This window comes from Sceloporus occidentalis, unplaced genomic scaffold (assembly GCF_023333645.1).
Source record: "Sceloporus occidentalis isolate IW3139 unplaced genomic scaffold, rSceOcc1.0.p SCAF_3, whole genome shotgun sequence".
Taxonomy (NCBI): Eukaryota; Metazoa; Chordata; class Lepidosauria; order Squamata; family Phrynosomatidae; genus Sceloporus; species Sceloporus occidentalis.
In genome coordinates, this window is record NW_028316983.1 from 103,964,096 (window position 1) to 104,108,274 (window position 144,179).

The following is a 144,179-nucleotide window of genomic DNA, read 5'->3' on the forward strand; positions in this document are numbered from 1 at the left end:
ATGAAGCCGCTGGGAGAAATCATTTGCAGACATGGGGCAGGGTGTTATCAGTACGCTGATGACACCCAAATATACTTCTCCATGTCCAGATCAGAAGCTACGATGACAGATGGCATTTCTCCCCTCAGTCAGTGTCTTGAGGCGGAAATGGGCTGAATGAGGAAAAATAAACTCAAGCTGAATCCAGACAAAACGGAAGTGCTTACAGTACGCCCCCTCCAAACCAGGTATAGGGTTACAACCTCCAGTCCTAGATGGGGTTACGCTCTCCACAAAGGACTGTGTTCACAGTCTGGGGTTGCTCCTAGATCCGTTGCTTCACATGACGAACCAAGTGAATGCAACGATCAGGAGCTCAGGCTGATATGCCAGCTGTGCCTTTTCCTGGAAGTAAAGGACCTAGAAACTGTAGTACATTCACTGGTAACTTCACGACTTGATTTCTGTAATGCGCTCTACATGGGGTCACCCTTGTGCTAGTCCGGAAACTTCAACTAGTGCAAAATATGGCAGCCAGGCTGGTCGCTGGAAAAACTAGGAGTGACCGAATAACACCCGTTCTAAAATCTCTTCACTGGCTGCCTATTAGTTTCCGGGCACAGTACAAGGTGTTGGTTATAACCTTTAAAGCCCTATATGGCTTGGGCCTGCTCCCATATAATCCGCCCCACACACTCAAGTCCTCTGGGAGGAATCTATTGCAGCCTTTAAAAACCAGAGTAACTGCTACCTCCCAGAGGGCCTTCTCTGCAATTGCTCCCAGACTATGAAACAGCCTGCCGGATGAGATCCGTCAAATTGCCAGCTTAGACAGCTTTAAAAAAAGCTGTCAAGACGGATCTCTTCCGGCAGGCCTTTCCTGAATAAAAGTGCCTGGCCACAGAATGACTGCCCCTCACATCATGTATTAGCCCACCGCTCTGTCCTCGTTATATTTTTATTGTGTTATTAGATATTTTAATCTCCAAATTTAATTGTATCATGTTTAATCCTGCTTTTGGGGGGGATTTGGGACATAATGTTGAATGTAGATATTTTAATGTGCTGTGAGCTACTTTGATTGTCTCATCACAGAAAAGTGGGATAAAAATAAAAGTTTTATTGTATTTATTTATGTATGTAGCTCCACACCTCAACCATGCAAAAGGTGAACATTCCTTTTAAGTCAGGGATGGGAACTAACATGCTGTGTATGTGCCTTCAAGCCACCCATTGATTTATGGCAGCCCCATTAATTTCGGAGGGTTTTCTTGGGCAAAGAATACTCAGAGGTGGTTTTGCCTCTAAAATATAACCTGCAGCACCTGGTGTTTGTTGGCAGCCCACCATCCAAGTACTAACCACAGCTGATCCTGCTTGGCCTCCAAGATCAAACAGTACCTAAAGAGTTTAGGGTATTTTGAACAGCTAACATTTTTTTATGTATCTATATTACTTGTAACACATTACTTTGGGAGGTAATGAGGAAATAACCAACAGCACTTTTTGCACTTTAAGATGTTACTTTTGTGTGTAATGAGAATACTTGCACATTACTCCTGAAATGTTGTTACTGAAAATTTACTTTTTTTTAGTATCATGTCCATTTTTTACCATTTTTCTGTTTTTTAAGGCTTTTGGACACTAATAATAAAAAATAGTAATGCATTACTAATGTGTTACTCACAAAACAATAAATAGCATTAACATGATTCATTATAGTATCAGCCCAAAATGGAGTTGAAGACCATCCTGTTCAGAGAAGCGTTCCCAGGCATTGCATAACTGTCACTTGCTATTTGATGTTCTTTTGTTGCCTGGTTTATTGAATCATTTCCTGTATTGCTATGTATTTTATATGTATTATCCTACTAGAGAGGCAGGCTAACTACAACAGGCCTCCCTGGAAGAAGTTTACCCATCCATTAAGAAGCCAAGCCCTCCCTCCAGTCCATCTCCCCTGATCCAGGCCTCAGAGGTAGAGAAGAACTGCTGGCCCTCATGCCCTTCCCCACCACCACTCCCTTCTCCTTTTGTGTCGTGTCTTTTTAGATTGTAAGCCTGAGGGCAGGGAACCATCCAATTAAAAAGATTGTATGTACAGCACTGTGTAAATTTACAGCACTTTATAAATAAAGGTTAATAATAATAATAATAATAATAATAATAATAATAATAATAATCCCTTCTTTAAAGGAGGTGGCAGAAGGGGGACCATCACTTTCCATGCTGTAATCTAAGAGTCATCTGTCTTCTGGAATAGCTGGAAACAGATTCTGTGATGATAAAGGCCACCCAATCCTGATTGATTGAAAAAGCAATGCTAGTGGCTCCTGTATAAGTGGCATAGCAAATCCCCGTTGGGGTATAGTCCAAACTTTAAGGAGATAACCAAGGTGCTGAATCTGTTTTGGTGATAGGTCCTTTAACGCACACTGGATTTATCATTGCACTGATGTGGAAGCCCACAGCCTCCAAGGCTCACAGGGGGGATTATACTAGTTATTTATAGGTTCCATAGTAGTCATATTTCCAGCTTTAGGCAGAAAAGCTATTTGAAGATAGTCAGGAGAAATTAATGGAATCACACTAAGCCAACAGGCAACTTGAAAGGCACACACACATACCCCTGAATGCAGAGCCTAAATACCTGAGAACCACCAGGTCCTGTCTGATCTTGGAAACTAAGCAGGGTCAGCCCTGATCAGTATTTGGATGGGAGACCGCCAGTGTATACCAGGTGCTTTAGGCTATATTTCAGAGGAAGGAACTGGCAAAATACCTCTGAGTATTTCTTACCTAAGAAAACCCCATGAAATTCATGGAGACACTGCACATTGATAGGCAATTTGAAGACATACAAACAGGAGTCTGACTGCTGGCTCGGATGACAATATGGAGACTCTAGGTTTTGAACATAACTTGGAAAAGTTACACTTTTGAATTACAGCATCCAGAATTTCTCCTAAACCCCTCCTCCAAGCTTTTGTTCTGAAGTGATACACTGATAAAAAGAGAAAGGTATTGCTCTCATGCCCTGCTTGCAGGCTTCCTAGAAGCATCTGGTTTACTCCTGTAGGAAACAGTGTACTGACAAGATGGAATTTTGGTCTGATCTATGAGAACCATTCTTAACACATACCCCCTTCAATATTGAATTAACATTTATTAATTTAAAAAATTATATCCCTCTATACTTCTTCCCAGTCATGCTAACAGCTGGGTTTCAAAAGCTATTTTTTAAAAATGAGAACTCAGTGAATCTCCCAAATAATTCATCCTGACAACCCTATATTCTAAAGCGTGTACATAGATTTTTGTAAGTTTTTACATTCCACAAAGCTGATAAGGAATTCCAGGTCCATCTAGGAAATGGGATCAGTTTGCAGAAATGGTTAAATATGTTTCTTAGCACAGGGAGTTGAACAGAAGTTCTTTTCACCTCGTAGTATAAATGCAAGCAAAATTCCAGTCAAGAAAGACAGGGCCAAGATCCATCAGAAGCATACCCTCCAAACTCTGTTGCAAGACCTGTTGATACAAGTGGAAAATGCACAACAGTTTTCATTTCATAGCTGTTTTTTAAACTTATATTAAATTATTAAATAAATGTGACATAGTGCATAATGTAAATATTTTTAACAGAAACTCACCAGACATTGCATTGTATTTGCCCCCAAAGTATGACTTTCCAAGTTTATCTGAAATCTTTGGTTCTAAGTTCACAGCTTGAGAAAATAACAATAAATTTAACATTCAACACTAAAGTATCCGTCCATAGATCCATAGGTGGAAATTCCTTGTTGTCACTGATGAAATTATTAAAAGGAAACCATGTTATTTATTTTATTTATTTATTGTTGAAAAGAAAATATAATATATATATTGTATATAAAAATATAAAAAAATGTTGAAAAGAAGCTTATTTCAACTGGTCATTTTTATCATCTTGTACAGCAGATGTTAGTTTTTCTGTAAGCACTATTTCCCAAATATTTTTATACCAGGCTTCAACTGAGGGTTGGTCAGTTTTTCCAAGTTTTGAGCTATTATCAATCTTGCAGCAAAAGCAAAAAAAACCCAAAAAAACATAATAAGATCTTTATGTGTAAATGACTCACAATTGTCACAAAAGACTGAAAAAAGTCATGTTTGGGGATCAACAGGAACTGCTTGCTTTGTAATTTGACTTATTCTTAGAAATATCTTTTTTCAAAATTCAGAAATAGTGGAACACTCCCCACCGCATATAGAAATATGTATGCAATGCCCTACAGTTCTTCCAACATTTATTATATATATTTCATTTTCAAAGGGGTTGGATACCAACAATATATTATTTTTAAAGCATGTTTTCTCATATGGGAAGAATGTGCTGGAAACTTTTCCATACTGTTTTCTATTTAATTTTTGCCTCATTTGCATGTGGAACAGTGTCCCTTGTTTTCTTTAAGCCCTCAAGAGTCTGGGTATGTTGATTCAAACAATAGATTAATGATTTTTGATACTAAACGTTTAATGTTTGTTTGGAATGTTGTATTATTATTTCACGCTCAATTAATGGACATTGAACCTGTGCTTTAACATTTGTTCTGGAGTTAAAGTGGAACACCTAGTGTATATGGATCCACACTGGTTTAATAGCAGCTCTTGAATTTGTTTGCTGGATGCATGTTTAGCTTTTGTATAAAGGTTTAGTAGCCTTTATTGCTGTTATTAATTTCAATGGGACTTGTAGAGAATAATTTTCATTGCCAGGTTCTCTATCCTATATACATAATCATTCCTAAAGCATAAAGCCAGGCCCATTCAAAGTAAAACTAAAATCGAACTATAGCGAGGCACCAAGGAAACGCATTCACTGAACACTACCTTCCCATTTTGCATAACTTATATTTTTATATTTGGAAGCTCTGTTCCTTCCTTTGCACCTGCACTAAACTGGAATGATCGTAGTTCAGAAATATGGGACAAGCTGAAAATCAAGTCCTCCCCCTCCTCTTCCCATTCCCTTTATACAAAAGAACAAGGGGGGGGGGGGGACTGGTTCTTGGGAGAGGGGAGGAGGTCAGAACAAAACACACAATAAGAAGTTCTGATTTTTATGCCAGTCTCAACTATTTTGCTTGGCATCTACCCTCAGCTTCTTTGCCAAGGCTCAATATTGCATTGGAACATGCACAAACAGAACAGTAACTAAGGAGCAGACTAGCATGTTAATATTTCAGGTGGGAGGCAAAACTGAGAACAACAAAATATGGTTGGTTTCTAGGAAGTGTTTACAACACATCCAAACTCAAGCTCTCATGAGTATCTTACGGTGTTTTGTCATATCAAATGTACCTGCCTAAATCTTCAAGGGTACATTAACTACTTTTATCCAATCTTTGTAATATGGTCAAGAGATCAGCAGAGATCTAGCTTACAGTCCCTTACACAGAAAAGTCGCTTTAAATCCCATGATTTCAATGGCAATTCACTAAAAATTGGAAAAGTTAACAGTTTGGATTACAGATGCCAGAATCTCACAACAATCACAAGCACAAGCTGGAGATTCTGTGAGTTGTAGTTTAGAAGAGGAATTTTTCCAGGTTCTATATTTAGGCACAGGATTATGGACACGAATGAAATACAAATTAGGTCCTTTATAGAAACTTACCCTCAGGGCTCCAGACCAGATCAGCTTGAGGAACCCAAGAGACAGCTGCTGTTGTGAATTAGAGGGAGAAAGTAGAATCACCTGTAAATCCAGTGGTTGCTATTTGGAGGTAACCATAGAACATCTTTAATATTGGCTTTTACCTCTAAAAGCCTGAAGCTGCAGCAGAGTGGATTGTTATTTTTCTACTTCAGTGCTTGTTTTCTAGAAGTTGCAGATCAAAGAGAAATCTGGTAATTGATGCTAACCCCTGAGTTGTTATTATTATTATTAAACTTTATTTATAAAGCGCTGTAAGTTTACACAGCAATGTACATAAAATCAAATAAAATGGACCTGCCAGTGGACATTCTAGAAAATAGAATATAATACAAAATTGATACACAATATCATTCAACCAAGTCTAACTGCACTGATGAATAAAAGCTTTACCAATTGAATGTTTCCCTGTTTCACATAGAATCATAGAGGTGGAAGGGGCATCACAGACCACAAATCTAGCCTCTTGCTCATTGCAAGATCTGTAGCTAAAGCATCCCCAGCAGTAGCTATCCAGCCTCTTGCTCAAGACATTCAGAGAAGGAGACCCCATCACATCTCTAATACAGGCTAAAATAGCATTTGCCTTTTTTGCTGCAGCATCGCACTATTGGCTGATGTTCAATTTATGTTCAACAATAATCCCAAGGTTTTTCCTATGTGTAATACTATTGAGCTATGTATTCTACCATACTATACTTGTGCATTTAATTTTTGTGGCCTAAATGTAGAATTTTGCAGTTATCTGTATTAAATTTAATTTTATAAATGTTCGGCCACTTTTCTGGTTTACTCAGGTCCTTTTGAATTCTTTCCCCTCTTCCAATGTGTTAGCCACTCCTTCTAGTTTTTAGTCATCTGCAAACTTGTCATCTAAGTCATTGATAAAAATGTTGAAGAGTAATGGCCCTAGGACAGAACCCTAAGGCACTCCATTTGAGATGCCCTTCCAGTGTGCAGCTAGTGACATCTTTTCAAAATTTTCTAAATTTAACTGGCCACATCTTTGAAACAAATAAAGCCTTTCTGCTTTTTACTTCTTCACAGACTTGTGGTCTAGTTGCTACCCAATGAGCAACTCCATGTTAGTGAAGATCTTTCTTGACAGAGTTCAAACTGTGTTGTACCCTCTTAGCTTGGCCCTGGAGATAGGTGTGCATGTGTTTAACAGTACTGTACTGAAGGCAATTTGAAAGAGAGCTTGCTGTCTCCTGAGTGTAGATTCAGGTCCCATACAGACAGGCCAAAATAAAACTGCTTCAGGTCACTTTGGAAGTATGCTGTTTAAATGATGCATACATCTTAAGAGGTGAATCTGTCTACCATCTATTTATTTATCTGCCCACCCTCCATTGTCCTTGATTCCCTTGGGGACACAAAGTTTGCTTAGCCCTGGAAAGAAGGAAGGAAACTCCACTGAATCACATGGGACTTAATTCTCAAGGAAGTGTGTATGGGACTGTAGCTTAAAACACACCAAGAAAAATCTGTTAGCTGCTGAACAGGATTTGGAGCTCCTTGTTGCAGAGGTACAGCAACTCCTGTTTGGCAACCATGATAAATCCTCCCCATAAAAGTAGGGTGTTTGTGAGCCTGATACTGTGTCTCCCCATCCTGCCCTGCCCTTCCTCCTCCAATGCACTACTTGCCAACACTGTGGCGAGGCCCTGAAAGCAGATAGAGGGCAGGAATCCAGTGGAGAGAGAGATCTGCGTAACTGAGCAATATTTGTGCTGGTCTCAAGATAGTTGGGGAATGTTAGCACAAGAAGTCGTGATGTCTCCATACAGCTTGCATCATCTCTCTCTGCACTCTTGGAGCTGTGGATTGGGTTGCTCACATGCTGATGTATTATTTGCTTTTGCGAAGTGTGTTTATGCTGCCCTTCAATAAAAATTCCAGGGGCAGTTTCTAAAAAGGCAGTAGCAAATGATAGATACATCCCAATTTTAAAGTATTAGCTGTGTTTCGTATATAATTCCAAGCCAGGCATGCTTGCTTTGTAAATCACCTTGTGTACAGCCTATGTGCTGGTGCATACAGTCCATTCCCTCCTGCTTTCAGCCTCCCACTCATGTGTTTCGGTACATGAACCAGATGTAGACAGCTTAGTCTCAACGTTAAATCCAAGTTGAGGATTATGGGTTACTGTGGTAAAAAAACAAAAACAAATCACAAACTAGCTTTAAGCCAAAGTTTATTGTTGGCTAATGTGGTTCCCCACCCCACCCCAGCACAGTAAACCATTGTCCAAGCTTTCAGTGTAACATTAAACTATGGCGGGTTACAGACCACCATTTAGTACACGCTCTGCGCATACTAAGGTTAGAAAGGGGCGTGCTAGGGTTAGGAAGGGTCTTACCTTCCTAACCGGCCCATCCCTAGTACGCGTGGAGCGCATAGTAAATGGCGGCACCCATCCACACGGGCGCCGCAATCTTTACGTCTTGGACGCACAGCGTCCGGACGTGGCACAGCAGAAGTGATGCTGCGAGTGCATTCCTCGCGCCTTGTGCCACCACTTCTGGGTGCCAAGAAGAAGCGCCATTTCGGCACTTCTTTTTAGCTGTGGCGGGAAGCCTCACAGTCTGGCTGCTGGGGCTTCTGGGCGCAGCTAATGACGGTGGCGGCAGACCGCCCGCTTTTGGGTGGTCTGTAACGCGCCTAAACATGTTGGGTATGTTCACCTGCTTGGATGACTGGGGGTGCATTTGCACCATAAAAATGATGCAGTTGGACATCACTTTAACTGCCATGGCTCCATCCTGCAGAACCCTGGGGTTTGTAGTTTTGTGAGACACCAGCACTCTGACTGAGAAGGAAGACCTTGAAAAACTACAAATCCCAGGATTCCATAGCATGGCACCACAACACTTAAACTAATGTCAAACTGCATTATTTCTAAAGTGTAGATGCACCCTAGGATCAACAAAATGGGAGCAGGTGGGCTCACTCTTCATTACTCATGTATGTTTTGATTTTATAAACCATTTATTTTATTTAAGTGGGCCTTTGGCAGTTGACTTAGAACAGTTTCAACTGGGTGGGTGCTGTATTTTTATTTTTGTTTAATTTTAAATATTGTGTATTACTATTTTAATGGTTTTGTTTATTCTGTGTCTTAATCTAACTGTAAACTACCATTCTTTAGAGAAAGATGGGATATAAATTAATCAAACTATACCTCTTTCCCCTCTTTAATTGGATCTTGTTTGAGTGGTCAGACAGCCTGAATTTTAGTATAACTGCTATGAAGTCATGAGATTCTACTGAGCCATTTCCCGAAGCTTGACAGAGGTGAACACTTGCCAGAGAACCCAGATCGGGAAAGGATCAGCTGCCACAAAGTACCACTATGCTCGTTTTAGAGGATAGAAACAAGGGGAGAAAAATCTCTGCATGGCTTTTCTCTTTCATTGTAAAGCAGACCACTGATGGTATGTTGCACAAGACCCAGGAGCTCCCTTTCCTACTTATCTTTCTAAATCAGTGGTTGTAAATTGTATTAAGCAACTGTCAACTCATTAGTGGTTACCAAATTTTTAAATCTCTCATTATGTATTGCTTTTTATCTCATATGTGTTAACTTATTGGATATGGACAGTAGGAGAAAAACAGGTCGCTATCTGAAAAAAAATGTTGGATGTGAGAAGAAAATCTGGGACCAGAACATGGAGCAAGCGTTTTTCTCTATTTCCCTAATTGTATCTGGCTTTATGGATGCGATCTTGATGTTTGGTTTCAGTGTTTTTCTAATACGTGTGTTCCCCATTGATATGAACCGAACATGTTTTAAAATTAAAAGCACAACAACAGAAAGCCCTACACAGTTGCAGCACGCCCTTGCTTTTGCTGTCAAACAATGGGCCAACATTTTTGTTGAGACATCAATGACTCAATTTTGTTTCCTGCAAGTTTCCATTAGCAAACAGGAATCTAGATTACTTTTGCCAGGAGGCATTACAATGCTATCATTAATTTCTATTACACCAGCACATCAGAGCACCAATCAGCTGCTTTCTTTTTCTCCCCCAACTTGGAGGGAATGTTCAGCCAAGTGGAGTCAAAAGGGTATCAGTAAAGCGGCAATGATTATGAAGGCTTGTGGTGTTAAAAGAGAGCGAGGGAAAAACAAAAACAAATTACTTTTAAAAAGTGAACAGTCTTAATAAAATTCGCTGCTCTGTGTGCAGAAGGCTGATATTCCCCCTCATTCAGTTCTGTACATTAGAGTGAGAATCCTACAGCCCTCTAGATGCTGTTGAACGGCAACTCCCAACTTTCCTCACCATTGGCTATGCTGGCTAAGGCTGCTGGAAGTTGCAATCCAACAACATTTGGAGACCTACATGATTCCCACTTCTACTGTATAGTAATCTTTTAGCATGCAATTGAACCTGTAGTATTTGGACCCTTGGTAACTTAACAGGGTTTTTATTTCACAATATGCCAAACTTTCCTATGCATGTTCAAGGCCTTGCCTCATATCTGCCATATGTGAGGGGATGGTGAACCTTTTTCTAACAAGATGTGGTTCTACTTGTAATGAAATGCTTACCTCAGTGGCCTAGTCTCAATGGGGCAATACCCGTCTCTACCAATATGAAGAATATGAAGATGCCTGTGGACTGACATGCTTTCCATAACCTTTCCCTTCCTCCATAAATAGGGTTGCCATTAGTCAGGACCTCCAAACCGGGACAAATGTAGGACAAAATTTTCAAATGTAGGGCTTTTTTTTTTTTTTTGGTCCTACATTTGAAAAGGAGCATCGCTGAGGGGAGGATTCCTTCTCCACCTGGGCTCTGTTCTCAGCAAGGACGGAGCCCAGGCGGAGAAGGAATTCTCCCCTCAGGGAGCCTTTTTTCCCCCCGCCTGGGCTTCGTTTTTGCCGGCAGAGCTCAGGCGGGGAAAGAAGTCTGGCCTCGGCAGGCGAGGCTTCTTTCCCTCCCTCGGCTCCAGCAGAGCCAAAGAGGGGAGGGAAGCCCCCCCTGCCAAAGGAGAGAGGCCTACAGAGGCCTCTCTCTTTCCCCCGCCACCGCTGTTGCACACTTTGCAACAAAGCCCAGGGGCGGGGGAAATCCCGGGGGCGGGGGCAACCCGGGGCGGGACTGTGCGGACCCGCCCAAAACCAGGAGAGTCCCGCCCACAGGCAGGATATGGCAAGCCTATCCATAAAGCCAGGGTAGTGAACCTCTGGTCCTCCAACCGTGTTGTTAGATTACAGTTCCCATCCTTGACCATAGTGGGCAATTGAGCCTAGGGCTGATGGGAGCTCGAATCAACAACACCTGGGGGCCCAAATTGTGGAATGAAGCCTCACTCCTTTTATTTGTGTTTATCTTGTGAGAGCCGTACAAACGTACTGAATAAATTAAAACTAACTATGATATAATTACAATAGCATTTTATATCTTTTATCAGCATCAGCCCCAGTTACCAGGGTTGGCAAAGCATACTAGTTGAGAGGGAAATCATGGTTAGTACTGACAGAAGCATGAGATTGTGTTTTAACAATGGCCAGGAAAGGAGAGGAGGAATTCCTGTGGGAGGAGAGAGGAGGATGAAGCAAGTCAACCATGACCAGCTCTTAGTCTTTTAACCACAGTTGAGACATCAGCATTTCAAATCTGTGCAAGGCCTCAATGATGTTGAAACTATGCTCTTACCCACAACATGTATTTTTATTTCCTTGGGTCAATAGATTCAGGCTAGGTGTGAACTTTGAATAATCTTACCCAAACCATTTTACCCTAACATACTCCACAGTGTATGGTTTTCCCAGATAATAATTTTGTAACACAATAAATGCACAATTGTAATAATCTGAGCTGAACCCAGAATATTTTTTCTAGGGTTATCTCATTTCCCAACAATCTCATTTTCTCAGTCCTTGGTGTTTTGTCACTGGAAAACAAAAACAAAATGTTTCCCTTTGCTGGTGCATGCACAGCTTTTGTTATGGATTTTGGGGTAATTCAACTTTCACAGAAATAGGAACCACTACTCAACATCATGCAATGTCCATTCTGTCCATATACATGCTATTTAAAGAACTGTTGTGCTTTTAATTATCTGTTCCTCTTCTTCTAGTGTCCTCAGTATTCTAACAATGTGACATTGTATTGGGAGTACTCATAAAACACTCAGCTTCATTGTTCAAAACAACAGGAATGTCCCAACCTTTTATGACCAAATCCTTACTGCAGGTGTAAGGAACATATGCCCCACCGTTTGCACTGCCAGATTTTGTCAGCAACTGCCAAAAATGAATGAATGAATATCCAATTTTGTTCTCAACTGGAACAAGTAGAAAATGCTTGCTTTCTGGTTTATTTTTCAGTCTGCTACTGGACTGGAATTTGTAGCAGAGTGGGAAAACACCATTAAAACAGATATTTCCTCTTTGTTTTTAAGGGCTTTTTTGATTTGCTGCTAAACTTCAGCAGGTACCAAGCTGGATGCAGGTTACAAGAGGTCAGGGGTGGATAAAGTTGGTCTCCTGGCACACCAAAGTTGCCCACTCCTGCCTTATTGCTTCACTACTCCCTTTTAAACAGCTTGCTGGTGTATGTAGTCAGTTACCACCATTGTGAATATGTGTCATTTCAACTAAGGTAAACAACACTGGTGTCAGCACTCAACATAATGAGGAAAATTCTCAGAACCACAGATCTTGAAGGGCTCAATAAAGCTAATGCCACTCTCCATTTAAACAAACAAAAACAAAACTATGGCCCAATATTGTGAATAGGAGTGCTGAGTTAGGTGGTACCCAGATGCTTTGAGGATCAGTAAGGTGGACACACTGTGATTTCATAACACCACACTCTTCTTCAGAGAAATGAGCTGGAGGTGTTTTGGGTAGCAAGGACATGGCACCACTTTCACTGTGTGGCCCATTCCCAATGACCTCTAGTGAGCTTTGGATGACCACCAAAATGGCAGTGGAGGCAACAGCCATAAAAACAGTTGGTGGTTATCTCTTTCTCCTTGGAGGTCTCCTTGGGCAAAGGTACCCTTAGCATTTGTCATTTGACAGGGGTGGCTCTGGCTGTGTAGTGGAATGGTATTCTATGGGACTATAGTATTTTTCATTATGCATGTGTAAATTAGCCATGTGCCCTACTATACAGATTACAGTGCTCTATTTGAGTGGGTCTCAAACCTAGATCTCTTGGACCTCAGCGCCCAGAATTTCCCTACCTCCACCAGCATGGTTAATAGTCAAGGATATTTGGTGTTGTAGTCCAACAACATCTAGGCTCAAATTTTGAGATTCATTTCTCTTTTTAAGGGTTGTCTGGTCCATTTTCAGCTCAGAGAAAAAGAACCAGAACACAACAGAGTTGGAGCCTTGAAGTTGCCTGAGGACAGGTAGCACCTACACAGCAGCTAAGGAGACACATATGTCTCTTGGTCACAGTCTTCCTCATTATACTGTGAAATATTTATGTGCCATGGTCCTGATCTACAAGATCTAAGCAGGGCAGTTAATGACACGGTGACTTAGAGATCTCTTATTCATAGGGTCACTGTAAATCGAAGTCAAGTTGATGGCAGTTAACAACAACAACATTTAAATTATACTAATAATTTCTAAATTTGTACCTGTAAATATACATTAACACATGCTGTTTTATGCAAATCTGTGTTAACCTATGCATACCTGCATATCAGGGATAGCAGATCATCCTTTGTACAATTTCAATTGTGATTAGTATACTGCTGCTAGAATAGATCATTATGTTGACCCCATAACATTTTAAAGGTGTAAGCTAATTCCACAAATCTACATGCCTTTTTATAAACAAAACTTTCTCTGTTGGTGGTGGAAGTTGTAGGACTTCAAGAATATAAGCCCCTAATCCGCAATTTGCTACAAAGCTCAGTCCTCAAAACAAGCCATTTTGTGATCCTTACCTTTCCTGTAGCAGAAATCCACCCAATAAAGACTTGAGTACATAGCACTAATAATTCCAATTTAGGTATCAGCAGGACTCCTCTGAAATTGCTTTGAAAGACTGTATACATTTGACTGTGTAAAGTCTGCTGATCTTTCAAAATCTTATCATGAAAATTTTGTAAATGTATGCAGTTCCTTCTAATCCAGCTTTACTACCTTGAGTTTATGGCAGACCTATTAATTAGTCATTACTGAAGGCTTGGCAGTTCCTACTTCATCCTGATAGTTCCTAAATCTATCTGTCAATTGTCTTATTTCCCACTGCCTAAGTAACTGTGTTTGACTACAGGCGGCGGCAGTACTGATACTTCACAATGGCAGGTTTACGAAAAGTCTGAATCCCAGAACTGGCTGGCAAGTAAAAATAACAAATACTAATAAATACCTTTCCCATGACCTTCGTATTTGTTGTTGTTGTTGTTGTTGTTGTTGTGTGCCTCCAAGTCATTTCTGATTTATGGCAACCCTAAAACGAACCTATCATGGGGTTTTCTTGGCAAGTTTCTTCATATACCCTCCAACATTTCAAAGATGGAAACAAGTGTGGCCAAGCAATGTCAGAGTGTGGTTAAGGTGTCCAAAGGTAATTAACGAGGAAGAACACACAAGCTAGAAGAGGCTGTAGTAGTTTGCTTTTGCTTGAACCTACAGGGAAGGGCAAGATTCTGCTTTTTCCTCTCCTGTTGAGCTACTTGAATGCAACCTCCGTTTGCACTTTGAAGTCAGTTTGCAATTGAAAAAAGCCAAGTATAAAAAGAGAAAGTGAGAGGAGGAAAGAGAAACTGGTACATTTTAAAAGCCGATGAAAAAATAGCAAACCAAAAAATTAACTGGAACTGTCTTACCCTTCTGTTCCCCATTACAGGTTACTCCTCTTAACTACAAATCTCAGAATCCTGCAGCCAGAATTACCAAGATCTGCTGAAGGTGAAAAGAAAAGATAACAGAACTATCTGTTTAACATTAATGTATTATAAATTATTAGAATTGCTAGAACAGAAACCTTGGGGCCTTGCCATGGCAACCCTATTTGCTTCTAGACAGACCATAAGCCTCAGCCTTTTCTCTTGGCCCTGTATCTTCTCTTTTTGCCTTCCATGATTTTATTATTGGTTTGCATTAATGTCTTTGCACTATAATTTCTGAGAACCAGCGTGATGTAGTGGTCTGAGAATTGGATTATGACTCTGAAGATCAGGGTTCGAATCTCCACTCATCCCACTGGATGATCTTGGACAATTCATCTCCTTGCATCTTCCTGAGTCTACAAAAGCTCATGCTACAACGTCTTTCACACAGTTAGTCTCAAAGGTGCTGCAAGATCCTTTTGCATTCAGAGGTGTGGTTTTTTAGTTAAATTCTCTGGGAAATCTCTGCTTTATGGCTGATAATTGGATTTGAATAAGAAAAAGTCAATTTTAGGACTGGCTGGACAAGTGTTTCATGAACACCAGAAAGAGTCACACATGAAAGGAGAAGAGGGAAAGAAGATATATTTATACTATATCAATCTACAGTGCTTCTCAGGCTATGTGATGTGATGGACAGGCTCCCCCCCCCCCATATGAACCAATGATCAATACCACATTTGTGCTCATTAGCTTCAATTCTTTTTGTTGTTGTTATTGTTTTGTTTCCTGGAAAGTCACCAGAAGAACAACTGGTCCAGTGACCATCTTTTTGAGTGCAGTGGTTCTCAACAGGGGGCAGGAACCCCAGGGGGTGCGCAAAAGTTGCTCAAGGGGGGGCATGAGACTTGGAGGCCCTGATCTCCTCCTCTTCCTATACTTCCCAAACCTTGGCAAGAAGGATGCAGCAGAGCTAGTTCCCTAAAAATGTTAACAAATTTATATAGATGAATGTGTGAATGAAAATATGCACACTAAACTAACAAAATATTTTTATCCATATATTATGTCAAGCAGGCATGTGTCTGACATCTGGATGTAGATATAAAGGGGGCCACAATGATAAAAAGTTTGAGAACTATTGGGATAAAGGCTAATATACTACAGTGTATACTAGTAGTACAGTCAGCCCTTCTTATACACAGATTTTTTTAAACACGGATTCAAGCATCCATGGTTTGAAAATGTTCCAAAAAAGTATAAATTTCAAATATCAAACCTTGATTTTCCATTTTTATAAGGGACCCCATTTTGCTATGCCATTATATTTAATGGGACTTGAGCATACACAGATTTTGTTATCTACGGGGGTCTTGGAACCAAACCCCAGCGTATAACAAGGGTCCGTTGTAGAGGCATTCATTCTCCTATTTGTTGTGTGCTTCTAAGTTATTTTCGACGTATGAAAGCCCTAAGGCAAATCTATCATAGAGTTTTCTTGGCAAGTTTATTCAGAGGGGGTTGCCATTGCCATCCTTTGAGGCTGTGACTTGCCCAAGGCCACCTCCTGGATTTTTATGTTTGACCAGGGAACTGAACCCTGATCTACAGGTTCGTAGTCCAGTACTCAAAAACCATTACACCATGATGGCTCTCATTCTCCTAATAGGAATCATGGATTTAATAGGTAGCCTTCAAGAAATTAATCTCTGAGATACGCCTGGAATTTCCATGTGAGTATTAGAGGGCACAGAAAGGGTTATGTAGCACTCCCAAATTTGGCCATTTTTATCTGCAAGGGGACTGGGTGAGGTTAGCATTATGTGGCAAATGCAGGACTGGGAAACCCATATTAGCTTTGTAATGTATAATTTTGCCCTTAATAGCTCTTCATCAATAATTTTGCTCTCCCCTTCCTTTGAGAGAACTTTCCCACAGAATTGAAGTGCTGCAGGGAAAGCAGCCCAAAACACCATTCCTTGGTGGCGATTGTGGTGGTGCTGGTGATGTCTCGCTGAGCAGTCCGTAAGAGGAAATGCACTGCTGCTGACTGCTTTGAAATCAAAGCAGTGGATTGTGATGAGGCACTGAAGCATGCAGACCAGGTAAGCCTGTGTATTTTCCATGAGGAAAGGTGGATGCCTGGAGGCCTCCGTTGGGCTTAATGGAAAACAATTACAGAATTTGTAGGCAGGCATTTTGGTGGAGATAATTTTCTCACTTCGGTGCCACAGGAGACAATGCAACTAAGCTGGATTCAAGAGAGGGTTGAATGTCAAAGGCTGTTGTGTGTTGGAGCAGAATGAGACAAAAGGTGTATGATGTCTTCAGGTGGGAAAAAACTCAAGCTCCTTTTCCTTGGGCTGGAAAAATCAATGTGTTTTCCGACTCCTAGCAAGCTCCAGTAAGGGAAAACCAGGACACATTCCTGCCTTCCCTCATAACCAGCCAGCGGTTGCTCCAAGCACATTCCAGATTTGCTAGGATACCTTAATTGTCTTTCACCTGGGTTATCTTGCCAACATTCCTGTGCGCTATTACTTACAACTCCCATGGAGTGGAGCATGCTTGCCTTGTTTTTCCAAATCTGCCACTGCCAAGCCCCAATGCGAGTTCTACACACCTACGTTAATGTACAATTTCAGGAGCTCTCTTATCTGCTAATGATGTACAAGATGTCTGTGTGCAAATGCTCTCTTCGGTGAGTCCTCGCCGTAATGATTTCAGGTAGGCCCATCATGAGAGATTAGGAGAACCGATAAGTGGGAAAGAGTCAAATACGCAAGCGATAGCAAATAGAGCACGGGGGGGGGGGGGGGATGGCTTATGTTTTTGTTTTTTCAGCTGCATGTTTTGGAATTAATTATACCTATTTGATGCAGGCTTGTTCTGAAAAAAAATCAAATACAGTTTAATAGAAGGACTGCAAGCTTCCGCCTGCAAAACACGTAATGCAAATATTTTAATATGGAACCACTCCAATATAAGCAATTTAGAGGACCGTAACCTTGGGACATGGGTTGGGCAATTTGCTTGAAATGCTATGCCATTTTCAGGGCTGTCTTCCCAGCCACAAATCATGTTGGAATAATGGGTACAATTTTCCCACCGCTGAGCTTTGATTGTGTAATGATGATAACACACCACAGAAGACAGCAAGTGGTGCAAAGCTTTCTTAGAGACTAGTCCATCGTTTTTATGACTACAACCTTCTCTACCATCTTGAGAAATGTCATTCTATCCAAAATTTATAATTTCCTGCAAACTTTCCATTTCTCTTTCTGAAACTAAGTTGTAACAACAACAACAAACCTCCACAAAATTAGCAGATACATAAATAAAACTGTTGTATCAACATGGCACATAGTCATGTCCTTCGAAGTCTATTGGTCAGGCTACCAGGTTTGGTGGGAAGAGAGCTCTGAACAAAATGCCTTCCAGAATTGGTTCTACCACTCCACTTTTTCTCCCCACACATGGATTAGGGAGAGGAAGGGGCCGTTTAGTTCCTGGATAGCAGACTGATCAGGCACACAGTCTCGCCATTTTTGGAGAGAGGTATTACATTTTATAGATTGTATTGTCACCCTCCTCTGGAGATGCATTACATTTCTATTTAAGTTAGCGTAATCATTTCCCAATTTACATCTTTACAATGTAAAAAAAAAGAGAGAGAGAGAGAGAGAAAGAGATTCAACTTAAATATTAGAAATAACTTATTGACTGCAAGAGCTGTTCAACTGTGGAATAAATTACCTTGGAGAGTGGCAGACACTCCAGCTTTGGAGGTCTTTAAACAGGATGGATGGGAATCTTTCAGGAGTGATCTAGGGGTTGTACAAACAGCCCTGAAGGGGCTGCATGCAGCCGCCCTTTCTTCAGTCGGGTTGGGGTCACAGCAACCTCACACCGTAGCCCTGATCCAGCCTTTCGAGGGCACCATAGCTGCGGTGGCACAGCTATATGGCACCCCTTCAGTGCTGTGTCATCTGGATGCAGCGCTGGAGGGGTGTCATGATGCCATGCGCTGTCAGAAACAGTGGGTGATGTCATGGTGCCCTGGTGGTGTTGTCAAGGGCGTGCGTCATCTGGACGCAATACCCTGACTCTGCTCTCAGACTGGCACAAAGTGATGGTCTGTACAGGCCTCAGTTATGTATTCCTAGATGGCCTGTGTTGTCCCTTCTAGCAATAAGATTCTATGATATAAATTAGCATATGCAAAATAGATGTAAATCTGTGCCATCTTTCAACTTCCTCACCCAGAAATGTGTAAGCCATCATTACTGTCCAGCAAAAAGGCAGAAAGCAAAAAGCGAGATCCACTAGGTTGTGGAAAGCTGACATAGCTCCTACTGGGGTCCTAGTTGTTCCATTCCAGAGAACAAGATTATTTCTGAAATGAAAGCTGCACAATAGTTTTGCTTGGTGGATTTGATCCAGTGATTTGTGCTACCATTCTTCTTCCTTTTAGTTTCCAGATACCATCAAATGGAAACCTCTCAGACTGATCACAATATCTGACTGCCAACATCAATTGTTTTTCAGGACTATCAAGCCCTCTTAGGTCACTTTCTTTTAATATACCTATTCTTCAAACTTATATAACTATTTGTGACCTTACTGTAGGGAGTAATTAAATATTTAAACAGGCAGTTTTACAAGCACACATACTTCTGATAATTTATAGCTCCATGGTGAGAGAGCATGGATTAACAAAATGCCAATTATAAGAACACCTGGAAAATCAGGTCAAAAATACTTCTGCAGTTAATGTAAATGGAGACAGCATAACTTCACAGAAATCAAGAACAGCAATATAACTTTGGCCGTACAAAATATTGGAGAAGTAATATATTTTAGAAAGTGGAAGGGAAGCTTTTAAATCATAATTTTTTAAATTATGAGCCTTAGAATGGCAAGAGAGGTGGAATTCAGCTTTTAATTTCAAGGATGATCAATAATTTTAATATTTTAATTTAATTTAATGGATTTCTAGCTAGTTTTTAGAATAAAAGCCTACACAAAACAGGTTAATTATTTCATTCATTTCATTCAAGTACATAATACATAACCAAACCATGGAAACAAGAAACAACAATCAGTTTATTAAATAATTCAAATAACAGATAGGCTAGCAGGAGCAACAGATAAATCATTGGTTAAAAGCCCAATACACTAACATTAAGCAAATACAGATTGGACTAAACAACTTTTTAAAATCCTTCTAGAGGTTGGGAAGGCAAAAGATACTTCCCAAGAAAGTTGTTGTTGTTGTGTACCTTGAAGTTGGTTCTGATCTATGACACCTCTAAGAAGAACCTATCACAGGGTTTTCTTGGCAAGACATGTTGCCAAGAAGTGGGTTTGCCTTGTTTCTTGGGAGGCTGAGAGAGTGTAACTTGCCCAAGGTTAGTGGGTTTCAATTGGCTGAGTAGGGATTCAGACTCTGTTCTCCAGAGTCAGAGTCCAACACTCAAACCGCCACACCACACTTGCTCTTCCCATTCTAAAAATATGATGCAAGCAACCACTGAAAAGCTCCTTTTTTCTGGTAACTGCCAATCTTATAGATCTTATTGTTGGTCCAGGGAACAGGTCCATAGAAGATGATTTCAAAGTTCAAGTAAGCTCATAGTAGTACAAATGGCCTTTCACATAAACTGGACCCAAAGTGTTTATATCAGAAATGAAGACTCTTTAGTCTTCAAACATTTTGGACTACAATTGCCATACAATCTTTCCACTGTCCTTGCTGACTGGGGATTCTGGCAGCTGGCCTAAAACAGATGGCCAAAAGGTCCCCATTAATAATAATAATTAATAATAATTTGTTTTATCTATATACCGCTATTCCAAAGATCATAGCGGTGAACAGCAAGTAAGCTAATTAGCAAGTAAGCTAATTTGCCCCCAACAGTCTGGGTACTCATTTTAGCCACCTCGGAAGGATGCAAGCCTGAGTCGAACTTGGGCCCTTTTGCTGGTCTTGAACTCGCAACCTTGTGGTTTCAAGCGAATGGCTGCAGTACAGCCATTTAACCACTGCGCCACCAGGGCTCCATTCCCAATATAGACCTTTAAAGACCAACACCAGCACCTTAAAGTGAGCCAAAAACAGATGGGTAGACAGCATGGCACCACAAGTGTGGAATGCCCTCCCTTTGGGGCCTTATTGGTGGCCACACTCATTTCATATAGGCACCAAGTGAAAACATGACTGTACACAGTAGCGGTGTTACTAGGCCTGGTATCTCTTGATGCAATAACTCATGGTGTCACCCCCACTGACCTCCTCCCATACCATCCCATACAGAATCCTTAGTAATGTTTTTTGCACTGCTACTCATAAGTCGTAATTGCCATATATCACTGAATGTAATGGCAATAGTTGTGACATAAACAAATTAAAATTATACTGTTAAATTACAATATCGTCATGGCCTGAATATATTTACATTCACATACTTTCATGTGATTAAAGTGAAAAATTGTTAGAAGGTCATGTTTTTAAAGAAAATTGAAAAGAGTAAAAATTAAGACATATGGCAACTGCACAATCACTTTGAAAGCAGCATCAGAAACAAGAAGAAGGTATTGCCAAAACTTAAACCTAACATTGTTGTTTTCAGTTTTGGCAATACCTTCTTCTTGTTTCTGATGCTGCTTTCAAGATGACTGTGCAGTCGCCATATGTCATAATTGTGAAATGCTATTAAAAACCTGAAAATGGGGAAAGAAATTTTCATTTTCACAAATAATAACTATTGTTAAAAAAATTGAAAAGTAATTTTGTAAGGTATTGTATACCTTACAAAAATAAAAATAACATTGAAGTCTGAGTAAAATACCACTGGTTAAATCAACAGGTCTTACATCTGAGTGGAGAGGCATAGAACTGCATGGGAATTGTGCTAACCAACAACTCTTTTAAGTAATTATGAATATGAATACCGAAGAACAGTAATTTCAGATGATCATTTGGAAAAGTGGCTAACTTGAACAGAGGCGTTAAAATTACACAAAGTATGCCTTGTGAGCCTCATACAAAAAGTCTACAAGGAGGCCAACGCTGAATGACATTTTGAGGGTGTGGAGAATGACACTGGGAAATGAAGGATATTTGCAATTCCATTTGAACACAGCTTGATAGCCTCAAACTCTAGACTAAATGGGTTACACCCTTTAATCCTAAAAGAGATGGTTACAGAGATTAGCAGTGCCATAATGGGACCTTTTTGATGGCTTCTTTGAGTTGGGGGTGGAGTTGGGAACTTGGAAGAGAGGAAGAAAAGATAAAATGCACATACCATTCCCTTAGGAAGGAAATACAGTTGGGTGGGACCAGGAAATAACATTACTGAAACCCTTGACATAGTGAGCACAGGATTCTGGAAACATCCAGAAATAAATCTTATTAGACTCAACCTAAGTAAAAGGGGTCAACATGGATCCATCTTATCTGCCTTACAACACACAAGATTAAAAATTACTTCTGAAATTCAGAAAAGGGAACAACACAGCCACACCAGTACAAAACAATACTAAGCTTGTGAAATGTGCTACACAAAAGGAAATGGTTTTGTGGCTAGCTAACAACAGATTGTTCTGGTAAACACTTTTGGAACAGACAGGAAGGAAGCACATTGAATGGACAGCATGACAATATTGTACTGAAATGTATGCATGCTGTTAAACTATTTTGTCTCACACTAAAAAGAGGATATACGGGGAGAAGAGAGGGAGATTTAAATTAGACACATAGTTGGACAAGTTCTTCTGTGACTAAAGGCAGAAATAGTGTGTTGTATTATTGCGATAACTGGTGTCCTATGCTTGGGCTGTCAAGTGTGTATGTGCGTAATATCAAATGGAGAAGTAGTAGCTGGGATGGATATGCTCAGCTCTCCTTGGCTTGCTGCTTTTCCCGTTTAGCCTTCTCCCCAGGGTGGCCAGATGTCTTCACCACAAAGGATGAAAAGGCACCACAAAATGTAGGACATTCAAGAAAAATGGACGACAAAATAAAGCTAAAAGCACTACTATAAATATAAACCCATGCTTCTTAGTCATGCTCAAAAGGAGGGCATTTTAGAATTCTCCTGGACAGAAGGCGGAAATGTAAGATATGCCCTAGGAAAGGAGGACATCTCATCACGCTGCTTCTATCACAGCACATTTCTTGAAAGTTAGTGAGGAGAAAGAACGTTCTGCTCTATGAGGGTTCGTGAGGAGAAACAACTTCCTCACCCTCTCAACTACCTCATTTCCCTTTGAAATCTACCCCCATAAAGTGATTGGCAAATGTCTAATATAACTAATGCTCTGAAGAACCTGTAGCCTTTCAGATATTGGTTAACATTTCCCCATTGGCACTAGCCACTATAGCCATTGTTGAGACACGATGGCAAGTGTCCCCCCACCAACTCCTGGTTGTGAAATAACTTTTTTCTTTAGCCCAATAAAGGATCCGTGTTCTGGATTTAAACTGTGTTCTGAGTTGTGACTGACAACATTTACATTCCTGTAGTTCCAGGTAATTCTAGTGTCGTTCTCTCTAGTGAAAGCAATAAGGTTTAGATTAGAAATTAAGGGCCCGAACAGACAGACCAAAATAAAGGTGCTTTGGGCCACTTTCTAAGGCACGGGTGGGAACTGTGCAGCCCTGTAGATGAAGTCGAACCGCAACTCCCAGCATTCCTTTATCTTTATCAAAGGTGACTCAGGCTTCTGGGGGTTGCAGTTCACCAACAGCTCTCAACACTCCTTTGCCTCCCCAGGTTTTCTTAACAATAACCCTCTGTGTAAGGTTGGGTATAAGAGACTAGTTTAAGGTTAGCCATGACAAAGTGAAGATTTTAACCAAGAGTTTCCTTAATCCTAGTCCAACAGCTGGAAAGACTGAAAATGAGGGGTTCTTCTCCTAAACTGTGTGCAACCTTGAAGAAATCACAGTTCATCCAATGCTTTACTCTCTCCCACCCTGGCTTTCCAAAGGAGAAATGTACTGGGGGAGGTGAAGCCAGCTTTTGATCAAGAAAGGGGTAAGGCAAGTGAAACCAGCCATTATATTTAATGGGATTTGAGCATCCATGGATTTTGGTATCCACGGGGGGTCCTGGAACAAAACCCCAGCAGATAACAAGGGCCCACTGTACTTCCTTTGCCACTTAATCTTTTCCTGTCGGATGTCCTCCCTGATTAGAGAAAGTGTGAGAAGAATAAAGCCACCCTGCTGAGTCACTAGATCAGTGATTTCCAATCTCTAGTCCTCCAGGTGTTTTGGACTTCAACTCCCAGAAGCCCAAGCCAGTTTAGCCCAAAGTCAAGAATTCTGGGAGCTGAAGTCCAAAACATCTGGAGCACAAACATTTGGGAACCACCGCACCAGAATGGAGGAGTTTCAAACAGCACATCACCTGGGGACCCAAAGACCTTAGAGGGCATTGTTGTTGTTTCTGACCTCAGGTGCATGGCTCCTGCTGTAAGGCTGGGAGTTGAACTCTACTCTCCAGGAACCACTTCGCTATTGTCAAACCACTATCACACTTTATCTGCCATCACTGCATCTAATGGAATTATGGTTTTTGGAAATTTAGAGAGTGGCATTCATGTTGGCATAGTGGTTTGAGTGTTGGACTACAATCCTGTCTGGCCAGGGTTTGATTCCCCTCTCAAGTATAAAAACTCACTGGGTGACCTTGTGCAAGTCAAACTCTCTCGGGCTCAGGGGATGGCAATGGCAACACATTATTATTCAGTATCTTCTGCTGATGCACCATGGTGTTCAAACCACATTTCAGAGTTATGAAAGTGCTCATGCATATTTCAAGAATTAGGCTCTGGTGCAGAGAGACGCCTTGAAAGTAAAAACCCAAGAAGCATGTGCGCAAGAGAAAGCTTACAGCAACTGATGTTTATATTGCTTAGCATATTCACATCAACAATAAAATTTCAGTGAACATCAACAAACATAACATTTATTATTCATTGCTAGCTAGTAGAGAAAAATCTCCAGTGAGTATTGAACCTCTTGGTGGCTGTCGTTGTGCTAACAGCTTGACTGTTGCTTGTTCAGTTGTTCTACCCTACAGCCAGAGCTCATAGAACAACAGATGTAATCACAAAATAAAACCCAGAACATTAAATAAAAGCAAGTGAAATACAATAAAAAGCAGTATTTTGGAATATTGAAGGCTAAAAATGTCAAGTGGACTAAGAGCCAAAATTAAATAAAAGCAAGTGAAATACAAAAAAAAGCAGTATTTTGGAATATTGAAGGCTAAAAATGTCAAGTGGACTAAGAGCCAAAAGGCTAGCAGTGAGTGAAACAGTCTCAACATTAATACTTACAGTAATAAAAATACCATACCATACCAATTCAATACAAATAATAAAAGATAGAACAATAGAGTAAATGCAATACTAGAAATACAGCAAACATTTAAAAAATAATAACAGTAGTAGGAGTGTTGAAGCCTCTGCTTGGTCTTCATGGAAGTGCTGGATGTTGTTCGCCAGCCTTTTTGGACTCTCTGCTGCTTTTGCTAGCCTTCTTGGCCTTTTGTTGGGAGCTGCTTCCTGCCTTTCTCTGCAGATGTCCAGAAGGAAGGAAGGAAGGAAGGAAGGAAGGAAGGAAGGAAGGAAGGAAGGAAGGAGAGGAGGGGGGCGGAGGGGAGGGAGGGAGGGAAAGGCCATTTCATGTGATTGGCTTTTATGGGGAGGGAGGGAGCAAGAAAGAAAGACACACAGAAAGAGGGAAGGAAGGAAGGAAGGAAGGAAGGAAGGAAGGAAGGTAGGAAGGAAGGAAGGAAGGAAGGTTGAAAAGAAAGAGGGAAAGAACAAGGAAGGAGGGAAGGAAAGTAAGAAAGAAAGAGGGAAGGAAGGAAAGAAGGAAAAAAGAGGGAAGGAGAGTAGAAAGGAAAGAAAGAAACAGAAAAGGAGGGAAGCAAGGAAGGAAAACAAGAAAGAAAGGGGATAGAAAGAAAGAGGGAAAGAACAAGGAAAGAGGGAAGGAAGGAAGGAAGGAAGGAGAGAAAGAGGAAAGGAAGGAAGAAATAAAGGAAGGAGGGAAGGAAGGAAAACACGAAAGAAAGGGGGAAAGAAGGATAGAAAGAAAAAGGGAAGAATTGAGGAAGAAGGAGGGAAGGAAAGAACGAGGAAATGAAGGGAGAAGAGAAAGAGGGAAGGAGAGAAGGAACCCGCTTAATAATAATAATAATAATAATAATATAATGTTATTTTTATCCCGCTTTTCCATGATGATCAAAGCGGCGTACAGATTAAAATTCCAAGACAATAACACAAACACGTCAATAAAACAATTTAAAATATCATATTAAAACTATACATAGCCATCTGAGGTGAAGTCCAAAAAACATTGCAAAAGTCGTTACCAGTAGGGGGAAAGGGCATAATATCACATCTCATGGGGGGAAAGCTTTGTGAAAGAAAAAGGTCTTAAGGTTCTTTTTGAATAGATCCAGAGAGGTGGTGGAACGGAGCTCGTCGGGAAGGTTGTTCCACATTTTTGGGGCTGAGATGGAAAAGGGCCTTTGTGAGGTCGCCGCATATTGCGCTTTTGGGACCTTCAGCAAATTCTTCCCGGATGACCTGAGTGTGCGGGGCTGATTATATGGGGAGAGGCGGTCCTCCAAGTACCCTGGGCCCAAGCCATTTAGGGCTTTATAGGTAATTACCAACACCTTGTATTGGGCCCAGAAGCGAATAGGCAGCCAATGGAGGTCTTTCAAAATAGGTGTTATATGGTCTGCCCTGGAACATCCAGCGACCAATCTGGCGGCCATATTCTGCACTAATTGAAGCGTCCGGGTTTGGTACAAGGGTTGCCCCATGTAGAGCGCATTACAGAAATCCAATCGAGAGGTTACCAGAGCATGTACTACAGTTTCAAGGTCCCTTCGGCCCAGGGAGGGTCGCAGCTGGCATATCAGCCGAAGCTGGTAACAAGCGCTTCTGACTGTCGCATCCACCTGAGATGTCAATTGGAGGAACAAGTCCAGAAGCACTCCCAAGCTGCGAACTGAGTCCTTCAGGGAGAGCATGACCCCATTCAGGACAGGTGGAGAAATTACACTACCCCGGCCTGGGGAACCTATCACTAGTACTTCCGTTTTCTTTGGATTCAGGCTGAGTTTGTTTTCCCTCATCCAGCCCATTACCGACTCCAGGCAGGCATTTAGAGGAGAGATGCCATCCCTAGTCACTGCATCAGTCGGAGACACAGAGAAGTAGATCTGGGTGTCATCAGCGTACTGATAACACCTCGCCCCGTGTCTCCAGATGATCTCACCCAGGTGTTTCATGTCAATGTTAAATAGCATGGGGGACAGAATAGCTCCTTGAGGGACACAGATGTAAGTTCCCTCCTATCGGAATAGACGTCCCCCAGCTGCACCATCTGGAATCTACCTGAGAGGTAGGAATGGAACCACTGGAGCGCAGTTCCCCCGATATCTAACTCCCTCAGGTGTTCCAGAAGGATACCATGGTTGATGGTATTGAAAGCCGCTGAGATGTCCAAAAGCACTAACAGGGACACGCTTCCCCTGTCCATGCCCAGACGGAGATCATCGACTAAGGCAATCATGGCAGTCTCAACTCCATAGCCCGCCCGGGAGCCGGTTTGAAATGGGTCTAGAAAATCCGTTTCATCCAAGATCGCTTGGAGTTGGAAGGCAACCGCTCTCTCGATCACCTTTTCAAAAAAATGCAGCAGTGACACCGGCCAATAGTTGTTATGTATCAGGGAGTCTAAGGAGGGCTTTTTTAGCTGAGGTTTAACAACTGCTAATTTCAGACTAAATGGAAACCGGCCCTCACTAAAAGATGTATTAATTATGCGGTGCAGCATAGATACTACCATTGTTCCCCCCTGAGCTGCCAGCCATGAAGGGCAGGGATTGAGAGAGCATGTTGTCTTCCTAACGCTTCCAAGAATCTTGTCCACTTCCTTGGTACTCACAAACTCAAAGTGATCCAGTTTAATAGAGTCCACGGAAGCTCTGGATGCCTCTCTTATAGGCTCTGAAGAAATACTAGCGTCGAGATCATCCCTTATCCAAGAGAGTTTATCCGCGAAGAAGTTGTTAAATTCGTCACAGCAGGCTTTAGATGGCTCTAAAATAGGGTTCAGGGAGGAGGGCAATTGTGTTAGCTCCCTCACTACCCTGAACAGCTCTGCCGGATGCGACTCCACGGACGCAATACGTGCAGCATAAAATGAGTGTTTAGCTGCACTTATTACCACTCCATAAGCCCTCAAAAGAGACTCAAGGAGTGCCTTGTCGGCTAAGTGCCAATGTCTTTGCCAGTTGCACTCTAGTCGTTGCATGGACCGCTTCTTTCCCTGAGATCTTCCGTATACCAGGGTTGCTTATTGGAAGGAGGCCGGAAAGGATGCTTGGGAGAGATACTGTGTATAGCCCTGGAGAGATCTTTATCCCAGATGTTAGTCAAGGCGTCAACAGAATCGCCGTCAGTTCCAACCATATACCCCTCTAGGGCTTCTTGGAACCATCTGAGTTCCATCAGCCTTCAAGGGTGGACGATCCTAATAGGTCCTCCATCACCGGGGGGATTTGGGTAGAAGCCTTGAGTCGAGCCTCGACCAGGAAATGATCCGTCCATAACAGAGCAGAGATATTGCATACCTCTGCCCACGGAATATCCATGTCCGTACTAAAGATGACATCGAGAGTATTACCAGCGCAAAGCGTGGGCCCTGAGACCAATTGGGACAGGCCCATGGCAGTCATGGGAGCCATGAACTCCCGAGCCGCACCTGTTGGACCTTGACTGGCCTTGAAAGGGATGTTGAGGTCACCCAGGACGAGAAGCCTGGGAGACTCCAACACCAGTTCCGAGACCAAATGTGTCAGCTCAGCCAGGGAGTCTATTAGCGCACGGGGTGGACGGTAGACCAACAGAATCCCCACTGTCCCTGGCCTTCAGGGTCAGGTAAATACACTCAATGAAGTCCGTTTTTTGGACATGGTTCCTGGTTAAGGGAAGGGTGTTCCTATAGACCAAGGAAACACTCCCCCCCCCCCCGCCCACCTAACCTGATCTGGTCCTTAACTGAGTACCCAGCTGGAAGGACCTGTGCCGACACTGCCTCACTCTCAGGCCCCAGCCAAGTCTCAGTCTGGCAAGCCTATTACACTGTCACAAGCAACAACCACCTCCCTGAGCAATCCGCCCCCCCCCCCCATGCCAAATATCTATCCCTCTAACAACATTACAAACCCAAAACAGAGGAAGACAAAAAACAACGTCATTCCCCTGTTGATGGAACTCAGCTACCACCAACCCCCTATCCCTACTACGGGGAGGGAAGCAGCGAGCAGGATTTATGGCGTGCCGCTCTCACCTGGTCACGCCCCTTCTCGCCCTTTCCCCAGCTGTTCCTGGGCTCCCGCGGCATTGCAGATGGTCCGGGCAGGCGTCCTCTAGGCTGCGCAACTGTACAGGGTCGACGACACAAACCAAGGCCCTGGAGGTGCAGCAACAGCAACAGCAATGTCCGCTGGTCTCTGTTGGGGGCGGGACGGGGAGGGAAGCGGCGAGCCGGCTTTATGGCGTGCCGCTCTCCCCTGGTTACGCCCCTCCTGGCCCTTTCCCCAGCTTTTCCTGGGCTCCTGCCGGGTTGCAGATGGTCCAGGCAGGCGTCCTCCAGGCTGCGCAACTTCGCAGGGTCGACAACACAAACCAAGGCCCTGGAGGAGCAGCAACAGCAACAAGAATGTCCGCTGGCCTCTGTTGGGGGCGGGACAGGGAGGGAAGCAGCGAGTCGGCTTTATGGCGTGCCGCTTGACCTCTCCTCTTTCCTCGTTCACTGTGAGTGTGAAGACACACCCAACTAAAGGTGAATGTAAAGTTCAAAAGGGGGGAAATTTCATTTCAAGGAAAAATAAAGAGTTTTCTCCTCCCCAGCTCTAGACAAAAGATAGTTTACAGTTTCAGCAATCTTCCGGATGTCGTCTTTCTGGGTCTGATGTTGGTTTGCTCTCCTCACTCAATGGAGCTGGTGCAGGGTCTTTCAGCTCCTGAATTCCTCTATTCACTTGCTGATGGTAACTAAAATGGCTAACTTGGTAACTTATTTGGCTAACTTGGTAACTGATTTGGCTAAGATGTAAGAAATGCCCTTTCCGGCTGTCTGGGCCTGTTTGCCACCAAAAAGACAGCTCTCTGCCTGCTCACAGCAAAGACTGCTCCCAACTAAAAACCTCTAGCTACAGCTGAGCATGTTGGGAAAGGGCAAACCAAACCTGGAAATAATGCAGGGGAAACCTACAGCTCCTCCCACAAACTAATACAATGAACTTTTCTACACTAAAATAATCTATGGCCTGAACCAACACGAAAGAAAATGCAGGGGGAAATTCAATCAGTCCTGGCAGGACATCACAGTGAGGAATCCCCTGGCTTTGGAAATGGTCACCAGAGGGCCTGAGACCTGGTGGCCAAGCCCAGGAGCCTGCCAGGAATACAGACGCCTGGCCAGCGGCAGCCAAGAGCCAACAGTTGGCTTCCAGAATAGAGTAAAGGTTCCAGAGCGGAGACGGAACCTTTGGGAAGGAAAACAAGCCTATAGGGTTGTCATGTCCGTTCCCGGGCCTTGCTCTTCTGCCCCTAAGGGCAGGCGGCTTGCACATGCTCCAGACGGGAAGCTCATGCTTCCAGAGGTTTTCCCTCCAAATATAAATCGTGGGGGATCCCATATGAATAAGCCTCCTTGAGGCCTCCACACCCTTCAATTTATGCATTCATTTAATATTTTCTCAGGGGGACTTCTAGGATTTGTACTGAATTTTGAGACCGTGATTCAAATTTAAAATAATTTTCAAATGTATATTAAATTTCAAATTTTAAAATAATTTTAAAGTTTCAAAGAATAATTTTAAAATGTATATCCAATTTCCAATTTTAATTTTAAAATAATTTAAATTAAAATACATGATAATAACATAATAAAATTTTTAATTAATTTTAAAAGTTTATATTAAATTTCAAATTTTAAAAACTTACATTTTAAAAGTAAGGGAAGCCTTCTGACTTACATCTTGATAGGACGATTTTATGATTGATGGCTTGTATTAATGTGCACGATTTCATAACATATTGTTTTAAATTTATTATAATGATGATATATTTGTCATGTTATAATTTCTTGTTTTTGTTTTTAGGCTGTATGACATAGGCAGGCTTCCATTTGTATTTCGGGTTGTTGTTTTGCTTTGTAAAGAAGCGTGTAAAGCTTTGGGTGGCCAGCCTTGCAGGGCTGTTGTTTTCTGAGGGTGGGCTATGTGACCTTTGGGGCACCTTTGGGAAATTGGAGGGAAATTTCTTGCCCTTTTCTTTTTTGAAATGGAGGGAGAAGGCCTGCAGGCCCCATTTTGGGGGTAGGCGGTCTCAAACTGGATTATTTTTGCTCTTTATTTTGGACCTATGATCACAGATAAGCCAGACGTGGAAAAATAGCTGCTGCTCCTCTCTCTTGTTTTCTTTCTGTTTTGGGACACACTCCTTGTTATAACCCTGCGACATTTTTTGGTCGTTCTTATGATAAAAGAAGCAGTTTGAATGTAAACCTGAGGGAACGGTCAAATTAGCCCTCTGCAAACCTCTCTGAGAGCCTTTGCGGGCGGCTGAAGTGCGGGATTATAAATGCAATCAAACCAATAAAAGAATCATAAAAGAAGGGTTTAATCATCTAATCTTGGAAGAGAAAAATCTAGAATTGTACCTTGAATATGTATTCATTTCTATACATATAAATATATAACTATTTTATATATTTATATATAACTATTTTATGTATGTATGTACAATAAAGGAAAGTTATTAAGGCATTTCCTTAAACAAACAAATCTTCCGTGATTTTCCTTGTGGCCGGCCTAAGTCCCTCTTGCCCTTTAGGCTCCACATCCCAGGGAACCGTCAAGACTTTTAGGGCAAGGCATAAGCTTGTCCTGTTCTTAGCAGTTTCCTTCTCAACGTGCTTTAAATAGTAACCGTGCAGGTCGGTAGCCTTTAGAAATCTGTAGATCACATCAGAAGTGGGTTTGGGGGCCCATGGCCGTTCTACTCTGTCCCCAACAATATCAAAACCTTGTGGATGTACCAAGCGTAATGCCCACGCAGACCTAGCTGCAAAGAACCATTGTGTTACCATATGCCTGTGAAAGCTTTTAAAAGGGGCAATAAGCCAAATTCATGTTAATTTCTTGCCACTGAAGGAATATATACACTCATCCTTCCAAATTTGCGATTTTGAGCTTTGCGGATTTGATTAATGTATTCTCTCTAGGAATATCTAGGTGCTCCAGTGCAACTCTATGCTCAACTTTAACTAAAAGTTGCACTGAAAGACCTAGAGATCCTTAGAGAGAATACTCTACCAGGCATTGGAGCTGCTCCTCCAGTGCAGTTCTATGGTCAATGTCTGGCAGATGTTAACCATGGAATTGCACAGGAGGACCTAGAGATCCATAGAGAGGTGTCCTCTCAGGTAAAAACATGGTGTCTTTGTTATTTGTGTTTTTTCCATATTCACGGGGGTCTTGTGTCCCTAACCCTAGCGAATATGGAGGAATATTTCTGCATTTTGTGCAGAAAACATGCCCCTGAGCTAAAATCTTGCACCATGAGCTACAGCAACATCTACAGTGTAGTCGGCCCTTCTTATACACCGATTTTTTTTATACACGGATTCAAGTATCCATGGTTTGAAAATGTTTAAAAAAAAGTATAAATTTCTAATATCAAACCTTGATTTTCCATTTTTTTTAATAAGGGACACCATTTTGCTATGTCATTATATTTAATGGGACTTGAGCAGCCACGGATTTTGTTATCCACAGGGGATCTTGGAACCAAACCCCAGCGTTTAACAAGGGTCCACTGTATAGGTATGCTTTGATAGAGAGAAGTAATTCAGGTATCCCCAGGACATAAAGCAATGTTATTCACCATCCTAGGAGCTGCCTAGGAGTATTTCTGTGTGAAAGGTGTGGGAAATCTGGTAGCCTTGCAAAGCTGTAGTCACTATTAGACCGCAGGTCACATTATCCCTCACCATAGACTATACTAGCTGAGTTTGATGAGCACTGATATTTCAACACTACCTAGAAGTCTGTAGATACTCACCCCTGCTTTATACTATTATGTCCCTGCTCCTTCAGATGTATGAAGGAGTACCTTCAAATGTTGGCTCACCGTTGGCTATGCTGGACAGGGCTGTTGGGAGCTGCAGTCTGACAACAACTCAAGGGCCTCACAGTTCGCACTCTTATTCTAAAACACCATGAGAGTTGTAGTCCAATACAGCAGTTCTGAATGGACATCTTACGTAAATATACTCATTTCTGAGGCGAGGGGGGGAAATGACACCTCACAACAGTAGAAACAAGAGCTGGAAAAGTGTACAAATCTTGTTTTCTGGTGCCACCTAGTGACACACCCCAACTATGAATTATACCTTTAAATTAAAATGTTATACCTTTAAATTATACCTTTAAATTAAAATATCATACGCACAGCCTAAATGCATTTATATGTACGCAGTTTCATGTGGTTAAAGTGACATTTTGACAAGATGCGATTTTTAAAAGAAAATGTTAAAAGGAAAAAGATTGAAATTTAAATGTCTTTTTCAAAAGCTTGAGGCCTCTCTTTTCTCTTCCCATTGAGCCCTGCCCCACTCACACCTCCTCTTCCACTGAGCTTCAGCCTTTTCAAGGGACGCAGGCAAACACTACAGCCCATTTCTGCCAAAAGATAGATCTTTGGGGACCAGCGGTGTCACCCCTCTTTAGGATGTCACCACAGACACCCACGCACCCCCAATTGATGCCCCTGGCCCCTAAGGCCATTTTGTCACTTCTCGAGGGCTTCCGCACACACCAAATACCTCCCCAAAGTGGGGTAAAAAGCCTCTGAGGGCCATATTGCCATGTTTGGGGATATTTTGTCCACCCACATCCTTTCTGGCCTGTAGAGATCTCCCATTGGCTTTTTATCAAACCAGGGAGTGATCACACCTTCTGCTCTGAAGACGTCCTGTTTTGAAGGGAGTCTTGTATAGGATGAAGACATGCCTCTAGAGGACTAAACAAGGGACCCTAAAAGGCTTTGGGGTATTTGGGGCAAAATGCAGTAATGTTTGGCTCCCAAAACATTTGGAGGTGGGAGAAGATGGGTGGTGACAACGCAGGTGAGAAGGTTTTCAATATGTAACGGTTACCCACCTGGGCATTCAACAGTTCACTGTGTGCTCTACAAGGAGATTATTGATTGATACCGCACTGATAAGCGGTATGGAAATGTACTTGCTCTTGCTGTTGATTTGCATTTTTAGACCTACAGAATAAGGGAAAAAGGAAGTGGGCAAGTCACATACTGTCGGCCTCAAGGGACGGCAAACCTGAACGAGTCTTGCCATGAAAATCCCATCACAGGTCCATCTTAGCATACCCAACAACAAACATGTAGTACGAAAAAGTTTGTTTATTGGTAAAAGGAAAAAATAACTGTGCATTAGTCGATATAAATCCAAAGCAAATTTCAGTTCTTAAGAGCAGCTAATCGTTTGCAAATTCGAACTCAATTGGTTGCCTAATGTAAATGTCTTGTGTCATACGCTCAGGTCAGCAAAAGAGACAAAAACGCATATTGATACGTTGAGACAGGGTTCGATGAGGGCTTTTTTAAAGACAGATGTTCTGTTCTAAATCGAATGTGTTTTGAGACAATTAGTCGTCTTCAGTTGCTAATAGATAAGGATTAATCACAGAATTAAAAAGGATTTCACCAAACCAAGTCTTCTCGTTTCCCATTCAGAAGAGGTTTAGAAGGTGAGTTAAAACTGTGGTTCTATATGAAACTTTAACCATAGACATCCTTAACGACTAATTTATTTTAATTTTTTGTTAAACTCCAAAGACTTTGCACAGATTCTATCACCAAAAAGAATTTTGCTCTCTTTTAAGACCACAGCAAATATCTAAAATAGCTTTTACAGTAAGCATATTATAGATTCACCAACAGCTGAAGCTTCCATGCCAGGGATGGGAATCAATATTCTCTCAATGTTCAACTGCAGCTCCCAGCACTCCTCTTCATTCATTCTCTTAGCTTGGGGCTGCTGGGTTTTGCAAGCAGTATCTGGAGTCCTACCTCTGCTCTATATGATCAAAAGGCACAGCTGAAACTGAAGCTACGGTTTGGAGATTTCTAAACCACCTGATCTCCATTTCCTCAATGAAAGAGCATTCATAGGGTAGAAGCCAGTAAGCGCTATAGACCTAAAATCCATAGATAACGTAAACACAACAACCAGCTACAGTACTTTAATATCCAGTAAGTCATCTAATGCAAAAAGTACAAAACATGTAGGTATTGCCTAACATATTATTATGTTAGAGCAGGAAGGAATTTGTTATAGAAGAACAACAGATCAAAAAGACATACCGATAAAAGTGTCTCTATCCTGTTTGTATCTTCTTAAGGCCAGGAGGTGTACTAACTTTGTACTAAGTACAAAAGTACTAAGTTGGTGGGTCTAATGTAACTCCATCATCATCATCATCATTTTCTTTTTCTTTTCCCTTAACTGAAACTTTTCCAGTACACCAAAATTTGACATCCTTCTTTCCACGTTGAAGTAACAACAATGTTTAATTACCGGTGCCAGTGTTTTATCTGTTCTATTACAAATTCTGTGTTGACCAGAACAGATCCCCATTTTCCTAGGAGTCCTGCCATATTGGGTTATTCTTATTTAGAAAGAGGGCTTCCTCTAGTGGTGAAAGTTGTGTAATCAATTAAAAAGTCATCCCTCTGTCATTTTGCCTTTCCTTTGCATTCTTTCAGCTTGTCCCTACTGTTTTCCTGTTTTGTTTTACTACTAGACTGTGTGAGAAAATTCCTCTTATACTATCCTCTTTGTTTTTCCTTCCGGAAACCTTCTTTCCATTGCGCTGAAGTAAAGGAATACATACATTTGGAAGACAATGTACGGACAGCACTCCGATCAGACCGTGGTAACTGCAATTGCAATAATAAAACCAGATCAGTCAAGGGAGGGACCTTCTGTTCTTGCTTTTTCCTTCACTTGGAGAACTGTGTGGCAGGGGAAGGAGATAAAGACTTTTCTGTAGACTTAACAAAGGGCCCGAACAGACAGACAAAATAAAGCTGCTTTGGGTCAATTTGGAGATATGTGTTTAAATGCCGCATGCGCCCTAAGAGGCCGGAAGCTGCGCCAAAGCCATACTCCTGTCTTAAGGACTGGAGCATAGCTTTGGCACAACTTCTGGCCTCTTAAGACGTGTGTGTCATTTACACAACATATCTCCAAAGCGACCTGAAGCGGCATTATTTTGGCCTGTCTCTTTGGGCCCAAGGTTTCCTGCTTGCACCGCTGAGCTTTTAAAGGAAGGTAAAGGTGAGAATCCTATCTGGATGAACGTTTATTCCGTTAATTTTGATGCTTGCTGGGCAATGAGGCACAGTGCGCACCAAAATCCCTCATCATTTTTTTAAAAAGGACAAGAAATTCCCCAAAGGTTTTCCTCTCTTGATGATTTTTTTTATAACAATTTCTTTTCTTTTTCATTCGTGAAAAGGTCAAAAAGAAAACAGAAGCTTTTCGGAGCAGCTCTGACATCAGCAAAATAATAGGCATGCTTCCTTATCTCAATCTGGGGTGGGGGAAATGTGGCTATCCAGGATTTTGCTTGACTGCAACTCCCATCATCCCTTGCGGTTGTCTATGTTGGCTGGTGCTGATGAGAGTTGCAATCCAACAGTATCTGGAGCGTGTTGTAAGCATCCTTCAGTCACCGAAGACTGTAGAGACAGGAGAGAAGGCAGTCCTCTCCTCTTATCCTCCATCACTCTTCCCAGTTTCCGCATATACTGATCATGATTTTTATCTATCCCCTACAGCCACGAAATTGCCTGGATAGCTATCAATTGAACATCAATAGTGATTACTTTAAATGAGTGTAATGTTTAACTGAATTGAGTAAACCATTACATCTAGATAGTGGTTAAACCTATGATAACAAATTACTTTTCATACCTAGAGATGACTGCTCTGTTGACTGAGAGTTCCCGCATGGCAGAGGGTTGGACTGGATGGCCCTTGTGGACTCTTCCAACTCTATGATTCTATGCTCCTTTAATTTTCAGTGTTAGTACCAGTATCTGATCCTATCTTTCTTTCCAATACAGAATCTTTTTTGTGTCTGGACACTGATTCTCCCTTGATCATAACTATTAACTGATCTAAACAAATCATGTACAGTCAGCCCTCCACATTTGTGGGGGTTAGGAGAAGAAGACTGCCGTGAATGTGGAAAAACCACAAATAACGCCTCTCTTTTCCCCCAGCCCTCCCATCCCATTAACTGCCTCCCATCCCATTAACTGCCTTCCCCAGGCAGCTATCCCACCGGGAAAGCGCAAGAGGGGATCGATTCTCCTCCCTATTTTTCCAATGGGATAGTGCCTGGGGAAGACGACTATCCCACTGGGAAAGGGGCAGGGTTGGCACACACACTCTTCCTGGCCACTACCCTGCATCCTGGGCTTTTTCCTGAGTAGGAGGAGGAGTGCGCATGCATGTGGACATGACCTCATGAACAATCAAAACCACAGGTATCAAAGCTGCAAATGTGGAGGACCGACTGTAATCGGTTTGTCAATTTTTGCTGCCGTCCCTATATAAAAAATAATCTTTGGATATTTCTTTTCCATCTTATCATCAAGCATAAATAACATTTCTGGCTGCAATGGAGTATTTATATTCAGAACGTTAGAAATCATTATGTGGACTTTTTGACCAGAATTTTCTAGCCTTTGAATACAACCACCACAAATGTTTCTGGGTTGTCTTGACATTGCCAACAATTTATATTTTAGCTAACTTCACTGGTGTAAGATACCACCTATAAAGCATTGTATAGCCATTTTCTTTCAGGTCGTCACAAAGTGTAAGTTTTATATTTTATGGTTATCTCTTTCAAATATTATATTTTCCAATTCTGATTTCTCAAATTCAAAGCCTTCAAGTTTCCTGTTCATCTTATATCTCTCTTGTAATTGCCAATAAAGAAACCATTGACAGTCGATCCTTCAGCCGATAATTCCTTCCTTGTTTTAAATTTATATCCCAAAGGCCTCTCCTTTCTCACTGAACCTTGCCCCACTCATACCATCTCTTCCACTGAGCTCCAGTATTTTATGGTACAAAAGAATAATTGTTAACAAAGAATTCGAAAATCATGTATCAGGAAATCGTTATTATTGGTATGGAGTAAAATTAAAAGTAAATTTTAATGACCGTTACCGGTCTGGGTTTCACCACAAGAGGCTTGGAAAATAGAGACAGTGTCAAATACAGGAATGCCACTAAGATACTCAGAATTACTTAATTGGGCTGATCAAATTCCAAAAATAAGAACTGTAGTAGAACTAGAAGCCAAGGGTTATAATTGTTCATGGTTCCCATATAGGCAACTCATAGAAAGATTCAAAACGGATATGAGGATCAAAGGTATTACAAATTCTGAAAATGAATTGCACAAAATTATTTTTAAATTAAACAAATCCAAAATATCTAAATTATATTCATTATTCTTAGAAAGAGAATTAGAAGATGAAATTGTAAAAGAAACCACAATAAAATGGGCTAGGAATATAGGGCACCCTATAAAACTAGAAAGCTGGGAAAGACTATGGAGGCAGGATATTAAATTCATGGCCTCCGTGGACATAAAGGAAAATACATTAAAGATGACACATCGATGGTATCTTTCTTTGAGCAAGTTAGCCAAAATGAAGACAAAGGGAAAAGACAAATGCTGGAAATGCAATAAAAATACCATACCACACCAAGACAATAAGAATAATAAAAGATAGAACAATAGAGTAAATGCAATACTAGAAATACAGCAAACATTTAAAAAATAATAACAGTAGTAGGAGTGCTGAAGCCTCTGCTTGGTCTTCATGGAAGTGCTGGATGTTGTTCGCCAGCCTTTTTGGACTCTCTGCTGCTTTTGCTAGCCTTCTTGGCCTTTTGTTGGGAGCTGGTTCCTGCCTTTCTCTGCAGATGTCCAGATTCCAGAAGGAAGGAAGGAAGGAAGGAAGGAAGGAAGGGGGGAGGGAGGGAGGGAGGGAAGGAAAGGTCATTTAATGTATTGGCTTTTATGGGGAAAAGGGAAAGAAGGGAATGAAGGAGGGAAAGGGGGAAGGGGAGGATAGAGGGGAAGGAAGGGGGAAGGAGGGAGGGGAAGGAAGGAGGGAAGGAGGGAAGGGAAGAGGGGAAGGGAAGAGGGGAGGGAAGGGAGAAGGAGAGGGGAAGGAGGGAAGGAGAAGAAGGGAGGAAAGAAGAGGAGAAAAAGAGAGAAAGAAGGAAGAAAGAGGAAGGAAGGAAGGAAGGAAGGAAGGAAGGAAGGAAGGAAGGAAAAAAGAGGGAAGGAAAGAAAGAAAGAAAGAAAGAAAGAAAGAAAGAAGAGGGAAGGAAGGAAGGAAGAAATAGGGAAGGAAAGAATTAACAAAAGGAAGGAAGGGAGGGAGGGAGGGAGGGAAAGAAAGGAAGAAAGAAAGAAAGAGGGAATGAATAAAAGGAAGAAAGGGAGGGAGGAAGAGACAAAGGCAGGAAAGAGAGTAGGAGGGAAGGAAGGATGGATTGAAAGAAAGAAAGAAAAAAGAATGAGGGAAGGAAGGAGTGAAAGAAAAAGGAAAGGAGGGAAGGTGGGAGGGAGGGAAAGATGGAAGACAAAGGGAAAGAAAGAAGGAAGGAGGAGAGGAAAGGGGAGGGAAGGAGAGATAAAAGAAAGAGGAAGAGGGAAAGGAAGGAAGGAAAAAGGAAAGAAAGAGAGAGAGAGGACTGCGGAGGATAGCGCGACGTCCTCCGTGGCCCGTTTGCCAGACTCTGGCAGCCCCAAAAGGGACCCTCAGAGGCCGGTAAAGTGCGGAGGACAGCGTGCCGTCCTCCGTGGCCCTTTGCCGGCCTCTGGCGGCCGCAAAAGAAACCCTCAGAGGCCAGCAAACTGTGGAGGATAGCGCGCCATCCCCCGCAGCACATTTTCCGGCCTCAGGTGGCCCCAAAAGGGACCCTCAGAGGCCGGTAAACTGCAGGGGATAGCACACCATCCTCTGCGGCCCGTTTTCTGGCCTCAGGCGGCCCCAAAAGAAATCCTCAGAGACCAACAAACTGCAGAGGACAATGCGCCATCCTCCGCAGCCCGTTTTCCAGCCTCTGCTGGCCCCAAAAGAGACCCTCGGTGGCTGCCAAACTGCGGAGGACAGTGCGCCGTTGTCCGCGGCCCATTTGCCGGCCCGTGGCGCCCGAAAAGGGACCCTCAAAGGCTGGCAAATGCCAGGCTGAGGATCCCGAGGTTCCCTTCCTTTGAAAAGGGCGTCGAAACCCTGCCCCCGGAAGGCTGAAGCCCCAACCCCTTGGGTAGAAACCCTGCGCCCGCCACGCGAACTGTAAAAAGTTCGCCATCACTGAATTATAGGAAGACATTGGAAAATGAAAATGAATGTAGAAATGGAGGATTGGTATAAAGAAATATGGAAATTAGCTATTAATGACAAATTAGCTTGTAAATTGAAAGTGCAAAAAGGACTATGGAAAAGAAATGACTGATGAGATATGGAAAAAAGTACAGTGCTACCTCGGGTTACGAAATTAATTCGATCCGCGGCGCCGTTCGTAACCCGATACATTTCGCAACCCGAAAAGGCTTTCCGTTAGCGCTGGAAAGCCGCTAGCCGCGCTTCGGATTTGAATTTCGCGCCGAAACGCGCCGAAATGATTTTCGTAACCCGAAAAATCTTTCGTTACCCGGAACAGTTTTTTCCAATCTAACTTTTTCGTACCCCGGAAATTTCGTAACGCGATCAATTCGTATCCCGGGGTACCACTGTACTGAAAAAGTACTGAGAAAAGAAGACAGAAAATTACCTTCATGAGGGAAGGAAGAACAGAAGGAAAGAAAGAGGGAAGGAGGGAGGGATAAATAAAAGGAGGGAGGGAGGAAAAGAAGGAAGGAAGGAAGGAAAGAGGCAAAGGAAGATGAAAGAAGGAACGAAGGAAGGAAGGAGAGGAAGGAAGGAAGAGACAAGGAACGAAGGAAGGCAGAAAGGGAGGGAGGAAGGAAGGCAGAAAGGAAGGAGGAAGGAAGGAAGGAAGGAAAGCAGAGATAAGGAAGGAAGGAAGAGGAAAGGAAGGGGGAAGGGAAAGGAAGGGGAGGAAGGAGGGAAAGGAAAAGAAGGGGAGGAAAGAGCTAAAGGAAAGAAAGGGGAGGGAAGAGGAAAAGGAAAGGAAGGGGAGGAAAGAGGGAAAGGAAAGGGAGGAAGGGGAGGAAGGCAATTAAGGAAAGAGGAGGAAGAGGAGGAAGCAGGCGCTTAGGGGAGCCCAGCCAACTGACCAGCAGTGGCAGGAAGGGCATGGTGGGCAGGGGCTGCTGGGAGATGTAGTTCTCTCTTCCTCCCTCCCTTTGCCTTCCTTGGCTGAGAGGCTATTTGAATGCAGTCAGGGCTCAAAGGTGTGATGGCATCTTTCTCTTTGCCCAGAGGCAGCAGAGAGCCTAAGGCCAGTCTTCTGGTGACTTCTCAGACCTTGGCAGGAAGCTGGGAAAGGGGATCCTTTGGGGCACATGGAGAAGGGATGGTCTTTCAGTCCTGCAGAGAGAAGAAGAGATGCCATTGGTTCATGCATCTTCCCTAATAATAACAACAATAATAATAATAATAGTTTATTTATATTTTCCTGTCTCTCCCAGATGAATCGAGGCAGAATTACAGTCCACTAAAATCCATACATCGATAGATAAAATACATATAAAAACACATCATTAAAACTAATAACCATCTTAAAACTATCTCAATGCAATAAAGTTAGACAATGGTCAGAAGATGTCTCTTACACAGGACCAGGTGGGTATCACCGGAAGAGATCCGTCTTAAGTGCCCTTTTAAACGCCTCCAAGGAGGCCATGAGACGGATCTCTTCTGGAAGGCCATTCCACAATTTCGGAGCAGCTACTGTAAAGGCTCTCTGGGAAGTCGATATGAGCCTAGTAGTTGATTGATGTTCTAACACATTCTTCCCAGTTATACTGAGACTGCGGGCGCATTGTTTAGGGAGAGGCGTTCCCACAAGTAACTCAGACTCAAGCCATGTAGGGCTTTAAAGGTAATAACCAACGCCTTGTATTGGGCCCAGAAGGGAAAGCCATGCTCCAGAGAGAGAGAGAGAGAGAGAGAGAGATGGAGAGAACCAAAACTTACTGCGACGGAAGGCAGGGTGCTAACGCAGGACGGCCGCCAGGTCCAGCTTCAGGATCAGAATTTGCAAGAAAGCCATTATTTGCCTGCAGAAAAGAGAGAGGCGACAGAAAAGATTATTGGTTCAGAGTTTTGGATTCCTATACAGTTGGCCCTTCTTATACACAGATATTTTATACACGGATTCAAGCATCCACACTTTGAAAATGTTCAAAAAAGGTGTACATTTCAAATATCAAACCTTGATTTTCCATTTTTTATAAGGGAAACCATTTTGCTATGTCATTATATTTAAAGGGACTTGAGCCTCCACGGATTTTGTTATATACCGGGGATCTTGGAACCAAGCTCCAGCGGATAACAAAGGTCCACTCTATGTAGCCCCACTGGCAACGCCTGCCCCCAGCCCTGTCTTGTAACCAACTTACTCTTGGTTTATTCCAGAGTTGGGATTCCTGCTGGTCCCCATCTCCTTGGATCTGCGGAAATCGCTGACCAAGAAGAACGAGAGCCAAGACTTGAGACATTTGGTACCAGCGAGGGCTTTGACAATGGCTCCAACCCATTTGCTTGCCTTCATCTGAGGAGACAAGGAGAATATAGCCTCAGGAAGAGGGCCAAGGAAGGAAGGCATAAAGGAAGGAAGGAAAGAAAAAAAGAAAGAAAGAAAGAGGGAAGGAAGGAAGGAAGGAAGGAAGGAAGGAAGGAAGGAAAGGAAGGAAGGAAGAAGGAAGGAAGAAAACGAAGGAAGGAGGAAGATGAAAGAAAGTCAGAAGGAAAGAGGGAAGGAAAGAGAGAAGGAAGGAAAGAAAACAAGAAATGAAGGAAGGAGGGACTAAGGGAAAAAAGAAAGTTAAGGAGGGAAGGAAGGAAGGAAAGAAAGAATGAAAAAGCAAGCAAGAAAGTACAAAAGACAGAAAGAGGAAAGGAAGAAAGGAAGGGGGAAGGAAGGTTGAAAAGAAAGAGGGAAAGAACAAGGAGGGAAGGAGGGAAAGAAAGAAAGAGGGAGGGAGGGAAGGAAGGAAGGAAGGAAGGAAGGAAGGAAGGAAGGAAGGGAAAAAAGGAAGGAAGGAAGGAAAGAAAGAAAGAAAACAAGAAATGAAGGCTGGAGGAACTAAGGGAAAAAAGAACGTGAAGGAGGGAAGGAAGGGAGGAAAGAAAGAAAGAAAAAGACAGAAAGAGGAAAGGAAGGAAAGAAAGAAAGGGAAGGACGAAAGGAAGGAAGGGAGAAGGAAGGTAGAAAAGAAAGAGGGAAAAACAAAGAAGGAGAGAAGGAAGGAAAGAAAGAGGGAGGGAGGGAGGGAAGGAAGGAAGGAAGGAAAAGGAAGGAAGGAAGGGAAAAAGAGGGAAGGCAGGAAGGAAAGAACGAGGAAAGGAAGGAAGGAGAGAAGGAGGGAAGGAATCTGTTTGACCTCTCCTCTTTCCTCGTTCACTCTGAGGAAGCCCCTGGCTTTGGAAATGGTCAACAAAGGGCCTGAGACCTGGAGACCAAGCCAAGGAGCCTGCGAGGAAGACAGACGCCTGGCCAGCAAGGAATCTGCTTGACCTCTCCTCTTTCCTCGCTCACTCTCAGGAAGCCCCTGGCTTTAGAAATGGTCGACAGAGGGCCTGAGACCTGGAGACCAAGCCAAGGAGCCTGCGAGGAAGACAGACGCCTGGCCAGCAACAGCCAACAGCCAACAGCCAACAGTTGGCTTCCAGAATGGAGTAAAGGTTCCAGAGCGGAGACGGAACCTTTGGGAAAGAAAACAAGCCTAGAGGGTTGTCATGTCCGTTCCTGGGCCTTGCTCTTCTGCCGCTAAGGGCAGGCGGCTTGCACATGCTCCAGAGAGGAAGCTCATGCTTCCAGAGGTTTTCCCTCCAAATATAAATAATGGGGGGATCCCATAAGAATAAGCCTCCTTGAGGCCTCCACACCCTTTAATTTATGCATTTATTTAATATTTTCTGAGGATGGGGGGGCAGCTTTTGAGGTCCTGCTAGGATTTGTATTGAGTTTCGAGGCCGTGATTAAAATTTAAAATAATTAAAAAATGTATATTAAATTTCAAAATTTAAATTTAAATTTTAAAATAATTTTAAAGTTAATTTTAAAATAATTTAAATTAAAATACATGATATTAACATAATAAAATTTTTAATTAATTTTAAAGTTTATATTAAATTTCAAATCTTAAAAACTTTTAAAATGTAAGGGAAGCCTTCCAACTTACATCTTTATGACTGACAGTTTGTATAAATATGCAGTATTTCATAATATATTGCAGGGGTAGGCAACCTGCGGCCCGCGGGCCGGATGCGGCCCGGTGAGGCCTTGGGACTGGCCCCAGCCCGGTCCTGCCACTGATTGCCGCCAGGGCCTTTGGCGTCTCGCGCGAGGGGCATGGTGGGGCAATTGTCTATAGAAGCCTCAGAAACATGCATTTATCGTAACATTTTTTAAAAAATCAGCCAATTTTTTTGCGTGTCCTCCATTTTTTATTTAAAAAGTGCCCTCCATTTTAAAATTTTGTCCTACATTTGTCCCGGCTTATTTATTTATTTAATTTTTAAAAATTATTTAATTATTTATTTTTTGGCTTCGGTCCCCCAGTTGTCTGAGGGACAGCAACCCGGCCCCCGGCTAGGGTTGCCATAAGTGAGGACCTCCAAACCGGGACAAATGTAGGACAAATGCAGGACAACATTTTCAAATGTAGGACACATTTTATAAAAATGGAGGACACACAAAAAAAATTGAGGCTTTTTTACAAATGTTCATAGAAATCCATGTTTCTTAGGCATGATCAAAATGGAGGACGTTTTGACATTATTCGTAGACAGATCACGGAAATCTACTTCCTTTTCTGGCCACCCCCCTCTCCCCATTCCAAACAGCACATTTGAGCATTGAACATGGCTTTATTTTAACATTGCCTCTTGCATATTTCAGAGGCTTATTCCACAACCAAACCCTTTGGTCAAGGGACTTTGGGTTTTCTTCATTTTGACTTGTTTTGTCTGTATTCCTCCCCACTAAATAAAGGAGACATGAAATGGAGTTAATGGGTACAAGTTGTTAAACAAAAAAGTCTTGTGAGACTCTGTAGGCAAGAGGTGCACCATGTTAAGAACTGCATTAAGCACATTTAGGCTGCTGCCACACTGCTTTCACTCTCATCACTCCATCCTATGGAATCCTGGGATTTGTAGTTTGTTGTGGTGCCAAGGCTGGGCTTTGAAATCTCAGGCATAAGAGAGGCAAAAGGCTTGGGCTGCATCTACACTGGAGAAATAATCTGGTTTGAGACCACTTTAACTGCCTCAGCTGAATGCTATGGAATTCTGGGAATGGTGGTTTGTTCCAGCACCACAGCAGAATGGCAGTTAACCCCTAGAAAGCTCTCTGACCAAGGTGACCAATGCCCTCACCCCAAAATGTAGGGCACCCAAGCAAAAAAATGTAGGACATGGCCAAAAATAAAAGCTAAAAACACCCATGTAATTATAAATCCATGCTTCTTAGCCATGATCCAAATGGAGGACATGTCCTGGAAAAGGAGGAGGATGCCTGGTCACCTTGTCTCTGGTCCAAAATACACTGCAGAAATAAAACAATGCTGGACTGAAATGCCCAGAGTTCCTCACCAAAGCTGCATCCACACTGAGGAAATAATCCAGTTTGAGAGCGACTTAACTGTCCTGGGTTAGTGCTGGGGAATGCTGGGAACTGTAGTACATTGTGGCCCCAGAGCTATCTCTGACAGGGAGTCCCATAACCCTCCAAACGTAGTTGAACTGCAGTGCCCAGAATTCCTCCCCAGGTGCATCCACACTGAGGAAATGGTCCAGTTTGAGACTGCTCAGTGCCGGGGAATCCTGGGAATTGTAGTCTATTGTGGCCTCAGAGCCATGACTGACAGAGAAGTCACAATGTCTCCCAAACACTCGCATTCCCAGGATTCCCTAGCACTGAGTTAAAGCAGTCTCAAAGTGGGTTATTATTCCTGCAGTGTGTGTGAGAGATATAAAAGCTAGGGACTGGATTCATTTGGAGGATCTCTGTGTCCAAAACACACTGCTTGGACTGCCAGGGCTCAGTGCTATGGAATCCTGGGAATTGTAGTTTATTGTGGCATTGAGCTTTGGCAGTTAAAGGGATCTCAAAGTGCAGGGGGGGGGGGAGAGAAAAGCCAGGGAGAGTGAATGAGAAGCTGATCTTGGCTGTGACTACTCTGAGAGGAGGAGGAGGAGGAGGAGGAGGAGGGAGGGAGCCAAGGGAAGTGGCCAGGACCATCAGCCTCCTCTCTTCCACCGAAGACTGCTGGCAAGAGGCTCTGCCCCCAGCCAACGCCTCCTCTGTGGACCATTCAGCTTCCTTTTGTCAAAAGAGCTCTGGTGCCACAAGAAACTACAATTCCCAGAATCCCATAGCACTGAGCCATTGATGTTTAAGGGGGGGTCAAACTATTTCTGCAGCCTTTTGCTATCCCAAAGCCCTTCCTATTTACAAGCAAGGCAAAATCTCTTCCTTCCAAGCCATTGAAAACCAACCCAAGGGGAGGGGGGCTGATTGCTTCTTTCCCATTGGTCAGCTTCGGGAGAAATTTGCATATTACAAGTAAAGGTGTTTAGGGCCTCAAAAACGATCCTGTGATAAAGAATTACAACAATACTGAGTGGTAGACATTGAAAAGATGAGGCATTTAGATTCCCAGGGAAACAGGAACCATTGATGGCCTTTTTTTCTTTGCTCACTGTAACCTGAAAGTAATGCCTTTTGCAAGACATATATACCAAGTGGGCTGGCAATAGCTCTGAGTGGCAGATGTCTTGAAGACCTGCTCTCTAGGCTAAGCCAGGCAGGGAGGGTGGCACACAGCCATGGGGAGGGCTGGAGCTGCCTCCAGGGCCTTGCAGGGGGGGGGGAGGTCCTGGCGGAGGGGCTAAACCGGGGTGGGACTGTGTGGCCCCGCCCCAAACTGGGAAAGTCCCGCCCCCAGGTGGGATATGGCAAGCCTACCCCCGGCTCAAAAGGGTTGCCTACTCCTGATATATTGTTTTAAATTTATTATAATGATAATATATTGGTCATGTTATAATTTCTTGTTTTTGTGTTTAGGCTGCATGCCATAGGCAGGCGTTCCCACAAGTAACTCAGACTCAAGCCATGTAGGGCTTTAAAGGTAATAACCAACGCCTTGTATTGGGCCCAGAAGGGAAAGCCATGCTCCAGAGAGAGAGAGAGAGAGAGAGAGAGATGGAGAGAACCAAAACTTACTGCGACGGAAGGCAGGGTGCTAACGCAGGACGGCCGCCAGGTCCAGCTTCAGGATCAGAATTTGCAAGAAAGCCATTATTTGCCTGCAGAAAAGAGAGAGGCGACAGAAAAGATTATTGGTTCAGAGTTTTGGATTCCTATACAGTTGGCCCTTCTTATACACAGATATTTTATACACGGATTCAAGCATCCACACTTTGAAAATGTTCAAAAAAGGTGTACATTTCAAATATCAAACCTTGATTTTCCATTTTTTATAAGGGAAACCATTTTGCTATGTCATTATATTTAAAGGGACTTGAGCCTCCACGGATTTTGTTATATACGGGGGATCTTGGAACCATATTCTTGAGGAAATCCCTCTTTTTAAAAAATTAAAATACAGATGTTAACCCTAAATAAGAAAGAGACTGTGTGTACAATTAGGATGCTTTGAACTCTGTTTTTAACCATCTTCTCTATTATAACTTCAGCTTTCTGAGATTCAGCCAACGTTTTGTTAGCCATTATTGGAGACCAATAGACAGTGATAAACATAAGCTTACAGCAGCAAATTCCAAACACTGGCAAGGCTTAATTTGCAAAGCATACACACAACAGAGAGGATTAGTTATGGCAAGTTCAGAATATAAATATCTTCCTTTTGATTCATAAATCAGGGTTCTGGGATTCCATGCAAAATATTATGATGCTTTATTATTATATTTATTATAGTTTAGTTTGTAAAACTTCAATCTTGTTCTCACTTAGTCGGGTGTAAGAACGTAATGGCACAGGTGTGTAGAAGAATGTAATTTATATACGATTAGGTTGTATAGAGTTGGAAAAAAATAATACCATTGTTTGTTCTGATCTTGAATCTTTGGTACAGAGAAGATACAACAGTGAGCCAGTGATTAACCAGGAGCTTTTGCTTAGAGCAGTTAGAATACATCATGGAGTTGGAGGTTTTGGAGACACACAGAACTCTTTTAGCTATGTTTTTGTGACAGGTTATAGTGTTCCCATGGCTTATCCCACATCTGCAGACTGTTAATATAAAATAGGACCCCATATCCCAAGTTTAAATGACATTACCAAAAGGCCCTGTAACATAAATTTTTATAATGGAGTTCTGTTAACAGAAAGCCTGCAAGGGGCTGCTGTGATAAAGCCCTCAATGACTATTTCCTATTTAATATTAGTATACATGCCATATTGGCATGTCCTGTTATACAAGTCAGGTAGACAGAAATATAAGGAAACTACAATAAGGCAAAGAACAATTCAATCTTCCATTTTCTTTTCAACAAGAACAAAAGTAAAGGATTGAACAGAACAGTGTCCATGCTAGATGGAGGATTCTGGAAGTTGTAGTCCCCCAAAGTAACCTTTTCAAGCTCTAAGATTTGGAAGGGAAGGCATGGAGTGGGATCTTCTTTCGCAAGTCTCTAACTAACAGCAGGCTGAGTGACACTGAACTGCCTTTCATATGGAACTGCTTTCAGATGGATAGATCATAACTTGTGCAGGCTTATTTTTAATAAACAGATACTAGAGTAATCTAAAAGTTAGATTGAATGTACCTTGGGAATGTACTCCAAAAACTAATATGTTTAAACTCTGAAAAACAGATACCTAGGTAACAACAGATCACCTTTAATACCAATTCTTATGTTGCCTGATGTTCTGCATATTTACTTGGACTGCACAAGTCTTATCAGGACATAACCCAAGAAAGTGCACGGAAAACCTTTGGCTGCTTTGCAGCTCTAGACTCAGTTACCAAGAATGTAATTCTTCATAAATGGACTTTCAGTTGTAACTGTATCTACACTACATACCTATACCACACCACTTTGATATCCATTTTAATCTGCATGGCTCCATTCTACAGTTAGGGTTGCCATAATTGTCCACTTTTACCATGGGCTTTGTATTTTGGTGAGAACTCTCTGTTAGATTGCTCTAGTTCATCTTTTGATTTGCAACAGGGAGTTCTGAGTACTGAACTAATAAACTAACAAAACAAAATTTAAAACAGGAAAATCCTGACATTGTGCATTGACATACACAGAAAGTGGACAAATCTGGCAAAAGCAGGATCATTTTCACATTACATCAGGGTCGTTGAGCATTAATCTAGCATTAACCCACACAGAAAGTGGATAAAATCGGCTGCTTTTTACTTCAGGATTCTCCTAAAAGTAAACAGCGGCCAATTTTGTCCACTTTCTGTGTGGGTTATTTTTGCATTAATGCTCAATGCCCCCAATGAGTCTGAAAACGATCCTGCTTTTGCGGGATTTTTCTGAGATTTAAATCCCGTTTCTGCATGGGATTTGGGCACTTAGCCTAAATGTGATAAAATCCTAAATAATATACTAAAAATTCCTGGATTCTGTAGGATGGAGCCAGGGACAATTGAAGTTATATGAAATTGCTATAAATATGTAGCGTTGTGTAAGGAGACAAAAACAGGACAGGGAGAAAACACAGAAGGGGCAGATGCTGAAGACAACATTGTCTGGAGACTCATATATTTGTGCTCAGCAGGGATCATGCAGGGATGACAACAACCCAATTTGGTGATGCTTTTTGTACAAATGCATCTGAATAACTGTAGTCACCAGATGCATGAAGCAAAAAGAGAGTGAGATTATGGTCCAAAACACGCTGCACAAATAATCCAGTTTGAGACCACTTTAACTGCCCTGGCAGTTATCACACAACACTCTTAAAGTGTTGCTATTCCACTTTAACTGCTCTGGCTGCCTCCTGTTGCATTCTGGGATTTGCAGTTTAATTGGAGGGGCATTTAGAATTCTCAGAGAGCTCTTAGGCCTCACTGAACTACAAACCCCAGAATGCAACAGGAGGCAGCCGGAGCAGTCAAAGTGGAATAATAGCACTATAAGAGTGCAATGTGATATTGAGCCTGTGTGGCTAGTGGTTTGAGTGTTGGACTAGGACTCAGGAAACTAGGGTTCGAATCCTGGCGTGGCCATGGACACCCACTGGGTGACATTGGGTAAGTCACACTCTCTCAGCCTCTGAGTGTGGCCATGGCAAAATCCTCTTTGGAAAAACTTGGCAAACACACTAGGCTCGCTGTTGTTGTTGTTGTTGTTGTTGTGTGTCTTCAAGTCTTTTCTGACTTATGGTGACCCTGTCATGGGGTTTCCTTAGCAAGATTTGTCCAGAGGAGGTTTGCCATTGCCTTCCCCTGAGGAGGCTGAGAGAGTGTGGCCCAGTGGGTTTAACAAGGATGAGCAAGGTATCCGAACCCTGGCCTCTGGAGTCGTAGTCCAACACTCAAACCACTACAGTTGTGTACCTGAAGGCACACAACAACAAGAAGTGACAATTCAGAAAAATCCTGAGGAGACCTTTCTATGCAGGAAAGCTGCAAAGTCTTGTTACACTTTTTAGAGGTTCATGGTGTAATGGTCTGAGCATTGGATTAAGACTCTGGAGACCAGGGTTTGAATCCAGGCTTGGCCATGGAAACCCGCTGGGTGACAACATTGGGCAAGTCACACTCTCTCAGCCTCAGAGGGCGGTGGCCATGACAATAACTCTTGTCTGAAGAAGAAACTTGGTAAGAAGAAGAAAGAAAGTCCCACACAAAACCGACAGAGGGCGCTGTTCCAAAACAAAGAGAGACATTTCTCAGCGTTTGACGTCCGGAGCATGCGCAGTGGCGCTGTGGTGTGGCTGCTGCCTTTTACTCTGCGCGCGCCAGGAGGAGGGAATCGAAGGCACCGCCCTCCTCCAGTCGCGCGCCGCAGCGGTCCCTGCTGGTTGGGCGCGCGCGGCCGCGGCTGCTCTTGCTGCTGCAGTGCTTGCATTTGTAACCAAGCGAGGAGAGTGACTAAGCACTTTTCCTTGCGGCTCTCTCTCATCCATCATGGGGACGGAGAGCGGCCTCGGCGGGGTCCTGCTCGGGCAGGCAGGCACCCTGAACCTCCAGACGGGGAACCTCATGAACTGGGGCCGCCTGAAGAAGAAGTGCCCGGCCAGCCCCAGCGAGGAGGTGAGTCAGGCAGGCTCTGCGGGGCCCCACTCCTCCTCCTGCAAGGTCTAGGAGGAGGAGGAGGAGGATTACTATTATTATTTGTTATGTCTGACTATTATTATTATTATTATTATATATACTTATTGTTATTATATGATATCTGACTATATATTGTTGTATATTGTATAATATGTTAATATTATAATATATGTCATATCTGATAATTATATATATGATATTATATAATAATATGTGTTATTATACATTATATAATATTATCTATTATTGTATAATATTATATGTTATCTCTGATAATTATGATATAATTTTATTATTATTTTATTTATTTATTTTGTAATAATATAAATATAAAATTATAATTATAAATTTTATTTCATATTATTATTAATTATTATATATATTATACTATAATATTATGTATTATATATTATATAACATTGTGTATTATTGAATAGTATTGTATATGTTATATCATATTATTATTATATATGATATCTGATTATATCTAATATTGTATATTATTATATATGTCATATGTGATTCTATATTATACATTATATTATATTATAATAATACATATTGTTATATATTATATAACCTAATATATTATTGTATATTATTATGATTATATGTGTTATAACCAATATGTTATATCATTGTCTGTGGAGGAGTTCTCCTACTGTTAGTCCCTCAGGAGGAGTATGGCTATGGCAGCAGCGTCTGCACTGCAGGGATGACCCGTCTTGACACCGCTTTAACTGCCCTGGCTCAAGGCTGTGGGGTTTGTAGTTGGTCGTGGCACCACAGCTTTCTCCCTCTCTCTCTTTCTCTCTCTCTCTCTCTCTCTCTGAATGTCTCAGGAAACTACACTTCCCAGGATTCTATAGCATTGGCAGCCTTGGCGGTTGAAGCGTTGTCAAACTGGATTATTTCTGCAGTGTGGTTTCAGCCTGTCACAGTCCTTTGGATTGAATCTTCAAGGAGGCCTAGGACTAGGAGTCTGGAGATCAAGGCTTGATTCCCCACTCAGCCATGGAAAGCCACTGGGTGACCTTGGGCAAGTCACACGCTCTCAGCCCCAGGAAAAGATGCACCCCTGGACCCAGGGCTGGGAATGGGAGATTGGAGTTGGCACCAAATTCTGGCCCCGCGACTTGTGACTGAGGTCCAAAACCCACTTGAGAAACAATCCAGTTTGAGACTGCTTTAGCTGCCCTGGCTCAACGCTACAGAATTCTGGGAACTGTAGTTTGGTGAGCCATTTAAGAGAGCTGTGGTGCCACAATAAACTGCAATTCCCAGGATTGTCTAGCACTGAGCCAAGGGAGTTAAGGCAGTCTCAAACTGGATTATTTCTGCAGTGTGTTTTGGCCCTGATTTTACTGCCTTCCCATAAAGCATGGCTAGGATTGGAAGCCTCTCTGGTTATTGATTGACTTCTGCCTTGGTTCACTTTAGCTGGGGCTGAGCTAAGAGTGTTTTACTAGCATTGATATTGGAAGACTTCCCTTAGGACTTTCACCATGTCTTGGCCCATAGTTCAGAAACCTGTGCCATGAAGTTTGTTGCTCTGCCATACAATTGACCCTCTGTATCCATATGGATTCTTTATCAATGGATTCAAGCATCCACTGCTTGAAAATATTTTTAAAAATATATACATTCCAAAAAGCAAACCTTGATTTTGCTGTCACTTGTACTTTAGTTTCCTTTGTTTTTTCTAAATCCCATTTTCTAGACAAACGAGTTTACAAGGAAGTTCTCCCCTTTGGGGGGGGGGGGTCTAATTTATAACTTAATCCTGAGGAAAGCTGGTGACACCGACAACTTAGCTTTGCATTCAGTGGGGTTGCCGTGCAAGTCTGTTCCAGCAGAAACAACAGACTATTGTGGCACTGTAGAGATTTTATAATGGGGGAAGCTATTAGGGGTTGAAGTCCATTGTGGCACAGGTGCAGGAAATGTTATTCCATGTTTCAGGTATTTCTAGGTGTTGTACACACAGAGACAGTGTTTTTCACACTACACATCTGTAGCACTGTAGAATCATAGAGTTGGACCGCAAGGGCCATCCAGTCCAACCCCCTGCCATGCAGGAAATCTCAATCAAAGCATCCCTGACAGATGCCATCCAGCCTCTGTTTAAAGACCCCCCAAGGAAGGAGACTCCATTATACTCCAAGGGAGTGTGTTCCACTGTCGAACAGCCCTTACTGTCAGGAAGTTCCTCCTAATGTTGAGCTGGAATCTCTTTTCCTGGAGCTTGCATCCTTTGCTCCATTGTCTTATTCTCTGGAGCAGCAGAAAACAAGCTTGCTTCCTCCTCAATATGACATCCCTTCAAGTATTTAAACAGGGCTATCATATCACCTCTTAACCTTCTCTTCTTCAGGCTAAACATCCCCAGCTCCCGAAGTCGTTTCTCATAGGGCATGGTTTCCAGACCCTTCACCATTTTGGTTGCCCTCCTTTGGACATGCTCCAGTTTTTCAATGTCCCTTTTTAAATTGTGCCCAGAACTGGACACAATATTCCAGGTGGGGCCTGACCAGAGCAGAATAGAGTGGCACTATTACTTCTCTTGATCTAGACACTATACTTCTATTGATGCAGCCTAAAATTGCATTGGACTTGTTAGCTGCCGCATCACACTGTTGACTCATGTCTACTTGGACTCCCGGATCCCTTTCATTCCATTTTAACTGCCATGCATCCATCCTATGAATTTGCAATTTAGGGAGGGCCATTTCAAATTCTCAGTCACTGTTCTGTTCTTAATATTCTGGGCCTGTATTCCTGGTTACCTGCTGGACTTTGTTGATCTGGTTTGTTGATCTGTTTTCAATGTATGACATTGAAATCTCAGAAATGCCTCATGCAGATCCTTAGCTTGTTTGACTAATCCAAATAGATGTGTTTATATTGTAGATTTCACTTCTAAACCATGAGTAGTGAAGCCATAGGCCATGTACTACCATGTCCAAGGTCATGTGGCCAGTAAGATTGCACCGAACGCTGTTACCTTCCCACCAAAGTGATACCTAACTATCTACTTGGATTTGCATGCTTTCGAACTGCTAGGTTGGCAGAAGCTAGGACTAGTGGCAGGAGCTTACTCCATCATGCAGCACTTGGGCTTCACACTGCTAACCTTCCGATCTTCCTGTCGTCAGAACTGGCATCTTAACCACTAAGCCACTGCATCCCTTTTGATCCAACTAGAATAGACCTATTCAATCAATTATTGAATGGTAAATCAATTTGTAAAGAGCCAGCATGGTGTAGTGGTTTGAATGTTTGACTCTGGAGACCAGGGTGCAATTCCTAGCTGAGCCATGAAACCCACTGGTTGACCTTGGGTAAGCCACACTCTCTCAGCCTCAGAGGATGGCAATGGCAAAGCTCCTCTGAACAAATCTTGCCAAGAAAACCCCATGATAAGGTTCCCTTTAGGATTGCCATAAGTCGAAGGCACACAACTACAACAAATAATAATTTTCTTCCTATTAGTATTATTCTGTTGATGAACTTGATTTACTTTTCTGCTTATCTGTGGCGCCAGCTGCCTCTCTGTATTTAGAACATAGATTATGAGGATTGAAAGCTGTTGTTCTGCAAACTATGGGCTCCATTCCATTCTTAGGTAGTAATGAAATTAGGTTTGACAGGTCCTTAGTAGCAACCTGCCTGAAATGTAAATAACTCTTGTGCTCAGTGGAAAAGAAAAAGTAGGCATTTCTATACTGTGAGCACAGCCGGTATTAACACCAGTAATTTTTGAAGAAAGATTGAGGGGTATTGGCACACATTTCAATACAGAACATAAGAAATAAATGGCAGTAGCCACTGATGCATGAGTGCCCCATGTTTCTTTCCCTGGTCCATTAGACCCTGTTTCATCCATGAGCCCTCACAAATGTAATGTTACAAACCGATAAAACAAAAAGGAAGAAAAGACAAATTGCACGATCACATTTGTGAAAAAGCTAGTCACAAATAGACCTTATAAACTAACATTAACAGACAATTAACATATTAAAAATGTGAAAAGGACAGACAGGAGTTGTCACCTCCTTTCCTCACCTCCCAGTGTCCACTTGCATTTCTCTTATCCAACACATAACCTTCTTCTTGCTGCATTTCTCCTCATATTAGAGAGTTGTTTCAGTAGAAGGAAGGCAACTGAGGACAAAATTTTCCCATATCTGTAGAATCTGGTGTATGAAAAGTGTATGCATTGTTCTTTACAGTGTTTCAGTAGTTACCTGACATGATATTTCTATGTTCACTAATTCCAGCCCAAACTTGTAATGAGTAAACGAGAAAGAGCCTTCAGCAGCCCAACCTGTGCCTCTTATTTCCCTGCAGGGAGCTTTTTTGTAACTCCCATGACAAGCAGAGAACTTGCTCTTCCAGCTCCACCCTGTTAAGCAGTTGCCAGAGGCATCTATTTCTTTTTTCTGATCCTTTTTGAAATCTATGTGCATCATTTCAAACTGCAGCATTGTTTCTAATCCAGACAGTTTTTATATTGGGATCCAAGGGCCCTGTGAATACTGGTATGCTCTGACTATGAATATTGATAATAGACAGGTGCTTCTTCTCCACTACTGATCTGGACCTCTGATATATAGCAAGGTGTGTGTTATCTTGGAGGGGTGTGTGAAAGACGATGCCAGCCGCTTTGGCCAATACTCTGTACAAATGAGTGTCTTATTTGTCCTTTTAAACTGTTGCATGTTTTAATTAATGTGTTTTAATTGATGTTATTCATAGAATCATAGAGTTGAAAGAGGCCACAAGGGCTATCCAGTTCAACCCCCTGCCATGCAGGAACTCTCAATCAAAGCATACCCCCGACAGATGGCCATCCAGCCTTAGTTTAAAGACCTCCAATACACTGATTTTTTATACATGAATTCAAGTATCCACGGTTTGAAAATGTTCCAAAAAAGTATAAATTTCAAATATCAAACCTTGATTTTTCATTTTTTATAAGGGACACCATTTTGCTATGTCATTATATTTAATGGGACTTGAGCATACACGAATTTTGTTATACACGGGGGATCTTGGAAGCAAACCCCAGCGTATAGCAAGGGTCCACTGTATTAATTATTGTTTTTTTGTTGTTGCCCACCTTGATCCATGGGACTAAGAAATCGTCATCACCACCATCATCTTTTTCACACTAGGTGGTCTGCAGAGGGATCTCTGACCACTGACAATATAACTCCAGCATGTTAGAAAGGATTCTGGGACACACTCTTAAGATTATGGTGAAGGTGATGATGATGATGATGAAAATAATAATAATAATAATAATAATAATAGATTTATTTCTAGCCCGCCCAATCATGAAGAATCCGGGCGGGTTACAACAATAAAATACAACAAATTACAATAGAGTTAAAAAATCAAACCCTAGACCTACCACCCCACCCCATTCCCAGTACTAAAACAGAATTAAACAGTAATAATATTAAAACATTAAAAACATTGAACAAACAAAAATAGGCAGAAACATTGGCGGGGGGAAGTAGACAGATGAGGGGACAGGTATCTCTATATCTGGGGAGGGTAACTAAGTTGGAAAGGCCTGCCGGAAGAGATCCGTCTTGAGTGCTTTCTTAAAAGCTGCCAGAGTGGGAATGTGTGGGATCTCCTCCGGCAGGTCATTCCATAGTTTAGGAGCAGTAGTAGAGAAGGCCCTCTGGGAAACTGATGTTAAGCTAGATTTTTTTGGCTGTTGTAGATTTCTTCCAGAGGACCTTAGTGTGCGGGACGGACAATAGGGAAGAAGGCGTTCCCTCAAGTACTCTGGGCCCAAGCCATGTAGGGCTTTAAAGGTAATCACCAACACCTTGTACTTTGCCCGGAAACTAATAGGCAGCCAGTGCAAGGACTTCAAGACCGGTGTTATATGGTCATTCCTAGAAGTTCCCACGATCAATCTGGCTGCCATATTTTGTACCAGCTGAAGTTTCCGAACTTGGCACAAGGGTAGCCCCAAGTAGAGCGCATTACAGAAGTCTAATCAAGAGGTTACCAGTGCATGTACTACTGTTTCCAGGTCCCTCGGCTCCAGGAAGGGGCGCAGTTGGCGTATCAGACGAAGGTGATAGCAGGCGCTCTTGACTGTTGTATCCACCTGAGCTGTCAGTTGGAGCGATGAGTCAAGAAGCACCCCCAAGCTGCGAACAGAATCCTTCAAGGGAAGTGTGACCCCATCCAGAACTGGCTGACACAACTCCATTCCTGGATTCAGGGTTCCTATAGCAAGTACCTCCGTCTTACCTGGATTCAGCTTGAGTCGGTTTTCCTTCATCCAGTCCATTACCGTCCCAAGACAGGCATTCAGAGGAGAGATGCCATCCTTAGTCACTGCTTCAGTCCGAGACATAGAGAAGTATATTTGGGTGTCATCAGCGTACTGATAACACCCCGCCCCATGTCTCCGGATGATCTCTCCCAACATGCTCTAATCACCAACTTAGAGCATTTCCCAGAATCCTTTGTAACAGGTTAGAGTTCTGTTGTCAGCGGTCAGAGACCTCTTGGTGTGAAAAGGATTCTCCCAAGTTGAACACTCAAAAATCACTTTTTTTTTCAAGTGCTTTAAATAGCTGGGAAAACCAGCCAGATAATAAACCCAAACCTCTGTCTGTGAGTTTACATTGTACTCAATGGACCTATCCAAAGTCAGGGGACAGGGAATCCTGTATATTAGAGCTGTCAATTGGTAAAAGATCAGTAAGTTGCTAGTTTAAACCAAGTCACTTGATTAAATTTAAATAACATCAGGACCTCAATTTAAAAAGTGCCACTGAGAAATTCTAAAGAAAATGTGAAATAACTTCTAATCCAGCAAATACACACTGTGAAATTAAAGCAGTTTGATACCACTTTAATGGCCATGACTGTGTCTTACAGAATCTTTGGATTTGTAGTTTTGCTAGGTATTCAGTCTGGTCTGTCAGAGAACTCTGGTGCCTTACCAGACTACAAATCCCAGGATTCTGTAAGAGAGAGTCATGGCCGTTAAAGTGGTGCCAAACTGCTTTAATTCTGCAGTGTGAATATCCCATGAATCCCTTGAATCCCATTTGGGGGAGAAAAGCGGGATATAAATCCAGTACATAAATAAATAAAATAAGATTTGTCCATCATTTACTGTAATTATGCCACAATTATTAATCAACACATCCTTTGATTTGATTGATCTGTCAACTTAAAGTTTGCTGTTTTACTGGGGTAAAATTATAGGACATGCAAACAGTCATTCCACCATAAGCATTCTCATAGCTGCAAGATCAGTTGAAAGATTCTGCTTCTTAGGGTTTTGTAAAGAATAGATGCCACTTTTCATCCAGGTCTGGACCCAAACTTGCCCTGAGCTGTTCCAACAAAGAAAGTAAATGGATTTTACCAGACACCATCAATATGGCCTTCCTTATTTTTCTTCAGTTAGAAGGGGTCAGCTTGAAAGAAATAATGTACAAAAAAAGCCTTTTAACCTGGGTTGGAGGGAGGATGGAAAGTCCACTAGTGAATAACTGGTGAGTATTCAGGGAACTGAAAGTGAGGGGTGAAGATCATGACACACTCCAGATATTGTTGACCCGCACTTCCCATCAGTCCTAGCAAGCACAGCAAATGGTGAGTGATGATGGGAGTTGTAGTCTGGCAAAATCTAGAAGGCCACACATTTCCCATCCTTGGTGTAGTAGTGTCTTGTCTTAATTTGCAAGGTTTCTGATAAAGAGAATGAAGACCTAAATGAACCTTAGTGGATTAGACACTCCTTTTTTAAAAACCAAGAATACACATATTTTCCAGTTCTTTGGCTATAGGTGATTTGGGCCTTTTCCCCATCCCAGCTAAAAAAGATGCTATATACCTTGAGATGATTTGACACATAGCAGTTTTGCTCAGACACTTATAGGATCCCAGTGTGTCCTAATGTGTGACACCCAATTCACTAGTGAGAGAAGTAAAAAAATGTTTTACAAGTTTATTGTTTCATGTCTAGAATTGTAGCTCTATTGTTAAACAAAGTGTTAGATAGGTAGTTCATATAATTACATAAATGAAGTGATAAAAGGAGTTGGGAGAAGGGTAAAGAGAACATGGTGTAGTGGTTTGAGTGTTGGACTGTGACTCTGGAGACCAGGGTTCGATTCCCAGCTTCGCCATGAAACCCACTTGGTGACCGTGGACAAGTCACACTCTCTCAACCTTAGGGTTACCATAAGTTGCAACTACTTGAACGCACACAACAACAACATCAACAACAAAAAAGGTATAAACAGGGAAATCTCTTTCACACTACAGTACACACTTATAACACTTAGATACTATGTGAATTTCCATGGCCACAGCCTACAGAATCCTGGGATTTGTAGTTTGGTGGGACACTAGAAATTGGAATTCTCTGGCTGAGAATTCTTAAATGCCCCTCTCTAAACTGGAAATCCCAGTGCTGTAGTTGTGCAGTGTGAAAGATAACCTCATCTACACTGTCTTAGCAATGAGTATACATCTCTGCTATTGTGCTGCATAGTTTGTCTCATTCTGTTGCATAAAAAATTCTAAGAGTTCCTAAATAACAAATACATTGCTTTACAGCTGCGAGATTGCATTCAGAAAACTTTAAATGAATGGAGTTCAAAGATCAGCCCAGATCTAATGCAGGTAATGATCATTTTCTTGTTTCTTTACCAGTTTGCTTCTTTATAAATAAAATAATCAGAATTTTCTTCATCCAGGGAGTCAAACCATTACATTTATTTTTGGGTTCACTTCCATTTAAGGTTCAGCTATACTTGAAATTGTTCCAGGTTGGTTCAAGTTCAGACCAGTAAAGGTTTGTAGTTAGTCTTGTATGGAAAACGTAATAGTTCATTTCTTACTAAAGTTTAGTTATTTATTTATATACAATATTTATACCCCACTCTTCTGCCAAAAAGGCCCTAAGAGTGGCTTACAGTTTATTAATTTGACAGTTTCCTGCCCTCAGGCTTACAATCTAAATAAGACACTATGCACACAAGAAAAGGGATGACAGTAAATGGGAGGAGATAATAAGTCCAAATATACTGCCTGCCTCTTTTCTCCTTTTAGGCCAGGTATACATCCAAAAGTTACTTTTGCATGCTCTGGTACAAACCCCAAAGATATAAACTCTACCAGAACTTGGTTTTATTATTTATGAGAAATCTGGTTTTGGTGAGCTAGTGATCATTATCAGAGCATGTTAACTCCTATTCTGAAATGGAAATCTGATCCCACCCCACTTCACTTCAGATTCAACAGAAACTTTCAGATAAAGGAGGGGGAAAGGCTGAAATCAGTATCAAGCTAGTAGACTTGCTAACGCAATGGGACTTCTCCCTCATCCCTTCACCTCCCCAGTAGCTTCCCAAAAAATCTGTGGAAAGTACACAAGCAGAGAGAGGAATTTCCCCATTCCCATTTGTGTTCATGGAGACCAAAGAAGAAATATAGAGGGAGACTTGCCATAATTTTGTTCAGATTTTTGGTTCAGGTTCATTTTGGCAACATATCACAAGTACAACCTGGCTCTTGTCTTTATGTAATGGAATTGGTTACTGGAAAGACAGATGTTGCTTCCAGGAATGAAAATGTGTTGGCTCCAACATCATTTCAACACTGATGTAGAAGATTTTCATATTCCATTTCTGTTATGCAAAAAAGCCCAATGTACACTGAAAGTCCATGGTGGTAGCAGAATGAAATTAGGTTATGTCGTGAGACTTTGTGCAGTTATTTTACATTCTAACTTCTGATGCTTTGTTTATGCTTGTTCAATGTGCAAGATGCTGTTAGAACTGAAAGTGAATTCACACATGTGGACCCCTGAGGAGATTGGAGTGGCACTGTTTGTGAAAACTTAGGCCTGTTACAGACTGCCAAAATAAAGCTTGTTTCGGGTCTCTTTGGAGGTATGCTGTTTAAATGATGCATGCATCCTAAGAATCCGGAAGCTGCACCAAAGCTGCACTCCAGGGCTTAGGAATGGAGTGTGGCTTTGGCGCGACCTCCGGACTCTTACGACCCATGCATTATTTAAATAGCATACCTCTAGGGTTGCCATAAGTGAGGACCTCCAAACCGGGACAAATGCAGGACAACATTTTCAAATGTAGGACACATTTTTTAAAATGGAGGACACATGAAAAAAATGAGGCTTTTTTAGAAATGTTAATATAAATCCATGTTTCTTAGGCATGATCAAAATGGAGGACGTTTTGACATTATTCGTAGACAGATCACGGAAATCTACTTCCCTTTCTGGCCACCCCCCTCTCCCCATTCCAAACAGCACATTTGGGCATTGATCATGGCTTTATTTTAACATTGCCTCTTGCATATTTCAGAGGCTTATTCCACAACCAAACCCTTTGGTCAAGGGACTTTGGTTTTTCTTCATTTTGACTTGTTTTGTCTCTATTCCTCCCCACTAAATAAAGGAGACATGAAATGGAGTTAATGGGTACAGGTTGTTAAACAAAAAAGTCTTGTGAGACTCTGTAGGCAAGAGGTGCACCATGTTAAGAACTGCATTAAGCATACTTAGGCTGCTGCCACACTGCTTTCACTCTCATCACTCCATCCTATGGAATCCTGGGATTTGTAGTTTGTTGTGGTGCCAAGGCTGGGCTTTGAAATCTCAGGCATAAGAGAGGCAAAAGGCTTGGGCTGCATCTACACTGGAGAAATAATCTGGTTTGAGACCACTTTAACTGTCTTGCCTGAATGCTATGGAATTCTGGGAATGGTGGTTTGTTCCAGCACCACAGCAGAATGGCAGTTAACCCCTGGAAAGCTCTCTGACCAAGGTGACCAATGCCCTCACCCCAAAATGTAGGGCACCCAAGCAAATAAAATGTAGGACATGGCCAAAAATAAAAGCTAAAAACACCCATGTAATTATAAATCCATGCTTCTTAGCCATGATCCAAATGGAGGACATGTCCTGGAAAAGGAGGAGGATGCCTGGTCACCTTGTCTCTGGTCCAAAATACACTGCAGAAATAAAACAATGCTGGACTGAAATGCCCAGAGTTCCTCACCAAAGCTGCATCCACACTGAGGAAATAATCCAGTTTGAGAGTGACTTAACTGTCCTGGGTTAGTGCTGGGGAATGCTGGGAATTGTGGTACATTGTGGCCCCAGAGCTATCTCTGACAGGGAGTCCCATAACCCTCCAAACGTAGTTGAACTGCAGTGCCCAGAATTCCTCCCCAGGTGCATCCACACTGAGGAAATGATCCAGTTTGAGACTGCTCAGTGCTGGGGAATCTTGGGAATTGTAGTCTATTGTGGCCTCAGAGCCATGACTGACAGAGAAGTCTCAATGTCTCCCAAACACTCGCATTCCCAGGATTCCCTAGCACTGAGTTAAAGCAGTCTCAAAGTGGGTTATTATTCCTGCAGTGTGTGTGAGAGATATAAAAGCTAGGGACTAGATTCATTTGGAGGATCTCTGTGTCCAAAACACACTGCTTGGACTGCCAGGGCTCAGTGCTATGGAATCCTGGGAATTGTAGTTTATTGTGGCACCAGAGCTCTCTGACAGAGAAGGCCAAATGCCTCACAGACCCCAGAATTCCAGAGCATTGAGCTTTGGCAGTTAAAGGGGTCTCAAAGTGCAGAGGGGGGGGGAGAGAAAAGCCAGGGAGTGTGAATGAGCTCTGAGAGGAGGAGGAGGAAGGAGGGGGCCAAGGGAAGTGGCCAGGACCACCAGAGGAGCCCCTGCTTTTCCTCATCATCGCAGCCTTCTCACTGCTGGCAAGAGGCTCTGCCCCCAGCCAGGCAATGCCTCCATTCAGTCTCCTTTTGTCAAAAGAGCTCTGGTGCCACAAGAAACTACAATTCCCAGAATCCCATAGCACTGAGCCATGGATGTTTAAGGGGGGGGTCAAACTATTTCTGCAGCCTTTTGCAACCCCAAAGCCTTCTATTATTTACCAGCAACTTGCAAGGCAAAATCTCTTCCTTCCAAGCCATTGAAAACCAACCCAAGGGGAGGGCTGATTGCTTCTTTCCCATTGGTCAGCTTCGGGAAATATTACAAGGAAAGGTGTTTAGGGCCTCAAAAACGACCCTGTGATAAAGAATTACAACAATACTGAGTGGTAGACATTTAAAAGATGAGGCATTTAGACTCCCAGGGAAACAGGAACGATTGATGGCCTTTTTTTCTTTGCTCACTGTAACCTGAAAGTAATGCCTCTTGCAGGGTATATATACCAAGTGGGCTGGCAATCGCTCTGAGTGGCAGATGTCTTTAAGACCTGCTCTCTAGGCTAAGCCAGCCAGGCAGGCAGGGAGGGTGGCACACAGCCATGGGGAGGGCTGGAGCTGCCTCCAGGGCCTTGCTGGGGGGGGGGAGGTCCTGGGGGAGGGGCTAAACCAGGGTGGGACCATGTGGCCCCGTCCCAAACCGGGAAAGTCCCGCCCCCAGGCGGGATATGGCAAGCCTACATACCTCCAAAGAAACCCGAAGCAGCTTTATTTTGGCAGTCTGTAACAGGCCTTAGTACCTTTACATGGGATTGTATAGATGGCCACTAAAGCATGTGTGATGCTGGTGGTTTGAAAGGGGCTACAGTGATTTTGAAATCAGAACAGTGATGCGTACAGGCTTCCTTTAGGGATGTAGGTTCTCATAATCCAGGCTTGGATCCTATGAACCATAAACCCAAAGAATTAAGTTTCTTCTCCATGCTGTCTGACTCACACATATGGGTTGTTCTGTGCAGAAACCAGTGTAAGATTCCGGAGCTGGAAACAGCATCTTTTGGCAGGAACTCTCTTCACTGTGCATGTCTGTGTGGGGTTCTGCCAAATCTTTCACTTCCTTTTCATCCACCACAGCTGCAACACCTCAACAAGATCAACCAGCATTTTTTCATTGAACTTCAGCTCTTGGCATCTTTGTTCTCTCCATCATTCTTCTTTTGTTTTGCCATCATTGTTCATCTTCATTTATTGTCATTGCTTCTTGTCATCAGTCTTTTATCATTATTGCCACCACACCCAGGCCCACGGTGCTTGGGTGCTTATGCTCTCCAAGCAATAGTATAAAAATAAAATAAAATACTGTATATAAAAAAAATAAAATTGCCTGAATAGTGAGAGAAAATTCCAGTCCTTAACATACTGCTCTTCTTCAGACTGAGCTGGTAAGCATCTTCTGACTGTGACATATTTATTTGCAGGAGATGCCAGAAGTCCTTGACTGCACTATAGCTCAAGCAATAGAAAAGATCAATACTGAAGAAAGGGAAGAACTTAAAGTTTCAGGTAAATTCACTGGTGTGCTTGATTCACAAGAGTCTTGAGGGAGTCAACCCTGGATGCAGAATGGTGCATTAGATGGATTCTGGACTCCTCCATCATCACACAGAGGATAATAAAGCTCAGCACTGCTACGACCCATCAAGGGCCTCATCATCCCTACTGAAACCAGATGTAATCAAAAGTCCTGTGGCTGTTGTTTGCCTTTAAATCATTTCCATCGTATGGCAACCTTAAGTGAACCTATCATGGAGTTTACTTGGAAATATTTGTTTTAAGGTTTGCCATTGCCTTCTTCTGAGGCTGAAAGCATGTGTCTTACCCCCGCCCTCCTTTTAAAGTCTTGTTACACTTTTTAGACCTGCATGGTGTAGTGGTTTGAGCATTGGACTAAGATTCTGGAGACCAGGGTTCAAATCATGACTTGGCCAGGTAAAACCACTGGATAACCTTGGGCAAGTCACAATCTTTCAGCCACAGAGGATGGCAAGGGCAAACCCCCTTTGAAGAAACATGTCAAGAAAACCTCATGATAACTTCACATTAGGATTGCCATAAGGTGGAAACAACTTGAAGGCACACACACTTTTTTAAAAAAGCATCACAGGAACATTGTGGTTTCTTTTTAAATTATACTTCTTAGAAGCTTCCAGGAATATGACTCTATTTTAATATGCTTACATTTAGGTGTGGCTGCATTGTAATGCTTGCCTTTAGTTGTTGTTTTAATGTATACCCTGCTCTTTCTCATAAGAGCTCAAAACGTGCTGGTTGGTGATGGTGTGGCAAATAACCTGAAATACACTTCCTGATCAACACATTTGTCTGTTGATCTCAAATAAGGATTTTATCTGTCCTGATAAAACAATTTCTAATAGACAAGAGAATATCTGCCAATGAATCGATGAGTCTGCCTATCATTACAAAAACTGACAGATGTTATAAGTACAATGAAGTTTGGGGTTGGGTTTTTTTTTTTATCTTGTTTTATTGTTGTGGTTGTTTAGAGACCTCTGACTTGGGTCTGGAGAAAGGGAAATGTCTACTGATGCCATGATTTAACACATCAGGTATTTCAGGGGTGGATCTACACTGTAGAAATAATGCACTTTGACAGTGCTTTAACTGTCATGGCTTCCTCCATTGGAGTCCTAGGATTTGTAGTTTGCTGTTTCACATGAGCTCTCTGACAGAGAAGGCTAAAATATCTCACAAATCTACAAATCCTAGAATTCTATAGCATTGAACTATAGCAGTTAAAGTGGTGCCAGTCTGCATTATATCTGCAGTGTCAATGCAAGCCAACACCTCCCTCAAACCTGACACAAATGTTATTCGCCCATGCTCCAGTTGCTGGCAGAATAACTCCATGCAGCTGATGCCCGTTGTCAAAATCATGACTAAATAATGATCATGAATACTCAACAGTTACAGATGAGTCAGTTTAGGTAACTCTTCCATCTTCACAACTGCTACTTAATGATGATTTTGCCACAATTGTAATGCTCCTCCCCACCTGCTTTACTGGGCATCAGTAAATTCCTCTAGTAATCGGAGCGTGGGTGAATGACGTTTTCATCAGGTTTGTAGGGGTTGGGCCAGAAGAGCTTACTTAGTTAATTACACTTAACTAAGAACATAACTTAAGTGTTAAGTTAATTACACTTAACATTTAAGTTGATTACATTTAATTAAGTCTACAAAAGCTCATTCTACCAAGTTCTTGTGAGCCGCATATGTTTAACTAAGTACCTGATAAAGAATACAGGACATTATTTTCATATTGAAACTAAAATTATTTTGCTGCTTTAACATCATTCCCGTGTACTTTTCTGATGGCAAAAACTAAGATATATGTGTTTAAGTAATGTACAGTGGATGGAGCAATTTATCCCCTTCTCTTCTGTATAGAGAATATTCACTATTTTGATTGTATACAGTAAAGGTTTTAATATTTTGAAAAATCAGAAAATATATCAAATAATACAATTTTATATGCTAACTAATTTATGAACAACGTGGGGGGGGAGGGCAGCATGGCATCATGGTTTGAGTGTTGGGACTATGATTGTGGGGACCAGAGTTCAATTCCCAGCTCAGGGGAAAGCAATGGCAAACATCCTTTGAACAAATCTTGCCAAGAAAACACCATCAGTCAGAAATGACTTGAAGGCACACACCAACTTATGAACAAAGTGTGTTATTTCAACAGCCTTAAAGACTAGTCTAACAGCAGGTTTGGATGTTAATAAATAGCCTACTAATACTTATATTTGGGTATAAATATTTATATTGTTTAACTCAACACTGAAAATATTAAATTCTTAAATAGCATAAGGAACAATGATAACTGCTCCATGCCCCAGTATGTTCATCTCACAGTGATGGCCACACCAACTAGTGCTGGCTCCACATGAGCCAGAACACTCCAGAAACAGCCTGGAGTATTCTGGCCCTAAAAGTGACCCCATGCCCCCCTATTACCTGGCACTCTAGAGCGACTCTGACCAGCTGTTTGTACACACATCCCACTGTGCCACTTGCTGCAGGGGCACAGGTTGTTCACTCTGAAGTCAGCAATGAAGGCATACAGCATCGATCACATGGCTGGGTACCTTGTTAGGATCTCAGATGGAGTGATTTGTGGTGCTGTTGCTGGTGGACAGCAGATTGGGACATATCATAAACAGTCACCCAGCATCATATCAAAGGGCTCTAGGTTTTTATAAAAGATCCGGAGCAAAAAGTAACTTCTATTAATCAGTTCTAAGCGGAGGTAGAACAATAGAATCATAGAGTTGGAAAAGACCACAAGGGCCATCCATTCCAACTCCCTTCCAGGTATACATCACCTTTGGTGCTGAAATGGCTGGATGATGTCCAGACATTTTGCACCAGAACCGGAGATTGGCCCTGCATTGTCCAGACTGGTTGCTGTGGGATTGAGGGGAGGACATGTTATTTGGCCTCTGCAGACAAGGCCTAGGTGTAGAAATTCATCTTGGATCTAAGTGCTGTACATGCCTAATGTATGCACAGTATTTTTATTCCTGTTCTTTATTATTTTATACTAGGTTAAAATAAACTGACCTTCCGATATAGTGTAAAAAGTCTCTGATCCTACTGGGACAGAAAATATTATAGAATAAACAAAACATGTATGCATCTCCAAAATAAAATCAACAAGAACAGCAGCAAAATTTGTGACTTTCTGGTCTTTTTTATCAGTTTAGATGGGGAATGATAATTGCTCCCCCCCCCCTTTCAATTGTTCACTGTAGGTGAGAAGGGACAGAGAAATGCACTTTTCAGTTTTACTTTGAAAAAGGTAAATGTTTCACCTTTGACATGATACTCAAGTCGTATCCAATTGTAGAGGATGGTGCTCATGTCCATTACTAAGCCGAAGATCTCTAATCATGTGGCCAGCCTGACTGCAAGATCGCTGTTAGCTTCTCACCAAAGTGGTACCTATTTATCTACTTGCACTTTTATATGCTTTCAAACTGTTAGGTTGGCAGAATCTGGGACTAGTGACAGGAGCTCACTCCGTCACACAGTGCTTGGGTCTCGAACTGCCAACCTGCTGACCTTGTGATTGTCAGAGTCAGCGTCTTAACCGCTGAGCGACCATGTCCCTAGTTTTATGGCTAATGGAACTGCCCACTGTGAGAGTCCACCTGCCCTCCAGTTGTCCTTTAATTCAGTTAGGACTTCGGCAGTTACATTAGGTTATTGCTGATGTAACCTAATGTATATGGCCCTGTATTTTGAAGAGCGTTCACAACTCCAGTGATTTCTTGTGAAGGCTCTTGAAAAAGACCTAGGAGTTTATCACACGGAGGCTTACCGTCCTTAAAAAGTGGCTAGATCATCCCTAAAGTGTGAGGGTGTGATCATCAGTTACGCTTGTCTCCCATTTAAAAATCATCATGGAGGCATCCCATTATTTAATCATTTGTGGGCCCGCCATTTCTCTGCATAACGAAAATTCCCATTATGCAGAGAAATGGTAGCTCTGCGGACGTTTTAATGACAGCACATCTCCATCACGGGAGAGAAGTGCGACTGGCGCTTTAGAGACGATCTAGCCACATTTTAAGAACGGTAAATCAGCCTTCGTGTGATAATCTCCTTAGTGGGGTCGAAATGGGTTGGGCTTTTTAAACACTGAATAAACAGTTAACTATCTTAAAGCACATTGAGCTTGTCTCCTCTTTGCTGTATTGCTGAAGTGGCTCTGACAGATTGGGTGCTGTTGTTTTTTGTTGATGTGCTGTTACTTATCTTTCAGTCTGTTTTGATGCTTCAATTGTATTTGTTTTTCACTGAGTTTCATATTACTACCTACTGTGAGTGCACTTTTTGGCAAAATGCTGGCAACTGAACATAGAGCCGCCTGTGCATAAAGGATATGGTGTACCCTAAGCAGTGGCCATCAGTATATATCAAGTTTGTTTGCTGAAAACAAATGGCTTTGAGATTTATGCTATTGCAGTAGATGTTATCTTTCCTTATTAAGTTCAATTCTTCGTTTCAGCAAAATTGTTTATTGCTGGATCAAACACCGCATCGATCAGAGAAGCAGTCAGTATGAGTAAGTTAAAGATTAAAAAGATTAAAATGTGACTTCTGAGTGACTCCTTCCCTTTTCATTTCTTTTTCTTTCTTTTTTTAAAAAAAGCCTTTTCTAATACAGTTTGCATCTCCCTTATTCAGAATTCTGAAATCCAGAATATTCCCCAAAATTACATTCAGGGTATGTGTATAGAGTGTATATGAAGCATAATGAGTTTCATGTTTAGACTTGGGTCCCATCTCCAACATATTGCATTACATATATTACAGAATAATAGTACTACTAATAATAATCCAAAATCCAAAGCACTTCCAGTCCCAAGCATTTTGGATAAGGGATACTCAGCCTGCAGCTGTACTAAGCTAATATCCTTTGTACCTGTTGTATCATGGTTTCTAAGCTAAACTTGGAAACAGTTAACCTTCGCATCCAGCAGAAGTAAATACAATGCTATTATCATCTACATGAAATCCAGATTTTGTGAACCCTGGTGTTGCATTGCAAGCATATTTAGAAACATGGAACAAAGTTTATATATTCATGTTTCTCACAGCAAAGCTTTGGCGCAGGAAACTGCCTTGGGGTACAGAGTAGAAAGAGAGGTATTTGGCTTTGTAGATAAACCTAAATTTGTAAGTATCCCCACTGGCCCTATTTAGTGTCATGTGCCTTTTCCCAATTCATTTTAAGGTAACTTTTCTACAGTTTTTTTTATCTACAGCTATTTTAAAACTCTTCTAGTTTCTCTTACTTCAGCATATTTTGTTGAATTCACTTAGTATAGGTTCTTTGTCATTTAAAATATCATGTTTGCTTGATCTTTGCATCTGTGGGGCTTATACAAAAGGTAGAATAAATGGATTGGAGATAAGTAGATCCGTGCTTCTTTTCTACTCCAGTTTAGCAAGTACTGTTTCTCTTTTTCAGCATGTTCTGCCCTTGGAGTTGACCAGTTAGATTCTGTGATCATTGCTCCTCCTCCAACAGAAGATGGAATTAATCTTTCTTTAGAGTATTTACAGCCTTATTGGGCAGAGCTTGAAAACTTGGTTCAAAACAAACAGGTTATTGCCATAGGGACCTCTGACCTAGATAAAGCACTGTTGGAGCAACTATTCTTGTGGGCACAGGTAAGAGGCAAGCTGTGCAAATGAAATAATCTAGTAATGCTACCTTTCCCCTCTAGTCTGCTCTGCTATAGATCCTAATAAATCCCATATAACTGTAAACAAAATATACATATTTTCATACCATGTTGAGCAAATATGCACCCATATGTTGTACACATAAAGCATGTTCTGTGTTAAATAAATTATGAAGCAGTTTTCCATAAGCCATAAAAGGTGTCTAGTCTCTTGATGTAATACAGCACAAGGAAAACACTGCCTCTCATCTGAAGAAAGCTTCATTTGCATTTTTAGGTGAAACCAAGCAGTAATCAGGTGAATCTCGCTTCCTGTTGTGTGATGCCCCCAGATTTGACTGCATTTGCAAAAGAGTTTGATATCCAGCTGTTGACTCATAACGATCCAAAAGGTAAAGTTGGGTTAAAAACATTTTATTTCATTATTTTATTTTTTTAAGTATTTTATTATTTAAGTATTTTATTTCATTATTTTATTTTATTTATATCCCCCCTTTCTCTCAGAATGATACTTAGGAGAATTGCTTTGCATTGTATGAAGTCTGTGGCATTCGCATATCACAAAATAATTGGCTCTGTTATCTGAGCTTGTCTATTCTGTATAGCATATCAGTTTGCTATACAGTGGGGGGGGGGGAGAGTGCATTGTGGATGTTTTAAATCAAGGTTAGTCAGTGAGCAGGCCACAAGTAGTGTTCCTCCTCCATTTCTGTGAGTTCTGCTGCTGGTAACAAATAGGAGCAGCACACAAGGCCTGAGTTTACATTTGAAACAAGGCATGTGAAGAGCACATACCTTGCTTTTAAACTGATTACTGCTCTCAGAAGTTCCCTAGGAGTGTGAATAGCTTGTTAATGAAGTGTACACTTCTCACATATCTTGTTTTAAAAGCAAATTAAAGGCAGTGGCAAAGCCACAGTTTGCTTTTAAAAGCACATGGGATGGTCATAGTTTGTTCACAAGCTTATTCCTTCCCAGATGTTCTGGCATGATTTAGCTTACCACCTTTCGTTCAGGCCTACTGCTGCACTGATAGTTTTGAGCAACAGTAACTGCAGCCCCGGTAGATTGACTAACTGAATGATATTATCACAGATAGATAGATAGATAGATAGACAGACAGACAGACAGACAGACCAACCAACCAACCAACCAACCAACCAACCAACCAACCAGTGATGTGTTATGAAAATGCAGTTATAGTATACGGTGGGCTCTTGGTATCTGCTCAAGGTTTGCTTTTTGGAATTTTTTAGAATATATATATTTTCAAGTCATCGATGGTTGAATCCATGGATTAAGAATCTGTGGATAGGGAGGGCCAGCTGTATAAGAAAGACCAAAATCTACAGGCTTTATAATGCCTTCGTTATATTTGTAATTACGTTTACATAACATTTATTGTTTTTGTTACTTGCTTGTGTATTTCTGATGGTCTTATTTGGTTAGTATGCTTGTGACTGAGATCCTTCCCTTTGTTGGTTTGTTGGCAGTACAGTGGTACCCCGGGTTACGAAATTAATTCGTTCCGCCGCCGCTTTCGTAACCCGGAAACTTTCGCTAGCCGAAAAGCCCATAGGCGCTAATAGCGAAAGCCGCGATTTCGTGTGAAATCGCGCCGAAAAGCACCAAAAATTTTCTTCGTAACCCGGAATAACCTTCGTAACCCGGAAACATTTAATTACATGGATTTTTTTCGTAACCCGGAAATTTCGTAAGGCGGCGCATTCGTATCCCGGGGTACCACTGTAGTAGGTTTTGCATGGGGGTAAACTTAGCCTCCAGCAAAGAGAACTTCCCCAGCCTGCTGAAAGCCAGAGCATTAAGTAAAAATATTTAGGAATAACGTGTGTGTGTGTGTGTGTGTGTGAAATACTGTTTGCATCACTGAGTCTGAAAACTAATAAGTATTTTGAATAATAAGCACAATCACCTAAAAACACTGTTCTTGCGTCACATTTATAATTTTAGAACTGCTTTGTGAAAAAAGTTTCCAAGGAACCCTTCAAGAAAGCTTCCCAGACTGTCAAGTGCATGAATGGACTCCACTGTGGCTTCTACGATATTCAGTTATTGTAAAGAGCAGAGGAATTATCAAATCCAAAGGCTACATCTTGCAAGCTAGAAGAGTACCATCATCTTAAAGTCGTTCTTAATAATAAACTTCCTCAGAGAGACCCTATCTATTCTTGCACTATTGCAAACTGGAATTCATAAAGACCAAACATTTTTCTTATCAGTCAGTGAAACCCATATTACTACATAGTGGCATAGCAATTGTATGCCATTGTTGTCTTTTGCCTTTCTTTTTCTTTCATATGTGGTCTGTGTTTGAAAACTACTTGTTCACATGTGAAATGCTGTTTTTCATTCAATTGTCTGCTGATATAGAGATTATACAGAGAGAAAGAAAATAATATTTAGAATATTTTAATGACTAATATAAACTAAACATCTGACTAGGTATATTTTGATTGAATTATTTTGAGTTGCAAAGAGAAATTTAACTTGTTAAACCTTGTTGCTGCTAGACTGATAGCAGACTAAATATAGTAGTAGTAACACTGATGGAATAAGCAGCTCTGTTATTTAAGACAGTGGTATAAAATTAAGTGAATGCAGACAAATTCCTTAAAATATACATGAATTTATATTTGGTTCTCTACCCCAAACAAATCATAGTACAATGGGCCTTTTATTTGATCCTGAATACATTTATTTTCTTCTGTTGTTGCTGTGTCAGTTTCCAATGGCTTGGGTCCAAGAGATAGCATGTTTCCAACAGTCTTGAGGACCTCTGATCAGAATTTGCATTACCCAGAAGAAGCTTGTGTTTTCCTCATAACATAAAAAGTTTGGTGCATTTAATGCTTTTGGCTACTTAGTTTAAGGAATTGTTGCAATAGAAACAGCCTTCTAATTGTCATCAGGATAACTTCAAAAGCAATGTCTTCTATACAAAGAAAAGCATTTTGTAAATTTTGTGTTATGTCAATAAGTTTAAAATTGGTATCTGTAAACCTATTAATGCATCAATGAAAGGCATCATAAGAGATAGTAAACTTTATCTACAGTCTAATTTTTTTAATGTTTTAATAACAAAAAAGACAACTTAGGCAGCTACACTGAATAAATTTAGTCTGTCATCATATTTATATACTTTGATCCATTCCAATGGATTAATTTCTCGTGCTTTTAAAAAATATTTCAGTAGAGGGTTTTAGCATGTGTTGGTGCTGGGTCCTAAAACATTTTGTAAGCATGTGATGAATACCTCAGATCTCAGCTGTTATTTGCAATAATGCATCTGCACTGCAGAAATAATACAGTTTGACACCACTTTAACTGCTGTGGCTCAATGCTATGGAATCCTGGGATTTATCGTTTATTGTAGCACCAGAACTCTCTGACAGAAGGCTAAATATCTCACAAAATTATAATTCCCAGAATTCTATAACATCGAGCAATGGCAATTAAAGTGGCGTCAGACTGGATTATTTCTGCAGAGTGGATGCAGCCTAAATTCCATTATCAAGTTGTTGAAATCATTGAGGCCTTAGTAGTGAGTAATGCATGAGGCTACCTACCCAAGTTTTGGAAAATTAATAAAATTGACCTGAATAAAACCTGTACTACAGGTTTCTGGAGTAAGCTTCAATTGCTGCTTATAATAATTGAATAACTCTAAAGGTGATAATAAAAATAAATGTATTGAAATCTTATGTTAATCAGAAATGGGGTTTGATGAAATAATAAAGGGTTGGAACTGTAGAGAGCTGCAGTTATGTTGTCAAGAATTAACTGATCTTTCTTAAACCTGTGTACCATGAACTTTTTAATAGTTTGAAATCTTTATTGTAGATTAAAAAAAAAAGAGCTTGCTTTACAGAAATCTTCTGGCAAGTTTTTCTTCTGCAGATTTCTGGGATTTGGGGAGTGAGTGGGCAAATAGATGTTGGTGTGGTTTTTGTCTCTGAACAGTTGTTAAAATTTGTACACATTTATTACATCCATACCCTATTGTGAAGCTCATGTTGACATGATGAAGAAATGAGTCTTCTTTTATAAGAACAAAATGTAAGCCTGGTGTGTGCCTTACCATCCATTCTCAGTGTTTCATACTAGGTGCTGCTGATGGACCGATACACAAATGATGGGGTTTGTGGATATGTTTGAGCCCAGCCAAAAGGAAGAACACGAAACGACTTAAGTTGGACCTCCTTCACAGTAGCCTTGCAGTCTTCTTTGTGAGCACAGCTGACAATGTTTCTACAATGTTTTCCTTAAAATTCTTTCCAGATGTAGACTTTCCCTTTTCAGGAATAATAGTTTTTCCAGCATTTTACTGTTGAACAATGTTTTATAAACTCAACATGAAATTGATAGAATTTTTTTTTTGTCAAATAACATTTCCTTTTCTTTCCTCCTTTGATTCTGATTATTTTGTTTTCATCACATATATAGCAAATAGAAAAGCAGCAGTGAAATTATAATCAAAAGCAACCTCCCACCGCATTGCAGCTCAGGTAATCGGTTCAACCTATTACTACATTGCACTTTTGAAATCATTCCAAGTGTATGTACACGCACATGCACACATACAAAAGCTGTCACTTCCACCACTCCAGGAAGCATGCGGAAAATGTTAATGCTTCCCATCCCTGCAAGCTGAGGTGGCCGGGTGAGTTGTGTGTGCATACATGCAGAAAAGTGGGAGAACGTGCGGGTATGCCTGCATGCAGGTGGTTTTTAAATATATTTTCTCAAGAGAGTAATTTACTCAGGTGAGTACAGTAACATCTGAGATGGGAGATGTGAATCCATGTGTTGTCTCATTGGGAAAACATAGTTTTTTCTTAACTGCCTTCAAGGTGACTTTGACCTATGAATGAGAGATCTCCAAGTCACCCTGTCCTTAACCACCCATTTCAGTTATTGCAGATTCATGGCCCTGGCTTGAATCCATTTAGAATATGCTTTTCCTTTTTCCGTACTGCCCTCAACTTTAGCAAGCACTTGTTGTCTCTTCTAATTAGTAATGTCTTCTCATGATATGGCCAAAATACCACAGTCTCGGTTTAGTCATCTAGGGAGAGTTCAGGTCTGGTTTGCTAAGGGACCCATTTATTGGTCTTCTTAGCAGCCCACCGTATCCATAGTACTCTCCTCCAGTACCACACTTCATATTATTCTCTTCCTATCAGCTTTCTTCACTGTCCAGCTTTCACAACCATACATAGAAATTGGAAATATGACGGCATGGACTCTTCCTGTCAGATTCCAGCTTTCCTGTATTCACACACATGCACAAAAGCATCTAGAAAGGCCGAGGGAAAGGGGAAGCATGTCTGTGTGGCAGTTGCTCAACCAACCAGTTGGTCACATTGACAGCAAAACAACTGAGGCTCTTTTGTATCAGAAACGCTTCTAGGTTTTATTTTGCATGAGGTCCTACAATCCGGTTTAGCAAGAGTGAATGAAATCAGCCTCCAGATGCCCTAACTGCAAAGGGAGGACAAGCTACTCCAAAATGTAGGGCATTCAAGAAAAAAGTAGGGCATTAACAAAATGAAAGCTGAAACCGCAAATATTTATTAATGGGAGTATTTATACCCTGCTCTTCAGCCACAATTTAAGGCTCTCAGAGTTTATCTGTACAATCTAAAGACATGGTACAAAAGGAGAAGGGAATGGCAATAGGGATGGGTTCAAGTCCAGCAGTTCTCCTATAATATGTGGCTGTTATATTTATTAATATATAAATATAAATCCATGCTTCTGAGTCATGCTCAAAATGGCGGACATTTTGGCATTCTTCTTGGATGGATGAAATGTGATGATGTGGGGCATGTTGTGGAAAAAGAGAGGCCTTCTGGTTGGCCCCTGGGCTTCGTGTCCCATTCTGGAGCCACATCCAGGAGAAATGGGAGACTGAACAGGCAATTCCGATTTAATTGAAAAGAATGAATGACTTTAGTTTTCTAATGAAACGCTTCTCCCCTCAGTTTCTGTTTGCCTTTGAGTCTTATGGCGGCCCTGAGGGGAACCTATCATGGGGTTTTCTTGGCAAGGTTTGTTCATTGCCTTCTTCCCCTGAGGAGGCCGAGAGAGGGTGATTTAAGTGGGTTTCCATGGCCTCTTAAGCTATGCCTTGGTTCCCCTTTTACCCACAAATGGGAAGAAAGCGGGACACATGAGGTAACATTGGGGGAATAGGCTCCTTTGGGACTACATCTCCCAGAAGCCACCGCGCTGACCAAGGGTTTCTGGGAAACGTAGTCCAAAGAGCCCACTGGAACCATAGAGAGAAGGAGAAAGAGGGGCAGAACGTTCTAGTTCCGGTGCACGTAAAAAAGGCCTGGTCAGGAAGAGGAAACGGGCTTCCTCCGGACACACACGTTGCCCCAAACACAGGGGGGTAGTAAAGATGGTGGCCACCCGGCGGGCGACGCGGCGGAGTGAATCCGAGGCGGGGGACAACGAATCTCCGAAGGTGAGAAAGGAGGGGGGAAGGGGGAGGAGGAAATTGAGAGCCAGAGTGCACATGCGCGCGCGCGCGGGTCCATCCGAGGTCTTTTGGGCCTCCGTCTGGCGCGCGCTGTAGCGCGTGCGGGAGAAGAACCCTTCTTCCCCGGGCGCGCGCTGGTGACCATTGGAACAAACGCAGGTGCGCGCGCGCGCCGGCCAGTGAGAGCACGTGACCGTCCTGCATTGCCATCGCCTCGCCTAGCCTTGCTGCAGTGCATTATTATACGCCGGGTGACTTGCAGGCTCCCCTCCTCTCAGGTACGTGCCTCCAAGCCTTTCCCTTTTGCAGAAAGCGCTGAAACAATCACCCAGTCTTGACACCGCTTTTAACGAATCCTGGCTCAGTGCTGTGGAATCCTGGGATTTGTAGTTTCATGAGAAGCTTAGCCTTCTCTTCCAGAGAGAGCTCTGGTGCCAGAACCAATGACAAATCCTAGGATTCCCATTGGATGGAGCCATGACAGTTAAAGTGGTGTCAAACTGCGTTGGTTCTGCAGTGCGCCAGGAGCCTTAAAAGTGGTGTCACACTGGATGATTTCCATTTTACCCTCTGAGTGGCACTGGGCTTTGTTTACTCTTATTTACTCATACTTTACTCTTACTCTCTGACAGAGAAGGCTAAATATCTCACACACTTGCAGATGACAGAAATCCATGGCATTGCACTTTGGCAGTTAAAGCAGAGTCAAACTGGGTCATTTCTCCATTGTGGATGCAGCCAAGGAGAGGTCTGGGCCAGGAGTCTTTACCTCAGCCTTCCCTACATCTGGTGTCTTTCAGATGTTTTGTGTGATTTAAAACCGGAGGGGACCCTTGTCTCTTTTCATGGTTGTGTACAACAAGAGAGACTTTCAGACATTGAACACCTCAGAAAGCAGCATCCACTGAAATCCATCCTTCAACCATTGAAGAGACAGGCTCAGTGCTAGGGAATCCCGGGAAGCGTAGTTTTGTGAGGCGTTTAGCCTTCTCTGTCAGAGAACTCAGATGCCACAATACACTAGAATTCCCACGATTTGCTGATTCCCACGATTTCTGCAGTATGTTTTGGACCTTAGCCTGTTTCTAGCTACCAACTGAAACATTTGCTTTAGCTTTTGTTCCTTTCCAGATACCAGTTCAGCTCTGAAAACAATTGATGTTTCTGAAGGAATCCGAGGTATCTATTTGTTATACCAAAAGAAGCATCAAAATACCATTTGCTGTAGAACAGGGTTTGGAATCAGGTGACTCTCCAGATTTTGTTGAACTGCAACTCCGTCACTGCGGTTCACTCTTGGCTATGCTGGATAGGGTTGCTGGCAGCTGCAGTCCAACAACAGGTAGCTGTATGTAAGACTGAAGTCTTTAAATAGAAGAATGTGACAAGTATCAACAGAAGCACTTTCAGCTTTTTTTATCAGTGTGAATTCTGACAAGGACGTCGCTTTTACAAATCCATGATGTGACAAAAGCTGATAGTACTCACAGTTATAAACATTTATGCTATATAAGCAAGCTACAGCTGAATATACTGAGTTACTGTGTAAATTAAGGTGAGTGATGGTTGTGATTATCATAGTTGATTAAAAAGTCACAATGATTCCGAATTTGAGGTTGTAGTATCTTTTGTGGTTTTTGATTTTTCTGTGGCAATTATTTTTTCCATGTTACTGATATCCTTCTTGTTCTCACAGAAGACTTCTGTGGAAGGCAGTGCATCTTTGAGGACAACAAGGAGCAGAAGTAGAGTGGATTCCTTTTCAAATGGCATTCCTGAAACTTGTGCTGAGAAAACAAAGTCATCTGAAACTAAACTGAATATGGAAGGATCTCCAGAGGAACAAACAGTTCCAGATAAGAGTAAAACAGTAGATACAGTTGCTGAATTGCAAGGCGATGGAGATATTTCTGAAGCAGAATCAAATTGTTCCTCTGTGTCAGGTCTCCAGACACCTTCATTTATAAGAATAACAAGAAGGAGGCAAATTGTAATTCCATGTCAGCCAGAGTTTCCAGCTAAAAACAGACAAAGCAAGAAAGCCCTTCCAAGTGAAAGAAGCAGGTGTCAAGAAGAAGATGACACGTCTGAAGCAGAATCATGTTCTTCTACTGTTTCGGGAGAAAGGGCTCAACATGGTACAAGAATTACTAGAAGCCGGCAAGCCAAGATTAATGTTTCACCAGTTCGTGAAGCCCAAACTGAAGAAATTTCTGATGCAGAATCATGGTGCTCAGGTATTTCTACAGAACGATCGGTTCATTTTAAACGGGTGACAAGGAGCATGCGACTAAGAATGCAAACAGAATCACCATTGCAGAGTGGAAGAAAAAGTGAAATTGTGGTGGCATATACTAAATTGCCTGAGCCTGTAATCCCATCCCAGACAATAGTAATCTCTGATGAAGAACAACCTACAAAATCTGATTCAGAGACAGAACAGACATCTCTCTCATCTCGCCGAATAAATGAACAACCCAGCCCCTCCAAAGCAAAGTACAATTCTGCAGCTGTTGCCAGCAATGAACTAAAAGAGTTTATTTCAAGCAGTCCTAAAAAAATGTTAAGTAAATGTATCAAAACATCACCTGAAAAAGAGAGGCCAAATGATAACGATTATGAATCTGTGGATAGTGCAGAGCAAAAGGTAACCAGGGACAGAGATACAAGGAAAGCAGTTACAAAACAAATATCTGCTGATATATACGAAATAGTGGAAAGTCCAGAAGAAGTGTGTGATCGAAGCTTAGAAAAATCAGCTGAGGCAACGGAAAACAAGTCACCTATAAAATGTCAAGACATGTTGTCAAGTGATCATAGAAACTTTGGACAGTCTGATACATCCCCAAGACGGACAACCCCTAATAAAAATAAGAGCAATGCAGATTCCCCAAAATTGGACACCAGGAAAATTAGTCAGAGCTCTTTGCTTCATGTAGAAGATATAATAGACATAGACAAGCCATGTGAAGTAGATAGTTCTCAAAACGATAGTATCCCATCACACATTATTGAAAGTAGCGATGATGAATGCAGGACTTCTGTTATGAATATAGATAGTGATACAAGCCCAGAGGAGTCAGTTGCTGAATCCTCTTCAGGTATAACCAAAACAGCAGGTCCTGAAAATTCCTTCACTGTATCGCTTCTTACAAGTGATGAGAGTGATAGCTCTGAAAACAGTGATTTAGAAGAAATAGAGAAAGAGGAAACAACTTCTGGTAATCAAAGCACATTGGTCTTGGACAAATCACATAGTGAAGGGCTGTTTGTCATTGATAAAACTCCTGGGATGGATACCAGCAAGCCATACTATTTGGAGGAGAGGGATGTGGCAGATGATGAACAGAGCGAGGAATCATCAGAGCTTGAAGACAGTGAAGAGGAGTTTATAGACGAGGATGAAGATCTATTAAATGCAAGTAATAACATGTAAGTGTTACAAAGATCTTAGTCATGGGGTGTGCTTTGTAATAATGTCACAAATATATTTGAGGCAAAAATGATATTTTGAGGATGTGACTGATCCCCTTTCCAGGCTGGCCATGCATTTCCAACCCTTGGGCTCATGTCACTCAAATTGCTCTTTTCTCCTTATTAATCTCTTCCTGGCTTCAGTACTTTGCCCTGAAAGTGACCACCTATTTGGACCAGTGATCATTTTGTTTTAGTGAATTTGCTGGGATGAGCGTGATGAGACCCTCCACCAACCTAATAAGCCCACATAGAAACAGTTATAAAAAAGAATAAATAGATGGGAGTTTATTAAGACACGTTTAGATAACACACTAAACTCTAAGCCATTCAACCATTCACAGCTCCCCTAAATCATAGTCAGTTCTCTTCTGACTAACTGTCCTGTCTCTATTACCATCATTTCCCTACCTCTCTGCAGTCTGTTCCCTCTCTCTACACCCTCATTTCCCTATCTGCCTTCTGTCAGAGACAAGCTTTAGTTTTGCATCCTTTCTCTCTTGTAGCATCCTCTGAACTGTGATTGGCTGGTACCAACTAGGCTTGTTCATCTCCTCCTTTCACAGAGGGGCAAGGGCAAATCTTAGTACTGTGGGGATAAGTGAGTTCTGGGGCTTGTGTCAGGGAATTGTGGCCAGGACAGGCAGGTTGAGACCCTGAAGATTTACAGTACCTTTGGTTAGAGAAGGCAGCCTGGGGGTTCTTATTTATTTCAGCCGCCTTATGCTTTACATTTCTTGAGGTTGTATAGTTGGTAGTGGATAAGGAAACCAGGGCGGGTTACAGACCGCCCGTTTGGGACGGACTGCACCCGCCCCTTTTCCCGGTGTATCGGGGCCTCAGCTGCCAGACCGGCAGCCTCCAAGGCCCCAATCCACCGCTTTCCAGGCTGCGGGGAAGCGGCAAAAGGCTACTTCCCCGCAGCCTGAAAAGGGGTGTCCTTGGGGCTTCAAGCCCCAAGGACACCCTGCGGTGGCGGGGAGGAGGAGAAAGGGGCCGCTTGGCCCCTTTCTCCCTTGCTTCACTGGGCGCAGCCGTCTGAAGGCTGCGCCCAGCAATGCAAAGCGGCACCGCAAACCAAGAAGGAGCTCCGAAATGGAGCTCCTTCCTGGTCCGCGCAAAGGGCGCACTAAGCGCCCTGGTGCGGACCGACGACATCACGTCCGCGCTGCCCCGTATAGAGGTGGCGCAGTCATGACGTCGTCATGGCGGTCCCCATGTGGAAGGGGAGCTGCCATTTTGTATGGACTCAGTCTGTACTAGGGTTAGGGGGGTGCGGAAGCACCACACCTTCCTAACCCTAGTACAGACTGACTCCGTACTTTCATGGTGGTTTATAACCCGCCTAGGTCTCTCCTTCTGTTCACACTGGATAAAAGAGATGAAGAGCTGCTTGCATATTTCATATCTCATGAAATATACATATGTAAACATAACACATGTATTGCTTCTGAGCTTCTGCTTCTGTTTGTGTCCATTTTAAGAATAATTTGTGTAATGTGCTTGTGATGATTGCAGAGGGGCTAATTTGACTGCATATTGATAACTGGTTCTGTGTCTTCTAGCTTATCGTTATCAAGCAGTATTGATCCTGGCCTAAACGTTAAACAGCTCGGGGGCTTATACATTAGTTTTGATGCAGGAAAGCAGAAATCTGGTTCTCATGGAGTTGTGCCACTAAAGGAGAAAAAGAAAGATGAGGTAAACTACAATACCACTATTAAATGGAAATTTGTTATCAGTTGGAAATCATAGATATTGTTTAGCACTACTATGATTAAAAAGTTAAACTTCATTTTTAGCAAAAATTCAATCCATTTAGGTAAGCTTCCTTTTTAATTAGTCTGGTTAGTGTTAAACCCCCAAGCCCCAAAAACTCTGGTATCATGTCTTGGATCCTGTCTTCTGATTGATAGTATTTAACCATGTTTTGTGAATCTTCTTTATAGGAAGATGATTGATAATCTATGCTGTTAGCTCCACCTTTCATATTGGGCTCAGTTTTTGTTGCCATTTTTGACAGGTCAGAATGTGGGTGAGTCTGCTCATGGTGCCCCTTACTATCCCGATGAAACAAGAAGTCATCTAAGCATCAACTAGAAGCACAGGTGGCTAGAGAGCCATTACAGAAAAAAGCCTCACAATCTGTTTGCTCACTAAGACCAGATTTGTGAGCAGTTTTCGCTGAGAATTATTCCAGGATGGCTTGGTTAGAGCGCATCCAAGAATAGTCACCCCTACTCGAATGTTTCAAAATGGTATACTTGTTGTTGCTTACTCAGCAGTGTTGGAAGCCACAACTCTGGCAGACTTTGGAGTCTGTTTTATAAGGGTGCAACCAAAACAAGAAGTGTAAGCCTTGGGAATGAAACAGAGAAATGAAATAGTAATAGTTTTCACGAACAAGTTTTATAGCGGTCATATTAGAGTTACACAGATGTTAATTACATTTGTTTTGTAATAGAATACTTGTTAACCATGTAAGTAATTCTATTCAATGGGACTACAGCATGCTATTTTGGGGTTCTCCTTACCCTAAAACAACCAAAAAAATCTTGCTCTGAAAACAGATGTAGCTGCAGAGCGCTACAGGAGCCAGAAATGTAGTGGTGTGGTTTTCTGGACTCCAGAGTACTCTTGCCTAGAAATAAACCTCTTTGACCTCAGTGAGGCTTGCTTCTGAGCAGACAGACACACACAAAGGCTTGCACTGCAAATATGCTTTGAATAAATTGATAGATTTTGTATTTAGTTCTTGCTGTAGCTAGTTTCTGTAAGCAAGTAGGGTATAGGTAGGTGTATTCTAGAGCCAGAAAGCTGCATTACCTAATTTTAAGCTGCTCCAGATGGATGCAGTACATTGTTGTGGCCACCATTTTGGGAAATCAGATATGACACTATCACTTCAGGTCATATTTTCAGCCATTTGGGGATGTTGTTTCCAACACACACACACAGAGACTTTTTTTTGGGGGGGGGGAATTACATTGCGCATGTTCGCTGTCGCCACATACCGGTAGTTCCCAACCCTGATACAGAAGGTCTCATTCTCCTGCCATGCTGGCTTCCTCTCCTTGTTACCTAGAGTGTGGAGCTCTATATCCAAGTGAATCTGGATATAGAGCTCCATACTGTTGGAAGGCCTCAGCTGCTAGTTGTGTGGAACTCTGTGATTGTATTTTGCTGGACACAGTTATAGCTCCTCTTCAGACTTTCCTCTGGAATGTGGGGAGGTTGATAGTTGAAGGGACAGGGCTGGAACATGCACAGATGCCTGGCTCCTTTTTTATGCTTAGAGAAATTAGCACCTAAATCAGAGTCAAAAGAATCATGTAAGGTCAGTCAGTTTCACACAGTATGATTGAGACAGACATTAAGGTATGTTATATATTTGTACAGCAAAACAATCCTTTCTGTCCTTTGCCTTTGTGAAAGACTTTCAGTATCGGCACTTTTTTGATGTCTCTGTTTTAATTTAACTCTGAACTGTTGATTGGTCTCTAGAGATTCTTTTGAACTTCTCATTAGTAGTCATTGTGTTACTTAGTCCTTTAACCTGAGCTACTGCCGAGGAAGTTTTACATTACCTTTATTTTAACTCTGTTTTCCAAGTCTCTTAGTATGCCATTTGCTTGTTGTCTGCTAAGTGTTGTAGTAGTAGCCATCCTCCTTAAATCAAACATCTCTTTATAGCTTTTGCAGCAGAGTATTATAACTCCAGGTTTTGAAAAAAAAGAATGTGTCCCACCCTTAAGAGAATCACTTCACCAATTAAAGAAACAACGTAGGGTAAGTGGACTGTCACACTACAAAAGTATCTTTAAATTCTCTCTAGACTTGTACCTATCACTAGTTTCTCAGTTTAAGTTACTAAGGCAGGATACAGACCACCCAAAAAGGGCGGTCTTCCGCCGCCTCCATTTCCACTGGCAGGAAGCCTCTGCCTCCAAACGGCGAGGCTTCCCGGCAGCGGAAAAAGAACCCGCAAAAAGCGGGTTCTTTTTGCGTCGCACTTGCAATGCCCAAGTGCGCAAATGGCACACTTGTGACATCGCAAGTGCCACGTGACGTGCGGACGCTATGCGTCTGTTGCGTCAAAATAGCAGCGCCCGTATGTACAGGGTGCCGCCATTTTGACGCCCCTGTCACATGCTACGGGTGAGGCCGGTATGGACAGCCAAACCCCTAGCACATGACAGGGCGGAGAAAAAGGCCCATTTAAATCGGGCCTATGTTAATAATACCAAGTATATTGTTGAGATTTTCTTGAATGAAACATGGTTTAATGATGTGAAATACATAGAAAGTTGATAATGCTACTTTTTCCTTTTGAAAAGTACATTCCAGCCCTTGAAAAAATTGGCTACAAAATGGAACTAAATCATGTGATGGTGAGTGTGTGTGTGTGTGTGTGTTTTCCCTCACACTTTTAGCTGTCAACGCCAGAATATGAAAGAGGCGGGTGAGTGCACAGATGACAGAGAAAAGGGGCAACTCAGAGATTATGAAAGCTGACAAGAAAGTCTGGCTGAGGGGTTTTAGGATGGATGGAGAAATATCTGAAAGAGTGGGATGCAGTGGTTTAGCAGGGTGAAGGGCTAGAACATTGAAAGAGGATGTCTTGGGGCACTGTGGGAAGGCAGGAGGGACTCTGTTTTCATGTGGCAGGTGAAGCATTTGGCTGGGATGCGAAATTTGGCATGGGGAAGGGTGTTGGGCATGTGTTGATGTCACTTGATAAACATTGCTTACTTCATCCTGTTTACTGTAAATAAATGTGTTCAGTCTATGTAAATGGTTGTTCTGTCATATAAAGATTTAAAAGGACAATCCTGAGCTTGTTGGATATCTTGGTTTATTTCAACGGTAAATCGTGATAGTTGAATACAGTACCTGTCAACTTGAAATGCTCGATAAGTCTTGAAAGATTTGGAGTCCAAATAGCGTTACCTACAGTAAATAAAAGATGTGGATGGAAGAGGGGTGAAAACAAAATTGGGGTACTAGTTTTTAAAATCGTGATTAGAATAACAACTGGCTGGGATGGAAACAGTTTGGTACTCTAATGGAATGTGTACTGCTAGTAAGAGGTAGAGTAAAACAGTTGGAAAATGTTTGCTTCCCTTTTCTCTGCTGCTCTCTAATTTCAATGAAAATAACTGTCAGGAAAAATCAAAGGCTTTATCTTATATAAATATCCTTTATCTGTTCAGTATCAGTTGTACTTCTTCTTGACTTTCAAAACATGACATAAAGGCCTTGCAGAGTGACCCAGAAATCAGTTGGTTGTTTTGGTTGCCTTAAAACCTTCTTAGTATTATGAAAGTGTTTTGAAAAACTTCCATAGGATAAAATTGTAATGGGTAGGGTAACCTTGTGTTGTACATCCAGCTTCTGATGCTTTCACTGGTTTTATTGCATAAAAACATGGTAATGTTGATAGCAAGTTTTGACTACTGTTTCTTGATGCTTCCAATACAGGCAGAGAGAGCAAAAACAACAGGCAATGGCTGGTTTGGTATGAAAGCTCCAGAAATTACTGATGAATTAAAAAATGACCTTAAGGCTCTGAAGATGAGGGCAGCCATAGATCCTAAACGATTTTATAAAAAGAATGATAGAGAAGGACTCCCCAAATACTTTCAGGTAAGAAAAGTGAGAGGCTGCTTTACAAATTCATATTTGTGTGTGCTTTTTAAAATTGTAGCCAGTAACTAAAGTCCAGAATAAAGGTAAACAAACTGGAGGTTCACTGGTGTCACCTGGACTTGAGTCCAGCGCACTTTGGTTCTAATTTCATTTCTATAAACTGTGTTTAGTGCTGTATCAGACTTAGGGGTCTCCGTTTAAGGTGAAGCAGAACAAAACCACTTTGTCATACTGTTTTCATTTCTTTTATTTTGAAACCCTTTTTGCTTATTAAGTTCTCTAAATGGTACAGTCTTGGGAATTATGGCCCGATACAGATGGGCCCTATGCGGCATGCCCATGACGTGCTAAGGTTGCTCAGGGGCGGGGCGTGCACATGCCCCACAACCCTAGCACATCATGGGCACAGCACTGCTGCACAGCACCATGCAGATGGTGCACGCAGCGATGTCGTGCCAGCAGCACAGCCTCCAAACAGGGCTGCACCGCTGGCACATCACTGCGCCATTGCTGGTGCTTTGAGGCGGCAGACATGCGTCGCAAAAAGGAGCCGCTTCCAGACTACTTTCTTGCTACGCAGCAGCGCCACATAATTTGGTTGCTGTGGCGCAGCTGTGGAGCTAGGGGAGGCGCCTCTTTTTGGTGCTCTGTACCGTGCCATCATTTTGATATCATAATGTCCAAGTGGGAACTGTAGTGCCAGCCAGGTTTTTCCAACATACTCCATTCAGTTCTCCTCCCTTGCATTTAAGTTCTTTATATTTCCCCAAATCCCCATGCTAGCTAACAACATCTCTTGGGCACAAATGGTACCATTTTAGCTACATAAGGACAGGCTCTCAGAGTATTAGCTTACTATTAGTTTATAATAATAGTAGACCTCACTGCCCATTCACCCACTGTGCCCTTTCTTCTGTTTAAAATTTTTTATAGTCTTCAGAAACATGTAGCAATACAACTCATCTCTTTTCTTAGGTTGGTACAGTCGTGGATTCTCCAGTAGATTTCTATCATGCTCGAATTCCGAAAAAACAGAGAAAGAAAAACATTGTGGAAGAACTTTTAGCAGATTCTGAATTCAGAAGGTATGTACAGCTTGTTTCACCTACAAATCTAATAAAAGCAGTGTGTCATGTAAAGGGATGCATTTACATGAATACAAATGGTATCACAAGGGCCACCATCTTCCCATACACTGCTGTCCATCAATACACTACGTTCAGCATTACACGAAGCACCGTTGATTGGGATGGAAGGCAGGGCATTTTCCAGCATAGGGCCAATATTAAACAATAGTCTTCCAAATAAGATGTAGACGGGTGCCTCTTTTCTAAGCTTCGGGTGTGTAGTTAACAGTTTTAATGGGTTATAATGTCTTTATTTCTCTGCCTTTAAACAGACATGTTTTAACCTTTTCTTGGATTACTATATGATGCTGTTTTAGTAATTTAAGCTTGCATTTTTTTTATTATGGTATGATTCTGCTGCCTCTGAGCAGTTATTAATTCATTCAGAAAGAAAAGCAGGGTAGCAATTCTTAAACTTGAAAAATGAGTAAGCTGCATGTTCATGTAAGCACAAAAAAGAGGCAAACCAGAAGAATGAAAGATACTTCATTTCTCATGTTCGTAACAGTTATATTTCACAAAACATATTTTATAGCGTAGGCTTTAGCAACTCCAAACTTTCCTGTTTAGATATTGCCTTGCTTTGCCATTTTGTGGTATCTGGGGTGTGAGGAGATGACAACAACATTGAGACTGCATTGTGTTAACCTATGTGGAATGTGCATGTTGTTGGCTTCTGTTTACAAGTCAATATTTGTTAATGTGATTTAGCAGTAGCAGTAAATTACATTACCATCATAGTTTCCATTGATAGTTCATTATATAAAGGTGAATCTAACTTATATGCAGTAAGAACTTTCCTTGCCTTATGCTTGTTTGAAACCAACTATATTTGTCAGTAGTTTTTCAACAAGTGTAGTAACACTATGTCTCCATTTGTTCTATTGATATTATTCTTAAATTACTAATCTCTGATTTGTTGGATCACACAAACAGTCCACCTAATACACCACCATCCTGTTTTTGACTATGATCCGCCAGATACCTTCAAGAAATTCACAGAAACAAAAGCTCTCCCCTGATTCTTGTTCCCAGCTTCTAGTACCTGGATATACTACTACCAAATATGGTGGAAGCATTTAGCTATCATGGTTCACCATAATTGCTGTCATGAGATTAAATTGAATTTATCGTAAATCTGTTCATTCTGATTTTTGTGTACTCTGTTTGTAGTGTACTGTACTCATACTTCACACAATATTTTTTCTCATTCAGATATAATAAAAGGAAGTACCAAGACATCATGGCTGAAAAGGCAGCCCTTGCAGCAGGCAAGAAAAACCGAAAGAAGAAGAAATTTCGCAAATAGATTCTGGACAAATAAATAAATAAATTTTGAACTTGGCTGTTAATGGTGAATTGCACAAATTGTTGTCTGGATTGTAAGAGGACAAGGCTAGCTCTGGTTTTCCAGTAATGTTCGTTACTAATAAAAGTATGCAATAGAGGAGTTGAAATCTAAGAAGAGGGGGAAATTAATATTATGTAATGTCAGAACTGTGAATATAATGATCAATTTAAATGGCAATTTTAAAATTATCTTCAAAATGTACAAAATTATAAATTGTTGAAATGTGGCTGTAAGAATTTTATAAAACTACTGTATACTTGTCTGTTAAAATCTTTTTAAGAATTGGCAATCAGATGACTTTAATGTGTGCTATTACTGAAACTTCAGCGGGTTATAGACCGCCCATTTGGGGCAGGCTGCACCCGCCCCTTTCCCTGGTGTATCAGGGCCTCAGCGGTCAGAACGGCAGCCGCTGAGGCCCCGATCCGCCGCTTTTCAGGCTGCGGGGAAGCAGCAAAACGCCGCTTCCCCACAGCCTGAAAAGGGGTGTCCCTGGGGCTTCAAGCCCCAAGGGCACCCCGCAGCGGCGGGGAGAAGGAGAAAGGGGCCGCTTGGCCCCTTTCTCCATTGCTTCGCTGGGCGCAGCCGTCTGAAGGCTGTGCCCAGCGAAGCAAAGCGCCGCCGCAAACCAGGAAGGAGCTCCGAAACGGAGCTCCTTCCTGGTCCGCGGAAAGGGCGCCCTAGGCGCCCTGGCTCGGACCAACGACGTCACGTCCGCACCACCCCATGTAGAGGCGGCACGGTCGTGACGTCGTCATGGCGGCCCCCTTGTGGAAGGGGAGCCGCCATTTTGTACAAACTCAGTCCGTACTAGGCTTAAGGGGGTGCAGAAGCTTCTAAGAAGGTGTGTGCTTGGGGAAATACTAAGATAATGCTGGGCAGGAAAATTCTTCTGAGTGGAAGCATCAATGTTAATTTATATAAGAATTAGAGATAATATCATCATTCAAGACAAAGGGGGATATTTAGAAAAAAGTACATATTTAGAAAAGGAGATAGGTTTTTAAAAGTTTTCAGTTGAAATGGTTCAGCTAGATCAGGGGTAGGCAACCCTTTTGAGCCGGGGGCCGGGTTGCTGTCCCTCAGACAACTGGGGGGCCGAAGCAAAAAAAAAAATAATTAAATAATTTTTAAAAATTTAAATAAATAAATAAACCGGGACAAATGGAGGGCAAAATTTTCAAATGGAGGGCACTTTTTAAATAAAAAATGGCGGACACGCGAAAACATTTGCTGATTTTTTTAAAATGTTAAGATAAATGCATGTTTCTGAGGCTTCTATAGACAATTGCCCCATCATGCCCTTCACGCAAGACGCCAAAGGCCCGGCGGCAATCGGCGGCAGGACCGGGCTGGGGCCGGTCCCAAGGCCTCGCCGGGCCGCATCTGGCCCGTGGGCCACAGGTTGCCTACCCCTGAGCTAGATGATCAAAGAAGCTGAAATTCTGTTCTGTAGCTTGCAAGTCACAGCTTCCCCTTTCTCCCAGTCTTTACATAAAAGGTTTGTCTGTTTTTCCATATGTTCAGTCTAGCACAAAATAGCCAGTTAAGTGGTATTTAATCTGAGTTTACATATGCATAATGAGCTTCAGATGGTCTCCCTTTTTGCTGTGCTAAAAGTACACTGAAAATAGGTTTCTTTATATAGGAAATCTGGCCTGCTTGTTCAATTTAGTTAAACCAACAACCAACTTGAAGGGTTAGCTGGAGTTATTCCTTATAGTTCTTTTTGTGCTACTCAGCCATATTCGTAGGACCAAACTGGTGTGTTGGGCTGCTCTAAGAATTGATCCATCACATATAGCTATACATTTGCCAGTAAGGGACAATAGACGTATTTAACTATAATCCGAAACATGCTACCTAGTGAGGATGTCTGATTTAGACCAAGTGGGAATTACAGTGCTTCCAGCAAAATAAGCATCAGTCTATCACAGCCCAGTATGCTTGCCTACCGCCAGTCAGCACTAATTATCAGTAGTGAGTTGGAGGGGTATAAACCATGTACAGTGGAACCTCGGGATACGAAATACCCGGGTTACGAATTTTTCGGGACCCGAAAAAATCCAATTGGAAATTATTGATCCGGGTTACGAAATTTTTTTCGGGTCCCGAAAAAACTTTTGGTGCTTTTTGCCGCGATTTTACACCAAATCGCGGCTTTTCCCCATTAGCGGCTATGGGGATTCGGCTTGCGAAAGCCGTTCGGGTTACGAAAGCGGCCGCGGAACGGATTACTTTCGTAACCCGAGGCTCCACTGTAGTTGTTTGAGTATTGGGACTCTGAATCTAGAGATCAAAGTTCAATTCAGTGCTTAGCCATGGAAACCCACTGGTAAATCACACTCAAACCCAGAAAACACGATAGGCTTTCCTTAGAGTTACCATAAGTGAATAATAGAAGACACACAACAACAATAAACAAACAAGGCAAAACTAGTGCTACATTTCCTTCCCTTTAATATACTGAATGCTTTCTTTTAAACCTATCTGTAATATCTAAAAATGTGTCTGAAACACTAGCAAGCTCAGACTAAAGGGTGCATAAACTTGAAAATTTGTCAGAAGATCTAATTATGATAATATCTTGGTCTCAAGTTTTCAAATATGGTTTAGGCACTCACATTTTCTAAATTGGATCAGGCAACTTGTGAGATTAACAAAGGAATTATTTCTGTTACACTAAAGCCACAAATTCTGTAGTTCAAGTCCATTAAGATAGTGAAGTGGTTTAATGAAAAACATAATAGCTACTTTTCTTTGTCGTTCATTCTTCAATGACAAAAGGTATCTCTCTGCTACTTTCAGGACTGTTTCTTTGTTTTGTTATTACTTCTGGGTCACATAATTATATTTATTTTGTAGCACAGAGATGGTGTAGCGGTTTGTGTGTTGGACTCTGGAGACCAAGGTTCAAATCCCTGTTCATGCATGGAAACCCAATGGGTGACCTTAGGCAAGTCACACACTCTCAGCCTCAGAGGAAGGCAAAGGTAGACTCCCTCTGGACAAATTCTGCCAAGAAAACACTGTGATAAGGTCCCTTTAGGGGTACCGTGAGCCATAATTTTTGCAGAGTGCCTAATTTAATCTTCAGCTTTGCTGATATAGAGACAATTATATTGTTTTGATTAAGTCTAAGCCAATATAGGTTGTTCTGAACTTGGGAAAGAAACAAAGATTTTTTAAAAAAACCACAACTAAGCAGTTGTCTGAATCTCAGCTAGCTCTGCAGTTGGACATGGAGTGAAACCATTAATAGTTGTATACCTTCAAGGTGTTTGACTTAAGGCGACCCTAACGGAAACCTATAATGGAATTTGTTCAGAGGGGCTTTGTCTTTGCCTTCCTCTAAGGCTGAGACAGTTTGACTCGCCCAAGGTCACCCAGTGGGTTTCCATGGCTGAGGAGATTTGAAGCCTGGTATCCAGAGTGCTAGTTCAATGCAATGTGAAAGGTGATATTTTAATGCCCCTTCTCTGAGCCTATCCTTCAGTTTTTCAATGTTAGGCCTGATGATGAGTTCTGGGGCATTCTGAGGCTTTCACCGTTACATATTACAATTTTACTGGCCCTAGTAAAGGCTATTATCCAGCTATGATTTTTGGATAATTTGTAAGCGTGCGCTGTCAGCTACCTCCCCACTCCACATGCACTTGTGTGGATTATTTAGTCTATCTAGGCCAGAGCCATCTGTGTTGTTTCTTACTGAGCATATTCTGCTGCATGTGCAAAAAGATGCTGCCAAATTTAAGATTGCAGCGCTGGCCCAGACTGAGTGGAATAGCTGCTTTAGATTGCAAATGCTGGAAGAAGGGAAAGCAGAGAGCAGTAGAAGATATAACTTAAAGGCAGAAGTGTTTGAGCCACATGGCCTCTAGCCCTTCAGCTAGTCTGTTCTGTGCAAGCTGTAATGGAGGAAGAAGATGCTGTAGGATTTAACTATCAGTCTTATCGACTGCTGCTTTGGAAAAGAAGGAGGAACAATCTTGTTCTTCACCTCAAGCAACAGAGGGGCTAGGGCTATAGGCAGGGCCCCCAGAACTGATTTTAAGGAAGGGGGGACTCAACATTAGCATGAAGGTTGGAATTAATTTTGACTACCTGCACCAATGAAAATATATAGTGCATTAAAGAATGACCAGCTGAGAGTAGTGACAATCTCAGGACCACACAAAATAAGGATTATTCAGTACGCTTCCAAGCGATCATTCCTGAGGGGGTTTAGATACACAGTCTTGGTGGGCCAGATTTGCTTGATCTGAAAAAATCTGAATTAAAATACAAAAATATGATTTTTAAACTGAATCGTTTTAATGTGTACTGGTTTGATGTGTGGTTTTCAACAGATGTTGTGTGTTGTATGGTAATTGTTATTGTTTCCTGCCTCAATCCATGGGGTAGGTAAATAAAATTATTTTCATTAATTATTAATATTCTCCTAAGCGGCGGGGGGGGTCATTCTGGGGGCCATGCTGTTGGGCTGGGCTGTGTATGAGGGTCAATGAGGAGGAGGGCTTGCTCTGTTGTCCAGGGTGTGTTCTTACTTAATGTTCCTATTGTGGGTATGAGAGGTCCCTTGCATAGGGCAGGCCACCAACATTTGAAGATCCAAGACTATGTTTTGTTAACTGCCCTTGAGTCGACCTGGACTCATGGCAACCCTGTGGATGAGGCATCTCCAAAACCCCTCGTCCTCTATTGCTCTGGCCCTGTAAATTTGGGTCCAAATTGAGTCCATCCATCTGGCATGTGGCCTTCTCCTCTTTCTACTTCCCTCTACCTTTCCTAGCATTATTCTCTAAAGCAGGGGTCGGCAACCCCCGGCCTGCAGGCCGCATGCAGCCCGCCAAGGCCAGGGAACCGGCCCGCGCCCGGTGCTGCCGCCGCCGCGGCAGCAATCAGCGGCAGCACCAGGCCCTTTGGGGGGGCCACTGGCCTCCTCCCTCTTGCGTGAGCCGCTGCTCACGCGAGAGGCCAAAGGCGCCGCTCGCTCGCGCGAGTGGCCAAAGGTCTCTCGTGCGAGTGGGCGGGGCCTTTGGGGGGGCGCCAGCCTCTTCCCTCTCGTGCGAGCCACTGCTTGCGCAAGAGGCCAAAGGCACCACTTGCTCACGCGAGAGGCCAAAGGTCTTTGGGGGGGCCTTTGGGGGGGCCGCTGGCCTCCTCCCTGTCGCGCAAGCGGCAGCTCGCACGAGAGGCCAAAGGTCTCACGCGCAAGCAGGTGGGGCCTTTGGGGGGGCGCCGGCCTCCTCCCTGTCGCGCAAGCGGCAGCTCGCGTGAGAGGCCGAAGGCGCCGCTCGCTTGCAGGAGAGGCCAAAGGTCTCTTGCACGAGAGGGCGGGGCCTTTGGGGGGGCCGCCGGCCTCCTCCTTCCTGGACCTCTGCTTGCAGCAGGTGAGGGAAGGGAGGATAGGAAGGAAGGAAGGAGAGAGAGTGGAAGGGAGAGAAAGAAAGGGAGAAAGATAGGGAAAGAAGAAGAGATGGAAGGAAGGAAGGAGAGTGGAAAGGAGGGAAGGAAAGAAAGAGGTGTGGAGGGAGAGATGGGGAGAAGGGAGAATGAGAATGAGAAAGGAAGGGTAGGAGGAAAAGGAAGAGAGAGACGGATGGAAGGAAAGAAAGGAAGGAAGGTGGAGGGAGGGAGAGAAAGGGAAAGGGGAGAATGAGAAAGGGAGGGGGAAGGAAAAGGAAGAGAGAGATGGGTGGAAAGAAGGAAAGAGATGAAAGGAAGGAGAGAGAGTGGAAGGGATGGAAAGAAAGAAAGAAAGAAAGAAAGAAAGAAAGAAAGAAAGAAAGCTGTGTGGAGGTAGAGATGAAGAGAAGAGAGCCAGGAAGAAAGAAGAAAGGAAGGGGGAAATGAAGGCGAGAGGGATTGAAAGATGTGTGGAGGGAGAGATGGGGGAGGGAGGGAGGAAGACAGAGATGAGGGAAGGGGATGTGAAGGGAGACATAGGGAAGGAAGGAAGGAGAAAGAGAAGGGGAGATGGGAAGGAAGAAGGGATGGACCTCTGCCTCCAGCAGGAAGGGAAAGAAGGAAGGAAAGAAAGAGGTGTGGAAGGAGAGATGGGGAGAAGGGAAGGGAGCTAGGAAGACAGGAGGGAGGGAAGGAAGAAGGAAAGAGGAAGAGAAAGGGAAATAAAGGAAGAGGTGGGATGGAGGGAAGGAAGAAAGGGGAAATAAAGGAAAGGGAGGAAGAAAGATGAATGGAAGGAAAGAAAGAAAGAGTAAAAGGGAGAGTGAGAGAGGGGGAATAAAGGAAATGGAGGAAGAAAGGCATGGAAGGGTAGTAAGAAGGTGAAAGGGAAATAGAAAGGGAAGAATAAGGAAAAGGGAGGAAGAGAGAGACAGATGGAAGGAAAAAGAGTGGGAGTGAGGGAAGGAAGTGGGAGAATGAGAAAAGGAGATGGAAGAAGGAAAAGGGAGGAAGAAAAGAGAATGAATGTGAGATGGGGGGTGGCAGGTCTGGCAAAGAGGGCCAGGCCTCTAGCGCTGGTGCCCGCCATTGGCTTTTTTGTGGGCCCCTGACAGGGCCTGGGGCCCGTCAAGGGCCCAGAAAGAGGGCGAGGCCTCCAGCACTGGCCCCGCCCCTGGAGGGTGGAAGCTCCACCCCCAGTGTGTGGCACTGCCCCCGGAGGGTGGAAGCTCCACCCCCCGGCTTCGGCCCCCCAGTTGTCTGAGGGACAGAAACCCAGCCCCTGGCTCAAAAAGGTTGCCTACCCCTGCTCTAAAGAGTCGTATCTTCTCATGATGTGGCCAAAGTATGACAGCCTCAGTCCAGTCATCTTGGCTTCCAAGGAGGTTTCAGGCTTGATCTGTTCAAAGACCCGTTTGTTTGTCTTTTGGGGTGTCCGAGGCATCCTCAGCACTCTTCTCCAGCACCACATTTTGAGTTAATTGATTCGTATCTTCTTTCTTATCTGTCCAGCTCTCACATCCCTACATAATAATAATAATAATAGTAATAATTATTATTATTTATATTCTGCTTTTTCTTGAAGGAATCAAAGCAGATTCCAGCAGTATAAATAAAACAATTAAAAATTACAATTAAAAAACCCCAAGACCCCAACCCTCCCCCCAAACATAAAAACAGTGATCAACTCATAAAAAGAGATTAAACATCAAAGAATTTAAAACTATCCAAAAGGAATACATTAAAATTTCAGGCATATTAGCAGAAGAAACGAATCTTCCTCTAGAGAAGTGGGGGATGGGGTGATAGTGTAAAACAATTTTGGTAACAATAGCAATAGAGGTGTCACTAGAGGGGGAGGCAAGTCTAACACTACATGGTAACACGGAATACAATGGCTTGTACGATTCTAACTTTAGTGCTTAGTTGTATATCTTTGCATTTTAGGATCTTTTCTAGTTCTTTCATGGCTGCCCTCCCCATTCTTAGTCTTCTGATTTCTTGACTGCAGTCCCTGCTCTGATCAGTGTTTGATCCCAGGTTTGAGAATTCAGTGGCTTCATTCACACTACATAATGAACCGATTTTTAAGCTGGATCTTTTCGAATCGATGGACCGATTCAGCACCCAATAGATGTTCACACTAATCAAACCGTGATCAAATATGCCAGTTTCAATTTAATCCACATCGTGTTCCACATTCACCATTAGGATCAACTCAAAATGGAGTTGGTTCACAGGGGTGACCGAGCCACAGGGAACCGGATCCGATCAACGACGCTGCATTCACACTTGCGCTGAATCGATTCATTTTAAAAAGTTGCGGGGAATGCCTGAGATTCAGAAGAACCAGTTTAACTGGGTTTAGCGCTGCTGGGAAAAGAGCTAATAATAATAATAATAATAATAATAATAATAATAATAATGTGGATTAGACAGTCCTACCTTAATTGTACGATTTTAATTGTACGATTTTAATTGTTGTTTTAATGCTTTTTATATTGTATTGGAAATTTTAATTTAATTGAATTTTAATCTATTTGTGGTTTAATTTTTATTTTATTGCTCTTTGATTTATTTCTTATGTTCAAGAGGGGGAGGGTTGGGATGTGGGATTGTTTTTAATTGTGCATTTTTATTTTTATGACATTTTATTATACTTCTGTTGTAATCCGCCTTGATTCCCCTGAGGAAAGGCGGAATATAAATCATCATCATCATCATCATCATCATTATGATGTTGGTAGCCGCCTTGGGTCCCATTTTGGGAGAAAGGCAGGTTAAAAATAAAATAAATAAAAAATAAAATTGAATCCACGAAACATCCATAAATGAGGGGCAGTGGGAATAGTGAGGTTTGAGTGTAGGGCTAGGACAGTCTGGAGACCAGGGTTCAAATCCCTGCTTGGCTATGCAAACCCGGCGGGTCACACTCTCTCAGCCTCCTCAGGGGAAGGCCATGGCAATTGGCAAACCTCCTCTGAGGTAATCTTGCCAAGAAAACCCCACGATAGGTTGGCCTTAGGGTCGCCATAAGTGAGAAACGTCTTGAAGGGACAACGACGACGACACTGAAGATCCTAAGAGAGGCCCTTCCTTGGTTGCCTACTTGCCTCACACAATTCACAAAACCATTGGGCAAAACTGCTAGGCCTCAGGCGCCTCCTCAGTTTTTACCTCACGCCTTTCAGTTTGAGCAAATATTTACACGGAATAATAATAATAATAATAATAATAATAATAATAACACAGAAAGTTTTGGGTTTTTTTTAAAAAAATTATTTATTTATTTTTCCTTCCCTTTTTTGTGCGTGACGTAAAATAAAAAATAATAATAAAATGACACATCGCGACTCCGCCGGGACTCGAACCCGGAACCTTTGAATCTCTTCCATCCTCTAGAAGTCCAATGCGCTATCCATTGCGCCACGGAGCCACCTGTTGGATTCCCTGCGCATTCGCTAAACTACTCGGAGGCAGGCTTCCCTCCGCGGCCCCAAACATTGGAGGCTCAAATTTAAAACCAAACTGCTCTGTGGGCGAAGGAGACTCGGCGCGCGGCTCCATTCCAAGGCCGCCTTCTTAGTTTTAATGCAATGATTACATGACTCTCTTCTCACAGACTCACTCTCTTTTCCCTCATAGAGGCCCCTTTTCTAGGCGCCAGGGTTCGTTAAGGCCTTGAGGAGCCGAATTTTATACATATCACGTCAGGAAAACACTGTTTTAGGGTTTAGCTTTGCTTAATAGCATCCAGACTGGAGAAATAACCCGCTTTGGCCCCGCTTTAAGTCTTGGCGCTTTGCTATGTAATTCTGGGAGATGGAGTTTGTTGTGGGGGCCACAACAAACTCCAACTCCCAGAATTCCATAGCCTTGAGCTAGACAGAGTTAAAGCGGTATCAAACTGGGTTATTTCTCCAGTGTGAATGGAGGACCCAATAACTTTACTGACAGAAAAGTTGTTGTAAGATTGAAAACAGCAGAAATTCCCCTGAAATCAGTGTTTTTAATCCCCTGAAGTCAGTATTTTAGATGGCTCTCTATAAGGCTGTAAAACACACTGCAGATATAATCCAGTTTGAGACCGCTTTAGTTGCTCTGTCTCAAGGCTTGGGAATTCTGTGAAGTGTAGTTTTGTGAGTCTTTTATCTTTCTCTAAGGCCACAATAAACTACAGTTCCCAGGGTTCCCTAGCACTGAGCCAGTGCAATTGAAGCAGTCTCAAACTGGATTATTTTGCAGTGTGTTTTGGACCTTTTAAGGCTGCAAAATGACAGTGAGCTGCTGCATGTCATGTCCTAGTCCTACGCAGTTCAATGGGATTTAGCTTGCATTCACATTGTAGGGCTACTGCAGTTTGATACCGCTTTAAGTGCTGTAGCTCCAGCGTATGGAACCATGGGATTTGTAGTTTTACAAGGGCTTTAGCCTTCTCTGCCAAAGAGTGCTGGTGCCTCTCACAAAGCTGCAAATCCTAGGACTGTGTGGGGTGCAGCCATGGCAGTTAAAGGGGTGCCAAACTGTATTATTTCTACAGTGTAGACGCACTCTGAGTTATGAGGCCAAGGCACACAAGAGGACTGTGCAATTAAAAGAAGAAATATTGACTATCTGATAAAACAAATAGGGATATAATGTCAGGGTTCTATATCGAACTATACCGCATCAGTTCCCTTATGGAACAGAATTTAAATATAATTTTAATATGACAGTTTAAAACAAGTAGACTTAACCCTGTTTTATTTAATATTCAGCAATTATATACTTTCTGATCACTTGAAAATGATATTCCCCACTACTATTCAGTTCTGCTGGATATTACGCTTTTACAAAAAAATGTCATTCATTTGCATTTCTTTTCTTTCTTTTTTGGGAAATGCTTTTTTATTAAACATATTTATAATATGTATAAAACAAACAAACAAAAATCCATCTGAGGAGGTAGACTTTAGTCTATTTTTTTCTTTCAGTTATTATTATTATTATTATTATTATTATTATTATTATTACTATATTTATTTGTATCCTGCTCTTGTTCCAGAACTGGGAGTCAAAGTGGCTTCACAATATTCAAAGAGTAATACAGTTAAAAACATAGAAAAGAGGTGAGTTAAAAAGGAATTAAATTATTGCAATGTTAAAATAGATAGCTATTAAAAGAATGAAATACGTTTTAAAAAGATAAAACTGTATAAAACATGTTAAAATGAAACAACATCCCAAGCTAGTCCTTTACAAGCATTCAGTGTCTCAAAGGTGCTGCAAGATCTGCAAGAAGCAAACACAAAAAATACAACATACATGGAAATAATTTAGAAATGAGAAGTAATAACTCTCCAGAATCCACCTATCTTATTATATTTTATATCATTTGTACCTCTTATCTTTAACACTTTATGCCATTCATACTCTAACAATCATTCATACATTTATACCCATTTCATCCCATTGACTTCTTAATTCTACTTCACAGAGTTAAATATATTTCTATTTCCCTACTGTATTGTCTTAATTCTTATATCCTATTTATTAATTACCAACCCTAAATTCCACAAAGAAAAGAGATCTATAGTCTTTACCTTTCTTCTATTCTTCCATGTTCCCTAAAATTAGTTTTAAGTTCGGTTTCCAAATATCTATATCTATACACACACACACTCCTTTATTATATTTCAAGATCTACCTTCATCATCTCATTTATCATTTTCTTCCTTCCTTTCCCATAGAACAGCTATATTCTTCCAGTTGTTCACATAACATTTGGTTCGTTTGCATTTCTCAGTTGTCTGGGAAAGATTTACAGTACTAGAGAGAGAGAGAGATTATAAAAACAAAGGAAACAATAATTTTTCTTATACTGTGTTCTGTTTGTGTATGGAAGCTTTGTAGTTATACAGAACTCTTTATCATTAGTGAGATTAATATTGCTCATCTAAATGGGATGCCAGAAGGTTGTTTTGTTGAAGCAGATGCTTCAGATAGCAAATGGATTGACCGATGATGTTAATAATTTGCTGAAGCTATTCCAGTCTGCAGCAGACATCAAATGCATGTGAGATAAAGCATTAATTAAATAATTACTTTTTTAAAAAAATAGCAATGCTCTAGCTAGATAATAGTTCAGGTTTCAGGTTACAACGGACTTGGTCATTTTTATATGTGTCGAAAGAGGTACATTTTTTTCTGATAGGGCCACCCTTTGCACAAAAACAACTTTATTTAACCATCCTCCAGCTGTAGTGAATAACCGAATGTTCATTCTGCTTAGCTTGGGAGCTTGCCCACTGTTTATACATTCATGCAGTGAGTTCTCACTTTGCCAGCTGTGCATCTGCTGTTTTTGTTGGTGGTGGCTAAATGCCTCACCTTGGTCTATCACTTTAGGATGTTTTTGATACATAAACCGCAGACAAGAAACTGTTGCCTTTACTTCAAGATGAGACTGTTGCCCTCACGCTTCAGAATGTTCTTGGTATGTAAGCCACAAACAAGAAACTGTCGCCAGGATTTGGGCCCAATGCTGGGTGACCAGATGTCCTCCTTTTCTGTCCTACATGTTAACCTTCTGTCCAGGAAGAATTTCAAAATGTCCTCTATTTTGAGCATGACTAAGAAGCATGGATTTATATTAGTGGTTTTAGCTTTTATTTTGTAATGTCCTACATTTTTCTTAAATGCCCTACAGCTGGCGGTGCCTTTTCTTTCTTTGTGATCAGGACATCTGGTCACCCTGGTCTAATGACATTTGTCAATCCTATGTCCAGGACCTTGGTTTCAGCAGTAGAGCAGGTTGCAATGAGGATGAGGCCTGTTGTGTGCCTTCAAGTAGTTTCTGACTTATGGCAATATTAAAGCAACCTATTGTGGGGTTTTCCTTGTAAGATTTGTTTGAAGGAGGTTTGCCATTGACTTCCCATGAGAGAGTATGACTCACCCAAGTTCACCCAGTGGGTTTGAATGGCTAAGCAGGGTCTCCAGAGTTGAACACTCAAACTACTACGCCACACTGGCCTCTTGTATTGCTTATGACTGCCAGGGGTAGCATGGGTTTCTGTCATGCTTGAAGAGGAGGACATGAAGACGGCTGTGGCTTACTCAAACCTGTGCCAGCCTCTCTCACATGATACGGCTGCAGATTCCTTAGCAATTCTCCAGCTCAGGAATATAATAAAGGACTAGTGGAGATGGGAGTGGCACCTCAAGGGGCCTAGTTTAGGACCTCAGTGGTAGAGCAGCACGGAAGATATACACAGTCGGACCTCCACATTTGCAGCTTTGACTTTTGCAGATTCGATTATTTGTGGATTCGATTAATATGTTCCCTCTAGGAATCTCTAGGTCCGCTAGTGCACCTCTGACAGAAATTGACCATAGAGTTGGCTGGAATATTTAGAGAGTACTAGAGAAAACACTTCTTTAGGCATATGATCAACTTCTGCACTGGAGGAGCTGGAGATTTCTAGAGGGGTGCTCTCTCAAGTAATAAAAAATGTGTTTTTTCTACTTTCATGGAGGACCTGTGCCCCTAACCCCAGTGAATGTGGAGGGCCCACTGTATTTATTTTATCCAGCTGATATATGTAAACAGTATACAATTTATAGGGTTGGCGATTTGGGAATGTCCCAGGTCCTGAGGCTTCTGGGCCTCTACAAGAACAGGGGTATGAAAACATTTTGGTCCTAAGGACCACACTGATGTTGGCTAAGGGTCATATTTCTAAACATATATGGCTCTCCTCTTCCTCCCTGACCTCAGTGCAGGCTCACCCTCACATTCTCCCATCCTCTCTCTGCAGGTATTCACACACTCACAACTCAGTGTCCAGGCATGGGAAGCATTAACATATCCCTTCCCTGCCCCCCACTGTGCTTTCTGACATTTAGGAATTGCTGTGGTAGTACAGTTGATTCCAGGACCTCCTGTGGATACCAAAATCTGTGGATGCTCAAGACCCATGATATATAATGGCATAGTGAAATTATATCCCTTATTTAATGTTTAATATTTTGGATAATTGAATCTGTGGATAAAGAATTCGTAGATATGGAGGGCTGACTGTAGAAGCTAAAACCTCTGTATGTGTTCACATGCACACACCCAGTTATTTCAGAAGAGGAATGAAGCAATAATTTGAACAGATGACTTTAGCTGCAACCTTTTAGCTGTGGCGAGAGGCTAGTTTTGGATCAACGTTACACTACTCTGTTTTGTTGTTATTGTTAACCACCCTCAAGTCGATCTTTGACCCATGGTGGCCCTGTGGATGAGACATGTCCAACAAGACTCCCTATCTTCCACTGCTCTGCTCAGATCCTGTAAATTCATGCCTGTGAGCTCCTTAATAGTTCATCCATCTGGCATCTTCTCTTTCTACTTCCCTCTAGCTTTCCTAGCATCAAAGAATCATAGAGTTGGAAGAGACCTCAAGGGTCATCCAGTCCAACCCCTTGCCAGAGAGGAACACACAATGTAAGCACCCCTGACAGATGGCCATCCAGCCTCTGCTTAAAGACCTCCAAAGATGGAGACTCCACTACACTCCGAGGGAATGTGTTCCACTGTCAAACAGCCCTTACTGGCAGGAAGTTCTCCTAATGTTGAGGTGGAATTGCTTTTCCTGTAGTTTGAATCCATTACTCTGGGTCCTATTTTCTGGAGCAACAGAAAACAAGCTTACTCCATCCTCAATATGAATCCTTTTTGAATTGTGGTGTCCAGAACTGGATGCAATATTCCAGGTGAGTCCTGACCAAAGCAGAATAGAGTGGCACAATTACTTCCTTTGATCTATAGACAATGTACTTCTATTGATGCAGCCTAGAATCTCATTGGCCTTTTTAGCTGCCGCATCACACTGTTGACTCATGTTCAACTTGTGGTCTACTAGGACTCTTAGATCTCTTTCACATGTCCTGCTATCAAGGCAGGTGTCCCCCATCCTATATCCATACGTGGTAACAGGGAAAACAATGTCTTTTACAATTCTGACCTTTGTGCTCAGTTGTATATCTTTACATTTTAGGATCTTTTCTAGTTATAGGTTTATAGTTCTCTGAGGCTTAAGGGCTCCCTGGCTGGGAATTCTAAGTGCCCCTCCCTAAACTACAAATGCCAGGATTCCACAGGAGGCAGCCATACCAGTTAAAGTGGAATACATCCATGAAATCTTCTTCCTATATACCTTCAATTTAAAAATGTAAATTAGTTAAATTGTTGTTTGTGTAAATATTGATACTAATTGGAGAGGACAGGGACAGAAGAGACTAGGAACATGGACATAAAATGTGAATTTACTATGTTGTTGTTGTTGTTTTATGCCTTCAGGTCATTTCTGACTTATGGCAACCCTGAGGTGAACCTATCATAAGGTTTTCTTGGTATGATTTGTTCAGAGGAGATTTGCCTTTGCTTCCCTCTGAGGCTAAGAGAGTGTGACTTGCCCAAGGTCACCTAGTGCATTTCCATAGCCAATCCAGGATTTGAACCCTGTGCTCCAGAATTGTAGTTCAACCACAACACCATGCTGGCTCAATTCTTCTTTTCCCCCAAACTACCTAGCAGCTGCAATCTGTAATGACACAAGTTTGAAGAAGATGGTTTTTCAATAACAGGATGTATTTGTTGAACTCCACCCTCCAAAAAAAAGTAGAATAATAAAAATGGAGAAGAAAGGAAACAAGTGATTAACATTTGTATTTATTTTGTGATCCTAGCCTATCACTTGACTGACAGCCAAAGAATATGTGAGCTACAGCATCAGTTCTCCAAGGACCTGATTTAATGAATGTTCTAAATGCCATTTTGTTCAACTGAATTTTGTTCTACTTTTTGTCCTAGTAAGTTCATTATTTTGTTCTCCTTAACATCTTAATAGCATTAGTTTAACAAAGTATTTTGCTTTACAATATTATTTAAAATCGTAGTGCCGATTGTAGTGCATCAATGCCCCAAATGTGCCCATTTTGCATAATGGGTTTTTCTGTATGCAAGGTACTTTGTTCCCTTGTTGGGGCAGGATGGTAAATAATTATTCACTGGGGGGAAAAGAAACAGACAGATATAAAGCTTATTTTCCTTTTCCCTTTTTTAAAAAAATCAAGTACAGAGGTTGGCTTAGAAGCAGAAGGCCAAGAAGCTGCTGCCAGCCAGTTAATAGTCCAATGGTCTGGAACAGTGCTGTCAGGGAAGGGCTTCATAGCAGGTGGCTAGGGCCTCATTCACAGCCCAGATGGACAGGCTCCCACAACTGGCATGGCATGCTTGCTGCACTTTGAAGTAAGTGAAGTATACTTTACCATCTATTCCTTCCTTCGTTCTCCCAGGTCAAGCCATTGTGAACAGATTTCAAAATTACCAAAGAGCAACATTGCTGGTCTGACTCCTTTGCATAAGATTTAGGTTATGCAGGCATCAATGTGGAGGGCCCATGTCCCATGTTACATTGGAGTTTATCACATGGGAGGAATTTCTCTTAATTTCGAAGGAAAGGAAAGTGGGGCCAGAACGCATTCACATGAATTTGCTAGTTCAGCGAATTTACATGAATTCGAATTGCGTTTGAACTGACTTCCCATTGCCCGAAAATAGCTTGCCATTGCCCGAAATTGCGTGTGATCACCTCTCACGTAATAACGTGAAATCCCATGATTGCTTTTGTACTGACTTCCCATTGCCTGAAATTGTGTGTGGTAGTCTATCACGCAATAATGTTAAACCCCATGATTGCGTTCGGATTGCCATTGGATTATACTTCCAATTTCCCTTGTCTGATAACGTCCATTACCTAATGAAGAAGGGAAGGAGTATGCACTTGCTTTTCCATTACACAACTGTTGACGTATAAGTAGGGTTGCCATGTCCCACCCCCAGGCGGGACAATCCCGCTTTTGAACCGGGTGGGGTCACCCCGTCCCGGTTCGTTCATAGACCTGGGTATGCCCCAGGTCCACTGCCACTGCTGGTGCCTATGGCAGCTGCTGTGCTGGCCGTTGCACACAGCTGTTTCTGCAGGCGTGGTGCTGTGCGCCGCATGCCACACACCACCACTGCTGCAGCCGCCACTGACGTGGCCTTTGCCGCCCACCAGCACTTCCTGTAGCCCTGCGCGCTCCTCCTGAGGCTGGCTGGCCAATGGATGCTGGCAGGGGACGGGGCTGTTGTAGCTCCAGTCTGCCCCCATTGGCCAGCCAGCCACAAGAGGAGGAGCTCCTCCTCTTTTTGCTCCCCACGTTGGCTGGGCCGGGCTGGAGGAGGAGGAAGAGTAGTAGTAGTAGTAGTAGTAGTAGTTGGAGGATTATTTCCATTCCATTTGTCAGGTTTGCTTTGTTTTAACAATGATAGTGATGATGATGGTGGTGATGATGATGATGGTATCAATCAGCTTCTGAGGCATGCACTCACTCTTTCTGAAGGCGAGTGTGTTCAAAGTGCATTTCTGTGTATTTTCGGTGCTTTTAATGCTAACAGATCTGCCTTGTTTTGACAATGATAGTGGTGGTGGTGGTGGTGGTGATGATGATGATGGTGGTGGTGGTGATATTGATATCAGCCAGCTTCTAAGGCATGGCCAATGTAAGTTGGTCTGATTTTTGCAAACTCATGCGCAGTGAAGAAAAACCAAAGTACCTTGACCAAGTACACACTTCTAAGAAGTATAGTTGGTGCAAGACACCTGAAACCGAAGGCAAATCCACTTCTTGTGAAATCAGCTTGACATGTTCAATATGCATAGCCATGTGAACCTATGTTCAGTGTGAAACTCAAAGGGTTTAATTATGCAATAAGCCTCTGAAATATGTAAGAAGTCATGTTGAATAAAGCCACGTCCAATGCCCAAATGTGCTGTCGTGTGTGTTTTGGAATGGAGAGGGGGTGTTTGGCCAGAGAGGGAAGTCCATTTCTGCCATCTGTCTAGGAATAATGGCCAAATGTCCTCCATTTTGATCATGCCTAAGAAAGATGCATTTCTATTACCATTTTTAAAAAACGAAGCAATTTTGTTCGTGTGTCCTCCATTTAAAAAAATATGTCCTACATTTGAGGCAAAATTTGCCCTACATTTGTCCTACATTTGTCCCGGTTTGGAGGTCCTGACTTATGGCAATCCTAGCGAAGGCTAAATGTCTCACAAAACTATAGTTCTCAGAATTCCCTAGCATTGAGCCAGGGCTGTTAAAGCATTCTCAAACTGGATTATATCTGCAGTGTGGATGCGAAAATCAAGGGGTGAAAATAATTATGAAGGGCGACAGGGGGTGCCAAAATATGGCCTGGCTCTTCCTTCCCCAAACGGACTCGCCTTTCCCATTCAGCCTCCAAGAGAGGAGCAGTTAGCTTCCTCACTCTGAGGAGGCCTTCTGCCTCCATTTCAAAAAAGAAAAGGGCAAGAAATTTCCCTCTAATTTCCTAATGTGCCCCAAAGGTCACATAGCCCACCCTCAGAAAACAACAGCCCTGCAAGGCTGGCCACCCAAAGCCTTACACAGCTCTTTACAAAGCGAAACAACAACCCAAAATACAAATGGAAGCCTGCCTACGGCATGCAGCCTAAACACAAAAACAAGAAATTATAACATGACCAATATATTATCATTATAATAAATTTAAAACAATATATTATGAAATACTGCATATTTATACAAACTGTCACTCATAAAGATGTAAGTCGGAAGGCTTCCCTTACATTTTAAAAGTTTTTAAGATTTGAAATTTAATATAAACTTTAAAATTAATTTAAAAAATTATTATGTTATTATCATGTATTTTAATTTAAATTATTTTAAAATTAACTTTAAATTATTTTAAAATTTAAATTTTAAGTTTGAAATTTAATATAAATTTTTTAATTATTTTAAATTTTAATCACGGCCTCGAAACTCAATACAAATCCTAGCAGGACCTCAAAAGCTGCCTCCCTCATCCTCAGAAAATATTAAATGAATGCATAAATTGAAGGGCGTGGAGGCCTCAAGGAGGCTTATTCTTATGGGATCCCCCCATTATTTATATTTGGAGGGAAAACCTCTGGAAGCATGAGCTTCCTGTCTGGAGCACGTGCAAACTGCCTGCCCTTAGCGGCAGAAAAGCAAGTCCCAGGAACGGACATGACAACCCTCTAGGCTTGTTTTCTTTCCCAAAGGTTCCGTCTCCGCTCTGGAACCTTTACTCCATTCTGGAAGCCAACTGTTGGCTGTTGGCTGTTGGCTGTTGCTGGCCAGGCGTCTGTCTTCCTCGCAGGCTCCTTGGCTTGGTCTCCAGGTCTCAAGCCCTCTGTTGACCATTTCCAAAGCCAGGGGCTTCCTCAGAGTGAGCAAGGAAAGAGCAGAGGTCAAACAGATTCCTTCCCTCCTTCTCTCCTTCCTTCCTTTCCTCGTTCTTTCTTTCCCTCCTTCCCTGTTCCCTTTTTCTTTCTATACTTCCTTCCTTCCCCCTTCCTTTCTTGTTTTCCTTCCTTCCCTCCTTCCTTCATTTCTTCCTTCCTTTCCTCTTTCTCTCTTTCCTTCCTTCCTTCTTTCTCTCCTTTTCTATTTCTTTCTTTCCTTCCTACTCTCCTCCCCTCTTTTTCCCTTCCTTCCTTCCTTTTCTTTCCTTCCTTCCTTCCTTCCCTCCCTCCCTCCCTCCCTCCCTCCCTCCCTCCCTCCCTCCCTCTTTCCTTCCTTCCTTCTCTCCTTCCTTGTTTTTCCCTCTTTCTTTCCTTCCTTCCTTCCTTCCTTTCGTCCTTCCCTTTCTTTCTTTCCTTCCTTTCCTCTTTCTGTCTTTTTCTTTCTTTCCTCCCTTCCTTCCCTCCTTAACTTTCTTTTTTCCCTTAGTTCCTCCTTCCTTCATTTCTTGTTTTCTTTCCTTCCTTCCTTCCTTTTTTCCCTTCCTTCCTTCCTTTCCTCCCTCCCTCCCTCTTTCTTTCTTTCTTTCCCTCCTTCCCTCCTTGTTCTTTCCCTCTTTCTTTTCAACCTTCCTTCCCCCTTCCTTTCTTCCTTTCCTCTTTCTTGCTTGCTTTTTCATTCTTTCCTTCCTTCCTTCCTTCCTTCCTTCCTTCCTTCCTTCCCTCCTTAACTTTCTTTTTTCCCTTAGTCCCTCCTTCCTTCATTTCTTGTTTTCTTTCCTTCCTTCTCTCTTTCCTTCCCTCTTTCCTTCTGACTTCCTTTCATCTTCCTTCCTCCTTCCTTCGTTTTCTTCCTTCCTTCTTCCTTCCTTCGTTTCCTTCCTTCCTCCTTCCCTCTTTCTTTCTTTCTTTCTTTCTTTCTTTCTTTCTTTCTTTCCTTCCTTTATACCTTCCTTTCTTGGCCCTCTTACTGAGGCTATATTCTCCTTGTCTCCTCAGATAAGGCAATCAAATAGGTTAGAGCCATTGTCAAAGCCCTCGCTGGTACCAAATGTCTCAAGTCTTGGCTCTCGTTCTTCTTGGTCAGCGATTTCCACAGATCCAAGGAGATGGGGACCAGCAGGAATCCCAACTCTGGCATAAACCAAGAGTAAGTTGGTTACAAGACAGGGCTGGGGGCAGGCGTTGCCAGTGGGGCTACATAGAGTGGACCTTTGTTATCCACTGGGGCTTGGTTCCAAGATCCCCCGTATATAACAAAATCCGTGGAGGCTCAAGTCCCTTTAAATATAATGACATAGCAAAATGGTTTCCCTTATAAAAAATGGAAAATCAAGGTTTGATATTTGAAATTTATACCTTTTTTGAACATTTTCAAACCGTGGATGCTTGAATCCATGTATAAAATATCTGTGTATAAGAAGGGGCGACTGTATAGGAATCCAAAACTCTGAACCAATAATCTTTTCTGTCGCCTCTCTCTTTTCTGCAGGGAAATAATGGCTTTCTTGCAAATTCTGATCCTGCAGCTGGACCTGGTGGCCGTCCTGCGTTAGCACCCTGCCTTCCGTCGCAGTAAGTTTTGGTTCTCCCCGTCTCTCTCTCTCTCTCTCTCTCTCTGGGGTATGGCTTTCCCTTCTGGGCCCAATACAAGGCATTGGTTATTACCTTTAAAGCCCTTCATGGCTTGGGCCTGAGTTACTTGTGGGAACACCTCTCCCTAAACAATGCGCCTCACACTCTCAGAATAACTGGAAAGAATGTGTTAGAATCAACCAGGCTCATATCGACTTCCCAGAGAGCCTTTACAGTAGCTGCTCAGAAATTGTGGAATGGCCTTCCAGAAGAGATCCGTCTCATGGCCTCCTTGGAGGCGTTTAAGAGGGCACTTAAGACAGATCTCTTCTGGCGAGCTTACCCACCTGGCCCTGTGTAAGAGACATCTTCTGACCATTATATAACTTTGAGATAGTTTTGTTGGCCTCTGAGGGTTTCTTTTGGGGCCACCTGAGGCAGGAAAATGGGTCGCAGACGATGGTGCGCTGTCCTCCACAGTTTGCTGTCCTCTGAGCGTCCCTTTTGGGGCCGCCTGAGGCCGGAAAACGGGCCGCAGAGGACAGCGCGCTATCCTCTGCAGTTTGCCGGCCTCTGACGGTCCCTTTTGGGGCCGCAAGAGGCCGGAAAATGGGCCATGGAGGACAGCATGCTCTCCTCCGCAGTTTGCCGGCCCCTGAGAGTCCCTTTTGGGGCCGTCAGAGGTGGGCAAATGGGCCGCGGACAACAGTGCGTTGTCCTCCGCAGTTTGCCGGCCTCTGAGAGTCCCTTTTGGGGCCGTCAGAGGCTGGCAAATGGGCCGTGGATGACGGTGCGTTGTCCTCCGCAGTTTGCCGGCCTCTGAGGGTCCCTTTTGGGGACGTCAGAGGCTGGCAAATGGGATGCGGATGACGACGCATTGTCCTCCGCAGTTTGCCAGCCTCTGAGGGTTTCTTTTGGGGCTGCCAGAGAGTTTGCCAGCCTCTGAGGGTACCTTTTGCGGCTGGCAAATGGGCCGCGGATGACGATGCGTTGTCCTCCGCAGTTTGCCGGCCTCTGAGGTTCCCTTTTGGGGACGCCAGAGGCCTGAAAACGGGCTACGAACGACGGCACACTGTCCTCTGCAGTTTTCTGGCCTCTGAGGGTCTCTTTTGGAGCGGCCTGAGGCCGGAAAATGCGCTGCGGAGGATGGCGCGCTACCCTCTGCAGTTTGCTGGCCTCTGAGGGTTTCTTTAAGGGCCGCCAGAGGCTGGCAAATGGGCCTTTCCTGCCCCAGAACTCTGTCTCGGGAGGGAGATCTAGGGCATGAAGGGCTGTGACGGAGCCCAGGACCCGGCATACCACCTTCCAGGGCTCCACCATGGCCTTTCCTGCCCCAGATCTCTCTCTCGGGAGGCAAGTCTGGGGCTGGAAGGGCCGCGATGGAGCACAGGACCCGGCATACCGCCTTCCTGGGCTCCTCCACGGCCTTTCCTGCCCCAGATCTCTCTCTCGGGAGGGAGGTCTGGGGCTGGAAGAGCCGTAACGGAGCCCAGGACCTTGCACGCCACCATCTTGGGCCCCCCATGGCCTTTCTTGCCCCAGATCTCTCTCTCAGGAGGGAGGTCTTTGGCTGGAAGAGCTGCGACGGAGCCCAGGACCCCGCACGCCACCATCTTGGGCCCCCCCCATGGCCTTTCCTGCCCCAGATCTCACTCTTGGGAGGGAGGTCTTTGGCTGGAAGGGCTGCATTGGAGCCTAGGACCTGGCACGCCGCCGTCCTGGGCTCCCCACGGCCTTTCCTGCCCCAGATCTCTCTCTTGGGAGGGAGGTCTGAGGCTGGAAGGGCCGTGACAGAGCCCAGGACCTGGCATGCCACCACTGCTCCTCCTCAGGGGCCTTTCCCTGCCCCCAGCTGTCTTTCTGGAGACAGCTGGAGGCTGGGAAAGGTCTCTGGAGAGGAGCAACTGGCACGCACCGGTTGCTCCGCCTCCCCCCGCATTTTTCTCAGCCTCCAGTTGTCTCCAATAGGCAGCTGAAGGCCAGGAAAAGACTGGGAGGAGGAGCCAGCCGCGTGCACCTCTGGCTCCTTTTGCCCAGCGCCATTTTCTTGCTTCCCGCTGCGAGAGACAGCGCGAGGCCCAATAATGGCAGGGAAGAGGATGAACCTCTTCTCTTCCCTTCCCTCCCCTCGTTCCCTCTTTCTTTCCCTTTGTCTTCCATCTTTCCCTCCTTCCTTCTTTCTCTCTCTCTCTCTCTTTCTCTCTCTCTCTTTCTTTCCTTCTTCCTTCCTTCCTTCCTTCCTTCCTTCCTTTCCCTCTCCCTCTTTCCTTTATCTCTCCTTCCATCTCCTTTCCTCTCCTCCTTCCTTCTTTCTTTCCCTTTGTCTTCCATCTTTCCCTCCCTCCTTCCCTCCTTCCCTCTTTCTTTTTTTCTTTCTTTCTTTCCATCCATCCTTCCTTCCCTCCTACTCTCTTTCCTGCCTTTGTCTCTTCCTCCCTCCCTTTCTTCCTTTTGTTCATTCCCTCTTTCTTTCTTTCTTTCTTTCTTTCTTTCCCGCCCTCCCTCTCTCCTCCCTTCTTTTTGTTCATTCTTTCCTTCCCTATTTCTTTCTTTCTTCCTTCCCTCTTCTTTCTTTCCTTCCCTCTTTTTTCCTTCCTTCCTTCCTTCCTTCCTTCCTTCCTTCCTTCCTTTCCTCTTTCTTTCCTCTTTATTCCTTCTTTAATTTCTCTCTTTTTTCCTTCTCTTCTTTCCTCCCTTCTTCTCCTTCCCTCCTTCCCCCTTCCTTCTCCCTTCCTTCCCCTCTTCCCTTCCCCTCCTTCCTTCTCCTCCTCCCTTCCCCTCTTCCCTTTCCCTGCTTCCCTCTCCTCTTCCTTTCCCCTCTTCCCTTCCCTCCTTCCCTCCTTCCTTCCCCTCCCTCCCTCCTCCCCCCTTCCTTCCCCTCTATCTTCCCCTTCCCCCTTCCCCTCCTTCCTTCCCTTCTTCCCCTTTTCCCCATAAAAGCCTCCCCATAAAAGCCAATCACATGAGATGGCCTTTCCTTCCCTCCCTCCCCTCCTTCCTTCCTTCCTTCCTTCTGGACATCTGCAGAGAAAGGCAGGAACCAGCTCCCAACAAAAGGCCAAGAAGGCTAGCAAAAGCAGCAGAGAGTCCAAAAAGGCTGGCGAACAACATCCAGCACTTCCATGAAGACCAAGCAGAGGCTTCAGCACTCCTACTACTGTTCTTATTTTTAAAATGTTTTCTGTATTTCTAGTATTGTATTTACTCTATTGTTCTATCTTTTATTCTTCTTATTGCGCATATGCTTCTTGGTTTTTTATTTTCTTTTTTTATATATTTTTTATTTTATTGCATAAATTACATATTACTTGTTACATCATTTCTTTTTTTTTACATTCTTGATATCATTGTTGAGGAATATTATACACTATATACACACCATATATATTCTATATACTTATTATACCATATTAGAGTTTAATCTGATTACTGAATTCATCTTTTGTAATGTCTATTTCTTTTCAATTTTATTTATAACAAAAAAGGAAAAGGAAAAGGGGGGGGGGAAACATAAGAGGGGTAAACATACCCCTGTGTCACTAGCTTTATTTTGTTTGGCAGCCTTTCGAGCCATATCTATGTATTTTTCTTTATTTCAAGCAGATTTCTATTTTCTGCTATTTTGGTTCATCTGACCTGTTACTTTTAGATGAATATACAATTCACTATTGTATATAAATTCCCCCCTCCAATGGTCCATGCTTGCCTACCTTCTGTCTCATCTGATGTCTCATATCTACCAGGTTATTTAAATGCGAGAACTTCATAATTAAGTTTGATAAATGAATGTGAAAAAAAGAAAAGAAAAATTGTTCATTTGATAATTCCATAGCCTTCTTCTTCGCTTATCTGTATCTTTTTCTTTTACCATGAACTGGCAATGATACCACCATAGTTAATATATTATCTCAAAGAGGATCAATGCTTGATATAGTTAACTTCCAAATAACTATAGTGTATCTTGTTATTTGATTGTTTGGAGTTCAAATTTGCAGTCCTTTATCTCATTCAGCTTTGAGATGTCTGAATCATTTCCAGTAGTTCTTATAAAAATGTATGAATCTTTCCCAGACTTTATTTGATTTCTCCACCCAGTTTCCTCTTATAATAGAAGTTAACCTATCTAATTCTAGCATTTCTAAAGATTTTTTTAGCCACTCATCTATTGACGGAGTTTCTTTATTCTTCCATTTTTTCGCAAATGATAGTCTTGCAGCTACAATTAAATATGATAGAATTTTTAAATGTTTCCTTTCTTCTTTGTCTTCCAATATATTTAATAAAAAGATTTCTGGTTTAAACTTTATTTGTGTTTCTAATATTTTTTGAGTGATGTTGTGTACTTGTTTCCAGAAATTATTTGCTTTTTTACAGGTCCACCACATTGCAGTGGTTTCATTCCTTTCTCTCTGGTAGATCCCAGAGGGTGCTGCTCGGGGACAGTTGCTCCAGTAAAAGGGAGCTCACCTGTGGAGTCTCACAGGGTGCTATTCTGTCCCCGATGTTATTTAACATCTATATGAAGTCGCTGGGTGAGATTATTCGGAGTTATGGAGCTGGGTGTTATCAGTACGCTGATGACACCCAAATCCATTTCTCCATGTTTCGTTCGTCGGCCTCGAATTCTGATGGCGTCTCCTCTCTCAATGAATGTCTTCGGGCAGTAATGGGCTGGATGAGGAAAAACAGATTGAGATTGAATCCAGACAAAACGGAAGTGCTCATGGTAACGGCCCCAAAACCAAGAATTGGGTTGCAACCTCCAGTCCTGGATGGGGTCACACTCTCCGTCAAGGACTGTGTTCGCAGTCTGGGGGTGCTCCTTGACTCGTCACTCCTGATGTCGAACCAGGTAAATGCGACAGTCAGGAGCGCCTGTTATCAGCTTGAAAACAGCTGCGCCCTTTTCTGGAAGTAAGGGATCTTGAGACTGTTGTGCACGCGCTGGTAACCTCATGTCTAGACTTCTGTAATGCGCTCTACATGGGGCTACCCTCGTGCTTGGTCCGGAAACTGCAATTAGTACAGAATATGGCAGCCAGAGTAATTTCTGGAACATCCAGGAGGGACCATATTACGCCGGTTCTAAAGTCCCTCCACTGGCTGCCCATTAGCTTCCGGACCCAGTACAAGGTGTTGGTTATCACCTTTAAAGCCCTAAATGGCTTGGGTCCAAACTATCTCCGGGACCGCCTTCTCCCCTACAATCCTCCCCGCGCACTCCGCTCCTCTGGGAGAGGCCCTACTTCAGCCACAAAAATCTAGGCTTTCGACTACCTCCCAGAGGGCATTTTCCATCGTCACCCCCGACTGTGGAATGGCCTGCCAGATGAGATCCGTCTACTTACATCCTTAGACAGCTTTAAAAAGGCTGTTAAGACGGATCTCTTCCGGCAGCCCTTCCCAGAATAGAGAACCCGGCCTTAGAAGAATGTCTGGGAAAGATACTGCTGCTCCCACTGATTGTTTGCGGGTGTGATGCTGCTGACTTTTTGGTCAGTTTTTAACTTGTATGTTTGCTTGTGGGTTTTTTTGTGGCTTTTTAATACTGTATTGGATTTAATACTTTTTTAAGGAGGGGAGGGTAGTAGGGATTTTATATGTTCTGTATTTTTAACTTTGTTAGCCGCCCCGATTGTTCTCAGAGGGTCGGGATACAAATAATAATAATAATAATAATAATAATAATAATTATTATTATTATTATTATTATTATTATGTGGTAAAGGGATCCAATCCTTTTATTGCATTTCCAGCATTTGCCTTTTCCCTTTGTCTTCATTTTGGCTAACTTGCTCAAAGAAAGATACCATCGATGTGTCATCTTTAATGTATTTTCCTTTATGTCCACGGAGGCCGTGAATTTAATATCCTGCCTCCATAATCTTTCCCAGCTTTCTAGTTTTATAGGGTGCCCTATATTCCTAGCCCATTTTATTGTGGTTTCTTTTACAATTTCATCTTCTAATTCTCTTTCTAAGAATAATGAATATAATTTAGATATTTTGGATTTGTTTAATTTAAAAATAATTTTGTGCAATTCATTTTCAGAATTTGTAATACCTTTGATCCTCATATCCGTTTTGAATCTTTCTATGAGTTGCCTATATGGGAACCATGAACAATTATAACCCTTGGCTTCTAGTTCTACTACAGTTCTTATTTTTGGAATTTGATCAGCCCAATTAAGTAATTCTGAGTATCTTAGTGGCATTCCTGTATTTGACACTGTCTCTATTTTCCAAGCCTCTTGTGGTGAAACCCAGACCGGTAACGGTCATTAAAATTTACTTTTAATTTTATTCCATACCAATAATAATGATTTCCTGATACATGATTTTTGAATTCTTTGTTAACAATTATTCTTTTGTACCATAAATATCCATGCCAGCCGAATATTTTGTTGAACCCCTCCAAATTTAATAGTTTTGTATCCTTAAGTGTTATCCAATATATGATTCAAATGAAAGCGCAAGCATAATAATACTGTTTTAAATCTGGAATGCCGAATCCTCCCCTATCTTTTAAGTCTTTCATCACTTTCCATTTTATTCTTGGTTTTTTACCCCACCCACCCCGCACAGAAACCTGGAGAGTTCTGTTTCCCAGGGTTTAAATATCCTATCATTCAGAATAATTGGAATATTTTGATATAGAAAAATTAATTTGGGTAATATAGCCATTTTGATTGTAGCAATTCTTCCCATCATAGATAGATTTAAGGATTTCCATCTTTGTAGATCTTCCCTTATTTTTTTCCATACCACATTATAATTATTACCAAAGAGTTCTGAGTTCTTATTTGTTAGTGTTATCCCTAAATATTTAACCTTTTTACAGTGTGTACAACCTGTATCTGTTTGCATTTTTTCTGCCTCTTTTTTGGAAATGTTCATAGCCAGGAAGTTAGATTTAGATTTGTTTACTTTTAAACCTGCATAGTTCCCAAATTCTACAATTTCTCTCATCACTTTATGTATATTTTCTTTAGGTTCCTCAACTATTATTGAAAATAATGCATGAGCACTTTCATAACTCTGAAATGTGGTTTGAACACCGTGGTGCATCAGCAGAAGATACTGAATAATAATAATGTGTACCTCAAAAGAACTGAGAGAGATGTCGCTTCCCATGGTGTGTCATGCACACCTCCTCTCACATCTCTAATCAAATGAATGTTGCAGATTTTTGAAACAATGCAAATCTTCCCCATCAGCAGCAACACTGGACAGTCTAGACACCATGAGCCTTTTGGCAGAAACTGGTTGTGGCATTGGCCTGCGTCCCTTTAAAATACTGGAGCTCAGTGGAAGAGATGGTATGAGTGGGGCAAGGCTCAGTGAGAAAGGAGAGGCCTTTGGGATATAAATTTAAAACAAGGAAGGAATTATCGGCTGAAGGATCGAGTGTCAGTGGTTTCTTTGTTGGCAATTACAAGAGAGATATAAGATGAACAGGAAACTTGAAGGCTTTGAATTTGAGAAATCAGAATTGGAAAATATAATATTTGAAAGAGATAACCATAAAATATAAAACTTACACTTTGTGACGACCTGAAAGAAAATGGCTATACAATGCTTTATAGGTGGTATCTTACACCAGTGAAGTTAGCTAAAATGTATTTTAAAAATAAGGAAAATAATTGTTGGAAATGTCAAGACAATCAAGGAATATAGATGGTGGTTGTGTTTAAAAGGCTAGAAAATTCTGGTCAAAAACTCCACATAATGATTTCTAAGGTTCTGAATATAAATATTCCGATGCACCTTCTTAATATGTTATTTATACTTGGTGATAAGATGGAAAAGAAATATCCAGAGATTATTTTGTATATGGGGACAGCACCAAAAATCATCTATGCACAAAAATTGACAAACCGATTACAGTCGGTCCTCCACATTCGCAGCTTTGATACCTGTGGTTTTGATTGTTCACGAGGTCATGTCCACATGCATGCGCACTCCTCCTACTTACTACTCAGGAAAAAAGCCCAGGTTGCAGGGAGCGGCCAGGAAGGGTGTGTGTGCCAACCCTGCCCCTTTCCCAGTGGGATAGTTGTCTTCCCCAGGCACTATCCCATTGGAAAAATAGGGAGGAGAATCAATCCCCTCTTGCGCCTTTCTGGTGGGATAGCTGTCTGGGGAAGACAGCTATCCCACTGGAGAAGAGGCAAGGAGGCTGTTAATGGGACGGGAGGGCTGAGGGGAAAGAGGGGAGTTATTTGTGGTTTTTCCACATTTGTGGTGGTCTTCTTCCCCTAACCACCGCAAATGTGGAGGGCTGACTGTACATGATTTGTTTAGATCAGTTAATAGTAATGTTTTTAACTGTTATATTGAATTTTTATCCTGTATTGAAATGTTTTTAAAATGTGTAAGCCGCCCTGATCATATCTATGGAAGGGCGGGGTAGAAATAAAATTTATTATGCGTTCCAGGGGAAGGCGAGATAGATGCCTTACATCCATCTCGCCTTCCGGTCCCCCTCCCAACCTAAGGGACCTGAGGGTCGCTCCAACCGTGCCACAAACCCTGTCGCTGCTCCTGTGCAACGCCAGATCTATTAACAACAAGACCCACATCCTCCACGATTTGTTGGAGGACCGTAGTTGTGATCTGGCTTGCATTACCGAGACCTGGCTGGGGCCTGAAGGGGATGCTGTGTGGGCTCAGGCCCTGCCTGCCGGGTTCTCGGTGAAGGACCAGCCCAGGTTAGGTGGGTGGGGGTGGGGGTGTGGCCTTGATACACAGGAACACCGCGTCCCTCACTAGGAACCACATTAGACAGACGTCCTACATCGAGTGTATTTACCTGACCCTTAAAGCTAGGGACAGTCTAGGGATTTTGTTGGTGTATCGGCCACCCCGTGCGCTAACTGACTCCCTTAACGAGCTGACACAGCTGGTCACTGAGTTGATGCTGGAGACGCCCAGGCTACTTGTCCTGGGCGACTTCAACATCTCTCTCACGGCCAGCTATGTTCCACCCGGTGCGGCTCGCGAATTCATGGACACCATGGCTGCCATGGGCCTGTCCCAGCTAATCCAGGGTCCTACGCACTGTGCGGGTAATACGCTCGATTTGGTCTTCTGTTCTGATGCGGAAAATCCGTGGGTGGAAATATCTGATATTTCCCCCTTGCCATGGACGGATCATTTCCTGGTTGAGGTGAAAATCAAGGTCTCTACCCAGATCCCCCCCGGGGGTGGCGGACCTATTAGGATGGTCCACCCTCGAAGGCTAATGGAACCCGACCGGTTCCAGGAAGCACTAGAGGGATACATGGTTGGAAGTGACGGCGATTCTGTTGATGCCCTGACTGGTATCTGGAATACCGGTCTTTCGAGGGCTATACACAGTATCGCTCCCAAGCGCCCTCTCAGACCCGCCTCCAAACGTAAGCCCTGGTACACGGAAGATCTCCGGGCAAGGAAGCGGGAGCTGCGACGGCTAGAGTACCGTTGGCGGAAACACCTTCGCTTAGACGACAAGACTCTCCTAGCCCAACGGTTAGAGGACTACGGAGAGGCTATACGAGCAGCAAAGAATTCGTTCTATGGTGCTCGTATCGCGTCCGCGGAGTCGCGTCCAGCAGAGTTGTTCAGGGTAGTCAGGGAGCTCACTCAGCTCCCTCCTGCCCTGAACCAGATCCTTGAACCTTCTAAGGCCTGCTGCGACTTATTTAATGACTTCTTCGTGGATAAAACTTCTCGCATAAGCGAAGGTCTTAACGTCGACATTCAGGCAGAACCTAATGTAGAGGCGTCCAGGGCCTCCGTGGACTTAGTTAAGCTGGATCAGTTTGAGTCGGTTAGTACCGAGGATGTGGACAAGATCCTCGGAAGCATTCGGAAGACAACCTGCTCTCTCGACCCCTGTCCCTCGTGGCTAGCAGCCCAGGGGGGACCGGCTGTAACGTTATTGTTACGCCGGATAATTAATACATCTTTGAGGGATGGGCAATTTCCATCTGCCCTTAAATTGGCCGTAGTAAAACCTCTGTTAAAAAAGCCCTCCCTCGACCCCCTGGTGTATAATAATTATCGGCCTGTTTCACTGCTGCCATTTTTAGGGAAGGTGATCGAGAGGGCGGTTGCAATCCAGCTTCAGGGGGTCTTGGATGAAACGGATTATCTAGACCCATTTCAAACTGGCTTTCGGGCAGGTTATGGGGTTGAGACGGCCATGGTCGCCTTAGTCGATGATCTCCGTCTGGGCATCGACAGGGGAAGCGTGTCCCTGTTGGTGCTCTTGGACATCTCAGCGGCTTTCGATACCATAGACCATGGTATCCTTCTGGGACGCCTGGCAGAGGCGGGAATCGGGGGCACTGCGCTCCAGTGGTTCCGTTCCTACCTCTCCGGGAGGTCCCAGATGGTGCAGCTGGGAGACGTGTGCTCCGATGAGAGGGCCCTTAAAACTGGGGTCCCTCAAGGAGCCATTCTGTCTCCCATGCTATTTAACATTTACATGAAACCGCTGGGAGAGATCATCCGGAGACATGGGGCGCGGGGTTATCAGTACGCTGATGACACCCAAATAATTTTCTCTATGTCTCCGACTGATGCAGTGACTGAGGATGGCGTCTCTCCCCTTGTGGCCTGTCTGGAGTCAGTAATGGGCTGGATGAGGGAAAACCGACTCAAGCTGAATCCAGAGAAGACGGAGGTACTTGTGATAGGTTCCCCTGGTCCAGGAATGGCGGTGGTTCCACCTGTCCTGAACGGGGTCACGCTCCCTGTAAAGGACTCCGTGCGCAGTCTGGGGGTGCTTCTTGACTCGTCCCTTCACCTGACTGCTCAGGTGGATGCGACGGTCAAGAGCACCTGTTACCAGCTTCGGCTTCTTCGCCAGCTGCGCCCATACCTGGCCCAGAGAGACCTTGAAACTGTGGTACATGCCCTGGTAACCTCGAGATTGGATTTCTGCAATGGACTCTACATGGGACAGCCCTTGTACCATACCCGGAAGCTTCAATTGGTGCAGAACATGGCTGCAAGGCTGGTCACTGGTACTTCCAGGGCCAGCCATATAACACCGGTTTTAAAAAACCTCCATTGGCTGCCCATTCGCTTCCGGGCGCAATACAAGGTGCTGGTAATGACCTATAAAGTCCTAAATGGCTTGGGCCCAGGATACCTGAAGGACCGCCTCTCCCCATACATTCCGCCTCGCACCCTCAGAACATCTGGGCAGCAACTCCTTAGGGTTCCCGGGGCGAGGTTATCCTCCACGTCTAGGAGGTCCTTTTCCATCGCTGCCCCGGCCCTTTGGATTACGCTGCCCATAGAGCTCCGCTCAGTTACCTCCCTGGCCCAATTTAAGCGGGAGTTGAAAACTCATCTGTTTAAAATCGCATTCCCCGATTAAGTCCTTATAGGACCCCCCACCGTAAAGGCCACACAGGCAATGGTTGGCTAACCTGGAGGGGCATTTGCTGTTATTTTATTTTGTAGTATTTTGTAATTTTAACTTTGTTGGATTGAATGTTTTTATGTATTTTTATATGCTGTGAACCGCCCTGATCTTTGGAAGGGCGGTATACAAATAAAACATTTATTATTATTATTATTATTATTATTATTATTATTATTATTATTATTATGATCAAGGGAAAATCAGTGCCCAGACACAAAGAAGATTGGAAAGACTTGATTCTATTTTGGAAAGAAAGATAGGTACTATTGGTACTAACTTTGGAAAGTTAGAGGAGCATAGAATCATAGAGTTGGAAAAAACTATAAGGGCCATCCAGTCCAACCCTCTGCCATGCGGGAACTCTCAGTCAACAGAGCAGTCATCTCTAGCTATGAAAAGTAATTTGTTATAATAGGTTTAACCACTATCTAGATGTAATGGTTTACTCAATTCAGTTAAACGTCACACTCCTTTAAAGTAATTACTATTGATGTTCAATTGATAGCTATCCAGGCAATTTTGTGGCTGTAGGGGATAGATAAAAATCACGATCAGTATATGCGGAAACTGGGAAGAGTGGTGGAGGATAGGGGTTCTTGGAGATGTCTCTTCTACAGGGTTGCCATGAGTCGAGATTGACTCAAGGGTGGATAACAACAACAACAAACCAATTGTTAGGAATAGTGTTTTATTCCATATTGACTTGCTGAAACACTGTTAAATAAGCTAGAACATTTTGAATGGAAGAAGCAGAGATAACAGATAAAGCATGAAACCAAAGAAAGAAATTAAAAGGTGTATAACTTTTTAAAAGGTGTTGAACCAGCTCTGCGGAAAGGAAGTCAAAGGTTATTAGGGAAAACCTATACGTAATACGTTTGATATATGCTGTTTCTTTATTTTTTATTATATTCGAATCTTACTTGTATAATGGTGAAGACAATGGTCTATAATTGGTTCATCATTATTTCTTTAATAATTTAAAAAAACCATTTTGGGAGCCCCATAGGGTTAATGTACTTACTTTGTCCCTTTCCCCCTCCCAATGTGCTTTTCCTTCCACAGGAGTTTATCACACTAGAGAGATCCGACGGGCGAAAGGGATTTAAATGCGATTTAACAGAAAGAAAACCCAGAAATGCCTGCAGTTTATCACACGTCGTCGCAGTTAACGTGAAATAATGCGAAGTTAAACCGCAGTTAAAATGGAGAAAACCAGCAGATTTTTACTTTCAGAACATCCTGAAAGTAAAAGGCCACTAGTTTTCTCCACTTTAACTGTGGTTTAGCGTTATTTTGTTTTGAAAGCAATTCACTGTGGTAACCTCCCCAAATTTGCAAGTTTTGTTTAAATTAAAATTTAATTTAAATGACGTTGAACTCCTGTTTGCCCACGGGATCTCGCTAGTGTGAGAAAGCTCACTGTATTTACTTATTTATTTACTGGTTGCATTTATATCCCTGTCTTTTCTGTAATAAGCCAAAAGCAAGATATATGGATCTCCTCCTCCTCCTCTTCCACCATTTATCCTCACAACAATGCAGTCAGATAGAACAGCCTGAAGGAGAATGACTATTCCAGCATTGCCAGTTAGTTTCCTGGAAGGATTTCGGTGTGCACTGTGTCTCATTTTCCAGCAGGTGTCAGAATTAATGAAATCAACAGACTTTCCGCACACCATGCGCAAGGATCCCTCTCTCTCTCGCCTTCTTTAGCTCAGGGAATAAGAGGAGAGGACTGCCTTCTCTCCTGTCTCTACAGTCTTCGGTGACTGAAGGATGCTTACAACACGCTCCAGATACTGTTGGATTGCAACTCTCATCAGCACCAGCCAACATAGACAACCGCAAGGGATGATGGGAGTTGCAGTCAAGCAAAATCCTGGATAGCCACATTTCCCCCACCCCAGATTGAGATAAGGAAGCATGCCTATTATTTTGCTGATGTCAGAGCTGCTCCGAAAAGCTTCTGTTTTCTTTTTGACCTTTTCACGGATGAAAAAGAAAAGAAATTGTTATAAAAAAAATCATCAAGAGAGGAAAACCTTTGGGGAATTTCTTGTCCTTTTTAAAAAAATGATGAGGGATTTTGGTGCGCACTGTGCCTCATTGCCCAGCAGGTGTCACAATTAATGAAATCAACAAACTCTCCGCACACCATCCATTCTTTTCCCCAGCCGCCTTCACTGTCAGGCCGGAAAGTAAGTACAGTACATGATTCATTTCCCAGACATAGCACTGACAAAGAGCAGACAAGGTATTAAAACTGTGTCTGGATTATATCGCCCCATAGTGCAGGTGCAGGTCAGATGGTGGAATGTTCTTCTCCCCAAAATCAAATAAAACCTAAGGCTAGAAAGTAGGGTAAGGCAAAATTAGAATATTTCTCCCTGACATCTAGTGTTCTGTGTCCGAAAACATTTGAAATGTATTTATCTAGAGAGGAGCATTCAGCCATACTAAGTCAGTTTCAGTTGTAAGTGAGTGTGATATTGTCCAAACTAGACTGTGTTAAAGTAATTTTTGGACTACAGTTCCCAACATCTGCTAGGCTGCATAACTAGTGGTCACTGACCATTATGATTAGAGGACTTTTGGAGTTGTAGTCCTAAAAAGCAAACTTTTTTCTATCATGTGTTCTATAGAGACTCCTTGAAGCCATCATGTACCTTGAGATCTGTGTAATAACAGTAATTTAAAATGGAATATTTCTGTGATTCAAACTGGTGTATGTGTGTGTTCTCTAGTGTGATAAACTCCTGTGGAAGATAAAGCAAAGCCAGTATTTTTCAATGACCAATAGATGGCATTGCTGTATGCAAAACAAACAAACAAAAACAGAAACTCCATACAAACCAAACAATATTTTGTAGCTGGACTACTCTGACAACACAGCATGTTACAGCACCATTTCATCCTTTGCATGATACTCATATTAAGTTTCTCAGTATTTACTTTAACAAAGGGACAGGGAATGTTTGGCCTTCTTCATTTTGCTGGATTGAAATTCATGGGGTCATCATAAGTCAATAGGCGTGCACGCGCACACACACACAATTCCTGTTATCTCTCACAATTAGCAGTACAGAGTAGGGCTGATGGGAGTTATACTTCAACAGTCAAAGAGCCACATGTTCCCAACCCCTGCATTAAAACATCCAACCCACTAGCTTTCAAGTAGATTTCTCCATCTTATTAATGTTCAAATTCTGACTGAGGAATACTGGATTGAAACTAGAGTAGCAGTTTCCAATCTATGGGACTTCAGATGTTGAGCTACAACTAATAGAATATCTCACCATTGGCTAGGCTCATTGGACCTTTAGAGAGTTGAATGGTCTAAAAACTCATGCTTGGGACCCTTGAGCTGGAGATGCTGGGAATTATAGTACAATACAGCTGTAGCACAAAAGCTTGGAGAAGGCCAAATACAATACCTGTGGTAGTGGGAGGTCTGTGGAATGCTGTCCAGAAGAAAGGGAAAGAAGTAAACAGAAACAACTTTAAAATGCAATCATATTCTTCTTCTTTTTTGTGAATTACGCTCCCTGAATACAATGAAACTTACTTGTGAGTAAACATGCAAAGGAACTGTTGATAGGAGCAGGTAATATTGAAGATACAGCAGCAGAGCTCCTTCCTAGGAACTTCCCTTTGCTACAAAAGAGCCGAAAAAGAGGAATCTTGTGTGTATGTGTATTTTTCTAATGTATAGTAGTAGCAAGCTGGTGGGGATGTCACATTAATGTCAGAACTATGTGGGGTGTGTTTGTGGGTGAGGGAAAGGGAAAGATTGAGAGAGAGAATGGGAGAGAAATATGCTTGTTTTTTTGCCCTGAATCTACAAATCCTTGTAAAGCAAGGAAGGGCAACTGGGGAAGGAGTGATTTTAACTGAGACTATGGCATGGGGGGATAAGGGTTTAACCTTCTCCTAAAGTGGCAAGATAGCAATCTGGTTTATCAGGCAGCCTTGTAAGATGCTAGCTGATTATCACGGATTCTTCAGTATTACAGTTATAGTAACAGTCCCCCCTCATACCTTACCTTTTTACCTAAAATATAAAAGGCAGTTTACTTAATATATATATATATATATATGTATATATATAGCTAGATTAAAAGCACACCTCCAGAAAGTTAAGCAGCAAATACATCTAAACAGCTTCTTAAGATTATTGCAGAATTGCAATAAAATCAAAATCCAAACTCTTGTTTAAATAAAACTATCTTTATCAGGGATTTGGGCATCTTTTCTGGAAGCCATGCCGCATCCCAGGCATCTCAACTGAGAAGGTCTTCCCTAAGGTACTTACTGCCTTGTTTCAGGTGATCAGACATGAACAAGAACTTGCAAAATAAAAACAAAACCCTCAGTAATCTCATATGAGGAACGTGTAGTTCCTGAGATATTCTGGTCTTGAACTAAGAGTGCAAAAACAGGGATATCTCAGTTAACATACCTCTGATTAAGAAGCTTCTTTTTTACAGTCTGAGGCTCTCCACCAGGATGGCCACCACAATGGAAATCATAAACAGAATGGAGGCAGAAAGAAAGAAAAAAGTAATTCCTGGATGCATTTTGAAAGAAATCTTCAAGTGGTTTCCAGAAGGTTCGAAATGTTTTTGTTTACTGCTCTTCTTTTTTTGTGGTGTAGAAATCCATCCTTATTCTTTCAATGTTATTTCTGCCTCTGGCACCAAATTTTGTGTTAAAAATGTAATGGCCAGGAATACATCTGCCTCATTAAATGTGGTGTGCCTCTAAAGTGGTAACTATTGAAGTATAAATCAGATATCCTTGTAATATGGCATGATTTGTTATGTTCCACATTTCCTTCCTTCCAGTCCCTGGAGATAAACAGCACAGACTATCTATCTCTTCCCTGCCCTCCTTGAAAGTGCCCAACGGTATCTTAGATGGCCACTGTTGGAACCAAAATACTAAAACAAGAGAGATTCTTGGTCTGCTTCAGCATGACAAATCTTACATTCTTGGTGTTAATCATCTTCATTCCAAACAAAACTGTCATCAGCAATTAACTTCCATTCTAGCTAGACCATCAGTCATTCAGGTGGATCATGCTTCCTTACTTCTCAAAGAGACACACCCCAGAGGGCAACAGCAGTTTAAACATGTCTCTACAAAAGGTGCAAAATAGTTTACAGCTTTGATCAAGCCATAGTCATCTATTTTGGCACTTAGGGCTTTATCACACCAGCCTGTTGTCTTGCAGCAATCACATTGTTTAAGCCAGGGGTAGGCAACCTTTTTGAGTCAGGGGCCGGGTTGCTGTCCCTCAGACAACTGGGGGGCCGAAGTAAAAAAATAAATAATTAAATATTTTTTTTAAAAAAAATTAATTAAATAAATAAACTGGGACAAATATAGGACAAAATTTTCAAATGGAGGACACTTTTAAAAAAATGGAGGACATGAAAAAAAAATTGCTGATTTTTTAAAAAATGTTAATATAAATGCATGTTTCAGAGGCTTCTATAGACAATTGCCCCCCTTGCCCGCTGCTTGCCCCCCTTGCCCGCCTCCTCCTGATAGGCCAAAGGCCCCACGCCCTCACGCGAGAGGCCAAAGGCTCCGGCGGCAATCGGCAGCAGGACCGGACGGGGGCCGGTCCCAAGGCCTTGCCGGGCCGCATCCGGCCCGCGGGCCGCAGGTTGCCTACCCTTGGTTTAAGCAAAGGGAAACATACCAGTATGGAAACAATCACTATCACACCTTCTCTGCAATAGCATCATGGTGCCACTTTGTTGATGACCATTCCTATGATCAGTCTTCCCCCGTGCCTCGTTGACCCTACCTTCCTCACTGTGTCTGTCCTACGTAGTGCATGCACACTGTTTATATTTAATTTGCCACAGTTGTACAATTGCACAGTTTCAGTACTTAGCGCTTCTGTCATTTTGCTCTTCCTACAATGATCCCATTGAACTCACACACATACTCAGTGCAGCTCATAATCTGCACACCTCACTCACATGTTTGTGTAGTGCACCTATCCATTTGTTGATTCACATTGGTTGCTTTTACTCTCTTACTGATATTTTATTTTTATAACAAAATTGTTTTGACATTATTATGTAACTGGAGCAGGCTGGCTGCCATGGCAGTGCAATTGTACAATTATGGCAAAAGAATTTAAAAATAAAATACTGGAGAGCAGAGTAAAAGCAGCATTGTTCCATTACACCATGATGTCCTCTTTTTTTGGACACTGGACAAGGGGTGACTTTACCTTGTTTGGGGATAGAGAGGGGGAGAAGAGGATTACCATGCCACTCACACCACAGGACTGCCAGAATATTGGAATTGCAGCAGAACAAAACAATTGTACCACAAGCAATAGCTGAACTCCAGCAATATTGGAGCCATTAACAGGTTTTCCCCATCAATGAAAAGATGTGATGGAATATATGATGGAAACGCAATGCAACAACAGGAGAGTCATGATGTCACGTGATAAGGAAAATCAAACACGAAACTAAGCCAGTGCAATTGTGCAACAAACCTTTTGTGTGATGTGGTCCTTAGACAGAGCTGCAATGTCTTGTTCCTTTTCAAGAGCTTAATAGCACATAGCTACACAAACAAGTATTTGCAGTCCTTTTGAGCCTTACTGCGTACAGCATGGAGAACATAAGAGGGTGATCTAAAGATTATGGAGATCATCAGATGGGGAGGGGGAGCCAGGGATAAAAGGCATACTCCCAGCAAAGTCACACAATCATGCTGAACATTTTCAGACACATCATAGTTATCCAGGACTTAATGCATGAAGATTCAGGAACGCTCCAGCAACAAGTCCCGGGGATGGTTTGTTGCTTGAGCATTCCTGGATCTTCACGGGTTAAGTCCTGAAAAAGTGTGACGTCTTCTGAAAATCTTCAGCTCAATTGTGTGACTTTCTTCGCTGATTTTCCCCTGTCTGATAATCAATCTTCTATGATTCAACTTTTAGGGCATAAACCTTTCTCTGAAATTGTCAGATTTTTGTTGTTGTTACTGTTTCCATTTCATTGGACACATAATTAAAGTGTTTGGAGATCATTAAAGTTGTGGATTTCTTTTAGATGGTGATTTAGAAGTTCTAGCACAGGCCTTAACTGAAACTGCTGGCTACAGTCTCACTGAAACAAGTGTGTAAGTACACCTAATGGAATGGGGTGTTTAATATCCCTCCTCAGTTTTTAATAGATCCACCCCCACCCCCAGCGCTACCTTTTTGCTTGTGGTGTGACCTATGGGTGCAGTTTTTTAAAAAATAAATAAAATAAAATTCATAGAAGATTTGATTCATTGATTTTGCAACTACTTGAAATCAGTGAGGCACGTAGTTGCAAAATCTTCTATCAATTTAAATATATTTAAATTGAGCTGCCCGGGCTGCTGTTTACATCATTGATGACGCACAGATGATTGACGTGCATTTTGAAGCGGCAGAAACTAGTGGGGACAACAATCGTGCCAAAAAAGAAACGATTACAAGGTGATAATGAAAAGATCCCAGTGGGAACAACAGGCCATTGGAATCGATTTACCAGCATGAAGCGAAGGCAAATCCCAAACCAGTTTAAATGTAAGTGGGAATTAGTCCATCGAGGTATAATAGGAATCTTCAGAAGTGAATCAGCTTGTACATCAGATCAAGACTACTACACCTAAGATGTTGTATTTTTCCTTATATAATAAGTACCATTGATCCATCTGACCAGGGTGAGTAACTAGCAGCTCTTAGCCTAATTTGCAATAGCCCTATAAGTAATTTGTTCATACCTATGCAAGAACTGTCCTTTTCTCAGTAGCCTGGGGAAGGAGGAGGAAGAGTGAAAGGGGTCAGAGAAAGAGAGAGACAAAAGGGTGGTTTAGCCCATTTGGTTCTGGCCCTTCTACAGCTGATTTCAGTCTTGCCCACTGCCACATGAATGTGAGGAAATATGGACAGATAAAAAGTAGCCGAAGGAAGCCACTTAAAGTAGTGAGGAAAATTACTCTACACTTACTGTTGTTGTTTATGACTTATGGTTACTCTAAGGTAGTTTCTGACTTATAGTAACCCTAAAACAAACCTATCAAAGAGTTTTGGCAAGATTTGTTCAGAGGAGGTTTGCCTTTGCCTAACTCTGAGGCTGAGCGGGGTTGACTAGTCCAGGGCCACCCAATGAGTTTCTGTGGCTGAATTGGAATTCAAACCCAGGTCTCCAGACCCATAGTCCTGTGCTCAAACCATTACACAGTGCTGGCTATTACTAGCAGTAATTGCATTCCATTTGGGGGAAGAAAGTCAGAGGGCTACTATGAAGCTCCAGTGCATGTGTGGAATACAATAATCATGTCTGAGCACAGCCAGTCCTCCAAACTGCCTTGCAGGTGAGCTGTACTTCTCAGAATTAGCTCTCAGTCTTCAGAGCTTTCCTTGAAATGCCCTGAAAATCCATCTGTAGATGCTGTTTTTACGTGCTTTGTCACTCCTCTTTCTTTATCCTGCCACTGTGAACAATACGTGACAATTCCTTGTCATGAAATGGGGTGTGAAAACAAAAAAGTGAAGATGGAACAAAGGCGGGGATTTGTTTTTGAGGGTAAGTTCCCTATGTCCTTTAAAATGCACATGCATAAAACGTAACAGATGAAAGTTCACCCTGCTATTACATTAAAAAAAACTTTGCACACGAATGGATGAGGACAAAGCTCCAAAAATAGCAGCAAAGGAGACTGCAGCTGAAAACAGACTGGAAAAAAAACTCTTACCTTCTCCCCCAGTGCTTCCTAATGCAGTATTCTCCCTTCCCCTCTTTCATCCATGTGCTCTGTGAACGGTTTGCACATACTAAACAAGAGCTGTGATGGAGATAGTGGTGCAGTGCGGCGAGCAAAAGGAAGTCATTTGGATCGGCAATGTGAAACAGGGAAGAAGGGAACAATCTGTGATCAAACACACCAAGCTACTTTCTCCACTTAATTACATCTTTACAGGGAACAGCATAAATCTGACAAGAATTTAGTCCAATATTTCTTTGGAAGTATGAATGGAGTTGGCAAGGCAAGTCACTGAAAGAAATATTTTTGGTTGGTATATAAGGCATCTACATGAATCTTTGAAATTAATTCACCTTTTTTAAAATACATAACAGCTAGTCTAAATAGCCTAAAGGTACCAGATCCCACCTGATATTGCAAACTAAACAAGTACTTGGATGGGAGACTGCCAACCTATACCAGGTTGTTGTTTTTCTGTGCCATCAAATTGTTTCCAACTTATGGCAACCCTAAGGCAATGCTATCATGGGGTTTTCTTAGCACAGTTCAGAGGAGGTTTGCCATTGCCTTCCCCTGAGGTTGAGAGCGTGTGACTTGCCCAAAGTGAGTTTTATGGCTGAGTTGGGAACCAAACTCTGGTCTCTAGAGTCATAGGGCCTTATCCCATGAGGGGTTTTGCAGCTCAGATCCAGAGTCACTGTGGGCCCAGCCATACGTATTCACATTATAACATGATGTATTATCAGACATGATTGTTTTCTATGGGGAATCATTCCGAGGTGGATCCACAGTCAATTTGGAGTGACTCCTCGTTTTTGTGAATTTGGTAACAAACAAGTTCACAAAAATTGTTTCCAAGCTCACTTCAATTTCACTTCAAATTGGTCTGGTGTGGAAGATCACCCTGATCTCGCCCCCAGTGACCCCCTGAGATCTGTCCCATCATCCCCTGCCTACTCCTTCACCCTGAGCTCGCCCCCAGTGATCTGTCCCATCATCTCCTGCCTCCTCCTTCATCCCAGTGAAGGATGACAGCTAAGGAGGGGGCAGGGAAGGATGACAGTGTGCAGAGCTGCACTGAGCATGCGCAAGGCTGCCAATTTGAATCATTGAATCCCTCTGGTGTGGTAATACAATGTGCACTCGCTCTGCTTTGCCCAAGTAGAGACCACAATTTCGTTCCTCAGGTATAATAATACATCACATGAATTGCCTTGGATCTGAAGTGACTCTGCTCCCCCCTCGCTTCAAATTGGAGCTCCTGTTTCACGTGTGATAAGGACCATAGTCTCAAACCATTTCACCACGTTAGCTGTACGCTATAGTTTAGAGGAAAGAACTGACAAAACCACCTCTGAGTCTTCTTTGCCTAAGAAGATTCTATGAAATTCGAGGGGTCTTCATAAGTCGACAGGTGACTTGATGCCTCACACACATATATATATAGGTATCTATATAAAATGCTATTGAGTGTCCACAGTGTTTTGGAGGCAGATGGCCCATGTTTAAGGAAGAGTGAAATAGGTGCTGAGGTATGGATAGTTGTGACAGCTCACCAGCTGTTTTCTCTGAGTCCCCCATAGTCTCCCCTCTTGGATAATAGAGCTGTGTGCCCCATACTATGCCTTGCACCTCCTAAGCTAGCCAACTGCCTTCAGGTGTCTGGGAGGACACGTTCCTACATTACCAGTGACCATTCAGTGCTAGTTTGGTCAGTTTCTATATGTGGAATGAGGGAAGTGGGGCTGCATATGCCATCTTTCCTTTACTGCAGGCAGCAAAATGTCTTAGGACTTTTTGACATGGAGGAATGTATCACCATCCTGAGAGAAGAAGAAGGGAAGGGGGAATCCAAAAATGCAGGAAGTTACGTAGTAGCTTATCACACACACAGACGAACACAGTGTCCATCCGAAAGAGAAAGCAGTGCGAATGCGAATAGAATCATCATATGAGTATGTACCCATCAGCTTCTTGATTCTGAATTGGTGTGTTTGCGCATGCACAGGGATGACAAGATCCCATGGCCGACAGTAATCCCATGGCTGAACTGGAGATTAATTTCATACTAAGGCAAATGTGAATTGATTGCGAATTCGCAGTGGAAAAGGATTTATAAATTTGATATTTTTCCGAATTCACCTATTCCTGGGATGTCTCACGATTGTGTTTGGATTGCCTTCCGTTTGCATGCAATGTCATTTGAAAATCTTTTGTGAAATTATGTGAAATACCTTGGATGACCCTGGATTAACCTTGGTTAATCTTCCAATTTTCCTTAAACTAGTTGTACTCATAAAATCATATAAACAAATCCAAAGAAAGCTAGCTGGATCACAGTCTCTCCATTAGCAAAGGCTAGCAAATGTAAACAGCAGGAAAGATAGCAGTGGAAAGAGGAAGAGCAACAGGAACTAGGATGAATAATTGCTGCTACACTGAAATAGGACTTCACCACATGGGGAAAATTGGGGGTTTAACAAGGCATTTTCCTGGGACAACAGTGTGATCACGGCAAAGATTTTTGACGTCGTGATTAGAGAGGACTTATCTTGGGAAGAACCTGGAATGCTTCAGCAACAAATCATTCATGGAGAGATCCATGATCTTGTTGCTGGAGCATTCCTGGTTCTTCCCAGGATCAGTCCTTTCTAAGTGCGCTGTGTGGGAAAATCTTTGCTGCAATCACACAACTGTCTCAGGAAAATGCCTTGTTAAATCCCCGATTTCCCCCTGTGTGATAAAGTCCATAGGCTTTGTTTCATTTGGAACTGAGGAAGAAAGAAATTTAATCAAAGGCTTAATGGAAAAGGGGGTTTACAAGAGGGATTTTACAAGACAGAGACCACAATACATAGTGTTTTAGAATTGTTTAATACTATACAGTTCTAGCATTGTGATTCCACTGTAACTTCCATGGCTATGTTCTATGGAATTCTGGTAGTAGTTAGGTGAGGCACTGGAGCTCTCTGGCTGAGAATCCTAAATATTTAACAAAACTACAAATCCTTGGATTCGATAAGAAGGGGGCATAGCAGTTTGAAGTGCTATCGTGTTGTAGTGTGAAAGGGAAGGGAATTCTAAATATCAAGAGCAGCAAGGAAGAATGGTTCAAGACATTTGTGAATGCGTAGAATGCTCTAGCTATCTATAGCACCTTTTGAGATACACTACTGACCTAAAATATTCTGTTCGCTATTTTGTTTGCTAACATGTATTTCAATGCCCCTTTTGTGTAGCTCACCCATTCTGTTGTGCCCTCTTCCAGTCCACCCATCTCACATGAAATGCGTTCTCAGCCTTGTTCTTTTAGCTTGCACCTCACTCACCACAAAAACATGACTTATGAGACCCAGTGCCATAATACTTAAAAACCTGAGCTCTCTTCAATCAAAAGCTTCATCCAGTTTAACATAATGACAAGAAAAGATGGAGTTCTAAGGATTGGAAGTATTTATTGTCTGTACTCTTGTTTTTTAAATTGTTTTGATTATAATATAAAAAATAATTAAACTTTAAAAATCCAACCATATACACAAATCTTTTCAACTCTACTACAAAGGGCATCCCCCTCTTAGGACCATATATACCATTTAATAAATCAGTTTTCCAAAATTGCAAAGACTCGTGGAGGCATACACCCCTTTTTTCTTATAAACACATACTCAATAAACCTATTTCATACCTCTTCAAAATTATTCCTCTTCCATAATCCTTTTTTTAATTTTAAGTCTACCTGTTAATTTATCATTAATAGCAATATCCCAAACTTCTTTATACCATTCTTCTGTTTGATAACTACCTTGAATTTTCCATTTTCTTGGTATTAGTAATCTTGCTACTGTCAGTACATTTGTAATCAAATCTTTAATCATTTGAGTACATTTAAACTGATCAAAAATTGATAATAAAGCAATATCTGGGTTTATTTCAAGATTTTGTCCCATCATCTCCCTTATCTCTTCAAATACCATTTGCCAGAATTTCTGTACATATTTACAACTCTACTACATGTGGATATAAGTGCTAGTTTCCTGGCAACCCCTCCAACATCACACTGAAAATTTCTTAACTATTTGACTTAATCATACTGGCGTCAGGTATCATCTCCAAACCAATTTATAATAATTCTCTTTTATTCGTCCATACTCTTGTTAATAAAGATGTAAAGGATGGTGCAGGAAGACACAAAACAAAACACAATTATATATATATATATATATATATATAGAGAGAGAGAGAGAGAGAGAGAGAGAGAGAGAGAGACATCTATGCCCATCTCTTGCCCACTAAGCTGTTTCATTATATATAACAAATAATGAAATGTAAGCAATTACAGAAAGCTAATTTTGTGTCTTTTTAACTGATGAGTGCTGCTAACCTATTCAATAATTTTAACTAATTGACTGTGATTCTTAGGATTTATTATATTTAACATAATGAGTAGACATAAAAGACACAGCCCTGAGTTTTTACAAGCTCTGAGCAGAGAAGTCAGTGACCAGGGTTCTTGGAGATCTCTCATTTATAGTAGACTTGTTGGGAAATAACAACAATGACAATATTAATATATTCTTGAAATTGAGTGCATCACACACCTTAAGCAGCCACATCGATTAAGGTTTATAACGATTGATTAAACTATCTGTTGATTGGTCAAGAAAAGCTTTCTGCACATTAGCTGCTGATTAAATGGATGAATATACAGTCCTTTTGGATGTTAACAAAGCAATCCTATACCTGTCTACTCAGAACTAAATCCTACTAAGTACAGTAAGTCTTGCTTCCAGGTAAATGGATACAAGACTTAGCTTATCAGTTGACCAGGTATTTCTCATGCTTTGAAAATAAATTATCCAGCTTCAATTTTAAATGAATGATTTATTAAATATAAAGAAATTATATTTATTACATTGCGGGTGTGTTATATGGCTTTGAATTGTTTCTAACTTATGGCAACTCTAAGGTGACCTTATCACAAGGTTTTCTTCGCAAAATTTGTTCAGAAGAGGTGTGCCCTTGACTTCTCTCGAGGCTGAGAGTATGTGGCTTGCCCAAGTTTACCCAGTGGGTTTCGAATTCTGGTCTCCAAGGTCGTAGTCCAACACTCAAACCACTATGCCACACTGGCTCCCACATACCAATAAATGTAATATATTATGACAAAATACACACACACACATGCATGCATGCATACATATATATACACACATACACATATATGAAGAAACTTTATGACCATCCTGAATAAAAGAAGCAATTTCAGTTTCTTTCTTTCAATAAAACCCACAACTCATAGGTATGGAAACAGTTGAATGGGATCTTTAAAAAGGTAGCAGATCATTACCCTCTGAAAATGCATTGCAGAATTTGCTTGCTATTATTCCCTTTGGTGCTCCGCCGCCCGACAGTTGTCCTCCGGTTTGGTCTCAAATTTGCCCTACATTTTGTCCCTGGTAATAGTGGGCAATTATGGCAACCCCATGTAGGCAGAGCTTCAAAAAGTTACATTTTTGGATTATAACTCCCAGAATTCTCCAGCCAGCATAGCCATTACTTCACACATAGATGTAGGGATGGGAAAAGATTTGCAATTCGATTTTGGCCTCTCTGGCAGTGGCTAAAGAAAGGACAGAACACCAATGGTGATGGTGTTTTATTGTTTGCTATTAATTTGGATTTGATTTATAGCAACCCTATGAATGAGACGCCTCCGCAGCCACCTACTTTTCCTACTGCTTTTCACTTTATCAAAAATTTATTTTCTGGTGAGTCATGTCATCTCATGGTACTGTATATTCAAAGTACAATAGTCTCAGTTTAGTCTTTTTGGCTTCTAGTGAGATTATTCGTAGCCTTCCCATTCCTGTCTTCCAGTTATCTGCCTCACTCTCGTGTTCCTCCTTACCCAATCCTATTCACATTGCTAATCATTTGGCTTTAAATGTTTTCTTCTCCCACTACCTTACTTCTTCCATAACCTATACATCTGCTCTTAGTTTGGGAAGCAGGTCAAGATTACATGCATCCAGTTACCCTTTTTCCAAGATACTGATTATTCCCATTGGTTTAGATTCCATGTTTAAAGTTGACGTACGTTTATGACACATCTTTCCTTAAAATCTCACTTGATTAATTTCAGTGATCCTTTCAACTGTTTTTTTTTAATAAAAAACCTGTAATAGAATAGAAAAGAAAAGCAAGTCACAATCCATGGGCAGCTGGCTCAAAGAGAACTTGGTAAGAATGAAGGAGGAAAATATGTCAATTATGTTTAGTACTTTGAGCAGATGAGTGTGCTAAAATTTATTTCCCAGCTAACAACACAATAGATTTCTTTGAAAAATGAGCATATAACACACACACACACATTTATTCAACAAGGGATTTCTTTTGTTGTGCTCGGTTGCTAATGTTAACAGGATGCTAAAAGGCCAGTCAAATCAATGTCTGGATAATGTGAATATACCATTGAAAATACAGAGATATCAAAGAAATTAGCATTTGTTGTTTTTTATACAAACTTACTGTTCTCAGAATAAATGTTTCCAAGGTTATATGGAAGTATTGAAGAAATCTCTCATGCTAACTCTGCCTCCCAATTTTACTGTGTGTCTCTGTGTGTATGTGCCTTCAAGTCACCTGTCAACTTATGGCAACTCCATGAATTGCATAGGACTTTCCTAGGAAACAAATATTCAGCGATTATTTTATTGTTTACTGTTGTACCATTGGCCTTCTTTATCCATTGATTCAAGCATCCATGACTTGAAAATATTTTAAAAAATATATAAATTCCAAAAGGCAAACCTGAATTTTGCGATTTCATATAAGGCACACTGTTTTATTGTGCCTTTGTTTTTAATGGGACTTGAACATCCACGGACTTTGGTACTGTAGCCAAAAATCCATGTAGGGGAATTTTACTTTAGCTCAGAGCGGGTTAGGCCACAAATAACCCGCAAGACCATCTCGCTTTTGTATACCAAGAGAAAGGTAGATTCAAAGGAATTGTGCAGAGGCAGAATTCTTTATTGGGGGAAAATTAAACAGCAAATCACTAACACACACACATTCATACAAGGCTCAGGAAATCAGCTTAGAACAGATGGAGGTTGAACTAACAGTGATACTTACACAAACACGAGGCTTGCTTCCAGATCCATTTGGTTGGTGTGGAGTGGGACATGACCATTCCAATGAGCGAAGATGAACAAGCGTGCCAGAGCTAGTCAGGGTTCACAAAGACAGAGTGTCCCCATACAATCCAAACTAGCACCCTAAGCAAGGGTTTCGGAGACCTTATACAGGCCAAATCTAGCCTCTGGGCAAAAGTGATTCCACATCTATGGGTGAAGTAATGGTCTGGCAGTATTCAAGGTGGGAATGTGTGCTTGATTAAGCCCACCAGACTCATCCAGTGAGACATCCTTCTGTTTATGGAGGTGTTAATGTCCCATTTAGCAACTCCCAAACTACCTTCTGAGCCTGTCCTAGGAACATTGTTCCCAAAAGTTCCTATTAGGCTGACCTCACCTGGGTGTGGTATATACGTGTTCCCTCACTTTGGTGGACTGCCTGGCAAGGTCCATCTGGGGTCATGTGGAAAATTACACACACCAAAATTTCAGAATATCTTAATGTCGATAACAGGATCCATGAGGGGTCCTGGAGCCAAACCCCAGCAATACCAAAGGCCCACTGTATAGCTTTTTTTAAAAAAAGAAAAAAATATGTGCGTTGAAACAAAGGAGTGGGATATATACTTTTAAATTTCTATTAAAATAAAATATGCATGTGAAGCCACTGGGCTAAAGCCAACATTGTGCAACAGTTTCAATGCCACTGACCTGTTTCCATATAGCCCTCAGCACCTCTCAGAAACCATTATCACTCAAATCAGTCCATACCATTATCATACAGATCTCTCTGTTTGTCATTCTGTTATTCTGTCTATGTTTTAAAAATTCATTTCTTAAGTCCAACTCAGCCCATACCCTGAAGGGATAGGATTACTTTTAAACTTGGCGACTTTTTTCAAAGGATGGTAAAAACATGTAAAATTGTACTGTGTAGCTCAGTTCCTACAAAGGTCAAGAAGAAAATAATGGCTAAGATATTGTGGATGCTGCCACACTACAGAAATAAAGCAGTTTGACACCACTTTAACTTCTATGTCTCAATGCTATGGAATTCTGGAATTTAGTTTGTTGGGGGCACCAGAGCTCTCTGACAGGGAAGACTAAATATCTCACAAATCCCAGAATTCCATAGTATTGAGTCATGACAGTTAAAGTGGTGTCAAACTGCTTTATTTATGCAGTGTGGAATCAACATGTCAGGGTTGCATACCATGTATCTACATATGTGGAGTTGCATAAGCTTCACAATCTTTCCGTGGAATGGCCTAGTTGCACACTTGAATGGACATGTGCATGTCATGGCTTATGTATCTATATACATAGTGGCACCACATGTAGAAGTCTGCTTCTGCAGAAGATAAATGAATGCAAGTATTACATATTGGACAGAAATGTTCAACCACTTCTGCATGGGGACTTTTGTATACATAAGACACCAAGAAGATGCTGATTATGTCTTTTTGTAACATTTTGCAGGAACGAATTAAGCATGGTGTAGTGGTTTGAGTGTTGAACTATGACTCTGGAGACCAGGGTTCGATTCCCAGCTCAATGATGGAAACCCACTGGCTGACCTTGGGCAAGTCACATGCTCTCAACCTCAGAGGAAGGCAATAGCAAACTTCCTCTGAACAAATCTTTCCAACAAAAACCCATGATAGGGTCGCCTCAGAGTCGCCATAAGTTGGAAACGACTTGACGGCACAAGAACAACACACACACATCTTGTATAAGTACACTTGATAATGAAGAAAGAAAAAAGTGAAGAAGGAGCACCACATGTAGAAGATATGAGAATAGTTGACATCTTTGGAAGGCATGTTTTAATCGAAACCCTCCACTGATGGTGTTGAATCATTAATGAAATTTAGGCATAAAGAGGTGCATCGGCAGAAGATATGAGGTAAGAGAAGATTGCACATACAGCAGTTAAGATATCTCTTGGATTTTTATTAGTTCTTAGTTAGTTTCATTCCTTCCAACATTTCATAACTGAAAACTGGGACGCATGTAGCCACGCAACATCAGAGTGTGGTCATGATGGCAAAAGCTATGAGAAAGAAGACACACGCTAGGAGAGGCTGTTGTAGTTTGCTTTGTCCTGAATCTACTGGGAAGGGCAAGATTCAGCCCTCCTTTCCTATCCCCCGGCTGAGTTAACTGGCTGCAGTTTGTAGAACCTGAAGTAAACTGAGGAGAAAGGGGGAATGGGGAAGAGGAGAAGAGACAAACTGGGCTATTTTAAAAGCAACTGAAAAAGTGAGATGGTGGAGGATTAATTGGGAGTCTGCCAAATTAGGATAGTTGGAGGAGGATACGTAGTTTTCTATCATAATTTATTATTATTATTATTATTAATCTCTCACTGGTTAGATGGTTAAAGGGCAGTCCAGATTTTTCTGTGTGAATTTAATGCTGTCTATCATTTTAAACTGTTAAAAGATATATATCTCTATTTAGTTTTCCAAGCATGTTAAGACACAGATATCTTCACAGACATTGTTATTTTTATTTTTTAAAACGACCTTTTTAAATTGTTGTCAGTTTTCAAATTAAGAAGTTTTTGCATTTCCCCCTGCTTGAAATAATCTCCTTCCCCTCCTTTGCAACTGCCCTTGGATTATTTATAATTGTGATGGTCTCAAAGTTGTATAAATCTTTTCTTACTCTCTCCCTCATATAATGGAATTTATTGCAACTCATCACTCTGTGGAAGCAACAATAAGAGGAAGCTAAAAACAGAACTTCAAAGGCTCTCTGTGCAGATGGCACCCGGACAAAGGCTTCTTTCTGTGAAATGAATGTGCCATTTTCGTTCTTATGCTGGTAAGCATGGCATATTCCTACATTCTGACATTACACTGAAATAATGTGCCACATTGTTCCTTTGAGATATTTGATCCTATTTCAAAAATGCTGGCCAACAACAAGTGTTGATTAAAACACTAAAAGAATGTTGTGATGGACAGTGTTTATTATATAATATATGTGATGTTGAACGACAGCAATCTGGTGAATGTAGGCACCCCCTAGATTAATTTCTGTGAGAGTCCAAAAATTCAGAGACACACTGGTGAATGTTGATCACTGCCTGAATGCAACTGTCAGCTTTCATTGGTGCACATCCAAAAAAGCAGAGGATCACTATCTATTTTTCAAGCCTTCACCAGTTTTTTTCTGAGACTGTCCACATAATGGGCTGGAAGGTCTTTCCTCTTGTGTCTTTCAACAAGAGGATATTTCTTTGTCAAGTATATATCAATTTCCTTTTCTTTTTTACATTAAAAAAGGTTTTGAACATTTGTATCTCATCTGTTAAGAAACTCAAAGTGCTGCACGAGGCATTCCAGATAGTCTCCCATGCAGGCAAGGATCAGACACAGTCCTGCTTAGTTGCGACAAGATGGCTGCTTCATATGGTCTCAGGCCATGTCTCAGGGGAATAGGATGGCTATTGTGAAAGGTAAGGACCATTTGCATTCTCCTTTGTCAACATTCATTGAAACACAGCTTCCCCCATTCTGGCACCCTCCAGATGTGTTGGACTACATCATCCCCTACCAACAACAGGAGCATTCACACTCATTTTTTTTTGTCAAAAGAAGATACAGATTGCCATGCTGATGCATATCGGGTTTGTTGTTCCCATTTTATTTTGTATTTGTAAATCTCTTTGAGTAATTTTAACCCTAGTGTTATTCACAAATCCCATTGTTTTGGGTTAAAATGGAGCCGCTTCCCTTTGAAGGAATAATACAAAGCGATCTGAATAGATTCGGAAGCTTATTCACACTGCTGACAATGTGGATCTTTCAGGATAAATTCAGGAAAAACTCTGGTATCAAATATCCTGGGTTAAGTGTGTTTTTTTGCCAGCCCCATCCCCTACCAAAGTGCACCGAGTGCATTTGGGACATGTGTGAACAACGAGGATTCAACCCAGATTCATCCTGGATTATTTTCATAGTGTGAATGGGTCCCAACTGGCTGAGATGACAAGAGTCCAATGCATAGTTTTGCAATATATTATTTTAGTGTATGAAGGAAGTATGATCTGGAAATATAGAATATGGTTATGGAAGTAAAGAATATGGAACACACTCCCTTGGAGGGTGGTGGAGTCTCCCTTGCTCCACCACCCTCCAAGGGAGTGTATTCCACTGTCGAGCGTCTCTTATTGTCAGGAAGTTCTTCCTAATGTTGCCTCATTACCTCATTCATCACCTGTAGAGGTTTTTAAGCAGCCCTTTAGTGATCCATTGTCTGCTGGGAAAACCTCTGACCCTGGGTGGTTTTCATTTGCACTTGCTGGGTCTTGATTTTGGTGTTTTTCAGGACTGCTAGCCAGACTTTGTTTACTTTAAGGGTTTCTTCTTTCCTGTTGGCTGTCTAGGTGTTTGTGGATTTCAATGACTTCCTTATGCATTCTGACCTGATAGTTGTTGGCATGGCCCAGAATTTCAGTGTTTTCACATGGTTACTTAAAAAACTTTCCTACACCATCAGTTCTTGTAATGGGCAAAAGAAATCACACTCCTTTTATGCGGACTGGTCAACTCCTATTGAATATGTTACCACTACCTCACATTTAGGGATGTTGTGACTTAGTGGTTAAGACACCAATTCTGCGATCTGAAGATCAGAAGGTTGGCAGTTTGAGGCCCAAGTGCTGCATGATGGGGTGAGCTCCTGTCACTAGTCCCAGCTTCTGCCAACTTAGCCATTCAAAAGCATGCAAATGCAAGTAGATAAATAGGTACCACTTCAGTGGGAAAGTAAACAGCGTTTGGTGCAGTCATTCTGACCACATGACCACCAGAGCAGTCCATGGACAATGCTAGCTCTTCAGCTTAGTAGCGGAAATGAGCACCACCCGCTACAGTTGGTTACGACTAGACATTTATGTCAAGAGACTATCTTTACTTTTACCTTTACTTCACATCTGCCTAAACCACCATTGGAAATTGCTGACTTATAGACAGACACGTCAGCTCGAACCCAACCCCATCATGAAAAGCTCCCTCAGTGAACTTTTGTGTTCATCCTAATAATACAATGCCATCCAGATCACTAGCCTAATGGAATTATCTGTCAAGCATCCCTTATATGTGTTTTTCTCATATCCTAAGCCCATTTGAATATCTTGTTGTTGTTGTTGATTTAATATTCTTTGTGAAACTGAAATAAATAAAAAAGGTTTTTTTTAAAAAAACAAATTGCCTCCTTCCTTCCTTCCTTCCTTCCTTCCTGGGCTGATAGGCATCTAAAAATGACAAAATGGGTATTAGAAATACTTGGTGGCTGACCTCTTCTGTCAAACTTGACAGAAACAGTTAAAACTGCCAATTTATGACTCATGGAATTAAGCATCTATTTGACTTTGTCCCAAGGAAATTTCTTAGACTATAGCTATAGTTCTACACCCTGGGAATAAATCCCATACTAAATTTGGATTTATATCCAAATAATTATGAATGGTATTGGGTCTCATAGCTGCTAAATATGCACAATTACTCAAGAGTAAATCCCACTGAATTTAATGACATATATCTCATGGGTTTGTAAGGAAGAGACTATTAAAAGGGCTGAAATTTTCTTTGATGGTATCTTAGGTGTGAGTTTATGCAGATTTCCACTATAGTACCTGCAGAAATTTAAAGTGTGCTATACATCAGAAATATATTCCTCCATTGATTTGTTACAACATATTAGAAAAGGTTGCAATGTTATAATACATTTTGCAGTTCGGTATGTCTTTAAATATATGGTGTAACACATAAATCCCCAAATTTGCTTGAATTAGGATGCTTATTTCTCTCTCTCTCTTTAGTCTTAAGGAACAAATGAGAAGAAACAATTGGAATTCAGCTCTCACAGTATGATTCACAAGCTGTTGACATCTGAGCAGGTCTGATCATTGATTGGCTGGAAGGACTTTTCAAGGTGTGTCTTTCAACAAGAGGACATTTCAGTTTCAAGGATATGTTGGTGGAACATGATAGCTGTTTTGTGTGGTAAGAACTGTTTTGTGTTCTTTGCTATTATTACCCAACACAGCAGTCTTTGTTATAAAACTGAGGTAATGGACTAATTATTGTTTGTCACAAAAACGAGCTAGAATGTCTGTCTCTGTCTTTTACAGGTTTGGGAGATATAAAAGGTTGCCTTGGGAGGGAATCTCAGCTAAGACAGTTATTCTGTCTTTGAAAACAGGACACATAAGAACAAGTCTTCAGTTTGTTCTTTCTCATCTTATATATGCTGTAAGGTTTGGGTGGTTGTCTAATAGCAATCTTTTAAATATGTCTTGTTCTTGCTCACAAATGGGTGTATTCATGTGAGTTACTGTGCATAATGAAAGTGCATTGTGTTTTAACACAGGATTCAAATTGATGGAGGGGGGAAACAGATGGTTTGCTTGAATTCATTTATTTACTTTTGGATGATTCTATTTAATATTATCATAAGAAGGCTACAGTGAACATATTCTGAAACTGGAACAGCTGTATATGCAAATATCAACAATTTGTTATAGTTGGAGGAGGATGTAGAGCATGAATAAGACATCTGTATTATACAAGTGGTGTAATGTCGTTTTTCATTGTTTTGACAGTAGCACAGAGTAGATACAAATATCACAATACTGTAGTCTTCTTGTTTTTGCTGTTCAAAATGTAAACGCAGCACGCAAACGGTTGTAGGAGTTATGCACGATTTACTTTCTGTTGTTGTTGCTGCTGCTAAGTGGTCTTTTCTGTAAGCAAAATTAGAGCTGTATTTGTACATCTGTATTACCCAAGGAAACAAACTCAAGGAACATATAGTACTGGTCCAAACTGGCAAATGTGAGACTCTAATAGCATATGAAGTTATCTTATAGTTAATTGGACCTTGCCTAATCCAACTAGCCAAGTATTGTCTACTCTGAGAGACAGCAGTTCTCCAGGGTCTTGTCAGTGGTCTTTCTATTATTTGCTACCTGAAACCTTTTTGAAGTGAAAATTTCAGGAATTGAATTTAGGTAAATTATCAGATACTCTTCCATTGGATTATATCCCTTGTCCCAGTGAAGAGGGGCTCATTAATATTTTCAGTAGGAAGACAGATGGCATAATGATTTGTGAATCAGACTATGACTCTGGAGAGCAGGATTCGAATCCGGTCTCAGCCATGAAACCCACTGGGTGACCTTGGGCAAATCACATGTTCTCAGTCTCAGGAGAAGGCAATGGCAAACCTCCTCTGAACAAATCTTGCCAAGAAAACCTCATGATAGGTTCTCCTTAGGGTTGCCATAAGTCAGAAACTACTTGAATGCACACAGCAACAAAAAAAAGAAGAGAGACATATTTAGCAGTGTATTAAACACCTCCTAGGGAGGTGCCATGCTGTCTTTTCATACACCATGGTTGTCTTTTCATGAACTAGTTCCATCACATAGCCTTCTTCTTCAAAGCTCTGGGAAGGTGATAAATGATAGGTGCCACAAGGAGGTGCTAAAGTGCAGCACAGACTCATAGGAAGTCCTAAATAGGCATTCTATATTCTCAGCAGGAACGCTCACCTTTTGTCTTAAGGCAGGGTTAGATGATCAAATGCACTCAATGCAAGTCCAAATATACGGTCACTGGGAACACTTGTACTAATTGGCATGGTTGTGTGTCGCATTTAGATTACATAATTTGCACATCATTTTCAAGAAGTGCCTAGATGCTCAATTGCATTTGGTGGCCATGTTGCAGTTTAGTATTTAGTATGGTATCAATACATTAAGTGTGTGTGTGTGCGCGTGCAATTAACAGAGTCACAAAGCAGGTGGTAAATAGCAAGGGCATCATGAAAGGGTGCAGGGGTTTCAGGCCACATCAAGCCCTGGGAGGTAGTGACACCACTGCTCCCCAAACATGCTTTTTGGCAGAAATGGGGTGTGGTGTTTGCTTATGCTCCTTTAAAATGCTGAAGAGATGGTATGAGTGGAGCAAGACTCAGTGGGAAGAGAAAGGAGAGGCCTTGGGTTTTTTTAATTATATTTTTAATTATAATATAAAAATTTATAAAATTTTTAAAAATTTATGTATTTTTAAAAATTCTTTAGAACATCACATCTTACAATTTTTTCACTTTAGCCACATGGAACTATGCACATGTACATACATTTAGACTGTGCATGATATTGTAATTTAAAGGTATAATTTTAAAGTAGTTTATGTCACAACTGTTACCATTATATTCAGTGATATACAGGAATTATGATTTGTGAGTAACTTTAGTACAAAA

The 144,179-nt window shown here is 42.0% G+C and overlaps 2 protein-coding genes, 2 long non-coding RNA genes and 1 other non-coding gene across 9 annotated transcripts; 3 read left to right on the forward strand and 2 right to left on the reverse strand.

The window, feature by feature from the left end:
• Positions 1-40,466: 40,466 nt before the first annotated feature.
• Positions 40,467-47,989, reverse strand: LOC149316509 (uncharacterized). 3 transcript variants are annotated; one of them, XR_016280504.1, is made up of 5 exons: positions 47,922-47,989; positions 47,085-47,167; positions 42,253-42,404; positions 41,828-41,910; positions 40,467-41,218 (listed from the first exon to the last, which is right to left on the reverse strand). It is a non-coding gene; the product is annotated as an uncharacterized LOC149316509 (long non-coding RNA). The 3 variants fall into 3 exon arrangements; XR_016280505.1 differs by lacking the exons at positions 47,085-47,167; positions 47,922-47,989 and adding an exon at positions 43,559-43,617; XR_016280503.1 differs by lacking the exons at positions 47,085-47,167; positions 47,922-47,989 and adding an exon at positions 43,237-43,527.
• Positions 47,990-50,857: 2,868 nt separating this feature from the next.
• LOC149316510 (glutamate--cysteine ligase regulatory subunit-like) lies at positions 50,858-74,044 on the forward strand. Its single transcript, XM_089515710.1, has 7 exons — positions 50,858-51,099; positions 59,731-59,796; positions 64,351-64,435; positions 68,970-69,026; positions 69,936-70,138; positions 70,430-70,544; positions 72,124-74,044. The coding sequence occupies exons 1-7, from the start codon at positions 50,974-50,976 to the stop codon at positions 72,294-72,296; spliced, it is 825 nt and encodes a 274-aa protein (XP_089371836.1). The 5' UTR covers positions 50,858-50,973; the 3' UTR covers positions 72,297-74,044.
• A 2,434-nt stretch (positions 74,045-76,478) lies between these two features.
• Positions 76,479-88,804, forward strand: DNTTIP2 (deoxynucleotidyltransferase terminal interacting protein 2). 3 transcript variants are annotated; one of them, XM_089515711.1, is made up of 7 exons: positions 76,479-76,645; positions 78,357-80,092; positions 81,700-81,835; positions 83,828-83,923; positions 85,616-85,780; positions 86,759-86,868; positions 88,126-88,803. In XM_089515711.1, exons 1-7 carry the CDS (start codon positions 76,580-76,582, stop codon positions 88,217-88,219), a joined length of 2,403 nt encoding a protein of 800 aa, XP_089371837.1. In that variant the 5' UTR covers positions 76,479-76,579; the 3' UTR covers positions 88,220-88,803. The 3 variants fall into 3 exon arrangements, with proteins under 3 accessions (XP_089371837.1, XP_089371838.1, XP_089371839.1); XM_089515712.1 differs by lacking the exon at positions 76,479-76,645 and adding an exon at positions 77,053-77,839 and having other exon boundaries at positions 88,126-88,804; XM_089515713.1 differs by lacking the exon at positions 76,479-76,645 and adding an exon at positions 77,873-78,215 and having other exon boundaries at positions 88,126-88,698.
• An 8,216-nt stretch (positions 88,805-97,020) lies between these two features.
• Positions 97,021-97,106, reverse strand: TRNAR-UCU (transfer RNA arginine (anticodon UCU)). The gene is given in 2 exon segments: positions 97,021-97,056; positions 97,070-97,106. It is a non-coding gene; the product is annotated as a tRNA-Arg (tRNA).
• A 1,561-nt stretch (positions 97,107-98,667) lies between these two features.
• On the forward strand, positions 98,668-104,166 carry LOC149316513 (uncharacterized). The gene is made up of 3 exons (XR_016280506.1): positions 98,668-98,778; positions 103,388-103,510; positions 103,775-104,166. It is a non-coding gene; the product is annotated as an uncharacterized LOC149316513 (long non-coding RNA).
• Positions 104,167-144,179: the final 40,013 nt, after the last annotated feature.

Excerpts from the sequence above, each read along its gene's own strand:
- DNTTIP2 (XM_089515711.1), top strand. The coding sequence starts at position 76,580 with ATGGTGGCCACCCGGCGGGCGACGCGGCGGAGTGAATCCGAGGCGGGG. Across the intron at positions 80,093-81,699 it reads TTAAATGCAAGTAATAACAT|CTTATCGTTATCAAGCAGTA; the intron begins GTAAGTGTTACA and ends TGTGTCTTCTAG. Across the intron at positions 85,781-86,758 it reads GACTCCCCAAATACTTTCAG|GTTGGTACAGTCGTGGATTC; the intron begins GTAAGAAAAGTG and ends CTCTTTTCTTAG.
- LOC149316510 (XM_089515710.1), top strand. The coding sequence starts at position 50,974 with ATGGGGACGGAGAGCGGCCTCGGCGGGGTCCTGCTCGGGCAGGCAGGC. Across the intron at positions 59,797-64,350 it reads TCAGCCCAGATCTAATGCAG|GAGATGCCAGAAGTCCTTGA; the intron begins GTAATGATCATT and ends ATTTATTTGCAG. Across the intron at positions 64,436-68,969 it reads GGAAGAACTTAAAGTTTCAG|CAAAATTGTTTATTGCTGGA; the intron begins GTAAATTCACTG and ends TCTTCGTTTCAG.